The 136,726-nt window shown below is 40.1% G+C and overlaps 1 long non-coding RNA gene across 1 annotated transcript; it reads left to right on the forward strand.

Moving 5' to 3' along the window:
• The first annotated feature begins 13,579 nt into the window (after positions 1-13,579).
• Positions 13,580-74,499, forward strand: LOC129491710 (uncharacterized). Its single transcript, XR_008660597.2, has 10 exons — positions 13,580-14,016; positions 19,749-19,926; positions 39,828-40,268; positions 45,074-45,208; positions 69,585-69,686; positions 70,580-70,633; positions 72,538-72,624; positions 72,933-73,068; positions 73,525-73,624; positions 74,120-74,499. It is a non-coding gene; the product is annotated as an uncharacterized lncRNA (long non-coding RNA).
• The last annotated feature ends 62,227 nt before the right edge of the window (positions 74,500-136,726 follow it).

Raw genomic sequence — 136,726 nt, forward strand, 5'->3', positions numbered from 1 at the left:
TTCGTTAATGGCCAGCGTCCATTCTTCCTTCTCTCCATGTCATTTCCCACACCAGTCATTCTTTGTGATACTAATTCCTCACACTGCCTCAGTGAATGAAAGTAATAGATGAAAATACTAGCCAGCAGGAGGAGAGAGGAGCTCAGGGCTTGGCAGCATGTATCTGTAAAAGGCAATAACCAGAACAAAGAGTCTGTCTCCTAGATCTTCAAGGAGAGGCTTTGAATAATGTATGTGACTCTACCACGAAAGTCACAAAGGAGTGTTATGCAGGCTCTAGAAGGGGGCGCTTACCATGCAGTTTCTGCCTGGTGGCCTGATAGGGAGGAAGGAATCCCTTACCTCACAGGAGTGTCACTCATGTAAAACATGGCGAAAATCCTGAGCAGCACGCATGCTTATCTAAGTAAATTATCTATTTAAATCATAATGAAAGAAAGAGGTCACAACTGAGTCAACTCAATTTCATAAATTCTAGAATCTATGATTCTAGATCTAATCTAGATCTAATCCAGAATCTAGATCTGAGACGTACCTTTGGGCTTTCAGAAAACACTAGAATGCAAGCAAGCAAACAAAACACACCAATTGATCAATAAACTAATTATGGATAAAAAGCCTGGCAAGCGGTGGTTGGTGGAAAAATTCTAGACCTGGTGGAATTGCAGGCAATCCAGAAGTTCTCTCTTCAGAGGGGAGGAAACCTCTGGTTGGACCTCGATGGCTCCCAAGGGTGCATTTGTTCCTTACCCTAAAATAACAGAGAGATGAATTATGAAAAATAAGAATACCTGAAACCAGATAGGGAGTACAACATCCGAAGACAGCCTGAAACCAGAGAAGGAGTACAACATCCGAAGACAGTCTACATGTGCACGTAGACACTAAGAAATCTTATTTATATGTGTTAGAATTAAATGGCCTGTGGGCTGCAGGAGACCTGGTTGGGCAGAACCTGGCCTAGGACTGCCCAGCAGACCCTGCACAATGGTGGACACACCTGTGCTGTTCCACGTGGCAGCCAACAGCAGCTTACCCTTGAGCATGGGAGTGTGGCCAGTGTGATGGTGGGGGCTGGATTTCAAATCATATTTAATTTAAATTTTTAAAATCTAAGTAGTAGACACAGGGAGCTGGTGGCTACTACATCAGAGAGCATAGATACAGACGAATTCTACTATATTTTTAATTAAAAACACAAATGTCACAATTAATTAATATGTATCATGAACCCGTGGTGTACAAAGTGCTCCAGAAAGTGCTTGCCTCACAATACTGCTGTTCTGTGGCGGTGCAGAGCTGAAATCCACACATTCTTCAAGCTTTGCTTCCATATTTCTGCCTGTCTGGATGCTCTAGAACCTCCAACCTCTAGAACCAAAACAAAGGCAGGGTATTGTCATGGATGACGTTTAGGGAGATTGGCAGGAAGTAGAAAATCATTTGCAGAGCTAGCTTGACTTAAATTTGAGGTATCTGTAGCCACCCAAATAATGTGCATGTAGACATTAAGAAATCTTATTTATATGTGTTAGAACTCAGTAATGCAATGCATCCTGCACTGCAGGTACTTTTTTACTTGAAAATAATCACTTTCATATTTTCTGTTCATATAATACAATTCATGTTCTTTCCCTCCTTTCCCATCCTTCCTGCCTGCCTTCCTTTCTTCCATCTCTTCTTTATTTCTCTTCTTCTTCCTTCCTTCCTTCCTTCCTTCTTTCCTTCCTTCTTTTCTTTCTTTCCTTTCTTTCTCCCTCTCTCCTTCCTCCCTCCCTCTCTTTCTCTCTTTTTTTCCCACCCTTTGTCCTTCCCTTCCCCCTCTCCCTTCCCTCATCCTTCCCTTCCCTCCCCTCCCTTGTCCTCTCCTCCCCTCTCTTTTGCTCTCCTCCTCATCCCCCTTTTCCTCCCCTCCTCTTGCCTTCCTTTCCTTTCTCCCTTCTCTCTTCACCCCCACCACTTCCTCACCTCTTCTCCCCTTCCCTCCCGTCCCCCCGTCCTCTTCTCTACTCCCTCCTCCTTCTCCCCCTCCCCTTCCCTCGCCTTCCCTCCCCTCCCCTTCACCGTCCTCCCTCTTCCTCTTTCTTTCCTTTTCTTTTCTTTCTTTACCTTCTACCCCTCTTCCTTCCTTCCCCTCCCGACTTTCTGCTGCTCTCCGTTACCCTTCCTCTCTCCTCCCTCCCTCCCCCTCTCCCTCCCTCCCTTCCTGCTTCCCTAGGCTATGTTTGGGGTATGGAAATCATAAATGTGGATATTGCTGAAAAAGTTTGCACTGGATAATGTATTTTCCCTATCATGAGACAATATTGAAAAACAGTTTCCAGAGCCAGCTTCACCAACAAGAATGGTTTTGCGTCCCGTGCTTTTGTGCATTTGGCATCGCGGTTCGAAAAATGCTGTGCTTGACAGGGACATGCCAGCTACCTGATGTGGACGTGGGAACAGCAGACTGTGGGCGCGTGCAAGGCAGGACTTTCCCTCCATTTTGCCAGCAGCTTAGACTACTCGGTCTCCAGCACACGTGCTCACAAGTGACTTGGCAAAGCTTACCTTCTACCATGCATGTGACTCTCTGGAGTGGCTTCTTCCTCTCTGTTCACAGGAGCCTGAGAAGCCAATTTGGGGCATCCCAGGGGGTGGGAATGGCGTCCTATCCCTGGGTCATGTCTGGTGGGGCCCTTCCCAGGGACTCCCTTCTCTAACCCCGAGGCTTTCCTTCCACTCTCTCGGCCTCGTCCCAGGGTCTTGGCTGCCAGAACTGAAGACGTGATGGTGCCTGATGTTAGCAGACGTTGAACATTTGACAGAAACTTTCTTGTAGGGGGAGGAGTGAAACAGAGAGCTAATAGGAAAAACAGTTGAATAAATGAATAAATCAGGTTTAGGACCAGAATTAGAATCGGTTTCTGAGTCAGCCTCAGGATTACAGCTGGGGGAGAGACTGTCACAACACAGCACATCACTGGTTTTGGTGATTTTATTTTCTGTCATTCCTAATAATAAAACTGCTGCAGACCAAACACTCACTGAGCCTATATGAAAGCCTCCAGCAGCTGCAGTTACTGCAACAGGATTTCTGCTATTTAGAAACACTTCACTACATTTCTTTAGAAATTTTGATAAAGGTGGGTCTAAGTTGACGACACGAAGACCTTTGCAGTATTCAAAGTAACGTGACATACTAAAGCCAATGACTTATTTAATGTAGTGACACATGGTTTATACTAATAATCTACTAATTACTAAACTTTAATTAGTACACTGTCTATCTTTTTTGTATAAATATATATCTTGTGGTTTTATGTCATCACGTCTCGCCCAAAGTCAACATACTCATATTTGTTGAATAATAAAGGTTTTAATGTATTATCATTATTGTTGCCAAACAAATTGTCTATCTTTGTCATTGGCCTTTATAGGCACATCTGTCTTCCTTTACAACTTTGTTTTTTGGTTTATAAAAATATTGTTTCCTACGTTTTAATACCTTGGAGCATATGAAACCAAAAGAGGATTTAATTAAGACCAGTTGGTTCTCCATATGTGATGTCATTGATGTATTCTTCTTACAGTTATGTGAGATGCGTGGAACAGACACAAGGAGCCCCCTTCATCAGCAAGACATAAACAGATTTGGTGATTTCCTAAAGGCGCATCCCTTGCTGGTGGCAGATCTGGGGGCCAGCCCGGTGCGAATGCATCCTCAGTAAAGCTGGGTCAGCTCCTGGGAAGCTTAGCAACTCAGACACAAAGGTCAGAGCTCATTCCTTCACCACTGCACATTGTCTAAAAGGAGATTGCAACGCATCCCATATTCTAAAGACTTAAATGCCCAGATGTCTTGTCTGAAGAAGCATAGAATCATCTTGCCTGCCCCAAATCTTTATCTTTAAAAATCACACTTCCATCTTTAGAGTTACTGGATGGCCTCAATTGAATTATGATGGTCAGATGTTAGGGCAGGAACCAACAACATATTTTCTAAAATGTATAAAATGCACCTGTCATGAATAGTTCTAGAGATCACTAGAATGTTAGCAGGAAAGCTGCAGTTTTTACCTGTAGGGGCTAATTGCTGTGTTTAATTTCATTAGCCAGTGGCATGAATAACAACTTGTTTTGGCTTCAAACGTTTTGGTCCTAGATGAAAGAAAGTCAGGCATTTCCCATCAGTATCATAGTAGAGTACAATTTATGTTTGCGTGGCGTATGATACTTTCACAATATGATTTATTTTTCATAAAAAAATATGTGCTTGGCTATTTCAATAGGGCATGATGTCCTTACACAGTTGTGCCTGTGCTGCTATGGCCCTGATGGCATCACTTAGAGTTGCTGTGCGGAGCTGTATACTCTGAGCTGTCACGTGGGCATTAGAAACACTGCACGCACACACCCACTCAGCACTCAGGCCTTCTTTCAAATTAAGTAGAATGTAGTCTGCAGTGAGGAAACATGGTTTGTCTGTGTATAGAACTAGAGAGCTGAGGCCGGACACGGTGGCTCATGCCTGTAATCCCAGCACTTTGGGAGGTCCAGGTGGGAGGATCACCTGAGGTCAGGAGTTTGAGACCAGCCTGGCTAACATTGTGAAACCCCATCTCTACTAAAAATACGAAAATTAGCTGAGTGTGGTGGCACATGCCTGTGATCCCAGCTACACGGGAGGCAGAGGTACGAGAATCGCTTGAACCTGGGAGACAGAGGTTGCAGCGAGCTGAGGTTGTACCACCACACTCCAGCCTCGGCGATAGAGCAAGACTCTGTCAAAAAATAAATAAATAATAAAATAAAATCACTAGAGAGCTGAAATGAAATAGAGACAAATGTGATAGTTGGGTTTCTACGAAACATATTTATAAAATTAAAAGTAAGTGAAGGTAGTCAGGATAGGCCTCCTGGAGAAGCAGATATCAATGGTGCTTGGACAAACATCATGGAATGTATCAGGCCTTTAGGTCCGCCATGTTCTCAATGTTTGTGCCTCTTCCAGATTCATAGGTTGAAGCTTAACCTCTAATGTGGGAGTACTGGCCGGGGGAGGCCTTTGGGACGTGATTCAGTCATGAGAGTGAAATCCTCATGAATGGGATTAGTGTCCTCATAAAAGAGTCCCCAAACAAAAATCCCTTGCCCCTTCTACCAGGCGAGGACACAAAGAGAAGGCACCCTCTATGAGCCAGGAAGCGAGGCCTCCCCAGACATGAGTCTGCTGGTGCTGCGATGTGGATGTCCGGCCTCCAGAACCTTGAGACCTCGGTGTCTGCTGTTGATAAGCCACCCAGCCGTGGTATTTTGTTACAGCAGCCCAAAGAGACTAAGACCACGGCAAATGGAAGGAGAGGCTCCTCAGTGTGTAAAGCTTTGTCACTTTTGGGGGGTGATTAGTGAGACAGAATGACTGGATGAATCTCACTTCGGTCACAGTGAAGCATCCTGCCCTTGACACTCGGTTGCAGGGCCGGCATCTGTCTGCAGCCTCTAGTCAGGACTGGGAGTCCCAGGGGCTTCTTCGAGCCTTGGCCTCCCATTGGTCACTGGAGAATGAGTGGCCCAGAGCCTCACACCATTTGACTGTGGGACAGCTGCGGTACAGACATGTTTTCCTTGGAGAGTTGTAAAGAATTTTAAATCAATAGTTAAGCATTGAAAAGTCCCAACTTGAGCTTCTCTCAACAAAATGTAATTTTCTAGACACCAAGCGTTCTTCTTCCGTGGCCACCAAGCTCGAGCTGGGAAGGGCCGGCCTCCCCAAGGCCCATGACTGGTATCAAACATTCATGCCCCAGGTGAGTTACCACTGGTCATCATGAGGCAGGATTCATTTTGTGATCATAAAAATATTTTTCGGAATGTATGTCTATCCAACCTGATAAAATGCAATACAGATACAGAGGGACATTTGCTTTCTGCTGAACTCACTTATGCTGTCAGTCTGGCTGCTGAAGTCATCTGAGTTTATGGTGGAGACCCACAGTCTCTAAGAGAAAGAGCCAAATCCATTGCTCTGCTCCAGGAATTCCCCTCAGCGCCCAGCCATAATGCCTGGGCTCACTGTGCCCTAAGCACGCAGGTCTTCTTGTGGTCCTCAGGCCCTCCAAACAGGTTCCACCTTCAGGGTCTTCTCCTGCGACGTGAGTGCCAATAATCCTATCTGGCAGCAAGTGTAACCTTCTCCCTTGTGTCCAATAACAGACCTGTCTATTTACGTGAACCTTGCTTTGTTATCCAAACCCTGACTATTTTCAGATGAACTCGGGGTAATTTGATTTCCACTTCACTCTCAGGAAACGTTACTGTTCAGAGCATTTCTACTCAAAGGCGTTCTCAGTAAACAACCTAGAATGTTTTGTTTGATTGTTTTGCGTTCATTTTTTAAATCTCGAGAATATCAGTCTTGTTCAGCAGCCTTGAAAATCACAGACCTTTGAACAGTAGTTTATTTATGAGGTTAGAATGCAACTTTGACTCTCTGGCAATTTGATGGGATAGATGTCAAAAGCCTACTAGACTGTGAGATTTTCTATGTCAGGGCCTGGAATTTGATGCTTTTGCTGCCACCAAATAGATGAAAGGGGGATGGAATTATTCAGTAGGATTATTTGATTGAATGATCCCAACCTCATAGGGAGGATCTTTTCAGGAAGCAACTGCGCAGCAGAGGCTAAGAAACGGGGGGTTGACATCCTCAGAGCCCACACAGAAAGGGGTGAAGGCCTGCAGGGGGTGCCTCATCCCCTGGTGAATGGGTTGCCTGTTTGCTGGTCACATCGGACAGTGTCCACCACACCCGGGCTTCCTCAACACTGAACACCCTCAGGTCTGCGAACTGCATGGCTTGTGAATCACGAGAGCTTTGGGATTTTAAAACTTAGTCACAAGTCTCTTGATGTAAGTGATGTTTTCTATTATAATCTCAAGACACACATGAAGTGGTACACTAATAGATAGAGTCACAAGACAGTCACATTTACTTGATAAACCTCCAAAGATAGTTGGAAGGAAATCTGAAGATAAGATGTAGAACAATGTTCCCTTTTTACATTTGAGACTATTCATGTTATTGAAATACAGATTAAACAGTGATTTCAGAATTGTGACTATCTGGTCAAAATGGCAGGAGGTTGGACTGTGGAACTGTGGTCTGCGGGTAATGAGATGACAGAAATGATTTTTAAATCTGCTGGGTTTTTTTTTATTCCCCAACAGCTAATTTGGTGATAGAACTCAATTGCATTTTCATTTATTTTTAGATATGTAGGGAATGTTTACATTTTATGTATTTTTTTTAAAAAATATGCTTTTATATCAGTTGCTTTTCATCAGTGGGGGAAATTTTGCTCCCCCAGGAGGTATTTGGAAATGTTTAGTGATATCTTTGGTGTCAGAACTGGGAAAAGGATGCTTCTGGCATCATGCAGGTGGAGGCCAGGGATAGAGTATCTGACGGTGCACAGAGAAACCCCACCAAGGGGAAATCGCCTGGTTGCAAATGATGCCAGTAGTGCTGGGGTTAAAAAACCCTGACGTGCATGTGAGTGTCTGTGTGTGTATTACATGTATATGCATATATATGTACAATATACATCTATAACTAATGCATATACATACATATAGCATATATATGAAATCGTGCATGTGATATTACATGTATGCATATACATGTATATCTATGTGTACAGTATACATATATAACTCATGTATATACATACATATGTATATTTGGAAGAGGGAGAGAGATTGGAAGCCCCGTTCTTCGACTGTCTATGGGTCCACAAGCAAGTGCTAAATTTTGTTTCCTGAGAAATTAAAACATCTTAAGTTCCAAAATAGCAGGAATTAAGAATAGAAAAAACACAATGTGCTCTTCAAATTTTTTTTTTTTTTTTTTTTTTTTTGAGATGGAGTTTTGGTCTTGTTCCCAGGCTGGAGTGCAGTGGCGCGATCTTGGCTCACTGCAACCTCCACCTCCCGGGTTCAAGCAATTCCCCTGCCTCAGCTTCCTGAGTAGCTGGGATTTCAATATTTTTTTTTTAATTAATTCAACAAAAGCCCAGACAAGAGAACTTTAAAAAGTACGAGGCAAGGGCCCGCGATCAGAATCTCAGAACCCTCCCCGGCTGCTTCACCTGCCACCTCTCCTGGGAACTCTCACCTTCTGAGCCTGGGATGCTTCTCTTTTAAAATGAGGCAAGTAATGAGCATCAAATTGAAAAAAATGTGGGCAGTCACTTCCTAAACCCAAATGTACTTTGAAAAGAAAATATTCAAATAATCAGGGAGTGACGAAAGTTCAAGGAAAAGGACTTACTAGGGAATCAGAAGACTAATAATTTTACTGAGCAGTAAAACAATTTGAGATTTTTTTTCTGTTTATTCGTGTGTTTATTTATTTATTGAGACATGGCTCACTCTGTCACCCAGGCTGGAGTGCGCTGGCGCAATTAGGGCTCACTGCAGCCTTAACCTCTTGGGCTCAGGCAATCTTTCCATCTTAGCCTCCTGAGAAGCTGCAACTACAGGTATGTGCTACCATGCCTGGTTAATTATTATTTTTAAAAATTTTTAGCGATGACTGGTGTTGAACTCCTGGGCTCAAACAATTCTGCCTCAGCCTCCCAACATGCTGGGATTACAGGCCTGATTTTTTTTTTCTACAGTTGTTGCTGAGAGACTCTTGAGCTCCCTTTTAATTTTTCAGAAACAGTTTCAAAAAAGAAAATTTATTTCTAGGAATAATCTTTTAAAACCTCTGCCTTTATTACTGTGTTTGCTTCTGGTTCCTTTAATTTTGGCAGGACGGTTTATCTGCCTGGAGCTGCCTTATTCTAGGGACCTGCAGTGGTGCTCCCCATCTTCGGACAGATGTTCCTTCATGAATTCAAAAGCAAGTAGGGGTAATTTCAGAATGGGTTTATGGGCCAGGCACAGTGGCTCACGCCTGTAATCCCAGCACTTTGGGAGGCCGGGGTGAGTGGATCACCTGAGATCAGGAGTTCGAGACCGGCTTGGCCAACATGGTAAAACCATGTCTCTACTAAAAATAAAAAATTATCTAGGTGTGGTGGCGGGTGCCTGTAATCCCAGCTACTCGAGAGGTTGAGGCAGGAGAATCGCTTGAACCCAGAAGGAGGAGGTTGCAGTGAGCTGAGATGGTGCCACTGCACTCCAGTCTGGAGTGCTCCATCTCAAAAACTCCGTCTCAAAAAAACAAAAACAAAAACAGAAACAAAACAAAATGCGTTTGTGATTGAAAAGGAAGGAAACTCGACAACAGTAATTTAATGTGCCAGTTTCCCTTCTTCCATCTCAAGAGCAAACATATCATCAAGAGTTACTATCACAAATGCTCGCAATCATTTATACTATCACAAATCCTCACAATCATTTAAAAATAAAGTTGGAAATGGCATTCTAACAATCCAGGCTTCCTCATTAGCACAGTCACTTGGTTTACCGCTGTGGTTGTATGCAGTCTGTGCACACCCTGGGGCTCTGCACATATGCTCACACCAGAGCCTGTGCTCTGAGATGCAACTTTCAGAGTAGAAACTCACATTGCCATCGTGCTTAAGCCCTCCCTTTTCTCCACATCCTCTCCAACACCTGTTATTTTCTTTTCATTTTTTTTTTTAATAACAGCCATTCTGACTGGTGTCGTAAGACATCTCATTGTGGTTTTAGTTTGCATTTATCTGATAATTGGTGATGCTGAGCATTTTTTCATATGCTTTTTGGTCATTTGTGTGTCTTCTCTTAAAAAATGTCTGTCCATGTCCTTTGCCCAATTTTCAATGGGATTATTTTGTTGTTGTTGTTGAGTTGTTTGAGTACCTTGTAAATTCTGCATATTAGTGCCCTATTAGATGCATAGAGTACAAGTATTGTCTCCCATTCTGTAGGTTGTCTGTTCACTCTGCTGATTATTTATTTTGCTGAACAGAAGCTTTTTATCTATTTTTGGTTTTGTTGCCTGTGCTTTTGAGGTCTTACTCATAAATTCTTTCCCTAGACCAATGTCCAAGAGAGTTTTCCCTAGCTTTTCTTCTAGTGTTTTTACAGCTTCAGGTCTTACATATAAATCTTTAATCCATCCTGAGTCAATTTTCATAGAGGGAAAGTTTCAGGGACCAATTAAGTCATAGGATGGAACCCAGAAGACTGTCCACAGAACCACTAAATGGGAGAGAAGGTGAAGAAAGCAATAGCCCAGAGTGAAACCAAACACAGAAGGAACTGATTAAAGGTGAAAATGGAGCCCATATTGAAAGGGTAGTAGCTCAGGTGGCCTCAGCAGTGAGAGAGGATGACAGATTTGAACTGGTGCCACTGAAGGCAGGATGACTGAGGCCGAGTCTGAGCACCAGAGGCTTGAATTGTGTACCTGCGGATCCTCGCCAGATAAGGCCAGATTCCCAAAGGAAACAAGGTGCCTGGGCATTGACTTGGTCTAATGTTCATTCTCCAGTGACCTACTGGCGAAAACCCAAAGGGTAAAGGAAGAAATGGGAAGAGGATTTTTCTAACAGTGGACAATTAGAGACAAGTACACAGTCACAAACCTGAACAGGTTGACCATTTACATTTTTGCCGTATCTTTAGATATTTACTTAACTTAAAATGGTTTCTGATGATCAATCAGAAAGGGAATAAATATAAGAAAATCTTTACTTCTTCTACCTTGTCAATTCCTTGAATTTGTTATTATTCCACCTAGGCCTAGATAAATAATACCTATAATCAGAATGTTTCCTTTGGGGTAATTTCAAAAATTCCATAAAAATAGGGCAATTTTAACACAGCTCAAAAACACTGAGAGTTTCTTAAATTGGCATCAGTATCCAAGTGTTTGACAAACTGAATTGTCTTCCTGCTTTGGACCAGACAGTTGGGTGGTCTATTAAGACCCCGTCATTTTCCATGAACGTTAGGAACAACCATTCAATTTTCTGCTTTCTCTTAAATGTGATTTGTGGCTGTCTCTTTACTATATACCTCAGTGAAATCAAATAACCCTAATTTAGATAAATATACTAGCCTAGACCATGATTTTAACTGGAACTGAAGATAGACTATTCTATATTACTATTCGAAGATGTGAAACGGCACACATAAACAAAATGTGCATCCTAAGTGTTGCACAGTGAGAAATGACACTGTATTCACAGCAGAGGACCTGCTGGTTTCCCAGCAAAAAAAATGCATTTTAAGGACTCAAGTCACACAGGGTCTGCTGCTTGCATAAATTTTTCAGTACCCAAATGGTGGTAAAAAAAGGAATAATGTGGACATTTACAAGGTGGCTCTGGACATTTCTTATTTAACTAGATTTTCTTTTCTTACAGCCTAGGAATAGGAAAGTTAATTGTGTTCTAAACTGGGCTGTATTCCAGTGGGGTGAGAGATCATGACTTCTCTAATATTTGTCATATAAACCCCAGAAAAGGATACCCTAGGCCAGGCGAGATAGCTCAAGCCTGTAATCCCAGCCAAGAAAAGCAGATTATTTGAGACCAGGAGTTCGAGACCAGCCTGACCAACATGGTGAAACCCTGTCTCTACTAAAAATACAAAAATTAGCCGAGCTTGGTGGCACATACCTGTAATCCCAGCTACTCGGGAGGCTGAGGCGGGAGAATCACTTGAACCCAGGAGGCGAAGGTTGCAGTGAGCCAAGATCTCACCACTGCACTCCAGCCTGGATGACAAAACGAGACCCTGTTTCAAAAAAAAAAAAAAAAAAAGGAAAGCATACCCTAAGATAGTTTTATTATTAGAGGATATAGTGGGAAATGGACTAATTTCTATAGGTTTGGAACAAATTAAAATAAGAGCACTTCTTTTGGCAGATAAAAGTAAGCCAAAGTTTCAGGTAATGATGATATAATATAAAAGCTCCTTCTAAAATGGAAAGTCTTTACTGGACAAGATAAAACCTAAATTGTTTTTTATTCGTTGAAATTGTTTTTCTCTGTTACTGGACAATGAACAACCTGCGCTTTGGAGAATCTTTTGTTGGTAGATAGAGAAGACTGTTGTTCAGGAGGTTTTATTGGAGAGATCCAGGAAAACATTTCCTCTATATGACAACGTGGCCCTATCACAAATGCCTCAAAATCCACAGCTGGAAATATTCAAGCCAGCAAACAGCTAGTGAATGGCACAGCTGCACACTGAGGTAAGACTCTGCGTGTCCTCTCTCAGCAGCCACCAAGACTAGACCAGACGCTCACTAGACAGCCCACAGGGGAGAGCTGCAATCTCAGCCGCAGAGCTCTGTCAGGAGAACACACTGAGCTGCAGCTTCTAATGAGCAAATCGATGGCTTTCCTGACAAAACTGGACAGACGCCTTATGGGGGACAGCGAAGGGGCCCAGTGTCATCGGCCACAAGAGATTGTTTCCAGAGTCTCCTGCTTTATCCTGATACTTCTGCCACACTTGCATTCTAACTAATAATATAACTTTTTAATTATTAAAAATGTATATATTCTCTAAAACCTCAAGTAAATTTGATTCTCAGAGATGAGATATATCTCTTTTTTTCCACAGTTACATTTCTTTTTTTTAAAAGGCAACCCGTTACCCCTTGATTTTCCAAAATTATCATGACGAAATCAAAATCTATAAATGTATAGGTGCTAAGTGAACGTGTATATATACAATCTCCAATGAAAAAAATAAAGTTCTTAAAGGACTGAAATAAGCAAAGCATGTTCTTCGTTTCCTGCCTGTTCCATTCTGAATGGAAAACCCCAGACAACTTCTTTTATTACGAATTTCGCTGAATCTGACTTGAATGGACATTTCTCTTCTGAATGAAGACTTCGACAATGGATGAGTCAGCATTTCATGTGACTAATTGAATGCCACTTAGCAGACACTGGGGTTCAGAATAACAATGTCTCGCAATCAGCACCCTACTCCAAACTCAAAATCCATTTCGGAGAGCAAATTGTATGGGCGCGAGACTCAGCAGGCAGAGAAACCATCAGTCGCCATTATCACCGGTACATCGTCTGCTTCCTAATTACACCATAATTAGATCAGGGATAATTACCTTGATTTCTATTATTATTGCTGAATCTTAGAATCATAATGTTAGAAGGAAATTTCATGCTCATCAATTTTAACATCCTTATTCAGAGAAGGTAAGAGAGACCAGGGAGTTTAAGTGACCTGTCCAAGTTAAGATTGCACAGATATTTATTAATACGATTTAAATTAATTAGATCCCTAAATAATGAATGTACTTAATTGGGAACCAGTATTTTGACTGTAGACTATCCACATGCACCTATGTATTGGCCTGTGCAGAAGGGACACCAGCGATTTTCTATTTTTCTGGCATGCCCCCATCATGCACTGTCTGGTCCCTCAAATTGCTATTTATGCGCTTCTTTCTATTTTAATCCCGCCCACTTCTATTGCAGGGTAGGCTCAGCGAACAGCCGCGCCTTTATTGCATGTTTTATTCTCGGAGTCTCTGTGCAGTGCCTTAACCCTGATGGAAGCTTAAGAATTCTGCATTCAGTGAATTGTGAACTCTGTGGTTGTGACATCAGCTCCAGGTCCCAGTCTACATTCCGCGGCAGCCTGGCTCCGACATCCCAGGGAATTGTGCCACTCCCATTGGGCAGCTGTGGTGGCCTCTCCCACATGGCCCAGGTCCACTACTCTGTCAAAGGTCGCACAGGCCCAGACAAAAACAGGACACAGCAGTGTGTCAATGAACCGTGCTTTCTCCTTCCTTCCACGTAATAAAAGGTGCCTGAGGTTGTTGAAACACAGTCCATTTCTCCTGGGAATGACAGGAATTTGAGGGATGCTGACTTTCAAGGAATATTGCATGACAGGCATCAAGATAAACCTGATGAAGAAAACATTAGGCCAGAATCTGGGAATCGGGAGCAAAGTGACTCAGCTTTGGGGACAGGCACGTAATAAGGTCATGAGGTAGACGACTCCCTGCAGGGCCGGCGGCCCCTGCTCCCTGGGCTGTTCTGGCTCTTGCAGGTGAGAGAGAAGGATACAGGCAGGAAATGGCACTTCCTAGAAGGGCCACCCTCTATTCCTGGGGTGCGTGGCATCTTCCAGCGTTGGGTCTGAAGTTCTAGTTAAGCCTTTACCTCAAAGACAGCCACATATTGCTTTCTCAGTTGGGGCCTCCCGTGAGGCTAAGAACTACAATGATTTTTGCAAATATGTCCGTCATTTGGATGGTATTTTAACAGGCTGTTAGCGGAGGGTGGGTAAACCAATGTCTAAATGAAAAGGGAAACTCTTGCTGCTATTTTTAAAGGGATGTTTCCTGAACAGAATCTACCCGGCTTGGGCTAGCCTGGATCCACGCTCCTCAACCCGCTCCTCCTCAGTAAAAATGTTGAGAGAGGCATATCTTTTTATGATTGGCCATGTGGCTCTAATAAGTTCAGAATCAAGGATATATTTTTTGACTCATCTATAAGAAGCATAAGAAATTTAAATTATACTTAGGTGTTTTAGGTTAAGACTCGCTGTCCCTTTTGCATAAAAAAGGCTCACCTGAATGTTTTATTGTAGGTAAAATCTTTTTTTTCAGTAGCAAAATATTTAAGGGGGTGGGACAATATTATCATGGATTTCTTTTGTTTAATCTGAAAACATAGTTTCAGCCTTGCTACAGTGGTACTTCAGTCTATGCTAGACAGGTAGAAATGGCCAGTGCAGAAACATCTTCTCAGGATGCCTCTGGCTTGGGATCTCTCCAGTGAGTCAGTTTTCGTGCTGATCATTTTCAACTTTCTGTTTCTCATCTAATTAGTTTTATTCAAACATTAATATCAATCCTAGCCACTAGACAAACACAATTTGGTACAGTGTAGACCTTGATGATTGAAAATATATTAATTTTTCAAATGTTGAGCTCTCCTTGGTAATTAGGATTCAATTTATTAAGCTGGCAGCCACCTCCATAGGCTTTCTGAATGGACGAGCCACAAGATAACATGTGCGTCCTGAGGTAGGAGATGGGGAGACATTGGGGTAGTTACAGAAAAGAGATCAGCTACCTTCAACAGATGCATCTAGACTTTCAACAGCAAGTTAACTTGCTCTGGGACATACCAAGAGCCTTTGAGGGGCTACAAAAATAAAATCAGATACGGGACACCGTATCTGATAGGTGGGAATGGCTATGGCAGTGCATTTACGGCTACAGTGCAGGGACACGAACACAGGAAGAGCCTCCATGGCCCTCACTGGGAAAGACGGGCTCACTCGTTACACATGAGCACTGCAGACCAACAGCATCACAGAAAGGAGGCTCTTCTGCCGTACTTGTGAGACACGTCTTAAAGATACCCCAAGAGAAGTGAATAAAGCTGTGTCACGAGACACTTCTGAGGAGAGAATAAAAAGGGAATATGTATTTTACTTTTGTACATGGAAATTCCTTTTAATTAAAATCCTTGGTGATTTTCAAATATCAGGTTCCTAGGAGGGCGGCCGTGCGTGACTTGGCTCACGCTGCTGCCATGGGCCCCTGGGCACTGGAAGAGCACTTCCAGGTGAAACATCTGAGGGCACCGAAGGGTGCAATCCCAATCATTTTTGTTTTGTGCAGCCCACGGCTCTGCCTTTAGTCCCTGTTCACGTCTTAAAATGGATAATGACTGACTTTCTCCTTCATTCATTTTATAGCAAAGATGTAATAAATTATTGAAATCGGGGGAACTGAACCACTTCATTTGCACTCCCCAGGGGCAGATGCTAGGTGCTGAAAGTACACAAGCATTTTCTTATTGTATTCACATGAAGCATTTGTCATTCTCTGTAAGTACACATTGGAGGAGTCATTGCTGCTAATTCCATATTGAAGTGGGTAATACCACCAATGACCAAGTAACCTCGGCAAAGCAGAGACAGCTGGAGTGGGAAGAGTCTTCTCTTCTTGGACGGAATTTGCAAGGAAGACAGGTCCAAAATGAAGATAAGGAAACAGCCTGCATTCCTGAGGGGTTTGTTTGCTTTTTTTTTATTTTATTTTTTTATTTTTTAAATCATTGCTGGTTCTACAGGTTTCCCTGTTGGAATTGCCCTTTGGGTCTCTCAGGTCTGGATGGTTCTCTGAGGCTGATGAGCCTGCTGGGTGGTGGCAGCCTGGCGCCCCTGGTGCAGGCAGCCGAGGAACTGGAATCCGACTCTGGGGGGCAGAGAGATGGGTTAGCGGGTGAACCCAACATCTCTGCTCACTGTTGGCCCTTGAAGCTTTTCTTCATCTCATCATGGGGACCTCAACGAGGAAGGTGCCCAAGGCAAGGATGGTGGTGGGGGACCTGAGTGTCATCCCCACTTCTGGATCCAGTGTTCAGACACCCACGGTGGTGATATCATCTCTGCATCTGTACAGTGCACGGGGTGTGTGGTTAGAGCAGGAGTTGGAAGGAACTGGGAGGGAACAGTCGTAGCTTCCAGTCCCATCTGCTTCTTGTCTCAGTGCCCAGACCTTGACCCTGGAACAGGACTGAGCAAGTGTCTGTGTGTGCAGAAGCCCTTGTGTGAGAGACCTTTGGTACCATGTTTGCCGCACGAATGTCTGAGACGCCTCACAGTCGCTTGGTTCAGCCTCTCCCTCCTCTCTCTGCTGGGGCACATCATCCCTCATCACTGGAAGAAATTACAAGGATTGTGTAAACAATTACAAGTATTCTACAAACAATTAGCATGCTGGTTTGGCCCATCTATTTGTAACAAAAAACGTGGGGTTTTATGGCAATGAGTTACAGCTCTGAACTCCTGGCGCAATCACAAATATCCTCAGCCCAAAACACCAAGTGTATGTCTCCCTTCTGTCCTAAAAAGGTAGTGTGTGCAACTCACTGATGGGGCTCCCATTTCATTTTTGAAAGATCTGCTCACTGATAATACCAGTGAGATTGTTTTCACCACGATATATGACATACAAATAAACTATTGTTTCGAAAGCATCCAGCAGCTAATCGCTTATCATCCAAGTGACAAAAAGCTAACTACTTCATTCCTAATTATTACTGCACACTGCACACAAACATCTCTCAATCTATTATCAATTTTATCCTTGACTCCTAATGAAACACAAATCTCTTTGATCAGCTTATCACATGGCATAGGTGCGAAGGTGGTTGCTTCAGGGGAAATAATTTTATCCAAGTGCTTTGCAGTTTGCTAGGTGCCCTGAGGCATAGTATTCTTTGGGCCTCCTAAGGTTCTGATGGTGATGAAATGATATAACGTATAGGATAGTTTTTAAATGTGAAGTGCTACAGGGACCACCATGCAGGGAGCTGAAGGACTATCGAGCTGGACACTTGAGCATTGGCTGCCTTGAATGATAAATATTGCACAATATTTCTCTTCATCAAAATAGAAAATGACAATGGACAACCTTTAATAGTGTCAACATTGGCGACTAGAAATACATACATGCCTCCTTATGAAAGCAGGGGTGGTGACTGAGTAGAATTGTTTTGTTTTTAGAGAACGATGTTTTTCTTTTTGTTTTTTCTTCTTTTATAGTATTTTACTTAAAAATCCATGTAATAGTATTCTACTGTATTGCCTTGAAGAAGCAAATTGAGAAAAGTCAGAACATTTATGTATTTTTATTTAAAAATGAATGTTTTAGTCAGCACCCAATGCAACAAAAGCATACTAAAAATTGCGTGTCAGCAATAAAATATCAGGTTCCTAGGAGGGCGGCCAAGGTCAGCTCCACAGATTCTCACCTTTGCTGATTTAGCTGCATGGAACCTAATTAATGGGTAGATTATACATTTGCTCAACAAGTATTAATGGAGGCACTTGAATGAACTGACAGGGCCCAGCCTTATGCAGTGGTCCTCAAAGGCTTGTTCATGTCTTGATTTGGACATCAAAAGAGAAGGCCGTCACAGGAAATCGGAGACCTTGAGCCTTTACATGTCCACCTCAGAGCCTAGACGTCAACTGCCTGCTAGAAATAGTGCCGTGAGGAATGTGAAGGGGAGAAGTTGTTTGAAGGAGCTCAGACTCCATGCCGTGTACTTTAAAGATGAGCTTTAGAAATTGCACATCAATAGTTACTGCAGAAGGAGCGGTAGGAACTGAGAACATCTCACGCGGCTTAGTGCGACCGATAAACACCAGCTGAAGCTTGTGTCTTGCACAACAAACCTTATTTGCTGATCTCTGAAGGTGCAAATCAGGGCACTACTGCTCAGCAGCCTCTGATGACGGTGGGGAAGGCAGAATGGCGTTGGTGACATCTGCGTCCAGCGGGCCAGGCTCCAGAGATTCATGGTCCCAAGTGCAGATCCAAGTCCAGATGCTTGTAGGAAGCCTGCTCCCTGCTGCTGGGAAATCCCAAACTTAATTTTGCAGGCCTCCGAGATTTAGATAAGCGTTTGTTTATTTCAAGTAGTATCCTCAAGTCTGTACTCTGATCGGCCCTACAAATATTTTACCAGACAATGACATGTTGTGTTTAAGTTGTATGTAAACACTGTGGAATCCATATTTATTTTAGTTTATTTCTTCCATTTGTTGATAGAGTAATGCAATAGGAAGATCCCTTCTTAAAAGGAAAAAAAAACTTTGAATTAATTTTTATAACTTTAAATTAAGTCCACTTTAATAGAAACAATACCTTATTTAAAACCGTAAGTTATTCTTTATAAAAATATTCTTCTCTTCATTTTCAAGCAATTGATATTACACACAAGGAGATCTCAGGTTAAACTTTTATTCCAAGAAATGAGCTGAAGGGTTATTTAATTTATTTTAGTTATTTACTGTTACATACTATGTGCCTCTGTTTCTAAGTGATGATTGCTGCCTACAGATAGAAATATTTATTATAAACTAAGCAATAAGCTGCACAATTTGACCCATTTTGATTTTATGTATCTATTGGAAATGAATGGGATATACTGCCTAATTTGGAGGAAAGCTTGCTGATTAAATTCCAGTAATAGGGACTAGGCAGGCACTAGGAATAATAGTCTATGATAAATATAGAAGAAAGAAGAATTTTAAAATCACTAAAAGTAAGTTAGTCTTAGTTATTTTCAAAAGGATACTACTGACATCAATTTCTAGTTTGTTGATTGTGTCAAAGCAGTTTCCTGTGTCATTGTTGATCTCTTTAGAAAAATAAAGGAAAAAACCGATGTCAGGATATATTTTCAAGGGTAAATTATTTCCTTAATATTTTTGTCTCTTGGCCAGGCACAGTGGCTCACGCCTATAATCCAAGCACTTTGAGAGGCAGAGGCAGGCAGATCACCTGAGGTCAAGAGTTCAAGACCAGCCTGGCCAACGTGGTGAAACCCTGTCTCTACTAAAAATACAAAAATTAGCTGAGCATGGTGGTGGGTGCCTGTAATCCCAGCTACTTAGGAGGCTGAGGCAGGAGAATAGCATGAAGCCGGGAGGCAGAGGTTGCAGTGAGCCGAGACAGCACCATCGCACTGCAGCCTGGGCAACAAGAGCGAAACTCCGTCTCAAAAAATATATGTGTGTGTGTGTGTGTGTGTGTATATATATATACACACACACACATATATCTTTTACTTTTTACCCCATATTAATTTAAGCATCCACATTTTAATATGTCAGACAGAAAATTGAATGCTTTTAGTTTTTTTCACTTTCTATAGCCCCTACATAAAGAAAAATATCTGCTGTTTGTAATACCTTTATATGTTCAGGGTAAAATAATTATTTAGTTCCAATCATCTTTGTACACAAAGATTTATATGTTAACAAGCTGAATTCCTTCTTCATCTGGAGGACTGCACAATGTATCTGAGGGAGGATTTTCAGGAGGCCAGAAAATCAAGTTGGAGGGATTTTTAGCGTGTTGGGAGATTGCTACCTGTTTTGAGTGAGAACATCGCCACTTCTTTTTCCCCACCTTGGAGACTTCAGGTAAATTGCTAAATTTCAGGTAAATTGCTAAAATTGTTCTCCGTAAGACTTTTCCTCCCAGGAAACTGGTAGATTTAATTAAACAGGGATCCATAGGGAGATTCTATTCTTGCTGGTTTGTATTTTGAATCTGATGTCCAGTATTAGAAAATCGTATTTCTACACTTTTAGGAAGCTGAGCTAAACATGTTTGGGGAATCTTATTTATCCGTTGTTTAAAAGGGTTTCCAGTCAGCCAAGTGTTAAAATCAGGACAGTGAGAAGAGGCAGTGCTGAGGAGTGCCCCAGGGGTCGAAGTTTGCATCCTGGCTGGCACTGTGCGTTCGAAATCAGGACCAAAAGACAGCTAGCTCTGTGTTGGAATGAAATGTCACTTGGACATTTTATATACTTTATCATATAGACTTCGTATTATGCAACCTAGTGCATAGAGATGGAGGTAGTCAAAGCAACATATTTTTGTAAGTATTTCTATTTCTGTGTTGAAACAGAGTGTTATGAGTTTTAGTAGTGGTGTTATTAGGCTGAGAGTGTGCCAGCAGAAGGTGTGCTAGTCAAGTCTCTTTGGTTGCATATAACTCAAACCAGATCACGTAAGGGTTAGGAAAGGAGTGGGTCGAGAGAGGCACTGACTATAGGGACAATCAGATGCCGACAAGAATGAGCTGCTGATTACTCAGATTTTGACTTCTGCGTTGGATTTTCTGTAAAACTACATTGGTTCATAGCTGCCACCATCTCTGGACTCCTAAAAGGACTTTTTTTTTGGGACGGAATCTCACTCTGTCACCCAGGCTGGATCTCTGCTCACTGCAGCCTCCATATCCTGGGTTCAAGCAATTCTCCTGCCTCAGCCTCCTGAGTAGCGGGGACTACAGGCATGCGCCACGACGCCTGGCTATATTTTCTTTTTTTTAATTTTTAGTAGAGAAGGGATTTCGCCATGTTGACCATGCTGGCCTCAAACTCCTGACCTCAAGTGATCCACCCACCTTCGCCTCCCAAATTGCTGGGATTATAGGCGTGAGCCACCATGCCCAGCCAGGACTTCTGAGTTTCAATTTGGAAATTTCAGAAAATCACAGGGCAGCTTCTCATTGGGACATGGCCCTGTGGCCCCTGCAGTGGACAGCTACCTTGGGGAGAGGGGCTGTTACTGCTCTGTTGTGTGAAGTGCTTACCTTTCCTCCAATTACTATAGCCAGACAGGCGGGCGGCAGAGGGTGAGGTGGAGGGTTGACTAGTCCAGTCCGGGATGCCAGGACATCCTTGTGAGAAGGGGATCCACTCCCTCTATTTCTCTCTGCAGCATATCAGAATGTCACTTATCTCTCACCACCCTTACCCAGGATTCGCCTTGCTGCTTTCTTGCTCCTGGCCTTGCTTGAGTGCTCTCTGGCCTCAATATGCTCAGTGCACAGCGTGAACCCCTCCTTCCAGGTCTTAACCATGCAATCGTAAGAGGCATGGAGAACGTACCGTGAGCCAGATACTTTTTCTACCCGTTTCTGTGCAATGCCTCATTTTGGTTTTACAACATTCCTTCTGGGTAGGAGGCACAGTTTATTCACATTTTATAGATAAAATTATTGAGGTGCCAAAAGGTTGAGTGGTTTTCCCAAAGCTACAACCTTGTACATTTTGGAGACAGGCCTGAAACTTTGTTGGAGGGGTTCAGAGCCCACCTCCTTCTCATCAGCATCACTATGCACCACGGCTGGACCAGCCCTGGTCTTGAGTCTCGTAGATGGCCTCTATTTGCATTAAATGCTAACAAGAAGCCGTCATAGAAGATCCTTGTTCTGTTGGTTTGTTTTCTGCTTGGACTCTGGCATAGTAAAAAATTCACACACAACTCATTTTGAAAAACCAAATGAAACAAAACAAAGGTCCTCTTAGTCATAGCATCAAAACTTAAAGTTAGTGAAGGGCTTAGAAATTCGCCCTGACTTTACACAGGAGGTAATAGCCACTGGGAAAACCGAGTAACTCCCCTTCCATCCACACCAGATGGTTTCTGGTGGAGCCAGGACAGCACTCCTGCCCCAGGACCTCAGGACGAGGACGAAGTCCTGGGCTCTGTTGGAACACAGCATAGGATAATTCCCACAGCTGGGTGGGCCTGGGAGGCAGGAGGGAGATGTGTGCTGAGGACCACCTGCCAGATTACAGATGGAGACCGGATGGATTGAGAAGAGGTTCTGAGACAGAAATATTGCTCTAAGGATCCGGCGTAGACAAATGGACCCTCCTTGGAAAGATGAGTGGCCCCGGGGTGGTCCCCAAATCTCAGGACCAGCCCAAGCCTATGACTCCTTGCACAAGGGCACCTGCTCTCACTGCCCAAGGATCTCCGGACTTTCTCCTCCAAAGACCTGCTCCTGGAACATAGAGCCCCTCTTCTCCTTCGTATTGGGACCCACCTGGCCGCACGCTAGGAAGGTCCCCTGGACAGTAGTTTGAAGGCCCTGTGCTCTCTCACTGCACTAAGGATTCTTTAGCAATGGGCGACTTCGTCGACACACAGCCCCGGCCCACTGTGCGGAATTGCGCCGAGTAAGCTTCTCCCCGGGGCAGAGTCCCTGTCTGTCCTTGCCGCCCCAGTCCTGTTCTCGTCCCTCTGTCCTCCAACCCTCCCCAAAGCCCTTTCTCCCCCTACTTCAAGGCTGGGGCCCTTTTCTGAGCACTTTGCTCATTGCCAAACATACCAAAAAAAACCAAAACAAAGCCCATTTTGGTTTGGGCCTCTAATGTTCTCCTAAATGCTCTCTGATTTTCCATTTGAACCCTAATTTTACTCAGCCTGTTTCTGCAATAAATTATCACTGTGTTTTGAGAAAGTGATAGATTTTGAACCCTTTGGCCCATATTCTTTAATGAGTCCTCTTTTAGATTGTAGAGTTTCATCTGAGCTTCCTAACCTTAAATCCTCACTCCCCGCCTCACCCCATAGGGAAATTAGAAGGATCCAAAGAAGTGGGTTCCTGTCAGAGTCTGGCATCTCCACTGTGGACACGCCACTTAACATCACCTCACCTCCGGATGAATCAAGTCAGTCAACTTCGCAGACTCTAAAACCCCTTTAATTCAAAAACTTGGAGCCTGTATTTTCTTTTCCTTAGATGTCCATGATTTCTTTAAAAACAGGGATTCTAATTTTCCATCCAAGACCCTTGCACCCTTCAGTACACTTCGTCTGGGGTTCACTTTCCAGCCCCGGTATCCAGGTGACGTCTGCTTCTCCAGTCATGTTAGCCTGAAATGGCGACTGATTCCTGTGCACACTTCGGCTCCCCAGGCCAGCATGCTGTCACTCTGGGGAGGAATTATGGTTTCACTTTTTGCTTCATTTCTGCTGTGGAGAACAGGCATCCAGCAAAGTCCAGAGTGAACAGACACTGTTTCACGTGCAGCAAATGGAAGTCTTTATTCATGATTACTTTTGTCCTATGTCTTTCATGTCCTCCTGTTTTATTGATGCCTCCCACTTTTCCCTTTTAAATACTCTGGGTGATGGTTAAAGGCAAGATGACTGCTGGGTTATTCGTCACACCAGAAGCAAGAAAAAGTTACATTCAGGCAAAGGAGCTGGATGCAGGATCTCATCTAAAGAACAAGATCACTTAGCTATGCATGGGCAAGAAAGAACGGAATGTTTCTGAATAGAGGAAACGTTAGTCCTAGATTTCAACCGAGAGAAGGAATGCTGAGAGTTCTTGACAGCAAGGACTTCGGCAGGGGTGACAGGCCTTTGATTTAGAATGGCTAGCTCACACCCACATGCACGCATGACCTTCTGCCTTAGTTTCAGGATATGGAAACTTCTTAACAGAATTGTGGGCACAGCTGCATTTACACATATTTACTGGGCATTTACCACATATAGCAAAATATCCTGAAGAGTAAATTACAATCCTCTCCCATTTCGAAGGCACTTATGAAATTCTGTCTGTATTTACACTTTCATTAGGGTTAGTGAACAGCAATGTGTTGCTGATAATTCTAATGTTGCTCCTGGAAATGTTGTTATTTTAAGAGATTCATATCCTCCATGTGGGGTTGGAAACATCTGTTCAGAACAGAACGTATCAGCTAAGATTATATTTTGCTCCTCCCAGTTTGAGTCCAGATGGTTACATCTACGCACTATGTACTACAAGTTTCAATTATCTACTGTAATTTAATTTATTTTCTTTTGTATGTCTAATGAAACTAATATTTAAAATAACTCCTAATATATTTCTAATGTGCTAAAAGCTAAAGGTCCTTAAGTGTGTGTGTGTATGTGTGTGTGTGTCTGTTAAAGTGTTATAAGATTACTAGATGCTAAGAATGCCATTTTTAGGCCAGGCACGGTGGCTCACTCCTATAATCCCAGCACTTTGGGAGGCCTAGGCAAGTGGATCACTTGAAGTCAGGAGTTCAAGACTAGTCTGGCCAACATGGTGACACCTCATGTCTACTAAAAATACAAAAATTAGTGGGGTGTTGTGGTGCACGCCTGTGATCCCAGCTACTCTGTAGGCTGAGGTAGGAGAATCGCTTGAACCTGGGAGGAGGAAGTTGCAGTGAGTTGAGATTTTGCCACTGCACTCCAGCCTGGATGATAGAGACACTGTCTCTAAAATAAATAAATGAATAAGTAAATAAATAAATAAATATTTGTAAAATTCTATAAGATTACTGTTAAAACATGTGTATAAAGCATATTATTTAAGGAAAGTAAACATTCCCTCCGAGTGGATTTTCTAAATCCAAACAAAGTGAACTTCATCAGAAATAATAGCTTCAAGAAAGAAAGTCATTTAAAATAGTGATAAATTGTTATTTAATTCAGCAAAATAATACATAGTCCATCACAGAAACATATAATAAAGCGAATTTTCTCATTGATCACCATTTTGAGAAAAGTGACAAAGCTGTTCAAATAAATAAAAACTATGTGAATTTTCAGGTAATTTTGAGGGAGAAAGGACGTTTCCAGATGCTGTAGATCATTGATCTCCAAATGTTTGTCACTGTTCTGTCCTGTTGTTTTGCAAAATGCAAGCTCTCAGTCGTTTATAATGGACATACAAAATTTTTCTTCATATGCTGAAATAGTTGCAAATGATGCAAATTTCAGGATACTATGGACAGATAAAAATGAAACTATGAACTTGTTCTACGAAATGTAGTCAGTGGAATGTCAATAACAAAGTGATTTGATACTGACCACCACCTATTAAAAGAAATACACAAACAAGCTCTTCAATTACAGGAAATTGGACATTATTCCTTTTTCTCTTTGAACTTGTATTCCAATTTTATTTCTCCATAGGTTTTATCTTAATGTAATCTTTACTCAAAACATTCTTATTGTTTCATAATTCCTTCTGTGAAGGAAATACATAAATTGAAAACAAAATATTTTAATTTTGCCCATGCAGCTCTAAGTATTACATTTTTCTGTATTGAATTGTCATTATAATTACTATTTGTACAAGGCTGATCCCAATAACACTCATATACAATTTTATATTTAGCAAATAAAAATATGCAGTTTGATTTGAAATTCCTATCCTAAGATAGATGAAATTTTTTTATTAGTTTATATAATTATTACATGATTAACAGAATGCAGTAAGTGTATCATCAAACCTATTATTGATTACCTTTTAAAATGTAGGCTTTGAGAAGGCTTGAAGTGTTATAGAATTTCGCTGACGTATTTGAAACGTTTTCTGAATTAGATAAAAATATCAATGATCTGTTATTTAAAAAATGTAGTCTACCAGCTGACAAGTTGATTACGTTCTCTTTGAAACCAGATAATCAGAATTACAGAGAGGCTGTGTTATCCACTTATTGGAGTCTTCAGAATGTCTGTATTGTGGGTTGATCATGTATGGTTTGCTCACTGTCTTCATGGAGCTCTATCTCGAGTTCCTCTATGATATTATAAAGCTTGCAGAGACGGCCACATCTTCCTTCTTTTTCCATCCTCTATCTTTCTCCTCATCACCCTCTTCTTTTTCTTCTTATGTTTTAGCTCCACTCGATATTTTTCTAAAATGCTTCTGCTGTTGAGCATTTAATAAAGTGTCACGTATCTCAAGCATATGGTAGGTTAAGCAGCTCATAAAAGAGAATTACTCTTGAAAAAAAATCTTTATAGAAAAACATGCATTAGAGTTCTTGTTGATAAGTTCCAGCAGCGATGCTACAATATATCATATTGACTTTAAAATATTATATTCAGTCTATTATTTAATGTGAAAATCAATTTGTTGGCTTGGACCAAAGCAGAGATTCTTGTTATATTCACAGCATGGAAGTATTTTAACGACTGTTAAAAGCCCTCCCATGGGAAGCAACCATTTAGCTAAATTCTATGGCATCATCCACAAAAACCATTCTATCTAGATATAACTTTTCTATCAACCAGAGACTTCAATCCGACTTCACATGAAAGTGGCCCAGCTAGTCTTCAAATGCCTTGTGTTAGTATTGTGGTGTGTTCCCACATCCTCACTACTGTAGGTCTGGCCAGGGGCAGCCAGCCCATCCTCCCAAGGTGAGGATGATTGGAAAGATTCGGTTTGGCTCTGAGGGGATTGAAAAAGGCTTCTCAGCTCTCCTTTTTCTTTTCTTTTTTTTTTCATTGAGTCTAACATCCATATCCCTCCAACCATAACCACTTGGGAAGTATTTTTTTCTCTTATTTTGCCAGATCTTTATTCTTGAATTGCATATTAACTGGAATAAATATGTCTTATGTCCTCATTTTTGTTGTTTTTCTTATTTAAAGAGATCTATAATAATTTTGCCTTTACTTTAAAAAAAATACAGAAAGTTTAACACAATATAATCTATTTGGGGGAACTGTAATGCATTTTTAAATAGCTATAAAACAGTAAAGTAAAAAGATAGAGTGAAGTAACTCTATTTTCTCCATATATTTTTTGAAAGTGAACCAGTACCTAGTCATAAATGTTACTTTGCACTGTGGGTTGATCCCATTTTGTAGGGCCAGAAACACACATTTTTGAGGACCTCCTTTAAGATGACAAAATACTAAAAGCATAGGCCAGGCCCCATGGCTCACACCTGTAATCCCAGCACTTTGGGAGCCCAAGGCAGGCAGATGACCTGAGGTCAGGAGTTCGAGACCAGTCTGGCCAATGTGGTGAAATCCGGTCTGTACTAAAAATATAAAAAATTAGCCAGGCATTGTGATGCATGACTTTAGTTTAAGCTACTTGGGAGGCTGAGGCAAGAGAATCATTTGAACCTGGGAGGCAGAGGTTGCAGTGAGCCAAGATCATGCCACTGTACTCCAGCCTGGGCTACAAAGCAAGCCTACATCACACACACACAAAAAGTATAAAATAAATTATAAAGTGAAATTTTATTTAGAAAGAAAAATAAATCAAACACATTGCAATCCTTATAAAAGTATACAAATATGACAATATTATAAATTTCAGCAAGTTAACATAATTTTGTAAAAATTAGCTGCCTTACCTAACTGAAGAATTTTAAAAAATTGTTAGAATTCTAATTGAGCAGCTTCTCATGTGCAAAAGTTTATTGTATCTTTATTTAATTAAATGAATAGTAAAATTTAATTTTTCTGAAGAATATAATATTTTAAAATTAATAGTTTCAAAAAAGTATTTTAGTTTTACAACTTATATTGGTAATGGCATGTAAATTTAAGGCTGTTGTTCAATTTGTGAAACCTTCAATCAAAAAACTTATACTATAAGTAAAATATCAGTTATCTGTTATAAAAATACATAATTTATAAGATTACAAGGACTTTCAAGATTTTTAAAAAAGTTTTCGTTTACTTATGATTAATTAGATTGATTAATGAGACTCATTAACCCATTTATCAAAAGCTTCCCATTTCTGGTGGCCTAATATGTTTCATCTTAACTTAGTGCTCGTATTTTATGTAAATTCAGTAAGATTTTAAATCTTTTCACAGTGGGTGTCTATGATTCCCTCCTCTTTCTTCTTCTTATCAAATAATTCTACAACCTTTTCATGGCTTCTGCTTGAAATTTATTTCTCAGCTGCAATAAATTACTGCTTTTGGTTTGATCTGAAAAAATGGGTTTTACATTTTAGTCTCATTGTCAGATAAAGTATTTTATTCTCAACACATATCTTTTTATTTTGTTTTATATTCCATTAATATTGTGCCTGTATTTCTCTCATGTTCTATTTAATAAATAACACTTAAAATGGTTGGAATATGACCATTCTATGTGTATCAATAAGGAGCTCATAATTTCCAATTTCATTGCAACTTTCCAAAACGTCCTTCAAATTAGATTATAATGGTACATTCAGGCTTTATATATCTTTCAAATAAACTTATTCCATCTTATTTGTGTTTGTCTTTCTCTTTTAAGTCTTCAAATGTATATTGTATGTCTGGGAGTCCTTAAAACACTGCGAAACCCAATTTCTAAGGCTGGAATACTGTAGTGAGCAGGCCATTTTGTGATACTTAGTCTAAAGAAAAATTCAACTGTTCATGTGAGTTTTTAAATCTAGGAGACAACCTCGAAATGAAAACACAAACTTGAAAAATGCTGAAGAGTTCAACACCTTCAGATGCTATTAAAGGGGTTACTTTCTAAACAAGGTTGAGAAGCTGAGCTGGGCATACCGTGGCCTGCTACACCTGGCACCCTGATGTCAGGTATTTGACATGGTTGTAGAGGGGCACACCTCCGAGGCATTCCTCTGTTATTGCTTGGGTGAGCAATCGCTTATTAAATTTGACAAAGAGCCATGCAGTTATATCCTAGTAAAACTCAAACTGAAAGTACCTCTAACTCAGTCTTCCTTGAGCTGGAGCCAAAAATGCCTTAAACTTTATAGCTTCACAGTAAAAGTGCCTTTGTTACATCGTGTCCCCCATTAAAACCCGGAGGCTGACAAAGTCATACGGTTTAGGAACTACAGCCTCAAAACTCATAAACAAGCTGTGATGAGGCCCAAATCATCATTTCTTTTATTCTCAAGGATCTTAGGGTTTCAGATTAATGATACCAGTGCCAGAACAAAATATCAGACTAGGGGCGTGCTTAAACAACATAAATTTACTTTCTTACATCTCTGTAGCCTGGGAAATCCAAGGTCGAGGTGCCTGATAATTTGGATCCTGGGGAGGGCTCTCTTCCTGGCTTGGAAATGGCTGCTTTCTTGCTGTGTTCTCATGTGGTGGAGAAAGGGAGAGTGAGCTCTCTGGGGTCTCACAGGGACGCTAATTCTGCTGGATCAGGGCTCCACCTTATGCCTTAATTTAACCTTAGTTACTTCCTTATTCCAAGTAGTTACATAGGGGATTAGGGCTTCGACATATGAATTTTTGTGGGGGCAGGGAATGCTGTTTAATCCATACCCCCATGTATATCATAAATGTCTGTAATAGAACACTCTAAAAGCCAAATTAGAGATATTCCAGTTTATAAAAATTTGATTAAAATTTATTTCCTTGGCTGGGCACCGTGGCTCACGGCTGTAATCCCAGTGTTTTGCAAAGGTGAGGTGGAAGAATTGCTAGAGCCTAGGAGCTTGAGGCCAACATGGACAACATAGCAGGATCCTGTCTCTACAAAAAGCTTTTTAAAAATTAGCTGAGTACGGTGGCACACATGTGTAGTTCTAGCTACTTGGGAAGATAACTTGAACCCAGGAGTTTGAGGCTGCAGTGAGCTGTAATCCTGCCACTGTATTCCAGCCTGGGCAACAGAACAAAATCCTGTCTCTAAAAAAATAAAAATAAAAAATAGAACTCTTACCTTAGTTCAAAAAAAAAAGTACCCTCTTACATGCAAAATACACTCAACTCACTCTCTTTCCAAATCTTATTGGTGTTGTTACTGAAGTTCAACTGCTTAGGTTCAGCTTCTCCTGATCTGAAGACCTATGAGCTAGAACAATACAACACAAATGTATAACGGTGCAAGGGGCACAAAATAACCACCATGGCACATTTCCATTTACAACACAGGCATATGGCAGTTACTTCTCCATAGCAATTCTGAATTTCCCAGGACACATATTGGTGCTTCCTTAAGCAGGTCTCAAGCTGTATGAGTAATTCCACATGCCTTCTGTCTCTGCCTTCTTGGATCTTCTGAGTCATCATTTTCCCCCCATGAAATGTGGCCAGTGCTCCAAGCCGAGTAGTTTCCTCAGCTGCTTTTTACTTATAGAAATTTATGGGTCTTAAGAAGCCATTTCTTTTTGAACTGACTCTTTCCTTTTCAGTCTAAGCTAGTGGTTCATCTGCTGCTACACTTGTCTTGAAAAATTGTGTGGGTCTCCCATGAATCTTCTTGTAGTGTATTCCATCTTACCAAAGCCATACCTAGAAATGTCTTTAAGATAACCCATTTTGACCTTGGCATCCTGTCTAAACTACTAAGGAACCACAGTCTTATGCTTCTTAAAAGCTTTATTGTTTGAATGAGTGATTTTCTGAGACTTCAACTTAGATTTTTCTGAGGCTTTAAAAAGAATTTGAAAACCACACCTGGCTTCAACTTTTTGCCATGTGTTTCTGATAGTATTCCGGGTTTTCTCTTTGCTTGGGGGTCATTTCTTAATTTTAACATTATTTATCATCAGGGGAGGCTGATAATTTTCAAAATTAAGGAGTCCTTGTTTCTTCTTTTGGTATCTGTTCTTCCTTTAGTTGATACTGTCTTCTTCCAAGAAGCAGCCCAATGGCATTTGAAAACTCTACCTGGAAATTTTAGCCAATCACCAGCTTTATTAGGTGCATTTTCTATTTTTCACATTACTGCAAGTGCAAATATTGGTAAACTTTTGCCACTATGTGACAAGGATCCAGTTCTTCCATTTTCAACAACATTTTCTTCACTTTACATTAAGCCTTCCCCTGTAGCCTTCTCATAGCAACCAGCAGATATTTATTTTCAGTGTTTTCAAGGCTCCCCTTGTTGTCACTTACACCTTCCTCAATATTTTTCCAACTCCTCACTACTTGTGCATCTATTTGGGCTACCAAAATTTACAAAAGTTATCTCTTGCTGCATTAAAAAAATCACCTCAACATAGAGAGGTTTAAAGTTTTAATGCAATTATTATCCTCTCAGTTTCTAAGAATCAGGAGTTTAAGATCAAGGTAATTGGAGTCTCTCAAGACATTGTAGTTCAGGAGGCCACTGGGGGCTTCAGGACCTGAAGACCTTACTGGGGGTGGAGGATCAGCCCCCAGGGCAGCTCCTCCCATGGTGGCCAATGTGTGATGGTTGTTGGCAAGAGGCCCAATTTCTTCCCACGCTGGATTGCCCTTATGGCTTCACAATGGTCATCCCCAGACTGTGTTATCCAAGAGAGAACAACGTGGAAGTGACAGCATTGCTGTGGCCTCACTTCAAAAGCCTCTTTCACCTCTGCCAGACTCTATTCACTGGAAGCAGGTCACTCAGTCCAGCCCACTTTCAGAGGAAAGGAAAATTAGACTTGGAAAGGACAAATGTCACAGAATTTGTATGTGTATTTTCAAACCACCGCACAGTAGCTACATGATTTGTGGAACTGGCAAGTCTCTAGGGAGGACAAGATTCAAAAATGATTTGAGCAGGCACCTGCCACCAGTGCTCTGTGATTCTCATGGATTTGCCAAACCCCATGGAACATCTTTATCCTCGTGATCGTTTCCCTCATGATGATGAAATGGCTGCAAAATTCCCAGGAATTGCATTTGCACCCTGTGCTATCCAGAGGAAGAGAAAGAACTTTTCTCCGAGAAGTCCCAATGACACTGGAGAAATAGAACCTAGGCAGGAGACAGAATGATGCTTAGTTGTTTCTGGTCAGGGAACGTATACCATGCCTTGAGTAACAAATATATGGACTGTTTACTGTCATCTTTAGGGGGGTCTTATAAGGTGAAAACATATTTTATCTTAATTTGCAATGTAAAAATGCAGACAACCTGACTCTAATGTCCTATTTCATAAGGCCGCACTGTGTCCATGTGCTAATAGTCGATTGTAAGGATGAAGATTTTTGTCTGTTTGGCCCACTGTGCAGCAGCAGAGCCAAGAACAAGGCCTGACACAGAAGCAAAAGAGGTGTTGAAATATTCAATAAAGGAAAAGGTATCCATAGGATAATAACCATTGCATGAACCCAGAAGCAGCGTCTCTGGTACAAATAAGTTGTTGATTATTGGCGACTATCAGCGTGTTGATCACTATGAGCCAGGGCACGTTCAGCATTGGTCCCACTGGTCCTGCCGTTCTCGTGGACACTATTTACGGTTCTTCCACCTCCAGGCTTCCTACCTCCTTCCCCTGCAAAGCCCTCTGTGCACCTTATCTTTCTGGAGCAACTAATACAGAAACTTCCTTCTCTGCAATAGGAGGAAGTGATTGCATGTGTTGGGACCCTTTGCCAATTGCCAAGGATTTCTAATTCTGTCCCGTTCATTCATCAGTAAGAAATATGAAAAGTAGCAGCACCTTCTGAGCATTTTCTGAACATTAATAACAAATTAGCCTGTTGATGAGGTCACGTTGGTCCACTTCTATTTGGTAAATGAGTATTTTTTAAGAAAAATAAATAAGTAACAGAAATATACTGCTTGAGTGTACCTCTGAGATTCAGAAATATCTGGAGTTTCTGGAGGAAACATGAAATCATGTTTCTTTCCCATTTGTTGAGCTTTCTAAGGAGGAAGGAATTGAGAAAATTTGGAAAGTTCAGAAAACATTAAAATAAAAATCATCCAATTGTTCCAATGTGTGAAGGAAAAGGAACAAAGCTAAAATTTTCATCTTTTGATTGTCACTATGAAATGCTAAATAGGAGGGAAGTGAAACCATTCCTAGTGTTGGGATATGACAGATCAAATTCCATTCATAAGGAAAAAAACTAGCATATCAATTCCTAAGGGTCTCCTTTAAAAAAGACAGAAGTTTCTATACTAGTCTATGGATCAAGCTCAAGTCATTTCTTTTCAGTGTCAGAATTCTGATCAACCAATTTGTTCCCAGTTTCCCTGCGGTCTCTCTCCTTGGTTTGTGAACAGTGTCTCTTCCTCGTGCCTCTTCCCACCATCTTTCCTCCATGAGTGTCTGTGTCTTAAACTCTTCTTACAAGGACACCAGTCATACTGGATTGGGGCCCATCCTAATGGCCTTATCTTACCTTAATTACCTGTAAAGACCTTACCTCCAAATATAGTCACACTCTGAGGTACTAAGGATGAGGACCTTTAACACATGGATTTTGGGGAAAATGGTTAATTCAGTCCATAACACCAAAAATTATTTTAAATCAGAGTTCTTTGAAAGTGAAAGACCATCTCTTGTTTGAGTCCCCTACTCCACCTCTCTAGCCAGGTATGGAGTTTTAGTAAGCCTGTCCTGGGGTATCCCACATGGACCAGAGGTGACTGGACACGCTGTAAACAGCATACTTTACTCATGAAGAAGTGCAGCAGCCAGAAGAGGCTGTGGGAAACATTACATCCCCGCGGAGCTAGGTCACTTTGGATGAAATATTTATTTCCCATTTTTTCCACCTTCAGAGACATGGAACATTTTTTTTCCTGTTTTTTGTTATTTTTTGTTTGTTTTTTTTTTCTTTCAAATGTTGAGGTTCTAAAATTTTAAATATCCTTAGCTTAGCTTAGCCAATAGAAAAAAAAGTCTTTTTTCTTTTTGAGATGGAGTCTTGCTCTGTCACCCAGGCTGGAGTGCAGTGGTGCAGTCTTGGCTCACTACAACCTCTGCTTACTGGGTTCAAGTGATTCTCATGCTTCAGCATCTCGAGTAGCTGGGATTACAGGTGCCTGCCACCACAGCTGGCTAAGTTTTGTATTTACAGTAGAGACCGGGTTTCACCAGGTTGGCCAAGCTGGTCTCGAACTCCTGACCTCAGGTGATCGGTCCACCTCGACCTCCCAAAGCACTGGGATTACAGGCATGAGCCACCATGCCTGGCACAAAAGTTCCCTTTTAGATCAAAGAAGATAATGGCTTGTCATTAAAATTGTATTTTTTTGCATTGAAAAAAAAAACAAAACTGCTACCATGGATGGAAAACGTTCTAATTCCCTTTCCACCTTCACAAAGTATTCAGATGAGGGAAGCAGGCAGGATATGGGGCATCTAAGTTAGAGTAGATTCTGGCTTTGATGAGACTTTTACGTATTACAATAGCTCTGAGCATCTGGAAACTTAGGCTAAGGGACCTGATTTTCTAAGACTGCATGTTCTAAATAACAGATAAAACAGCCAAGTCTCCATTTAGCCTGGTCACTTGTGTCTCTTCCGTTTCTTCTTAGGAAATGCAAAATGGTGGTGTTCTAACAAATAAGAAGCATTTTAGAAAGCATAGCTACTCTCAATGCATTAACTAGCAAGATGGAAATAAATACACACAGCTTGTATCTTCTGATAAAACTCCCTGACAGAGAGGAGGGAGCAGACCTGGGTGCGTGGGGAAGTGCCACCTCTTGAGCAGCCAGGGTGTCTAATGCTGCCTGAATATCTGGCAGTCACATGTCATTGGCTCAGGAAAGTCCCAGAATATTTTAGGGTATTTAAGGTTTTGACTGGCAAGTAAATGTTTAATAACGTTATTTTCTTACATGCAGCAAATCATCTTTTGTTTTTTAAAGCATGCCCTTTTAGAAAATAGCAGTTCACTTAAAACTGAACTCACGGCCAGGCGCCGTGGCTCATGCCTGTAATCCCAGCACTTTGGGAAACCGAGGTGGGTGGATCACCTGAGGTCAGGAGTTTGAGACCAGCCTGGTGAAAGTGCAAAATTCCGTCTCAAAAAACAAAAACAAAAACAAACAAACAAACAAAAAACTGAACTCACATGGCAGATTCAAAATATAGGTTCTCAAAATAATTATTAGATACTTCCACTCAGAGGAAGACTATTGCTCTCACTGATGTTTGCATCTTTTTATTTAAAGGGTGACTTTATAGTAGCCAAATAAATTGGCTCAAAATAAGATGAACGTTTAAATCTAAGCTTCCTTTCTGCAGATCTGTATACCACATCATTTTAGGTTATTTCTTACTTTTTGTGTTTTAAGAAACAAACTGGGGTGTAGTGTCTTACTAAGCTATTTGTACTTGTTCCTACAAACACTTATGCAAGAGTTCACCAAAAAGAGAATTTATAGGGAGCGCTGCCAGCCCCCAACATTGCAATGTAGAAAACCAGAGTTACAAGTGAAACTGGTCCTTGCCCTTTGTTTTCATTCTTCTGTTTAATTAGGGGCGGCATAGCTGTGGATAATTTATATTGCGTATCATGCACCCTATTAATTATCTTTTTATTCCCAACAAGGCCTTCAGACAACACTCCCGCCCTGGGTTTATGAGAGTAATCCCCACCTTCCCAGGAAGTTGGAAGCATTGCCCCAGCCTTTCCAGAAGCTCTGCCTGCCATTAGCTTGGATCATGAAAATTGGCTTGGCCAGGAGAATTCATTATAAGGCCCCAAACCATGCCAAATCTTAAGGCCTCAGAGCATAAAGATAAACTGATTTACAATTATTTTCATTAAAATGTCATTTTAGGTATATGAATGAACAAGACCCTGGTAAATATTTACTATCTATTCTGCACTATAAAAAGTAGGGCAAGAAAGACTCACCTACTTTCAAGTTGTATTCAGTATCTGGGAAGATAATTTCGAAAGGAAATCTTTAAAAGACCTTATCTATAGAGGGATGTTTTGGGCTCTGAGCGCCCTGAGAATAAAGGCTGGGTTTGCCTTCTTGACAGTGGGAACCCAACCTGTAAGACACCAGCTAGCACACAGTAAGCGTCTGATAGACAACTGTTGGGTGGAGGTTGTTGATGGAATCATAATAAAAAGACTATAACTTTTTTTTTTTTTTTGGGACAGAATCTCGTTCTTTTGCCCAGGCTGGAGTGCAGTGGCGTGATCTCGGCTCACTGCAACCTCCACCTCCTGGGTTCAAGCTGTTCTCTTGCCTCAGCCTCCCTAGTAGCTGGGATTACAGGTGCCCACCACCATGCCCAGCTACTTTTTGTATTTTTAGTAGAGATGGGGTTTCGCCATGTTGGTCAGGTTGGTTTCAAACTCCTGACCTCAGGTGATCCACCTGCCTTGGCCTCCCAAAGTGCTGGGACTACAGGCGTGGGCCCCCGTACCGGGCCCAAGAGACTATTACTCTTTACAGTTCTGAACTGTAAGTCTTTCTAGCTGAGAGTGGTATGATTGTTGGCAACTTTTGGAGCAAGGATCTGGAGAAGATGTGAAATTCTGTATGAGATATTTGTTGTTTTGCAGATTAACCTAACACAGAATGATATGGAAGTATGTTTTATTTAAAAATCAAATGGTAGGTATATAGGTAATGGGGAATTCTCATAGTAACCAAAGATTCCTTTAGGATTCTGCTGATGGTTTGTGACCAGAGCCTCTGCTTCCTTTCCCTTTAAGTATGGCAGACTAAACAGACCCAAATAGAGTAATTTATTGGTTCCATGGAAAGAATTAAAATCACATATTCCAAGCAAAAAATATCTTTATCATTATGCTAACCACTAAGTTCTGTTATTTTCCCTCAAATTGTACTCTGAGTGTGTCTTTTTGGTGGAGTGTGCGACTGTCATCCCTAGATCATTGCAACACTTTCCCAGATGAATGACCTAACGTGGACTCTCCATACTCTTTTTCATTCTATGCACTACAGCCAGACTAATCTTCCTTAGAAATTATTTTCATCTGTCTCCTTGCTCAAGCATTTCCAAGAGCTCAGTGCACTGCATTACGTCAGCCTCTGTGTCCTCCAGGATTTGATCCTGCTATTCTGGAGAACAAACTCCTCTTGCCATCCAAGCGCCCCACAGGCCAGTCTGATTTATTCCTGGACTTATCTGACCTTGGCCCAAGAGGGCCTTACTTGCAATACACTGTCCTATCTCCTCTTCTCATCCAGAGCAATATGGTCCACTTAGGCAATTTGGTCCAGAAGGTCTCCCTGAATCCTGACGCCCCAGCTGTCAATGTTACTTCTCTTTGAGTCCTTAATCCTTCAAGTTCACGGTCATAAAACCTGCATTCATCTTTATCCTCTTACTGTTTCATGAATGTGAGCCTTGGGACCTACTTAAATGGTGAACTCTTAGAAGGCTAAGACCGTGATATTTTGTCTCTTCAATAACACTGATCAAGATAGCAACGAAACAAAAACTATGACAAAAAAAGAGGTACTTTTAAAACTCTTGGCTTGATACTCAGAAATTACATATTTAACCAATCTTTGACTAATATTCTCAGTTCTAAATTCAACAACGGGGAAACCAAAAAACCTGAACACAAATGCATTGATTTCACAGCCTTGTTTAGGGTTTTTGTAGGCATAGAAATAGTATGACATTACATAAGGGTATGGATTTCAGGGATAGAGATCAGTCACCAGCACACCGGGGAACACGTTTTCTCTCATTCCATCATCTATCAAAGAGCTGTTAGAAATCCTAGGACGAGCACACGGCTGGTGGCCGTTCACTGCAAGGAAGGAGAAATGTTCTTTTATTTTTACATGCCAACATCTAATTATGAGAACATTAGCCATTTCACTCTATAGACATCTGTAGATAGTCTTATTTTATTCTGTAATCACAAGTAATATTTCCCATGGTATTAACAGAGTCAAATTAACTATGATTGCATTCTCACAGCCTGGGAGCTAGTCTCCACTCTGGACATCTTTAACGGTGCTGGATAAGAGCTGCTTATTCATTCTGCCTTCATCTATTGTCTGCTATTTTGTGAAGTTTCACCGAAAGATTTGAATGTGGCTTTGGAAATGAACCACCTCCATGCTCAAGCTTGAAAGTTTTCAAATACGTGCATATGAAGTGAGAAAAGAGAGCCTAGGAGAGGCTGAGGATGAGGAAGAATGGGCAGTGTCTTCTGTGACCGACCGAGTTTCCTTAGCGGGGCATTTGTTCCTGGGGGCAGAATTTAGGCACCAGATCAGACTTCTCTACAGAATCAGCTGAGCTGGCTGAGCTGATCCTGAGTAAAGTAAATGATGAATCCAGTTGATGAGAATCAGAAAATCTAGTCCTACCACTTCATTCATACCAATGCTTGGCTGGGCTGGGAGGACTTTGTGTGGTAGAGAAACCTATTGCCGTGGTCCTAATCCTCACATCCTGGATGTGCATGGTGCATCTGGCTGTCTTGCCTGGAACGTGTGTTCATGGGCTGTTCCACATCCTTGGAAAGTTAAGGGGGCTTTGCCTAGAGTCTTGTGCCCTCTGGATGTTTACCTCTGACTTGCTTCTGTTTAATGAAATTCATGACATGTGAAGTAGTGACCGCTGATTGATTCCAAACAGCAATTTGGGCCTCATTAAAAGCACAAAGTGAACCATTGTGGAAAATTAAGGAAAATGGTACTTATTATGTAATAATAAGAAACTTACACATTATTTTTATGTGGTAGAGATACTTTGGAGGGATTTGTATGAGTTAAAATCACATTTTTCCCTTGAACAGTCTTAATCACACTCGAAGACTTTGCACTTTCTCATGTTCTCACAGAAGCATCATAGTCATCACTGGAGCAGGCAGGGATTGCTATCCCCATTTTACAGATGATAAGACTGAGATTTGAAGCTCTTTATGAGCATCATAACAACTAACACTTACTGAGTGCTCATAACATGGGAGGCATTATTTGGAATGCTTATGGGTATCAACTAATGAATGTAATCCCAAGGTCAAACTATGAGGTAGGTTCTATTATTATTTCCATTTTGTAGATGAGAAATTGAGGCACAGAGAGTCTAAGCAACTTGCCTATGGTCACACAGCTAATAACTGGAACCTAGTTATTCTGTCTTCAGAGTTTCCATTTTAACCACTTTGCAATGCTGTCTTTGTCATCAAAGTTCTATAACTAATACTCACTTGCACTTGTTTGTTTATACAGCTGCCCTTCCTTTACAGAATTTGAGCTACTTGAAGGAGATCATTTGTTCCATTCACATTTTAAAATTTTGGTGTTGACATAACAGCCCGGCCAAAGGCTGGTTTTCAATCTGTGCTCACTTGAATATATAAGAATAATTAATCTGCTGCTGGTTTCCTACAAGTAAACATTCATGCTACAACTTGAAATCAGCCTTTTGACTTTTAATGCTTTTGAAATGTGATTTCAAGGTTTATATTTTCTGTCTAAAATAGGTCAATTTGTTTTTTGAACAATGTATTCCTTGTCTCAATTCCAACTGTGAGTATGGGTCAGTTTTCTGGAATGGTCAAGAATAGTTTGACCACACACGAATGTTCACAAGCAAATGGAAATTTGTTTCTAACTTTCCCTTTGCCAAATCACATGTGATACTGTCAATCCAGACCCTCCTTTTACTTCCTGCTGTCGCTTTCCTCCCCAGCTCCCAGCTTATCTGTTTGAGCTTCTGTGTCCTAAATAACTTGGGAGTTACCAGTCTTCTTTAAGGATCTGGTGTTCTAAAAGGATTCTAAAGAATTTTATAAGGTTTTTATTACTTAATTGACAAGAATTTATTAGCAAGAGTGCCAAGTAAATAAGAACATCTTAAAAACAAAAAGTTGTTTTACTTTCCATTTCACTTTCTCTCTCTCTAGCTGTTTTCCTTCACTAATATTTCCAAAACACACAACGACAGTTGGCATCACTCGCATATAAACAGCTCTTCCATGTCACTGAGAAAACGAGCAAGATCCAGGGAGGAAAAATGGATACAGGATATAAATAGAAAATCTCAAAACAGGAATTTCAAAATGTCAATAAACAGACAAAACTTTCTTTCAACAGCGCAATTATGACTGGTATGTTTCACTTGCTTTTTTTTTTTCTTTTTCCCCAGCAAATTGCTCAAATGTCAGGGTGCCCTCATGAACAGAAACTATGGCACGATGGGTCCTGCTCAAGACTTCTTCTCAATTATTCACAGGTCCTGGGGTTTTTATGTCTGAATATCAGGCAGAGAGGAAGGACAGCTATGATGAAGGAGTCTCCTGCCACACTTGTGGTTGTCACTGTAGTGCTCAGTTGAATGGTGTGTCCATTGAGGTTGGAATCCCCATCCTGTTCTGGGTCCTGGCCCCCAGCAGGCTCCAGGGATATAAACCTTCCAGTTCAGGATCGTGTGCTCAGGCACTGTTCCCTGAGGTGGGACTCTAGGCTGTAGCAGTGGCTTTTGAAGCATGTTCCAGCTTCAACCATGTGCTTGGATGACACCAGCTCTTCCCACATACTCTTCCCCAGCTCTTATGTTGAGTTTGGCTTCGACCTTCCTTCTCAGCTGGTAAGGTTCTCTGTTTCTCTTTGATGTGTAGGTTTCAAATCTTGGTCATAATCCCTTCACCTGCCATGCCCGGTTCTACCTTGAATAGGCTTTCATATTTTGAATTCTGGGTTCTTGGTATTCATCTTTTCCAGAAAATTGTTCATTGCTTTTGCAAGCAAGCCTGAGCCAATGGCAGGACTCTGCATTGCGCTGTGTTTCAGGGTGGGAAAGCCTTGGCCACAGGGCAGGGAGTCCCATTCAATATCTGCTGTGGAGACACTGTCTCCGGCCACATAGAGAACCTGCCAGCATAATGTTACATATGCTGCATGGTTGCACCCACTTATACTGGCAATCAAAACTACATGAATTACTGCAACAAAGAGAGTATTTTTGTCTATTGAATGATCCAAAATTACAAAAAAAATGTGAAAAAGTGGCTACACTTATTCATCACTTATGAGAGTGTAAATTATATATATATATAATACATACATAAAATATATATTATATATAAAATATAAAAAATATATAGTAGATATTTTATATATGTAAAATATTATATATAATATATAAAATATATTATATATTATATAATATATAAAATATATTATATATTATATATAATATATAATATATATTATATATAATATATTATAATATATTATATAGTACATAATATATGTAAAATATATTATATATAAGATATATTTTATATATATAAATATATATGAAATATATATATGAAATATATATAGTTTATAAATGAAATATATATATGAAATATATATAGTTTATATACGATATATATACTTTATATATAATATATTAAATATATATATTTAACATATATATTATATATTAAATATGTATGTTATATATAATATATTATATAATATATATATAAAATATATATAATATAATACATATAAAATATATTACATTATATATTATATATATTATATAATATATAAAATATATTATATATTATATATAATATATAAAATAAATTATTTATTATATATAATATATAAAATAAATAATATATAAAATATAATGTATATAATATATTTGTTATATATTATATATATTTTATATATATTATATATATTTTATATATTATATGTTTTATATATAATATATGTTTTATATATTATATATGTTTTATATATTATATATGTTTCATATATTATATATTACATATATTATATATTTTTCTATATATTATATATATTTTATATATATTATACATTTTATATATAATATATATTTTATATATTATTTATATTTTATATATTTATATTATATATATTTTATATATTATATAATATATAAATAATATATATAAAATATAAATTATATATAAATTATATATTATATATAATATATATTATATATTATATATAAATTATATAATATATATAAAATATATATAATATATAGAAAATATATAATACATGTAAAATATATAATATATAAAACATATATAATATATATAAAACATATATTATATATAAAATATATATATTATATATAAAACATATATAATATATAATATATATTATATATAAAACATATATAATATATAAAATATATATTATATATAAAATATATGTAATATATAAAATATATAATATATATAAAATATATGTAATATATAAAATATATATAATATATAATATATAAAATATATAATATATATAAAATATATGTAATATATAAAATATATATAATATATAATATATAAAATATATAATATATATAAAATATATAATATATAATATATAAAATATATATAATATATAATATATAAAATATATAATATATATAAAATATATAATATATAATATATAAAATATATATAATATATAATATATAAAATATATAATATATAAAATATATATAATATATATAAAATATATAATATATAAAATATATCTAATATATATAAAATATATAAAATATATATAAAATTTATACAATATATATAAAATATATGTTATATATAAAATATATACAATATATATAAAATATATATTATATATAAAATATTTACAATATATATAAAATATATATTATATGTAATATATATTATATATAATATATAAAATATATATTATATATATTATATATAATATATGTAAAATATATATTATATATAAAATATAAATAATATATATAATATATACAAAAAATATAAAATATATATAATATGTATATAAAAAATATGTAATACATATATAAAATATATATTTTATATATATATGTATTAAACAGGGTCTCACTATGTTGCCCAAGCCATTCTGGCGCTCCTGCGCTTAAGTGATCCTCCTGCCTCAGCCTCCCAAGTAACTGGAATTATAGAATTATAAGTGTGAGCCACTGTGCCCAGAAATTACAAAATTTTTTGAATGCAATTGGGAAGTACAGCTAAAAAACTTCAGCAAGGTGGGCCATTTGATTGTACAATCATACTTCTTGGAATTTATCTTACAGAAATCAGTAGTCAAGTTCACAAAAAGTGACAACAGTCGTTACAGAAAAAGAGAAGAAAGGGAAATAAAAATCATTAAAACCTACCAATAGGATATTGGACAAATAAATCATGTTATAACTCTACAATGGGCTATTATGTAACCATTAAAATGATCATCTATTCTAGATCGATACTTATTGCCATATAATAATAACCATAATATATTGTTAATTGATAAAACTAGGCAATACATGTGAGGTAGTATATCTCATTTTTATTAGAAAAAGCTACACACTAACACAAACATCAAAGAAAGGGATCCGGGAAGAGAAGACAGGAAGCTCTCGGTGCATTGCTCAGGAGAAACACAAACTATGTGGTCAGTAACTAATTCCCAGGGTGACGTCACTGGCAATTTCACTTATTTATGTTTTTCTATGTTGATTATATACATATATATACATATTTAACCAAGATATTATAAGATTATTTTTATTTGTTTGATTACCATTTGTGTGGCTGTGGTTCCCAAGTGTCAGGCTCCACAGAAAGTTTTACAATCATTTTCAGCTGAAGTCTCACAAAACTGCCTCAGGTCAGATCAGTGCGATTCTGTGCTTCTATAAATGAGGCATGCAGAATTGAATCGATTCTACAAGTTCATAAAACTAGTGACCAGTGGAGCTAGTGTTTGAACCCTGACCATCTTGTATGATCATGAATTATTCTCATAATCAGAAAAAGAGATGATAAAAATCTACTTATTGAAAAAGAAGAAAAGAAAGTATTTCTCTCATCTTCATAACACTGGACAATACTTAACCTCTTTATTCATAAAATATTAAACAAATGCAAAGTTAAATAAGAGGTTGCTTTTTTTTTTTTTTTTTTTTTTTGCTTTTGGTTTTCTCTTTCCACCCAGAGTCTAGAGTATTTCATAGTTAATTTTCTGGTTATTAAAGATAACATCAAGCTGAACATTCTTTCATTACAAGGGATAATCGGCTGATTTCTGTGTTTCTCTTCTCTGTGAAAAACATGCCCACAGAAACTGTTCTTTCCAAATCTACTCATGAACTTATTAACAAGGGCTGCTCCCCTGATGATGCAAGATGCCCAAGAGTCCGAATGGCAGAGCTGATCAAGTGGGTTTGATCAGAGGGGCTTGGCTGCTACGAATGCTTGGTGGTGTCCATAGACTGCAGAGGTAGACAGTGTTTGTATTAGTCCGTTTTCATACTGCTATAAAGATACTACCCACACCGGCTAATTTATAAACAAAGGAGGTTTAATTGACTCAGAGTTCTGCATGCTCGGGAGGCCTCAGGAAACTTAGTGTCATGATGGAAGGGGAAGTAGGTACCTTCCTCACAAGGTGGCAGAAGAGAGAGTGTGTGCGAAGGAGGAACTGTTAAATGCTTATAAAACCATCAGGGCTCTCGTCCGAACTCACTTGCTATCACAAGAACAGCATGGGGGGAACTACCTCCATGATCCAATCACCTGCCTCCCTTGCCAGGTGGGAATTACAATTCAAGATGAGATTTGCTTGGAAACACAGAACCAAACCGTATCAATGTTGATTAGCTATTGGGCAAATCTATAGCAGAAAACTTACTATAAGAACCAGATATTCACAACATTTCCAACTGCACAGAGAACACTGACAGATGCATGAAAGAAATGTTTTCTGCCATCACGAGCTTTCCACCATTCTGGAAATAAATAACATACATAGAACACACACAAATACACATGAAATACTATCTCATTATTCCTCCCAGAAAATCTTAAGGCTCATATCAACACACATACATGCATGCACACACATACACTGTTGCTGGACTGTCAAAAAGTAATTTAGGATCAGTGTTTCACCACAATCACCCCCACAATAAAGGTCAAAGTCAGATGTAAGCTGAGCCCCAAAGCTGCCTTCGTCTCCAGGGAATCTCGGATGACAGTGGAGGGTCTGTGGGAGGAGAGGCCAAGGCTCAGAACCACCAGGCGGGCTCGGAAGGAGACTTCGATGGCTGTACCTTCCGCATGAGAGTGAACTAGAAATAAACACACCTGACAGAAGGGAACACCAGAAAGAGGTGCATTCCATCATCCTGGCCCTGAGTATAGGGAAATGAATCAACAAAGCACTCCTGATTGTAACCAGAAGCTGGCCCTCACATCAAATTGTAATGCTGTCCGAATAAATTTTCAGCAAAATTTTTGGTCCAGTAAACCTTGAAGACACTCGTGAAGTTTAAAATAATATGCTTCAAAGAAACAAATACAAATGTTTTCTAGAGAAATAGACCTAGAACACAGCCTCAGATAATTCTCATGATGGAAGGTTTCAAAGATGATGAAAAACATCATGATACCAGACACAACACCTCAAGAAAGAAGGCACAATGAGCGAGATACAGCAGGCATGACTGACGGCAGAACCAATCCCGCACACTCTTAGACGCTGGAATTGTCTAAGGTATAATACAGCTATAGTTTATTATATAATGTTGTATATAATATAAATGTATCATATACATACATATTATATGTTTATTTAATATTAAATACTTATAAATAATTTATAATTAAAATATTTATAAAGATATATATTACCATTATAAATTATTATAATTATATGCCATATAATTATATATTCTTATAAATTATTATCATTATGAATTATATTACTGTTATAAATGATATATCTATGTAATTATATATTATACATAATAAAAGGTAACATATATGTGTATATTATATGCATGCTTAATAAAGTTAAATATAGGAGTTGACAAAAAATGTAAGCAAATAATGAGGACTCTACAAAACAGCCAAGCAAATTTGAAAGGAAAACACCAAGCAGAATTTTTTTTTCTTTTTTTTTTCTTTTTTTTTTTTTGAGAAGGAGTCTCGCTCTGTCGCCAGGCTGGAGTGCAGTGGTGCGATCTCAGCTCACTGCAACCTCTTCCTCCTGGGTTCAAGTGATTCTCCTGCCTCAGCCTCCCCAGTAGCTGGGACTACAGGTGTGCATCACCACACCCAGCTAATTTTTTTGTATTTTTAGTAGAGACGGGGTTTCACCATGTTGGCCAGATTGGTCTTGATCTCTTGACCTTGTGACCCACCCACCTTGGCCTCCCAAAGGATTACAGGCATGAGCCACCATGCCCAACCTCAGGTAGGGTTTTAAGAAATGATAAATAAAGTGTCTGAAGTTAAAAAATAATAATTCAGTTTCAATTATGAACTACACAATTGAAGAGACAATTAGTGAATTGGAAAGTAAATCTGATATAATAATATAAATTGTAGTAATAAAGCAAGTAAAATTAAAGAGGTCTGATGAAGAAGGCAAGTTCTAAAATTCATCTACTCAGATTTCCAGAAGAGAGAATTTGAGTAGTTAACATGTAAGGAGTTTCCAGATTTGTTGAAAGACACCAATTCTGAAGTCGAATATCAAGTAGGATACAGTAAAAAGGAAAATCAACAGCTATATTACTCAAAATACAATTTCAAACAAACAGCAGTTACTTAAAGCCCTTAGTGAGAAAATACAGATTAATTTCAAAGGAATGGCAATAAGAACTAACGTTTCTTCCCAGATGCAACAAGGGAAATCAAAAAAGAGTTGAAATTACTTCCTATTTGTGTTGAAAAATATCAATAGTCAACCTAATTTTATGTTCACTAAAGCTGTTTTTCAAGAATGAGTGTAAAATTAAGACATGAAATCTGAGAGTTGCCAAAGGAACCTAAATAAAGAAAAATTTCAGTTTATGGAATTTAAATGTTATGATTAAGATACAGGGCACAAATAATATAGACATTCAATAAGCATAGACCTTTGCATTGTAATGGAGAAGGGAAGAGATGATGATTAAATTTTGACTTCTGTATGGAAACTGTTAAATAATACTAAACACTAACATAATAGAAATAGGGACTGTAAATTCAACTTGGTGGAAAATTTTTAAATGTAGGGAGAGGAAAAAAGCCTCTAAATCCAAAAAATGCCAAGAAGGAGGAAAAGTCCAAAACAATGATAGCACGCATGAGAAGAATAGAAAGCACAATATGAGATAGTAAAATAAAATTCAAATATGTCAGCAATCCAAAAGGTTCTGATGGAAGAACAGGCTGAGCTTCTGTAAGGAAGAGAAGAGGAGTGGATTTCTCCCTCTCTGGAGAGTCCCCACGAGTGGACGTGGGCTGGTGGACGGCCCTGCACACTCTTTTCTCGGCCTGCTTCGCTGGCTCTAAGGTGCCTGCTCAGCTGTGACCATACCTGGGTCTGCAGGAACGGGCGAAGGTGGACACCTAGGAGCTCCTTTCTCAGACTGAGACCCAGTCACCCCCAGCAGCCTGTGAACCTTTGCTCCGTTCCACCTCCCCCAGCTCATTCATACATAGCTACAAGCACTCCAGGACACACTCAGATCAGGGAAGGTCCTGGGAGAAGGTTCTATGAGTAGAAGGAAGACGTGGAGAATGGAAACTGTAGGCAATTAGCACTCTTCCCTGCAACACTAAATGGGAATAGACTCAACATTCTGGTTGAAAAGCAAATATTTTCATACTGGATTAAAAAACATCTAGCTAAATGCTATTTATGAGAGACACATCCAAATTACAAGAATTTAGAAAATTTGGCAGTTAAAAGAATTTTTCTTCTTGTAAACTGATTATCTATATCTATCACCATTATAAACTGATATACATATATAAATGTTATGTAAATACCACACTTGTACACATATGCACATACACACAAACAAAGGAAAGCTGATTTAATCCTCTTATTATTAGGCAAAAGAGACTTAAAAGGCAGAAACCACTACTAAAGATAAAGAGAGAGGGTCATTATATAACATAGATATTTCAATTTTCTCAAGGAAAATATAACTAAGCTTACATACACTTACTAATAAAGTTTCAAAAGCAAATATTAGCAAAACAAGGAAAAATAGAGTTCAACATTTTATTAGGGAATGTTTAACAGAATGGGCTTGCTTCACACTTTCTAGCTGTGTGACATCAGGATGTTTCTTGAGTTGTCTATGACTCATAATGGCAAAATGGTACAATAAGATAAATACTTCCTAATGTACTAAATAAAACAGTGTGGATAATGTACCTAGCAAAGTATCTAGTGTGCAGGAAATAGTCCATCAGAATTAAATACTGTTATTATAACATTTTTGATGAAAGCGGTAATAAGATAAAGCAATATTAGAGAAAAAAGGCTTGAATTACTTTTGCACCAACCCATAGCAAATAATAATCTTTTCATTTCTGATTGCTGCTATGACCACAGAAAAAAATGGAGCCATGAAGAAACATGAAAAACAAATAAAAAGCTATCTCATAGTGGAGGTTATTGCTCTATTTCCCTTGGAGGCAAAACATCTTTTCAAAAAAATTCTTCTTTTCCTCCAAATTCTCCAACTTTTATTTTTAAATATATGTACTGCTATGAAATCCACATATTATTTTCTGCCTGAGTAATATTTTGAAATGCAAGTGAGTTTTTTCGATCTATGTGAACATGTGTAGAAAGCTACGAAAACAGAAAGCACAGCATCACCAAAGGCAAAATAGAACTCACTATTGGTATTGGATAGTGTTGCCTATATGATCAAAAATGTGTACATTAAGTGTGAAACGTTTATTCTGGTCAATGGCTTCCCAATTTAGTGTAAACATATAATTCTATGCTGATTCCTCTGGTTAGGGCCTTGGTATATTACTGTAGTCTTCTAGAAGCCTCTGCATTTACTTTGAGTATAGACATGATTGGGTTCAAACTAAACTCAGTCGTCTTTGATTTGGTTGCATGTGGAGCCAGTGCCATCCATGCCACTTAGCTTCAGATTGTTTCTAAGTATCCCTGAAAAACATCGGGCACACACAGAACCACTATCTTACCCTTGGGGTTTGTCAACTCACAGCCTTACTGCTTTACACAAAGAAGGTGGTTAAACATGCATTTCTTTTAAAGGCATATTTGGTCCTTCTAAAACAGAGCAATAAAATTGCACAATCTAAAGGAAGGAACAGTTTGTTTTGCCCTTTTTATTGCCAGTTAAATGCCAGAAGACTTTTAAAGTAACAGCAACCCGTGTAAAGGGGGGGAAAAAAGCAAATAAAATTTTTATGAGTTAAAAATAAACCTAATGCTCTTTCCTCTTCCATAGTTTTACAAAACTTTCTATACCTTTTGGCATAAGGAACTACAGATGATATATAGTATTTTTCTCTGCAAATACCAGCAAAGCATCATATAAAATTATAGCTGTAGGAATGGAGATGCTGTAAAATCAAGCAGGGAAAAAGAACAGTTTCATGCAGAGTAACACAGTTGATGTCATTTTCACTCTAACAAAGCAAAATTCATTGTAAGAGTAAAAGAGCCTGGGTTTGGTGGATCACGGCTATAATCCCAGCACTTTGGGACTCCAAGGCGGGCGGATCACGAGGTCAGGAGATCGAGACCACGGTGAAACCCCATCTGTACTAAAAAATGCAAAAAATTGGCCGGGCGTGGTGGCGGGCGCCTGTAGTCCCAGCTACTCAGAGAGGCTGAGGCAGGAGAATGGCGTGAACCCGGGAGGCGGAGCGTGCAGTGAGCCGAGATCGCGCCACTGCACTCCAGCCTGGGAGACAGCGAGACTCTGTCTCAAAAAAAAAAAAAAAAAAAGATCGTGCCACTGTACTCTAGGCTGGGCCACAGAGCAAGACTCTGTGTTAAAAAAAAAAAAAAAAAGGTGGGGGGGGGGCATTGGCTGTATGCTTTATTTTGCTTATATAAAACCTCTTAAAAATAGCATTCATTATAGGTGGCTCTTATTTTTAAACAGAGCAGTTGCTTCTTCCTTTCTGTGTCTGATTTAACACCCGAACGCCATGTGACCCTTTTCAGGCATTTTAGCTGTAATGGTGCATTGGAGTCATCTGGAAGCCCGAGGGATTCTGATCTAATTGGCCTGAGGCGCCTCCGGGGTCTTTTCTTCCGGGAGTTTTCAAAGCTCCCCAGGTGACCGACAGGTAGCCAAAGTTGAGAACCAAAGTTTAATCTCAAGAACAAGTTAGACGACTCAGCTTAGATGAGCAGGGATGTGCAAAGTCGGTGGTAATGTGGAACATCCGCCAAGAGGAAGCTACACTTCAGTCGTTAATGTCCAGTCTCCATCCTGTTGCCCTGAGTTTAACAAGCTGTGATGCTACTCTTGACCACCTGGCCCAGGGCACCACCCTCTTTCCACCAACCCTAAATTTCACCTGAAGGGACCAGAGTAACGATGGTTTGGGAGTGGCGAGATAGGAACAGGAGAAAGGGACTCTTTTGATTTCCATTTTTTTCCCATCTTAAATGCTGACGTACGCTCCAAAAAGTTTGTGTTGATCTCCAAACGCCAGCCATGAGGGTTGCTTTAGCGCTGATGGCCTTGAGTTTCTGTTTGTTTCATCTTGTGTGTCCAGCGTGTCTTCTTCCGTGCATCAACCATTGTGTATAGCTTGCATTAGGCTGAGCAGCAGGAGTGACAGACTTGTTGGCGGGGTTGGGGGGCATCCGGGAAGAAAGGGAACCAGGAAGAAGGGATGGATCCTGCGGAGGCGGATTGGCTGGCATCACTTAGGCTAACCTTACCCAGGGCCAAAGACGTGGCACAGGCTGGCACAGAGTTGGAAGCTGATGCATGTTCATTGTTTACTCTCAGCTAATGTCCAGCGCAGCTGCTAACATCCAGCACATCTCAGCAAATCAAGCTGGCCAGAGATGGAAAATATTCTTACCCAAAACTTGATGGAATGCTAAGGGTGTCCAGGCATATTAGCTGGAAAAATGTCATGGAAGGAGTAGAAATTAAGCTGGATAAGGAAGACCTGATCCCTCCAGTTTAGAAACCTTACCAATTCAAAATAAGAGCTGCTGTTTCCTGTTGGATTCATAGACTACAATAATAATTTGTAATAATTTAGTTATAATAATAGTTTCTTGTTACTATAATAATTATTTGTGATAATTTGCTGGTAAACAGTAATTTTGTATTAGATAGTAATGATTAATTTATATTATGGTAAATCTAGAAATTACTAAATTTTATAAATAATTAATAAAAACTGAACCCCAAATTAGAACAGTGATGACAAAAGTAATAATGATAATCACAACAGTGTATATATATATAATATATATGTATATTTCCACATATAACTGTATGGAATTATCTTTATTATTCAGTTGCTCATGTATTTATCTGACTATTTATTAATTACCTGGCTTCTAGGTGTTGAGCACTTTGTTATATGTTAGGTACACAACAATAAAGAAACAGATAGGGTCTCCATCTTCAGTAATTTGGTAGACTAGTGAGAGACAGACATTAAGTAATTAAAAATTCAAGGGTATATATTATGGCAAAAATGTGTTAAGGAAAAGAACAGGGACATGAGATAATATATCCAAATACCTACTTGGGTTCCAGTGATTTGAGGATACCCTTTAAGACCTTTAAGAAAATGACATTTAGGCCAGGTGCGGTGGCTCACGCTTGTAATCCCAGCACTTTGGGAGGCCGAGGCGGGCGAATCACGAGGTCAGGAGATCGAGACCACGGTGAAACTCCGTCTCTACTAAAAAAATACAAAAAATTAGCCGGGCGTGGTGGCGGGCGCCTGTAGTCCCAGCTACTCGGAGAGGCTGAGGCAGGAGAATGGCGTGAACCCGGGAGGCGGAGCTTACAGTGAGCCGAGATCGCGCCACTGCACTCCAGCCTGGGCAGCAGAGCGAGACTCCATCTCAAAAAAAAAAAAAAAAAAAAAGAAAATGACATTTAAATGGAATCCTGAATGATGGGCAAGAATCATTTTGGTTAAGAAATGGAAGGAGTTCATTTTATGCAGGAAGAGGAATGTGCAATGAGGTAAAAATATTTCCCGAAGACGGAGCACTCACACATGCAGGCATGTGCAGGCACACCCACAACACGCCCTCACACATGAGAGTCCAGCGCGCAGTGTGCATAGACAGTCACGCTGGTGTCTGGCCCCCTCCCAGAATCTATGAAGATAGGACAAACTAACTGGGTGCCAAGGACCACAACTTTCAAAAACAAGAGCAGGGAAGTGCTGAGCGTCTGGGCAAATAAGTCTAGACTTTGATCTTGAAGATACGAATTCATTTCAGAACATTTGCTTGGACTATCTGCTTGTGCTTGCATAATCTTGCCTACACCACGATGTGCTAAGTTTAGACGTTCCTCCAGTCTTCCAGCAGGCAGCATGGCAGAGAGGGAGGGAACAGGCTCAGCCCAGGGCTCCCCGGTTCTGCTACCACCAGGGAGAGGGAGGGGCATTGTTCTTACTGGAGAAAGTGCCAAGACTTGAACCAAATGTTTATATTGTGTTTTTGAATTTCTGCCTGGGGAAGAGACAGCCTACCAATGACTTCAAGAAAATATGTTGGCTCTTTTTCTGCAAATAGCCTTTCTGGTTTTTATGGCAAATAGAAGAAACGTCTCTCTTTAGTCATTGAGACATTTTGTTGTGATTTTTTTTCTAAAGTATGTTGAAAGTCATGTGTATATTCTTCTAGGTGTTGTGCTATTTTCCTGCAATGTGGAGCTCCTCTCATTCCAAGAACAGGGCGATAATCTATTATTGGAAGATGAATAATGTAGTTTCTTGACCAGGAGAAGGGGATCAAGATGTTACTGAAGCAGTTTACAGTTGAGCCAAACTGCGTGTTCCCTGAGTCACTTCATTCATGTTGTTTTGTTTTGATTGATGGTGTATGAATTTTTTTTAACAGCTTTGACCTTTGTCCAAATGCTTCTAACTGATCCTCATCCTGAATCTACAGTGAGGCCATCAGCTGTGTCTCGCCTCCCTGTCCTTCTCCTTCCTGTCTTTCCACAAGCCCTTCCTGCTGAATCTAGCCCTAAATCCGGTTTTGTATTTTTATCCGTGGCAGACCTTAGATGACTTCTGGGTGGAATTATTGGGATTATTTCTAAATGTGCTGGAATTTCTGCTTTTGTTGTGTCAATCCCAGGGTTGATTTAGATTCCTCATTTTAGCATCAGAACTGACACGATTGCTAAGAATTCCTTCAGATCTGCCCATGGCGTGGAGCCACTTCTTCACCGTTCCAGAGCCGAAACCCTGTGAATCATGGGTGGCTGGCTGGCAGACGCTTCTCTTGAGAGTTGATAGTGTCCTTGGGCCAACATTCATCCGAGGAGCCCTGCGGTGAGATCATCTGTCACTCTAAGGAGAGAAACTGATTCCTAGGGAACGGAGCTGGGCTGCAGTGGCCTCAGGGCAATGATGTCACAGGCCTTTGAACGCATTCAACAAAACTCCCAGTCTCTGGTTAATAAGTGAACGTGCCTGAAAGAATGGGACAGATAATGACAGGTGAATGCCCCCCGACCTGTGTGGCCAGTGGCCCAGCAGGACTGGCATTACTCCAAAATTGTCAGAAATGCAGGCTCTCAGGCCCTGCCCCACCACCCAAACCAGAAACCATGTGGACAAGATCTCCAGGTGATTCAAATGCACAGTAGGCCTGCATGAGTAATGCATATCAAGAAATCTTCGCTTCTCTTAACTACCTAGCGGGACACCAAGGGAACCTCCTAGAAGAAGTCGCAGATGGGATGGGGCTGGATGCCACCCCCTCAAAGAAGCACAGACCTGCTGACCCCCTCCTCCCTCTGCAGCCTGAACTCATGAGCTGTGAGGAGTGGGAGCAGGGGGTCCCTCCCACATCCTCAGGAAGAAGCCACCAAGTCATTGGGAGCCTGTGTTACACATCAGTGTGTGAGGGAAGAATCTAGAAACAACTGACTAAGAGGATGGCATGATCTCGGCTCACTACAACCCCCACCTCCTGGGTTCAAGAGATTCTCCTGCCACAGCCTCCCGAGTAGCTGGGATTACAGGTGTGTACCAACACACCCGGCTAATTTTTTGCATTTTTAGTAGAGATACAGTTTCACTCTATTGGCCAGGCTAGTCACGAACTCCTGACCTCAAGTGATCCACCCACCTTGGCCTCCCAAAGTGCTGGGATTACAGGTGTGAGCCACCACTCCCGGACAGGTAGTGACAGTTTTTAGAGGCTCTGGATGCTTGGCCCTTGCCTTAAACCAAATGCTTTAAATGGGCCTTTGGTCTATGTCAATAAAATTGCAAGTGTGTATGCACATTTGACTTAATAATAATAGTAATAAAAACTAATGAACAGTCAAGACATTTTTTAAAAAGACATTTTGCCTGAAAGGCTTCTCATCTGATCCTAGAACAGTGGCTTAGAGCTGGGGAATCACGTCTGTTTCTGTCCCCGAGCGAGTGCCTGCCATATCACACGAGTAGGCACATCCGTCGCTTGGGGGGTCTCCTGCCTCCTGCTGCCCTCAGCTGTTTTTATCTCTTCTCCTTGTCCTCTAGGGACTTGACTGAAACTGGAAGGCAGACGCAGTCTGAGAATTCTTTTATCCCTTTATCATATCCCTGGGCAATCTTTACTTTTAGGTTAAGAAATAGCATGTTCTTTTCCTTAAAGTTTTAAAATTTCATTTTGTTTTCATTTTATTAGAAAGACCATTGCAATGGAAAAGAGGGGCAGTTTTCTTAGATGTTCAATGCCTGTCTCCACTGGCCAGATAAATTCCAGTCGCACTCGTCATTCTGTGATTCTTCTTCAAGGCTACTGAGGGTGGCTATCTGAGTTGAGGGGAATAAACTTAAAAAGGTCTGGGTGCGGTGGCTCATGCCTGTAATCCCAACAGTTTGGGAGGCCAAGTCAGGGGGATCATTTGAAGTCGGGAGTTGAAAACCAGCCTGGGCAACATGGCGAAACCCTGTCTCTACAAACAAAAATACAAAAATTAGCTGGGCGTGATGGCAGGTACCTGTAATCTCAGCTACTTGGGAGGCTGAGGCAGGAGAATCGCTTGAGCCCAGGAGGTGGAGGTTGCAGTGCGACGAGATTGTGTCACTGCATTCCAGCCTGGGTGACATAGCAAGACTGTATCTCAGAAAAAAGAAAGAAAGAAAGAGAGAGAGAGAAAGAGAGAGAAAGAAAGAAAGAGAAAGAAAGAAGAAAGAAAGAAAGAAAGAAAGAAAGAAAGAAAGAAAGAAAGAAAGAAAGAAAGAAAGAAAGAAAGAAACTAACTTGAAAGGAAATTTGTTTATCTCTAGAAAATTTCTCCCATGGAAAGTCACTTAGCTGAAGGGTAAAAGGAGCCGCTCCCTTCAGTAACCTTCAGAAACGGCCCATTTTCTACTCAGAAATCACTTTATTTTCACTTGAGAAGGGTTCTGGCCCCGCAGTTGTAAAAGCCTGGGAATGAATACTCTAGGTTTTCCTCCTGGCATCAACACGGCATTGTTTGGTAACCCCTTTCCTTGTGCCATCTGTAGAATGCTGGTAAATGTGCCCTACATAGACGTAGGTTATACCTTCACTGCAATGGACTGAATGTTTACGTCCCTGCAAAATGTATATGTGAAAACTGGATTCCCAAAGTATTGGCAACAGCAGGTGGGGGCTTTGGGAGGTGATGCGATTATGAGGGTGGGGCCCCATGAGTGAAATCAGTGTTCCCGTAAAAGAGACCCCAGAGTGATGCCCCATTCCTTCCACCCTGTGAGGGCATGGGGAGAAGATGTCATCTATGAGCCAGGAAATAGGCTGTCACTAGACATCAAATCTGTCAGCATCTTCATCCTGGACTTCCAGCCTCAAGGAATCCATTGAGGATACAGTGTGTTGTTCATAAGCCACACAGTCCTGGTCTTTTGTTACAGCAGCCAGAATGGACTAAGAATGCTGCAAAACCGTCTCCCTTCTGGCTTTCCCTCAGTGGTCTCTCATTTCCTTTCTCGTCATCAGCATCTGCCCCTGCATTGACATGGCGGCTTGACATGGTACTTCCTATCAAGGTGAGATTAAATCAGAACTTCATACCTACTCCCTCTCCGACCCTCTCCTGTGGGCCCCAGCTCCTCTGCTGCCTGGAGAACAAATGCGAGAGAGAATGATTCCCAGCCCCTTGGAGTGTCTGGCAGTCAGGAGTGAGAATGCAGGGTGGCAACCGTGGACAGGCTGGCCTCCGAGGAAGCACTAAGGTCCTGGGGTCCGTGCTCCACTCAGCACATAGAGCAGGCCCACAGGCTGCTGTCGTGAGCACCACGGTAGAGCTGCCACACGGACTCTTAGTGTAAAAAACCGTGAGGTTATTTGACAAAAGGTAGCCCAAAGAAAATGTTTCAAGCAGGAAAACCTAAGTGCAGAGCCTGTGTTTATGGATCTTTAGCCCAAACTTTCCCACCTGAATGTGATTCCTGGATAAACCTGAGACGCGAGTGTGAGTTAGGCTGGTTTTAGTGAACTATAAATACGAACGGTTTTTGTTAAAATAGTACAGGATGATCATTTTTATTAAGCACGCAACATTGTATTATTTACTACCCCATTAATTTGAACTTTGGAAGCTTTGATGATTGCACCCTGTATTTCTAGTCAGCATTCATAGAGTAAGACTATTTTTTTTCCCTTAATTTCTTTGGTGATGGGACCGTCTATATTTACGTTGCTGGACTGGGTAAAAGAATGTGGCTAAGAATACTGGCCTACAACTAATGAGAGGTGATATTGTCTAATCATGATCTAGGAGTTTTGGATTGAGAAAAACCCAGATTCAAGCTCAAGACCTAGAATCAAGAACAAATTCTGCTACTTACTGGCTACATGAACTTTAATAAACATTTTTCTTTAATGGCCTCTGAAAATAAGACTTATCAGATGCAATAGTTCATACTTGCAACCCCAGCGTTTTGGGAGGTCAAGGCAGGAGGATCAAAGCCAGGAGTTTGAGGGCAACGTAGTGAGACCTTGTCTCTTAAAAAAAGACTAATCCAGCCTGGGTGCCTGGGTGACAGAGCGAGACTCCGTCTCAAAAAAAAAAAAAAGACTAATAAAGAGACCCACCTCACTGGTGGTTTGTGTTTGAGACAACGGAAGGAACAATGAACGCTGGGTCAAGAGGAAAACACGACAACACGACGTTGACTGATGCACGACATTCATTGCCAGAGAGAATGGAAAGTTTTGGGATTATGAGCAAAACAAGCACACTGCTTCTAAGATGACACACCAACAGTGGTTTATGCCATCTTTTCATCATTGTGACAAATGCCACTTCATTTAGCATTTTCTAGTGTTCACTACGAGCACTACTCAATATTTTAGTAGACCAAGGACCCCAGATGTTCATGCTCCCAGCCATGATGTCAGCTCCCTTCTTCTGGGCGGTTGTCCCCAGAGTGCCCCACCTACCACCAGCAGCCCTGGGGCTCTTAGAGATGCTCACAGCAAATGTCTGCCTGGTATCTGATAAACAAGTTAAGTAGGATCTGGCAGGGAGGTGTCTGGAGAGAGGTGGAGTGGGGCAGGGGACATACATACTTACTCCCTTCTAGCACCAATCCATGTAGCTCACAGAAAGCAAACTCAGAGTGCTTAAAGCAAAAAGGGGCCCCTGTCCTGTCTGATCCTGCCCTGCACAGTCTTTGAGTTTATGGCAGCATCTCCAGGCAGATAGTAGGCTGAGCACAGTCCCTGGAGATGAGGCCCTTTTGAGAAATTGCCTCTGAGCCCAAGAGTGCCTCCCGTTTCTCAGTTGGTAGCTGACTCATCTGAGACCATCTCATTGCAAAATTGACTTAGTAGCAAAATCCAGTCTGAGAACACAGGCTTCTGAGGGAGAGGCCTCCAAGCCAAGTGATTCCTCAAATAGGACATGAATTGCATCGCTTCTCTGAGCTCCTGTTTTCTTGTCCACGAGCTGAAGACAGTAAGGGAAATGGCGGGGTTTCCACCAGAAGTGAAGGAGCCCAAGGAGGGGGTTGCAGGTGTTGCTGTGTAGAAGTTTATTCCTTGCCTTGCCTAGGAATTTATTCCTGTAAATCCATTTCCTTACCCACTTTTAAAATTCACCATTTCTTCATATCCTTGTCACTGTTACTACATTTGGGTCACGCTTCTGTGGCCCTCGAGGACTTTGGCGACACTTGGGTTTCCTGTAATATTTCATGCCATGACTCACCTATGTGCATGTCAATGGCCCACTCAGCACCCTACCTTCAAAATTTATGAATTTCCTCCACACCCACAACCTTAACCTTTGTCTCACTTCTAGAATCCACACAAGGGACACACCCCAGCTCTCCCCTTTACCAGGAGCTCCTGTCTTTCTCTATCTCAGAAGTTCCTTCTTCTTGGGACTCATGCCTGAGCCCCTTCTTCATGCCATTGTCCTCACCCTGGCAGAGCACATTGCTCCTTTTCACTGCACAACCAGTTTTAGGTCACCCGTCTCCTCCTCATTCATCAGCCCCCTCTTGTCTTGCTTACCTCATTCTAATTCTGGTCATAGGATTCTATTTAAAAATCCACTCCCACTGTCCATTTCAATATTCTCACTCAACGAATGTTTACTGAATGATAACACTCTTCCAGATAACCTCTTTCCACTTCTTTCTCTTTCACCTTCACATCCACTTAGAGGGTTTCCTCTCTTTAGCTTAGTCACTCATGATTTTATGAAATCTAAAGCAATATCAGTAATAAAATGCACCATGGCATTATGCACCACAGAGAAAGCAAGCATGCTGCCAATTAAAGTAGAAAAAAGCCATCAATCGTAAGATACATTCTGCTTTCAAAGCTGTTAAAATATGAAAATATATGCATTCTATAATATACAAAGTAATGGCATTTTTTAGATCACTGCAAAGATACTTCCTAATCTTCTTTTCTCTTTGATATTAAATTTCATGAAATAGACTGAGCTGTCAAGCCCTGACTCTTACTTCCCAGAAAGTCTTTATTCCACTGCCATTTGGATCCCTCTTCTAATAAAACTGCTCTCTTAAAAATCATGAGTCACGTCACAGTTGCCAGCCTTGAGGCAGTGTCTAAGGCTGTCCTTCCCAGGGCCACAGGCTGAGCTGATGCTGCCAGCTGTCTTTCCTTCCTACAATGCTGCCCTTCCTTCCTACAATGCTGCCCTTCATTCTGAGGATATGTCTTCCTGTTATTGTCACATGTTGGTTAATCCTTCTCAGTTTTCAGACTAACTGACTGCTTACCTGCATTATTTCTTCCTGGTCCCATCTTCTATCCTTGCAATCTGTAGTTCCTCTTTTCGAAACCTCCCAAATCAGACTTTTTGCCCTCAGGACATACCCTCAAAGCAACTGGGTGGGTCAATCCGTAGCACTCATGTTGATAAATCAAAACATCAGGTCCCCATTGTCCTTAGCTCTGAACTGCCAGTAGAATTCAGCCCAGGCATTCACTGCGTATGTGTGAAGATGCTTCACTTCCGTGCCATGCACAACGCATGCTCTCTTGCACACTCTCATATCACCTAAGCTGCTACATCTTCAGATCACTAACTCCTACACAACTCACAAAAATGCTTGAGCCTAGTCCTTAAAACTTGCTCTCTTGCAGGTCAGATCTAGCCCCATTACACTGAGTAGAGTTGGCTTCTCACGTTTAGATTCCAAGTTTATCTCTGCAGCTTTAACCTTCACACTAATCCTACCCTTAATTCTAATCCTAACCATAACCCTAACCTTAATCCTAAACTTACCCCAAATGCTAACCCTAGCAACCTAACCATAGCCCTGACTTTAGCGCTAACCCTAACCCTAACCCTAGCCCTAACCCTAACCCTGATCTCCAGGCTTGTGCCCTTCATCACCTGCTTGCCATTACCTTGGTCACATAATCAACATCTCACACATGTGACATCCAAAGATAGATTCCCAGTGTTACGAGACTGGCTCCTTCCACTGTTGTCTCCATCTCAGGAACAGACAAGTCTCTCCTTCCTGGTCCAAAGGCCAAAGAACAGGAGGCTAGCCTTGATTCCTCTCCTCAAACCTCTGAGTTATCTCCCTCCCAGTGGCTCTAGCTGTGTAAAGAGACTCAGAATCCATGGCCTGTCTCTGCTTGCATGGCTGCTTTGCTGGGTTCATGCAGGCATTGCTTGCCCTCTGGACTGTTGCAATAGCCTCCGACTGCCTTCCCACTTTCTTTCCCTCCCGACACTGTTCCACCACAGGCATCCTCCACACAGCATCCAGAGTAAGCAACTAGAGTTCCATCATGCCACTAGGCTTAGCCTTTGCAGTCTCTTCCTGTCTCATCACAGGAAATGCCAGAGCCTGTTCAGGCGTCTCAGGCTTCTTCTCCTACACTCTCTTTCCTTCCTTCCACTCACCACACTGGTTTCTTGATGCTCTCAATGATGTCAAAAATTGGTCACTTCAAGGCCTTTCCCAGGACTGCTCTCTCTGCCAAGAACGTTCTTCTTCCAGATTTTCCTGTGGCTCATTCCTTTGTTTCTTCACATCCTTTTGCTTCTCCTGAAAAGCATCATATTCTCATCCCCTGACACGAGGATAACTATGCCTCTTTACTGTGGTTGCAGTGATTTAAAAGAACACGCAGGAGAGCCTGTCACCGTCTCTAACCTGTCATACATGCTCAATGAGTGGTGGCTATCAGTATTTTTAAAAAATTATTTTTAGTGTAACAACTATCTTTTCCCTTCATTTTCTGATTTTTGTTTTAATTCTTGATGACCTTTAACTTGCATTGATAGCTTCCTCAATCACTTTTTAAAGGCAAGAGTAGCAATTATCAATGAAAAAACTAGGATAAATAAGGATTCTGAAATATACTCATCATAGGACAAAGTATGCTGATAACCAGGACTCTAGAGTTTGAGACTTTATGCACATTTCCCAAACTAAAATTCCTTAAAGAATGATTGCTTCTAACTTGTAAGTTTTCAGACCCTGGAACTCATCCAAAGTCCTAAGTGGTAAATGTGGGAAAACATCCATTGAGTTTTCCTCTCCAGTAGCTAAACTTATCTCCTGTATTCCATGGAGAAATATCTTAATTTTTTTTTCAATTAAATAAAATGATTTGTGAATAAAAACTTTTGATGGCATATACATTGCAGCAGTGAAGCAATTTAAAATCATAAAGCACTTATAATCAAATACCACTAAGTGGAACCACGGTGTCCTCTGTAGATGCTCTGACATTTTAGAATAGGAAAACCTACCCAGAAAAACAAACTCTTCTTGGAAAACACATTCTCTTCTCCACTTATTTGAGTTCATTTAAAAACACTTTTATATTTTAATTTACCCAACATTGAGGTAAAGCAGATTTGGACTTGAGCACTTTAACTGGAGGACCAACAGCTGCATGGTTCCAGTGGCCAAGTGAGGCAGCCACGGGGCTCCTCCAGGGAACACCTCTGTGTTCTCAGCACAGACACAGGGGCTGGCAGATATTTTTGAAGACAGCCCAAAAGTCTCTTCCATCAGCCTTGTTTGGGTTCCATGAGATGATTTTTCACAGCTTTCAAAACGCCAAATTAATAAAACCCTCCATTGTAAACATGGGCTCTAGTCAGAGTAAACGAGACCCATCTCCACCAGCTTTCAGCACAGCTCTAGAGCAAGGCCAAGAGAAGCATCTGCCGCAGCCAAGCCCACCTGTGTACTAAGCCACGCAGCCACGCACTGCCACACCCGCCTATGTGCTGAGCCACGCAGACACCCACTGCCTTAAGTTCCAGGGTGGAAGGTTCTAATCACAGCCCGCCCTTCACCATTCTCAACAGACTTTAATGACCCACAGCAAGCTCCATGATCAAGTCTTCTGCCCTCTTTCTCTAACTGCAAAAAGACTGCAGAAGATCAGAAGCATGACAGAAAACATCCACAGGGGCATTTCTGATGTTTTTCTGCACATAGTTTCTGGTGATCTACATTGGATAATCTTAAAGGTTTCAGTAGACATCTAAATATATGAAAGCATCCTGTGGAGGAATTCCAGAGGCATGCATTTCTTTTCCCACATTCTTCTGTAGAGATTCCTTCCATGTTTGCTGTGTGTGTGTGTGTGTGTGTGTGTGTGTGTGTGTGTGTGTGTGTTTGGATGTATGGCAGGGAAACTTCAAGATTCTTTTAATTATTTTGCGCTTCCTGCCCTGATAGAGCTGCTACAGGGAACGCTGGGCAGCCATTCACATTCACGATGTGCTCCAGTGCTCTTCAAAGCACAGTAGAAAACAAAACGGGAAAACTTTCCATTCATGAGTTTTATTATCACCATGTCTGAATTTCTAAAAGCTGAGGTGTTGTCTTTTATCATGCCTTCTATGAAAGACACAACATATGGATTTGTTCATGAGATGTAAAATTTGACAGTACGATTTCTTAGCTTTTTATAGAAACCTGACTGTAAAGAAACCATTTTTGGCCGGGCACAGTGGCTTACCCTTGTAATCCCAACATTTTGGGAGGCCAAGCTGGGCATATTACTTGAGGTCAGAAGTTCAAGACCAGCCTGGCCAGCATGGTGAAACTCCGTCTCTACTAAAAATCCAAAAATTAGCTGGGCATGATGGTACATGCCTGTAATCCCAGCTACTTGGGAGGCTGAGGCAGGAGAATTGCTTGCACCCAGAAGGTGAAGGTTGCAGTCACACGAGATCATGCCACTACGCTCCAGCCTAGGTGACAGAGTGAGACTCCACCCACCCCCTCCCAAAAAAAGACACCATTTTTGGAGTTTTAATTTTATATTTTAAAACTTTATCGAAGTCTTCAATTGTTTATCATTTTTGAAAGGATTTTCAGCTGGATGCAGTGGCTCACGCCTGTAATCTCAGCACTTTGGGAGGCCAAGGTGGGCAGATCACTTGAGCTCAGGAGTTCAAGACCAGCCTGGCCAACATGGTGAAACTCCAACTCTGTCAAAAATACAAAAATTAGGTGGGTGTGGTGGCACATGCTTGTAATCCCAGCTACTTGGGAGGCTGAGACAGGAAAATATCTTGAACATGAAAGGTGGAGGTTGTAGCGAGCTGAGGTTGCACCACCGCACTCCAGCCTGGGTGACAGAGCAAGATTGTGTCTCAAAAAAAAAAAAAAAGTTGTTTTTTTTTCCCCCAATTATCCCACCCTCCACCATGACCCAACCCAAAAAAATCAGGAACATTTGGAAAACAAACAGGCATTCAAATGATGCAGGACAGGCCAGCCCCAAAGTTGGTGCTTAGCCCAGAGGGTTCTGGGCTTAGCCCACGAAAGGGAGGCAGAGAGAGAAATAGAAATGGAATCTCTCCCATTTCCCCTGTGCCATTTGAAACTGCCCAAGGGGATAAGTCATCAAATATTCATGGCAATGACAGATATGGTTGAAATAAAGTTGTAGAAAGAAGAACAGTTTCATCTTAGCATCAAGAATACTGATCATAATTCACGATGCAGTTGTTCCTCCATCACAGGAATGCTCTTTCCAGGATGTGAACTTGATCTACTCTTGGCTTCTGTCTTCATCCCTGGGCATGTTCTGGGGCACTGACCCTTAGGCTTGCACTGACTCACATCGTGCGGTGAAATCTTCTCCAACACTGCGTCTGGAAGCATGGGTCTGCCCCAGCAGAGGCCAGTGGGTGACCGATACTGACCCATCACTGACAGATTATTTCATTTGCTTTACCAAAAGCCTTTTTGTTTTACCTCTAGCTCTTTCTAGATGACCTATTAAGTAATAATTGTACCTTTGTAGCTCCCCAGACATGCTTTGTTCTTCTCACAAAGACCACATGAAAATATGTAGGTTAGAAAGATTCCTTTGTCCTATTGAATGTCAGATTTAACTCCTTTATTAGAACCATAGCTTTTACTTCTTTAAGCTTTTATTTAAGCTTGCTTGAGTTAGATTTCTATTACTTACCACCAAAAAAAGGTGTGATTATATATCTCACCTTACCTGATGTTTCCTCTCTTTGAATCCCTTTAACATTCTAATGGATTGGGCCCCTGACTGATTCACATGATAAATTATGCAAGGATATAAAGTCATTATAACAAACTTTCCCAGAATTTTGTATTGGTAAATAACGTATGGTGTTTTTTGCAGCCCCTTCTTTCTTTTCTTTAAATATGATAGTGAAAGACTCTGGAGGAAATATATCCATTTCCTAAATATAGGGCAATGGGCTGCAAAGCTTAAGTGTCACAGTCTTTCTTTAAATCTTGGTGTTTTGAAGATTTTTAAAGGCCCATTTAAACCCTCCCATTGAGTACCTAAAATGGCGAGTTCTATGTTGTCTCGATGACATCCGTTTATTGTCAGTATCTGTTTAGTCTATACAGTTTTCTGATAGTGCTTTGCGAAACCAAGTAATATCATGTATGACACTATGCAACACTAAACATTCTTCCTAGGGCCTTTTATGCTCATGTGTCAGGGTGCTTTGCTGAGGAATGGGGGGAAGAACATATTGAGAGGGACTGGAGCTTTTGCCTCTATGTATGCATGCATCTATCATTCCTCTATCATTTTCCTTCCTTCCTTGCAGAGATTGAGCATTCACCAAGAATCCAGAGAGAAGCTTAGTCAGAAGGAATAAAAAACACCACTGGGAGGTGGCACTCCAAATTATTTCCCAAATTCAATCTAACAGGAAGTGGAATAATTCCCATAAATGGAGTTGAGATCCAGTGTTTTCCAAAGGTCTGGTGAGGACAAGCCTGGTTACTCAGCAGGCAACAGAGGCATCACTTGAGGCCATTGTAGCCCAGCTTTGGAAGCCTGGATGAATGTGTCAGTCCTGAAGCTGCCGCCAGAAGTCACACCCAGAGGGGCAGCTTAGAAGAACAAATGGCAAGAAAAGCTGCTTTTAAAAACTGGAGGCACGGATGACTTCTATAGTCCTCTGCTGAGAGCAAATGCCTTATCAGGCTGGGGAGAGATGCTTACAGAAAGATAGTGCAGTAAAAAGTCAATATTAAATTGTTTTTCTCTGAAGTGTCCAATTAGATGACTTTGAACAATTGTATATATTCATGTTAGCAAAGCCCGGAATGAGATAAGGGACTTTTTCGTTTTCTTAGAAAGTTCCTTCATGGGCTCTTCAAACACTGCCTCTGCCTGCATTTGTATTTCATATCAACAGAATCACACCATGTGCACTTTACGTATGACTCCTTTGATTTAACATAGTGAGCTTGAGATTCATCAGGGTGGCTGCCTGTGCGTGTGGCTTGTCTTCACTGCTGGGCTTGTTCCGGTGAGTGCTTGTCACAGTTTGCTGATCTCATGACCACTTAGTGCACATGAGGTTGTTTCAGGTTGGGGATATAAGGCATGGGCTTAGGGTGGAGCTTCGTCTCACCCATTGGATACTCAGGGCTGTGATTTCTCCCTACGGAGGTGCTTTGGCCCAGTCTATGGGTAGGTAAGAAAATTGTAAGCTGCACCCAAAAGGATAGGATGTTTCGGGTGCAGAGTGGGTGGGAAAGAAGTTCTCCCGGCAGAGGCACACTGGTGTTCCCAGTGCTGAAGCTAGCAAGTCAAGGCACATTCCAGAAACCCAGACAGTGAGCAAGGCCAGAGCTGAGTGTGCAGAGGGGAACGCATGAAGATACAGATAGAGAGGTAAACAGGAACCAGGCCATGGAGAGCCAGGCGCCCGGAGGCAGGGGAAGGCATTTGAACTTGATTCCCAGGGCAATAAGAAGCAACTGAAGTGTTTTAAGTGAGGAAATTGTTTGATTTGATTTTCCATTATAGAAAGCTAATAGTTAGGGTTACTTTCTGTTTATTTTCTTGTGGTTTTCTCTGGGTATATAGTAAGACTGTTTTGCTTTCCTGTTGTTATACATTAAATTTTGTCCCCCCGCCCCCGCAAAAAAAAAGATACATTGGAGTCCTAACCCTCAATACCTCAGAATGTGATTTTATTTGGAGATGGGGTCTTCACAGAGGTAATCAAATTAAAAGAGGTCAGGATGCTTGAGCTGGGGAGGCAGAGGTTGCAGTGAACTGATAATGTACCATTACACTTCAGCCTGGGCAGCAGAGCAAGAATCTGTTGCAAATAAAATGAAATAAAGAGGTCGTGAAGGTGAGCCCTAATCCAAGATGACTGATGTCCTTAGAAAAAGGGCAAATTCAGACACAGAAACAGACATGCACACACCCACAGGGAACAGGCAGAGTTCAGGGTGATGCTTCTCCAGGCCAAGGAATGAAACAGATCATCAGCAAACCATGAGAAGCCAGGACAGAGCTATGAACAGATTCTCCTGCACACCCTCGGGAAGGACCAACCTTGCTGACACCTTGATCTTGGACTTCCAGCCTCCAGAACCATGAGACAATAAACTTCGGTTCTTCTAAGACATTCAGTTTGTGGTACCACATGACAGTGGCCCCAGAAAACTAAGACACCCTCCCCTCCTTTCCCTTCCATTCCTTTTAATTAGGATGACCTAAGAAGAAAATGCTCTCACAAATACAAGTTCCCTGAAAGGATGACCTTTACTGGCAGTCATTTCTTGAGATCCCTGTGAGTTACTGAGATAATACTAGTTCCTTGGAGATTTTGTGTGTTGGACACATACCTGTTTATACCATTAGATGTTACCGGCATTGGGGTTCAAACATTGGATGGACTGTTTCAGAGACATGAATTTGTTTAGTGCTTAGATATAGGGAGAGCTGTTCCAGAAGATGCAGACATAGGAAACACAGACCTGAAAGGGACGTGACGGTCCTGACTCTTTTATTTATTTATTTATTTTGAGATAGTCTCCCTCTTTCACCCAGTCTGGAGTGCAGTGGCATGATCTCAGCTCACTGCAACCTCCACCTCCCAGGTTCAAGCGATTCTCCTGCCTCAGCCTCCTGAGTAGCTGGAATTAGAGGCACTTGCCATCAAACCCAGATAATTTTTGTATTTTTAGTAGAGACAGGGTTTCATCATATTGGTCAGGCTGGTCTCGAACTCCTGACCCCAAGTGATCTGCCCGCCTTGGCCTCCCAGAATGCTGGGATTACAGCCATGAGTCACCACACCCTGCCAATAGTCCTTACTCTTAATGCAGATAAGTCTGAGGCTCAACTCTCACCTTCAACCTTCTTAACCATTGACTCTCCATCCTGAATAATTCTTTAAAAGAAGCTGAAACCTCCCTGAGAAGTTCAATTTTATTTTCAGAGAATACTGGCCATTATAGAAGGTCCTTCCTTGTATTAGCCAGAAAATCTGTTTGTGCACAGCCTGAGCCATTCCTCCCAGTTCTGTTTTGTGGCCCCAGAACAAGCGGGGTTCACCGTTGTCATGGCTACCTGCTGGCTGTCTGAAGTCACGCATCAGGTGCCTCTAAACTTCTCTTTCTGAGATCAAAGACTTAGACTTTCTTTAGTCATCTTGTGCAATACACTTCCTTGTCCTCTCTTTAGTTCTGCTTTTCTCTGAACAGGCCCCAGAGCCAGGGTTCTGATTCGATTGTCTGCTCAGAAATGAACATGATCTTTCGCTGGCTGTCTGAGTGGCACTCAGTGGCCCAGACATCTCCTGTCTTGTTCTGCTTCCATATTTCCATTAATCTAACTCTGGCTTATATAGAGTATTTTGGTGTATGTATCTCAAAGATGACTTAAACTGAATTTGGAATGATTGCAGTCTAACCCAGACAGATACAACAGTTAAAACTACTGAACAGAGGCACTCTGGCTGGAGTCTGAGAGGCACGCCTCATGGCACAGGCGGCAATGCCAGCTGCTTGCGTGCGACAATAGCAACTTCCTCACGTAATCCTCAGCCTCCAAGCTCTATTTCTACCTAACGGCCTGAACAGGCTGGGACAGGGTGGTCTGATAGAACTTTCTGCGTGAATGGGAATTTTCCCTATCTGCACTTTCCCATATGGGAGCCACTTGCCACATATGTCTCTGGGACACTAGAAATGAGATGAATGTGACCGAGACACTAAAACTTTAAAATCTTTAAAAAATTATTTTCAATAGCCATGAGTGGTTAGTTGTTAGTGTGTTGGACAGTGCAGGCATATAGAGCCACTCCATCACCAAAACAGAAGTAGGGTGGTAGGAATGTTGGAGAAAGATGGGGCGAGAGAGAGAGAGGAAGAGAGAGAGAGACAGACAGACAAAAAGAGAAAGAGAGAAAGAAAAATCAAGTGTTTCTGAGATAATCGGTTGCAGGGCAATTTGTAGAGCAAACATTGGAAGAGAAAGAATCTTTTACTCTCCAGTATTATAAAGATCTTACTGGCAAATTAGGAAAAGCATCCATGTAAATATTCAAGTAGAATTGGTAAGAAAAATGAGCTCCTGGCCAGGCACAGTGGCTCTTGCCTGTAACCCCAGTACGTTGGGAGGCCATGGCGGGTGGATCACTTGAGGTCAGGAGTTTGAGACCAGCCTGGCTAACATGATGAAATCCCATCCCTACCAAAAGAAAAAAAAAAAAAATTAGCTGGCGTGATTGTGCACGCCTGTACTTCCAGCTACTCAGAAGGCTCAGGTGGGAGAATCACTTGAACCTGGAAGGTAGAGGTTGCAGTGAGCCGAGATTGCACCACTGCACTCCAGCCTGGGCAACAGAGCAAGACTCTGTCTCAAAAAAGAAGGAAAGAAAAAGAGAGAAAAAGAGAGAGAGAGAGAAAAAAAGAGAGAAATAGAGAAATAGAAAGAAAGAAAAAAGAGAAATAGAAAGAAAAAAGAGAGAAGAAAGAAGAAAAAGAAAGAAAGAAAGAGAAAGAAAGAAAAGAAAGAAAGAAGAAAGAAAGAAAGAAAGAAAGAAAGAAAGAAAGAAAGAAAGAAAGAAAGAAAGAAAGAGAAAGAAAGAGAGAAAGAAAAAGAAAAAGGGAAAGGAAAGGGGAGGAAAGGGGAGGAAAGGGGAGGGGAGGGGGGAAGGGCAGGGCAGGGCAGGGCAGGGCAGGGACTCCTAAAATGAGAAAGAAGCTGGAGCTCCCTTCTGGTTAAAGCACCTGCCCCGGGGCAGAAGCTGTGGCCACCTTGATGCAGGCTGCACCCAGCAAAAGACACCCAGGGGCCTGGAGACAGAGCTGTGTTCCCCTTCCTTGACCTATTTAGGAGCCTCCCCTTCTAAATAGGAAGGACTAAGGAGAAAGTGTATCTAGGCAAGACTCGCCATTTGCCTGGCATTGGGCTGGCTGCTTACAAAGATTCTTCATTTCTATCCTGGAGTAATCGATTATCCCCAATTCACAGATATTGGAAATATTTATCCAAAAGATGAAGAAACATAGTGATAACACAACAATAATAATAATTAACATTTAACTATCATTGAATGTATATCATGTGACACATGCTAAACTCTTCACACCCGTATTTTATTTATTTTTCACAGAGATATTTTCATTAAGCAGTATTATAATTTTACAGATGAGAATAAGTGGAAACTAATTGTCTCATGGCATGTACATATTACATAGCAGAACCTCAATTTTAACTCATATTTATTTAACTCTAAACTTAAATTGTATATACGTGTGTGTGTGTATATATATACGTATATATATATATACACGATGCTGTCTTTAATGTCCATAATATCGGCCTTAATATATCATATATTACATGTATGCATAGAACCACATGTGTATATATAAATATATACATTTACATATATATTATATGTCTTTGGGGAAAGTTTTTTGGTTGGCAATAATGTTTTCTAAATGAGAAGCCATCTTTCTGTATAAAAATGTGATGATAGGTAAAGTCATGACTGAGACCTTGAACAGGGTCTGAGCACAGCTGCAGAAAGTGTATTATGTACGTGTACATACGGTACTGCACCGCATAGCACAGTTTGAGTCCAAGAGGGACGGCATATACAAGAGTGGTTCCATATGACTGTAATACTGTATTTTTACTGTACCTTTTCTGTGTCTAGATATGTTTAGACACACACATCCTCACCGTTGAGTGACAGTTGCCTGCTGTATTCAGTACAGTTGCATGCTGTGCAGGTTTGTAGCCAGGGATAAGAGCTCAGGTAAGGCTGTTGTAGGCTCCCTCTATGGTGTTCCCACAGCAATGAAATCACCTGATGACACATTTTGCAGAACTCATCTCTCCTACCTCTGTTGTCAAGCAATGCATGATGGTATATATTTTTTTCATTCAGAAATTGGTTGCTAATCAACACATTTTTTTCTTACCGAACTTGAAGTCCATAAGATAAAATAGAAAGATGTTTTTCATTTGGTCAGTGTCCATTCTTCCATGTTTAACTCTTTTTTTTTTTTTTCTTTTGAGATGGAGTCTCACTCTATCACTCAGGCTGTTTAGTGGTGCGATGTCGGCTCACTGCAACCTCCGGCTCCCGGATTCAAGTGATTCTCCTGCCTCGGCCTCCTGAGTAGCTGGGATTACAGGGGCCCACCACCACACCTGGTTAATTTTTAGTAGAGACGAGGTTTTACCATGTTGGCCAGGCTGGTCCCGATCTCCCATGTTTAACTCTTTATTCAGTTTTTGAACTTCCTCTCCAGACAATGGCTATAGCTGAGAGTCATCTAGTATGTCACTGCTGGAGTACCGGAATATCGGTGGATGTTCTTGTTTTGCTACTTTAAGTGAGGTCTTAAATACCAAGCCTTGGAATCAGAGAAGAAGGAAATTTTAGAGACTCGACCTAACTCCATAATTTAGAGACGAGGAGGCTTAAGTCCTTTAGTGTGAAATGTTGTACTAGACCTCAGTAGCTCATATGGTGAGGGTAGGCTTTTATGATATAGTTAATTTTCTAGCTGTTGGTGCAGATTCATATATAATTAATGGTTGATTTTCATCTTCCTGGTACAATTTTATTTTCTTCCTCCTTACAAAAAAAATTGAAAGAAAAATACTTTGTAGATAATAATAATAAAATTTTTGTAAAAACAGGAAACTTAAATGTGACACTCTTTGCAAGGATGGAGTAAACAGGAAGTGAATGAAGTGAGTTGCAATTTGAATTACAAAAATCTCTCATCTTTGGTCACTAATGGACAGTTCAGAGCCAACATTCTTCGCTACGAATGAAAAGCTATAATAATCACGGTGAACGTAGCCTCTGTGATTTGCTGAGCACTTATTCTGTGAACATCTGTGCATCTGTTTGCTAGGCTGTTGTAACAAGGCACCAGAGACTGGGCGACTGAAACAACAGAAGTCTATTTCCTGACAATGCTAGAAGCTGGAAGTCTGAGATCAAGGTGTCGGCAGGGTTGTGTCCTCCTGAGGCCTCCCTCCTTGGCTTACAGACAGCCGTACTCTCCCTATATCTTCGCATCATCTTCCCTCCACATGTGTCTGATATCCTGACCTCCTCTTCTTGCTAGGACACCAGCCATGTTGCATTAAGGCCCACCCCATCGCCCTGATTTTACCTTAATTGCCTCTTTAAAGACTGTACCTCCAAATGCAGTCACTTCATGAGGTCCTGATGACCTCCTTCAACCCAGGAATTTGGGGAGGACGCAGTTCAACCCATAATATGCTATATATATGTGGCATGTATAATTTTTATGATAGAGCAGGGAGAAATGTAATATTGTCCGCATTTTACAGAAATATGAATTCAGAGAGATGAGTGACATGCCCAAGAGCACACATTCCTTTGAATGAAGCAAGGTTTATGTATTATATTATCATCCGTAGGTTTCTAAATCCTTACTTTTTCCACTGTATCAACAACACCACCTTTCTGACTGGAAAGAAAAGAGGCAGGGATTACATCGCAGTGGCTTAGGCCTGTAATCCCAGCACTTTAGGAGGCTGAGATGGGTGGATCACCTGAGGTCAGGAGTTCAAGACCAGCCTGACCAACATAGTGAAACCCCGTCTCTACTAAAAATACAAAATTAGCCGGATATGCATGCCTGTAATCCCAGCTACTTAGGAGGCTGAGGTAGGAGGATCACTTGAACCCGGGAGGCAGAGGTTGCAGCGAGCCGAGATCGCACCACTGCACTCCAGCCTGGGCAACAAGAGTGAAACTCCATCTCAAAAAGACAAAAAAATAAGAGGGAGTGGTCTCAGTGGACTTTGTCCGATCCTTTTAAGTGAGAACCATCATTTAAGGGATGTTCCCATACTCCCCACAACTTCAGGAGCAGATACCCCTCTAGTTACAAGTAGAACTCTGGAAACTTTGTACATATTTTAGTTTTCCAAATACATGTGTTTGGAATTAGTAGTAAACCCTTGCAGTGTGTGTGGTGAGTGTGTTTGTGTTGGTGGGTGTACAGTTTTGTCTGTGTGAGTCTCCCTGCAAATCAGTGGCTGTGTGGATAGGTCAAAGTGATCTCCTCCCTCATGCCCTGGGAGAGGCATCTAATGACCTCATGACCACTTCCAATCCCGTTTTGTGTCAAAGCCTCTGGGACCTATTCAGTGACTGCTGCATAGAAGGCAATCTAGAGATTTGGCCAGAATCGCAGCAAAACCCAGGCCAAGAGTGTGGAGAGGGAGCAAGCCCACCCGAGCTGTGGCCCTGCCTTACTTATGATGTGACCTTAGATCACTGCTGCTCTCTGGTCCTCCGCTTCCTAATGTGTAATTAAGGAAGTCGCACAGTGCAACCACTATCTTTAAGATCTAAAACATTTGAGTTTTCTTGTGATGAACAGCATTCCAATCCCACTTACACAGAAAAAAAAAAAGTTCTTGCTTTAAAAATAAAACATCCAAAAAATTAAGACTAGAAAGATGATATTTAAGAGTAATATTTTATTACTTTTAAAACATCTGGTATGAATTTGAAATTTCATTTTAAAATTTTTAATAGATTCCTCATTCTGTTTCTAGAAAATAGGTTAAAGTGAGTTGTTATGAAACCATGTTTCTAATTTTTATTTCAGATTCTATATTTCAACTAAAGCTCACATTTGGGTGAAATCTTTCAACATATCTTTTGTTTAAGAAAAGTCAGAACAAGAATTTCCAAGGTACTGCTTATTTGTTAGAGAGAACTTAGAAAATCGAGAGAAATGTATAGAAGAAAACAAATTCACTCAAAATCTCAATGCATAGAGATACATACAAGGCATTTTTTAATGTATGTAATTTGTAATTTGTGTGTGTATGTGTGTAACAGGGTCTCATTCTGCCCCCCAAGCTGTAGTGCGGTGGCGTGATCACGACTCACTGCAGCCTTGACCTCCTGGGCTTAGGTGATCCTCCCATCTCAGCCTCTTGAATAGCTGCGACTACAAGCATGAGCCACCATGCCGGGTTAATTTCGTATGTTTTGTAGAGGCGGGGTTTCGTTATGTTGTCCATTCTGGTCTCAAACTCCTGGGTTCAAGTCATCCACCCACCTTGGCCTCCCAAGGTACTGGGATTACAGGCATGAGCCTCTGCACCCAGCCATGATGTACGTAATTTGTAAGGTGAGATAACCGTCTTGTTGTTTTGCTTTGCCATCTATGTTTATATTGTTCTCTGTAAATCCTCCACTGGAATAGTTTTTCCATCCAGACCTGAGTCTCATGAGCTACGGCTAAGATGAAATCATTCCCAAGGAAACATGCACTCTCAACAACATTTTTGACTTGCTTGGTTGTTTACCATTGCTTTGCATGGAGGGGAATAAAATGGACCTTTTAGAATCAACTTGCCCAACAGTGGATCTAGGCCAGGCTGAGAAGAGGGTGCCAAGGCTGACATTTGAGTCTAGACAATGATGTCTCTCAAAATACATTCTGCCCTGTGATTTTCCCCCAGCTCCTTAGTTTTCTAGCATAATTGATGGCCTTTGTGGGCCGTAATCCAAAACCACTACACACAGGAAAAGGGCTGTCAAGCAGCTATAGTATAATAATTCATGTGTTATTATTACCATTTAGAGAAAACACCTATGCAGAATTGCAAGTTGTGATGGGCCCTTGAAAATCAACGTGTGTGCTGAATCCAGGTGGATGCTGTGACCTCACAAAAGCTGTGAAGGTGTGCTATTGCAGAGTGGAGGTGTGGCAAAGTCCAGATTCGAGAAAAGGCTGAAGTCAGCTTGTGTCCTTGACCTGGGATCTCAGCCTTAATCTCATGTTTAGAAGCGAGGCCAGTGTCATTGGCCATTGACATCCAGAAGAGAAACTCTCATGGAATGACAGCTGACAAACAGCAGATGCCTTCAGACTGGCAGATTCTTCTATCTTGCGTTAATGCATCTTTATGGGAATTCACAACGTTCTCTAGGCAGGGGTCCAAGTGATAAGCACCAGAGCTTTGAAATAAGATAGCAGAAAGTGGGGTAGTCTATGCTTTTGAAGTGCATTTTCCTGGCAAACGGAAGATGGCCCTCCTCATTCTGCCAAAGGGAATTCTAAGAGCCAAGATTACATAAGAGGATTGCGTTCTGGATGTTTTTAGGATGTGGGTTGAGGTAGGCTTAGCTCTGGCTCAAGGATTACAAAGTAATTGACTTGTTTTGTGTACTTTCAGCTCTCTGCAACTCTTGCTGAATTTTGGCATCATTAGCAGAGCAGGAGCAATTGGCATTGATAAACAGATTTCCTCTTGTATAGGTGCCTCGCCAGTGCTGGGATGTGCAGTGATCTTTCACCCTCTCAGTTTTCCTCTCGATACTGCATTCATCATTTCAAGAGCTTTCAGGAATGTGGGCCGTGCTGACATTTTGCAATGTCTATCAGGAATTGAGATTTTAGGGTAACAACATAAAATGTTCCTAAGGTGAAGGTTTTGTTGTTGTTGTTGTTGTTAATTGCCTACATTATGACAGTTTTGTACTTAATTATCACCAAATATCTAGCTGCTTGAAAACTGTTTCTTTTTTAAAAATACTAAGCAACAAAAATATAAACTTAAATTTCTTTATCTTTAATATATCTTGGTTCACCTCCTCTAATTAATTTGCCATTCAGCTCATTTTGTTAATGTATAATAAATAACAATTAGACATTTGGATAAGTTAGTAAATTTGGGGCTTATGCTTTTCAAAGCTGATACTTGTTTTTTCTTAGGTTTTTATTATTGTATTAGAGCCATATGATAAAGGAAGAAAAAAGAAATAAAAAAAAATCCATGGGATTAAAGAAGAAATTATGTTGACTAAAACGTGTCATTGTAGCCAGATGTTCTAGAAGGAAATGCTTGGGATGTGTCTTTAAAAATGTACTGTGTCCTCCACTGAGAGCAGAAGGCATCTCTGCATAGTCCTCTGTTCAAAACCCAAACTACAGATTGACCAGTACTCTACATTACAAAGCAGGGTTTGAAGGATGCACCTACCCTAAAGAGGTAACTTGGCACTCAAAATTTATAGATCAGTCTTACCCATGACATAAATCCATGGAGGAATAAAACTTTATTTGTAATTTAGGGGATGCAACATTCAGGTTAAATGTTATAAAAATATGGGATGATGGACTCCCTACGAAGGAAGCTGTGAGAAGGTACCCTAGCTACTGAGAAGCATTTTGTGACTAAAGGACCTTATGGGTTATTTGATAATTATTTATATTCTACCAGAACTGCTAAAGCCCTGAAAATTTCCTTTATACTTTTTTTTTCTTTTAAGATGGAACCTTGCTGTGTCACCCAGGCTGGAGTGCAGTAGCACTATCTCAGCTCACTGCAACCTCCGCCTCTTGATTCAAGCAATTCTCCTGCCTCAAGCAACTCTACTGCCTCTCCAGTAGCTATAATCCCAGCTACTCCTGTAATCCAAAGTAGCTGGGATTACAGGTGCCCGCCACCATGCCCAGCTAATTTTTTTTTTTTTTTAAGTAGAGACAGTGTTTCTCCACATGGGCCAGGCTGGTTTCGAAATCTTGGCCTCAAGTGATCTGCCCCTGCTCGGCCTCCCAACATGCTGGGGTTACAGGTATGATCCACCATGCCTGGCCTCTTTACACTTATTTTTAATTATAATTACACTAAGATATCACCATGACTCCCACTTATTAAGCTATTTTTATAAGCCACATAGTGTGTTAAACACTTTGCATGTGTTCTTACTTAACTCTTGCCCCAACTCCGTGGAGTCGATATTAGTTACTGTGTTTCAGTATTATAAACACTGAAACTGAGTTTCGGAGGGAGTAAATAATTTCCCCTTCCATGAGCAATCAGAGGTAGTGCTAGGATTTGATTGTGCCTTATGGCAATCCAAAGCCCATGTTTCTACCTTTCCTGGGCTCTGCCTCCTCTGTCATAAATTCAAGGCAGGGGGAATGCAGTGCTGCCCCTGACACACACCACAGTAGCAACTCCTGCCTTAATCTGAGATGATGGCACAGGTGACGTCTTACTTGGGATTTTGAATTTTCTGCACTATAATGCCTGCACATGATAGAAATAATTGGCGTGTTGCAATATTCCCTGAAGGACTGTGGTCCCTTGTCTTCCCCCTATATATATAGATCAGGTTCCTTAACAAAGCCACTGCATTAGATTTAATTATAATCCAGATATCTATGGACATAAGAAAGATAGTTGTTTATTCAATTTAACCTGCACCAAAGCAATGTTTATAAATCAAACAGTATCTGGAACCAGACAATTCCGATTATTTGGTAAATATTTTGTGTACATCGAAGTGCTTGGCTGCATGCTAGACATTAAGGGATCTGCAAAAAGAAGGAAGAGGTGACACTTGGACCCTTTCTGACTGATTACATGACAGAATTCATCCATCACATTTCAAAAGCAATACAGAGAAAAGTGCATGATTTACAGCCAGAAAATGACGCATGCCTGGGTTGCAAGAAGCCGCAGAGGAAGGGGACAGAATGTGAAGGGAGGGTCTGAGGCCGAGAGGAAAGGGATATCACTGACAATGGAATCATTTGGATGGATGACAGGGAGAAAAATGTCATTTTTAACAAAACTGTTCATTTCTCCTTATATCACTTCCTTTCACCCGAGTTTCCCAACATACAGAGAGATCCCATCCCATTGCCAAGTCCCAGTCAAGACATTTCAAATTTGAATGGTTTTGAAAATTCATTCTCCTTCTTGACTCTTATCCAACCTGGCCACTTTCCCATTTCCAAGTGTGTGAAAGACGTGTCCCCCTTCAGCATGGTGCGGACATAATATTTGCTTTTCTCCAGACCCTCCCAGCAGACCCACAAACCTTCTCCTTCCTAGGAGGCTCCAGGTCATCATCGTTTAAGCTTTTGTCACTCCCATTCATGAAGCTGAACAATCCCAGCCCCATTCATACGGCTTCCCAGGAGTTTCTATTTTTACTGCCGCAATTCTCTACATTCTTTTTCACACTCATGTGAATCTGTCCCAGGCAACCTATTTTCTCTCCTGGCCTTGCCCTCCTCCTCCTGTAATCATCCCATCCCTCTTCTGCCTCCCCTGCTCCCTCATCTCATTCCTTTACTCCTTGTCGGAGCCTCGGGAGAACCCCAACACTACCCTGCTTTCCTAAGCTCACAACGTCTTCTTCTTCTACTCTTATCTCATTTCTCAAACTGCTTTTTTTCTCAACCAAGATACTCTAGATCATTTAGTAGTGGTGGGTCCATTTCCTTACGTTTTCTGTTTTTTTAATCCAACTAAGTTTGCCATTCTATGGCTCCCTCTTAGGCATCCCATCATTAAACTCACCAACTCCCTCTCTCTCTCAGTAAGTCAAAAATGCATTCAATATCCCTAACTCATCAAGCTGTGTAGATCAGCCTAGCCTAACTTAAATGTGCTCGGGACGCTTACCTTAGCCTACAGGTGAGTAAAATCACCTAACACAAATCCTATTTTATATAAAAACAGTGTTGAATATTTTACGTAGTTTATTGAATACTGTGCTGATGGTGAAAAACAGAGTGGTTGCATAGGTATAATCATAAAGTCAAAACATTGTAACTTGAACTATCACAAGTCAGAAACTACAAGTTTACCATAGTACACATACAACCCACATGACATGCTGACTTTTCTTTTTTTTTTTGGAGACAGTATTTCACTCTTTTTTCACTGGAGTGCGGTGGCACCATCTTGGCTCCCTGCAATCTCTGCCTCCTGGGTTCAAGGGATTCTCCTGCCTCAGCCGCCCGAGTAGCTGGGATTACAGGTACCCGCCACCACACCTGGTTAATTTTTTTTTTTTTTTTTAGTAGAGGTGGGATTTTGGGGTTTCACCATGTTGGCCAGGCTGGTCTCGAACTCCTGACCTCAGACATCCACCCGTCTTGGCCTCCCAAAGTGCTGGGATTACAGGGACCATGCCGTTTTTTACTTTCAGGACAGTATTCAGTAGATTACATAAAATATTTAATGCTTGTGTTGAATAATTTTGACCAACTGTAGGCTCATCAAAGTGTTTTGAGCATGTTTAAGGTAGGCAAGGCTAAGCTATGATGTTTAGTAGATGAGGTATATCAAATGCATTTTCAACCTAAAATATTTTCAACTAACAATGGATTTATTGTGATGTAACTTTACTGTAAGTTGAGAAGCATATGTGTGTGTGTATACAGATACCTAAATAGAGAGATATCTATAGATATAAATATATAGACAGATAGATTGATGATAGATAGATAGATGATAGATAGATAGATAGATAGATAGATAGATAGATAGATAGATAGAGATAGAAAGTATGAGGGAGATAGAGAGGTCAATAGGGCAAATCTTCTTGCTTTAGGAAAATCTGAAACATCTTAATATCCCGTGGAAACGTGATGGTGTAGTAGGCTGTTCCGGCATCGCTATAAAGAAATACCTGAGGCTGTGTAATTCATAAGGAAAGAGGTCTAATTGTCTCATGGTTCTGCTGGCTGTACAGGAAGCATAGGGCTGGCATCAGCTTTGGGGGAGGCCTCAGAAAGCTTCTAATCATGGGGCAAGACAAAGGGGGAGCAGGTGTCTCACATGGCAGGAATGGGAGCTAGAGGGTTGGGGGAGGTGCCACTGGATTTAAACAACCAGATCTCACAAGAAATCATTCGCTATTGCAAGAGCAGCACCACGGAAGGACGGTGCTAAACCAATCATAAGAAATCCACCTCCGTGATCCAATCACCTCCCACCAGGCCCCACCTCCAACACTGAGGATTACATTTTAACACGAGATTTGGGAGAACGAATATCCAAACTATTTTAATTAATAATGGGTTAATAAAGCCAAGTCAACTCTTATGGGAACATCATTGGACACTTGTCAAGATATTAGGGAAGAATGCTGAGAGAGGTGGTGGAGCGGGCACATGGAAAGAAGCAGAGATGAGAGCACTCTCCACCCTCACAGCACCATGAGGGAGGTAGCCTTGACCTTGATATTCCCACAGGAACTCAGGGTGCTGATCTTGTAATGCCAACGTCATCATTTTTCTGAACAAGCCTGGGTAAGTCTCTACTGCCTGTAAACAAAAGAGGCGTGGCTAGAATGAAAATCACGCTAGGTGAAGAATCGTGATGCAAATTGACTTTTATTTATTAGGCCAACTTTGTAAAAGATAAGCACACAAGAAAGAAAACTAGAAGCATGGCCAGAAATGATAGCATCAGTTCCGCTAGGCTGGGGGGAATACTGGGAGCTCTCCTCCAATCTTTTCCAAACTTTCTGTATATTCATTTAATAATGACAATAGTTTTGAAAAGAAGGCACAATATAAAATCTTATGAAATCCAACAGTGGAAGTCATTTTCCAGGTTGAAATATTGGCTGTCATTTTATAGATGAATAAAATGAAGACATCCCCTAGTGCACATGGATGTCTCTACAAGGCTTTTGGTGTTTGAATATTCAGTGGTACAGAAAAATGTAAGGTGTTAGCAAGCACTGCTCAGACAGAAACACAAATAAATCATCCTGAAACTACGGCAAAGGGCGGGGTGTAAGTGTGACCTTATATTTAAAAAATCTTAATTAAAATAAGTAATATTTCTCTTAAACCAGGAGAAGCATATTTAGAGATTTGAGTGGGATCTGCATCTTAGACCATCTGTATATGGTGACAAAATAAGAGTCAGTGAAAGGATCAGTTAATTGCTTTATTTGGATTTAATGGGTGTTTTGTTTTATAGACTCTTTTTTCCATCAATTAATTTATTGATTAAGCATTTTATTAAAAGGTTAAAAGTAACTTAATAATTTGTGTTTGGCATTCATTGAAAGTATACTTGGGTGGTGCGGCTAATAATCCCATGTATTAACCTGGACGCACCAATAAGGACACACACATCCCCATTGTCTCCTCTCATTTTTCCGGAGAATGTTCTTCTCTCCTCTCCAGGTTCTACTCCTGCGAGACCCTCATGAAGTCCTGAGGTTGTCTCTTGTGCATGTTCACAGGGAGCTGGAAAGCAGACATACCCTGTGAGGGTGGAGGACTTCGTCAGTCCCGAGAAACACATGAAGCCTCTCAGTAGGATGCTGCAGGGCAGAGACTTGGTTCCAAAGCTGACTCCAAGCCTGGCTAAGGAGCCTCTGGGCTGTTGATACACCAGCTACAGCTGCTCATCAGGTGTAGGGCACCGGATCCCCGAATTCTGCTGAGGCTTTTACTCTGGTCTGGTCACTGACACCGATGCAGAACTGGTCCTGAACAAAGTCACTGTTTTACTTTGTCAAGGATATTTTCATGCCCGAAATGAGCTCAGGTGCCCTCCAATAGCGCTTCAAATCTTCTCCCATAGCCACTGTCCCCAGGACACGGGGCTGGATACCCAGGTAGAGAGAGGCTCCAGCACACCCACACCATGGACCCAAAGCCATCCTACTTCAACCTTCAGGCTTAGGGGGAGGCCCTACTTACTGGGTCTTGTTTCTTTCCACCCCAACTGTGACTCCATTTCAGATGCTTCTGCTCCACCTCGGCCTTTGTGTGAGCCAAATCAGTCCACCTCAGGGGGTTTCCTTAAGTTTGAATTCTCAAGGAAGCCTTTGGGATCTCAATCTTTTCTGCTCAAAATGCCTTCATTTTGGCCAAGTGAGGTGGCTCACACCTGTAATCCCAGCACTTTGGGAGGCAGGGGTGGGTGGATCATCTGAGGTCAGGAGTTTGAGACCAGCCTGACCAATATGAAGAAACCCCGTCTCTACTAAAAACACAAAATTAGCCAGGCATGGTGGCGCATGGCTCTAATCCCAGCTACTCGGGAGGCTGAGGCAGGAGAATCGCTTGAACCCTGGAGGTGGAGGTTGCCGTGAGCCAAGATCACGCCATTGCACTCCAGCCTGGTGCACTCCAGCCTGGGCAATGAGAGCAAAACTCTGCCTCAAAAAAAAAAAAAAAAAAAAAGCCTTAATTTCTTTATGCGAATTACGTCTCCCAGGAACCAGAATTCTAAGCAATTTTCTTGCAGAATAAAATTAAAATTGTATTAATTCACTAAATATTCCAGTCAATCTAAATTGAAGAGGCCAGAAGACGCTCTGGGCGTGTTTTGTGCTTTCCTTGGGCATCCCTCTTACGAACCATTGGGATGGGATGGGACTCATCTTCTTTCCTGGGAGCAGCAGACAAAGTGTTTGAATCTGGGGGTGGTCAACCTCCAAGAAGTTAATAATTGCCCTTTAGTGTGGGATTCAGAAAAGCACAGTGCCTGGAGGGACCTAAGAAAGAATGTTTAGTTCCTGCAGACCACCGGGTTCCCGGAGGCCCCTCTACTCCTCCGCTGCTTCCTCCCTCCCCCCTGGGGCTCAACTACTAAGACGGTTTTGTCACTGTGTTTTAGGCTTGTTTTCTAGAGGAAGCCTGAGATATATGGCATTAAAATATTTGTGCCACAATCCAGAAAATTATGAGTTCAATAAACCTTTCAGTATAGCAATTTTCATACCACAAAATAAAAAGAATTATAAGTGAAAACATGAGGTATTTGGACACACAGATGGGAACAGTAGACACCAGGGACTAGTAGAGGAGAGAGGGAGGGAGAGAGGCATGGGCTGAAAAACTATCTGTTGCGTGCAATGCTCACTACCTGGGTCACAGGATCTGTATCCGAAATCTCAGCATCATACAATACAGCCATGTAACACACCTGCACATGTAAATAAAATTGAAAGGAAAAATGTAACTACTTAAAGGTGAACTATTAGAACATAAACCAATGATAAGCTGGGACTAACTGCTGTCCACGAAGCATAGAACAGTTCATGGACTAGGTCATTTTCTTGGTGATGATCTGTCTGAACATTGGGCTACAATACTCATTGGAGGAGGTCTCTCAGAAGGCCCTCTGACACAGCCACTAGGTCAGGCTTTTTGAAAAACTGAACTGGGGAACACACTGGATTGGATGCACCCAGCACATATGCACACACTGTATGATTAGAAAGCAGAATACTATAGCACATAGTTCTTTATTTGAATTATCATTTTCCTTGTCAGCATAAATTCTAGGATTACAGGCACAATTTTAAAAGACATCTATCAATATTGGACTAGCATGATCCTCCATGTTTCAGTTTACTCCATATCCTGTTATTAATTCTGTAATGGTATATATCAAAAATTACAGTGGCCTCATAGGTAGGTGTCCAGCCATTTTCAGAAGTCTTTGTCCTAAAATTCTTGGAAGATTTCTAAGATTTAATTTATTTTTAAATGCTTGATTTCCTTCTATGCATATAAATATATACAAATATTGTTTATACATATACATGTGTGTATATATATATGCATATTTATATTTGTATGTAGAAACTTATAGACACACACATATACCTTAACTTGAGAGAATAGAGATTTCAGCAGAGAGGAGAGAGTTGTAGAGACAGGGACAGGAGACGTGTGTTTATTTGTAAATGACCTTTGATCCCTTCGAATGTAGAGAAACATAAAGGACATTTGATGGCCATAGACTTGGAAAGATTTTTTTTTTAAATACAATTATCTTGCTATATTTTGGTCTTTGAAAAAAGTCAATTTTAGTACAATGGAGAAACATATTTGGAAGACGTTTAGGCTGTGAAAGCTGAGTTTTGTTGATATTTATGGGCAGAGAAAACTTCCCTTTTGACTATTGTTCTGCAGGGCCAGAGATAGATTGATCAGTTCTAGTGTTTTTGAAGAAAAATTACTCTTTTTGTAGATGACAAGCTTCTGGGAGGCAGGAATTGTCTCAGTCATCTCCAGCACCCAAAGGAATGCCAAGCATTTAATAAACATCCCATATATTTTCCTTGAATGAATAAAAAAATGTAAGACGTTCTACCTATACATGGTACTATCAGTTTCTAGGCATGGTTCATGCCCCATTTAAATCAGTTTCAGAAAGTAGCCTTTAATGATTGATATTAACAGACTGAAACACACAAAATCTTGAAAAATCCTGGTGAAAACATAAAAATTATCTGGGAAAACCCTTAATGGGAGAAATGGCTCAAAGTCTGTGATTTTATGGTCTAGAAGAGCACAGGCTACTAGGATGATGATAGTGCTCTTCATGTAATGAGTGTGGCTCTGCCACATGAGCCAGGGAGCTTCAGCCTCTATGACTGGACCAACCAGTGGAAATTATAAGGATGTATAATTTAACCTAAATTATAAACAGACTCTGATATTTATTTTCCAACATTAGAACAGGCTATTGTGTGAGGTAGGGAACATTAGTGGAAGCATTCTAATGAAAGTTAGATAAAAATTAGAGGCACAGCTGGGCATGGTGGCTCATGCCTGTAATCCCAGCACTTTGGGAGGCTGAGGCGGGTGGATCGCTTGAGGTCAGGGGATTGAGACCAGCCTGGCCAACATGCTGAGACCCCGTCTCTACTAAAAATACAAAAATTAGCTGGGTGTGGTGGCGCACGCCGGTAATCCCAGCTACTTGGGAGGCTGAAGCAAGAGAATTGCTTGAGCTCCGGAGGTGGAGGTTGCAGTAAGCTGGGATCTCGCCACTGTACTCCAGCCTGGGCAACAGAGCAATACTCTGTCAAAAAAAAAAAAAAAATGAGGCATGTATTGTGGAGACTATTTCTTCTGTATCAGATGAGAAGGAGGAGACCTCAGATCCAGTGTCTTAGAAAAAACAGAGTGTCTTTCTCCTTTCGAATCCTATGGAAGGGGCTGATGCGGCAGGTGTGGGTCCTGCCCCACACATCTACACTAGGACTCTTGCTTTTTTACCCGGTTGCTTTGTGGCCTCTATCAAATATGAGTCATTAGCTTGCTGGGGGTCCAGGTGGCAGAAAAGGGAAAGAGCATTATTTCAGCCAAGTGGTTTACCTCTGTGTTGAGATGACCTTGACATTTCACAGACTTTATCCATTTACATTCCTCTGACCCAAACCTCATTACGAAGGTACCTCCACTGAGTGGAGGGTGGAAGCTTTGTCTCCACTGAGCAGAGGGTGGAAGTTTCGTCTCCAACTAGGGGATCAGGCATCTCACAAAAATACCTTCCCTATAGGAGAAAGGAAGGCTGGATTTAGGGGAAAACCTGGGCAGTGGTCTGTATTATACAACAGAAAACAATGGGATCTCTTATTCAAATACTACTGCAATCCTGCATGTGCATTCATTTATTTGTTCTTTTAATAAACATTTATGGATTAGCTACTATGTACTCAGCATTGTGTTAGTTACTGAGATGTGCATACAGATAAATTACGCTTCCTGCATTCAATAAGCTTACACTTTATTTTTAAAGTACCTTTAAAAATAGCTGTAACTTAAAAACAACAAATAACCTAATTCAAAAACTGACAGAAATATTTGAATTTCTCCAAAGAAGATATACTAACTGCAAAAAGCCACCTAAAGAGATGCTCAACCTCACTAATCACCACAATCACCTAAAAAGATGCTCAACCTCATTAATCAAATCAAAACGACCATGAGATGCCACCCTACACCCATTGGGATGGCTGCTATCAAAACACCAGGAATCAAAATGTGTTGGTGAAGATGCAGAGACATTGGAGCTCTTGTGTGCTACCAGGGGGAATGGAAAATGGTGCAGCCACTGTGGAAAATAGCATGGCAGTTCCTCAAAAACTGAAAGTAGAATTACCCTGTGATCTAGCAATTCTACCTATAGGTCTGTTCCCAACAGAACTAAAAGCAGGCTCTTGGCAGGGCGTGGTTTCTCACATCTGTTATCCCAGCACTTAGGGAGGTTGAGGTTAGAGGATCCCTTGAGCTAGGAGTTTAAGGTCGCAGTGAGCTATGATTGCACCACTGCACTCCAGCCTGGGCACAGAGCAAGACCCAGTCTCTAAGTAAATAAATCAATTAAATAAAGTAGGATCTTGAAGATATACTTGTATAGTCATTTTCATAGTACTATTCATAATAGCTAAAATGGAAACAACTCAAATATCTATTCACTTATGAATCGATAAGCAAACTTGGTCTATTTATACAATAGAATATTATTCATCCTAAAAAGGAAGAAAATTCATACATATGTTACAGCATGGATGAATCTTGATGACATTATGCTAAGTAAAGTAAGCCATTCACAAAAAGACAAATACTGAGGATTCCATTTGCATGAGATACTTGGAGTAGTCAAAATCACTGAAATAGAAAGCAGAAGAGAAAGTCATCATGTAATGGGTATAGAACTTTGATTCGGCAAGATGGAGTTATGGAGATAGATGGTGTTTGTAGTTGCACAATATTATGAAGGTATTTAATAACACTGAACTGCACACTTAAAATGGTTAAGATAGTACATTTATGTTATGCATATTTTACCACAATAATCAAATTGGAAAAATAGCTATAATTCATTGATTTATGTGCAATCTATAAGCAAATTTAAGGTACAATGAGCAAGAAAACACACAATCTCAAAAAGGCCTGGAAGAATCAAAGACAATGACATTTAAAGTGTCTTAAGAGTGAGAAAAAGAATCCCATTAGCCTTTAAGGAGGAAATAGTATTCTGGGCAGACGAAAGCATTTGCAAAGCCCAGAGGCATGAAATAGCCATCGCATTTCCAGAAATGGAGAAATGAATGGAAATGGGGATGAGGAGAAACATGGAATGACTCATTCCACCATGAGAAGAAACTTGAACTTGATTCTCAAAGTCATGAACAGCCATTCAAATAATTTCTAAGTGGGATAGGCTAAGATTTGCATTTAATAAAAATAGCTGAACTTAAAGATATGGATAACAACAACTTTCAGGTAAGGAATGATAAAGATAGAGACAAAGGTTCCATTTGTGTGAGGTTTTCTAGGCGCGATTGTCAGCGTTATAACATGTTGCATTATTTCCACTCGTTGCCTTTATGTCTGCGTATAAAGGCTCACTAGGCTAGGGCTTGGAGGACTTCACATGATTTATAATGTACTTAGCACATTGCAAACACTTAATAAATACCAGTGGAATGAATATGTAGATTGAATTTGTAGATCTCTTAGTCTTCCTCACAGCCAGCCTAGAAACATTTAATGTAAGTAATCTCCCTATAAATAGGTTGTGATAATCCATATAAAGTTGTGAAATATGTGCAAAATGCAGTTTCATAAACATTTCACCTTTAAATAAGTGGAATCGATTAAAAAATACATCCCCCGTGCAAAGTAAAATATCAGTTCAGCTCGACAAAATTTTTCAGCGTTTGTTATATTCTACACAATGTACATCTATTAACCTGAATATCTACAACTTTTTCAATCCTGTTGCAATTTTGTTGATTATGCTTTACGTAAGTGCTAAATGAGGCAAACCAAGTGGATTTGGCCCTGCTCTGTTTAAACATTGTATTTACAAATAAAGATTGAATATATTCAAGTTGTACATACACCCATTATGGAAAACTGCATCCAGTTCCTCAAAAAATTTGCCAGCAATCCCACTTCTTGGTATATACCCAAAGGAAATCAGTAGGTCAAAGAGATACCTGCACTTCCATGTTCACTGCACCACTGTTCACAGTAGCCAAGACATGGAATTGACCTGTGTCCATCAATGGATGGATGGATAAATGAATGGTGGTGTACATATACACACATTGTTGCTCAGATTGATTGAGTGGCTGACCAAGTGGGAACATTTGCCAGCAACCTGTCTGGGGTAGGAATCTGGGATGGATTTTTTGAGAGACAATTATTGAGAAATCTTTCACATCTTCCTATCTAGGCATTAACAGCAATTTGCTTAGATTTATTTAAATGTTAAATAGCAAAGACAAAGACCTCCTCTCCTTCCCAGAAAAGATGTGCTTACATCCCAGTGTGCTACAGGTAGCATCTCTCCATGGAGGGGAGGATGGCAGGGTGACCAGAGCCCATGTCAGATGGGGGTGTCCTCGGCGGGGCTACACCTTGTGTGCAGCCTCTTTCTGCCCTTGCCTCTGCACCCTCTCATCGGGGTTAGGGACAGGGAGAAGCACTGTGAGCAGGAAGCTCCCGCTGCCCACTGTGTTCTCAGTAACAGATTTCCCAGGTCCACTGGGCTCATTGTCTCTTTACCAGCTGGTTCAAAGTGTGACGAGCTGACCCAGCAATGCCATTCAGGATGCTCAAGAACCGCTCAACTGCCTCACAGCTCTGAGCTTATGCCATGTGGGACCTTGTGCATGTTGGGTTCGGGCAAGAACTGAGGGCCTTAGTTTGTCAGCTGTGAAATAAACGAGTAGTTCTTTATTCTGACCTGCAGAATCCCGGCCCTACCGGATTGTCCTGTCAGCCTATTTCCTTCAATCTATGGTCAAACATGCCCCACCATCATCTCTATTAAGGTTTTTTTAATTCCAAGGGATAAATTTCATTTATGTCAGGACTATATATATATATATATATATATATATATATATCCTGAATATATATATATAGTCCTCAATTATTTCAGGACTATATATATATATATATCCTGAATATATATATATATATATATTCTGAATATATATATATCCTGAATATATATATATATCCTGAATATATATATATATCCTGAATATATATATATATCCTGAATATATATATATAGTCCTGAATTATTTCAGGACTATATATATATATTCAGGATATATATATATATATTCAGGATATATATATATATTCAGGATATATATATATATTCAGGATATATATACATATTCACTATATATATATATTCACTATATATATATATTCATGATATATATATATATATATAGTCCTGAAATAATTCAGGACTATATATATGTATATCCTGAATATATATATATATATGTCCTGAATATATATATGTCCTGAATATATATATATAGTCCTGAATATATATCTATAGTCTTGAATATATGCACATAGTCCTGAATATGCATATATAGTCCTGAATACACGCACACACACACACACATACATATGTATATACCCTACCATTACTCTCTTGTAAAATTTTAGGGTGCCTTCCATTTAAACACACACACACATACATGTATATACCCTATCATTATTCTCTTGTAAAATTTTAGGGTGCCCTCCATTTGAAAAAAAATATATATATATACACATACATACATATATGCATGTAACTATTGTGTGAATGTGTGCAAGATTCACTGAAAGAAACATTAATTTTTTTACTTTCTCTTAAATACAAATCACAGTCCTTTATTTGGAAGCTCAGTGTGAAAAGTCAGCCCTATGACAAACATGAAAACCTGCCCCATGACCTCCAAGTGGAATCCCTGCTTTTGTCATCATTCATTTTTCCTCCAATGGCAGTTACCATCTCAGTGATTGTTACAGTGGTGTATTGTCTAAATTTCTATTTCTTTCAAATAACACAAGCCTGTTGCCTTATAAGAAAAATATGAAGGCAGCAGAGCAGATCCCCCTTGAGATTGAATAGAATTCTATCTTCTCTGCTTCTTTATGCAATGAGAATGAAGTTGGCATTTCCCTGAGGTAGGATGCAGAGGTTGAGCATGGGAGGTGAATAGAGTCAAATTTTAACTTCGCATTGCATTGAATTTAAAATCTTGATGGTTTGCCTGGAGGTTATGCTCTCAGAAATGGAAGCTGTACCCTTCAGACCCTACTTATATATTGCAATCTCCAAGGACATCAAGCTCTCACATTTCTAAATCCTCTTTTTCACCTTTATGTATTTTCCTCTTTTTTTCTGCCTTAGCACTTATCACCTTCTCAAATATTGTATGATTTACTTGTTTATTGTGTTTATTGATTGTTTTCTGTTTCTACCTTACCAGAAAGTCAATTTCACAAGAGCAGAGACCTTTGTCTGTCCTGTTCTCCAACGGAATCCAAAGTTCCTAGGACGATGCTTGGCATACAGTAGGAGCCTCATAAATATTCACCGAATGAATAAATGACACTTGTTTCTATTCTGGAAGACGTTTAAAATCCTGTGTATAAGCAAGAAATTGATTAGTTGCATTAGTTTCAGATAAACTGATTATTGGAAAAGTGATCTCAGCCTCAGAAATCCTGTCTCAGAGGAACTCAACAGTGGTTATAAGGACAGTATTTTGGTACTATGGACGCCTGTCCCGAGAGATTGAATCTCAACCCACCAGGTTCATAGAAAAAAGAAGTCCTTAGTAAGGCATGGGAATCTCACCCTGTGTTCAGCACTGGGGACACCCACATGATAATGACATACCAAGGCTGTCAGACAGCGCCTCTGAAATATCGATGACAGCTTCCATTTTTGCCTTTGTCTCTGCAGGGTGCAGTATCCCATGGGTGCTTTCGCCAATGGTTTCCCAGTTCACTCTCATTGAGCTGGTCACATGCAAACCTTGAGCTTTCGCTGATTCCCAAGAGACTCTCCTTGCTGGGCTGTGACAAGAAGCAGCATCATACGAAGTCCTGAGAGGCAGGCTGTGAGGACAGGAGAACAGCACGGACGTTCTACCTCCAGGACGCCTTTCACAGAACCAGCTTCAGAGTTTGTTGTGTGACGATTTTAATTTGTTTTTAAAGGTGACGTTGATGTTCTGGTTATGGTGAATCCTAGTTCTAGAGGAAGTTATAGACTTATTATCACTCCAGTAATTGCCAAAAGTGGCAGCTGATAGTGTGAGAAAGAGGCAATTTTGGCAGCCATTTAACTGGATAAGATCCGCAATGACTCTCTAGCAGGTAGATAACATAGTGAAAGCACTTCCTTGTTTCTCAAACCACTCAATTTATGATGTCCACTGCTTATTAGATTCCTAATTCAATGGTGTTTTTCTTCTACATAGTTTTGCCTTCAAACTCAGTTGGTAAACATGTAATCCAATATTCCACATTTGAGAATAGACTGAAATTGAGAAACAAAATGTAGAAAATCAAGTATGACAACATCAAGCGTTTAATGGGATTTCTCATTCAAACCAAAAATATAAAGTTCAGGGGATCCGTGGAACTTCTTCCATTTAATTTTAGGGAGTTCGATTTTTATGCCATCCCCTTGTCAGTTTTCTGTGTTTTCGTACTGATGCATTATCCTCACCGAAGCCTGCAATTTCACTGGATACTTGCCACATTGTGGTGCTTTGGTTGCCTTGGTTACATTCAGCCATAAAGATTACGGAATGATGAACCAATTCAGATTATTTCTTAAAATGCAACTGGAACTCTCCTAATTTTGAAGACAGAAAAATGTAAAAGGTCTTTATTGGCTTTTGATCCTGATTTATGGTCTCATAAAGTTCTAACAGTTTCACCATGTTTCAGAGAAGTATTTGAAAAATATTAAAACAAAACTGGATTTCTTTAACTTTTCTTCCTATAACGGCTAAGAAAGTTCAACCAAATTTGAAAATAACATTTCCAGCAAGTAATAGGGTCCTCTGTTAACTTTTTTTTCTTTTTCTTTTCTTTTTTTTTTTTTCTGAGACAGAGTCTCACTTTGTGGCCCAGGCTGGAGTGCAGTGGCGCGATCTCAGCTCACTGCCACCTCCGCCTCCTGGGTTCAAGCCATTCTCCTGCCTCAGCCTCTGGAGCATCTGGGATTACAGGTGTGCACCACCATGCCTGGCTAATTTTTGTATTTTTCATAGAGATAGGGTTTCACCATGTGGGCCAGGCTGGTCTCGAACTCCTGATATCAGGTGATCCCTCCACCTCAGCCTCCCAAAGTGCTGGGATTACAGGCATGAGCCACTGTGCCCGGCCTGTTAACTTTTGAAGAAACTTCTTCTGGCAACTTTTCCTGAGATGAAATACTTTATTGAAACAACATAATTACAGAGAATTTGCTTGAACTTCAGAATTAAAGAGAAACAGACTAGAGTGCTTCCACCTGACAAAAAAAAAAAAAGGCAGTCTTTTCTTTCCATGAATATATGATTTTCACAGCTTATTAACTTCTTTCTAAGCCTCAGTTTTATCATTTCTCATAGGTGGTGCATCTCCTGCACGGGTTCTCATTAGGATTAATTGAGATGATATCTGTGGAGCATTTAGCACAGTTCCTGACAAAGGGGAAAAATTCAGGGGATGCCCTCTTTTTATGTTAGAAAGCTGCTTGGTAAGTTTACTGCAAAGTACTTTAGTGATTGTGAGGTAATTGTTATCATAGCATAAATATTATAATAGTATAATCGTTTCCAATACGTCTTCTAACTACACCAAAGGAAAATATAATGATGTTTTTATTGCTGACACGTAGAAAAACTGATTTGTCTGTATTTACTTTGCAACTGGTTGTCTCACTGACCTCTCTCATCACATCTATCATTTTTAAATATGTGGTTTCTTCATATTTTAATGCCTCTGAAATCAAGTCATGGTTTATAGTCAATGTCAGAAACCATGGGCTCTCCGCAGCTGTCGTTAGAGAAGATAGGTCCTGGCAGACCTATCATTGCTGGGATATTGTTTTCATCGGGCGTGGGAGCTGTCCATTCACTTGGCCATCAATGTGGGCTATCTCCATTGGTAGCACTTGGATGCAGTTGCAATTTAAATTAAATTTGGATGGAACATTATTACTTGTCTGCAAAACGATTACAGATGATAATATATGGAGACAAAAAATGTATTATATGTACAGTCAGTGCTTCTACATAGCAATTTAATGTAGTACTAATTTGTAAATACCTCCAATAGATCATGCCATTGTTAAATGCAGAGAGGTTGTTGTAACAGATTCATGCATCACAAGAGACTATCACTAGGTGCTAAATATCTGTCTAAAGTTTCCAACATCTTCCAAGAAAAAATTATTAACTTGTGTCCTGATGTAATTCAATTAAAAAATAAATAAATCTACAGTCTTGATCAAACTGGAAATATAAAAAGACTATTATTTTGAATAATTCTGGAAATTATACAGTTAATCCTAAAGATTATGACTACAAGTTACCAAAACCAACAAGTCCCCATGAAGATATGCATAACTGCAAAAAAACCGAGTATCTCTCAGAAGAATCTCTAGACTATGAAACGAACATTGATTATATCTTGCAGAGGAAGGCAGTATACATTGTATAGATAAACATTTTTATTGCCTTCCAGAAAAAAAAGTATAAAATTACTTCAGTGCTTTATTTTTTTTCTATAATTGGCTATTATCAAAGTGATTTATTTTATTTTATTTTATTTTATTTTATTTATTTTATTTTTCAGACAGAGTCTCGCTCTTGTCACCCAGGGTGGAGTGCAATGATGCGACCTCAGCTCACTGCAATCTCCGCCTCCAGGGTTCAAGCGATTCTCCTGCCTCAACCTCCTGAGTAGCTGGGATTACAGACCCCCGCCACTATACCCAGCTTATTTTTGTATCTTTAGTAGAGACAGGATTTCACCATGTTGGCCAGGCTGGTCTCAAACTCCTGACCTCAGGTGATCCACCTGCCTCGGCCTCCCAAAGTGCTGGGATTACAGGCATGAGCCACCACCCCCGGCCTCAAAGTGATTTTAAATATTTAAATTGATTACACTTTGGAATCAAGAAACTGCAGCCATTTTAAGTTTCTGTTTTTGTCTTCTTCAGTTCTCTAGATAGCCTGACCCATCAGCCTTAGTGAAAGGGCAGCCCTGCAGAGAATTAAAAACATGGATTCCAGCATCAGAAGGCTTGTGTTTTAATCCTCACTCCAATTATTCATTGTTACCTGATTATGAGACATTTGTGTATTGTTTTAATGTGGATCTTATCCCCCTATTAACTGGTGCTGATAATGCTTATGCCCCAGATTATCATGTGATTGCATCCTTGCAATGTGGCTGAAACCACACCATTTTCAGTTTCAAAAATAAAACGTATTGGATTGCAAGTGAGAATGAAAATAGACAAGCATAACCATACACACACATTTTAAAGCATTGTACATTTAACAGATTCCTTATTATATGATGTTCAATTGTCATAATAGAGCCAAATTAGCATATCTTATTAGCATTCACTTTGGAGTTCTGCTAAGATACGTGATTACAGCAACTTGAAGGTCAAGAGGCAGAAATCCAAACACATCAGTTTCCTATAGTCACCCAAAAGCTCCAGTTTTTGCTTCCTTAATCTTCATAACGGGAATAGCCACTCACACCCTGGAGAGCATTGCCCAACTCAGAACAACAGCCAGAGTGGAGCTGACCCAAACCTTGTCCAACACTGTGCCTATGTTTACACCTGCCTGGCAGCCACCGGTATCCAACGGACAGAGCTGAGAACTCCCAATCCCTTTCTGCCTTCTCCATGCCAAATTCTCCTAACGATATTCTCTGTGGTCCAAGAGACATCATTGCTTGCATTTGTGATGTTCTTATTGATCATGAAATTCAAAGATCAGCAGTATACCAATGTAGATACAATTTTGAGTTTATCTTTGTTTCTTTATTAAAAGTCCCTGGTTTTCTCAATATAGAGTCATTGGCGAGTTCCAGCTTTCTCCGCAAGGAAGAGACTACCGTATAAATACTGAACTTCAAAAAGACTAATTAGCAAAGCAAGTACAAATTGAGCCCAATAATTATATAATTCTCTTTGCTTAACTTTTGCTATATTTTATTTTATGCATTTTTATGAGCTTATATCTAAAGTATGAAACTGAAATAACTCAGGATTGAAAGAAGAAAATGTGACAAATATTCTTCAAAGCCACATCCATATACCAATGCTCTGTAGAGTTTCACCAGTGTTTTTAAGCTAAAATTTAAATGAAATTGTATTTGTCCGAGTTTCCCAAATTAGGTTATTGTGTCTATTTATGACAGGCAGTTCCTGTCATGTAATATGATTACATGGGCTTTATCAGAAGTGACACATTGGATGATTTATATGATGTGTCAGCCAGAAAGATACAAAGGAAGATAATTTCCTGTAATTACTTTTAAAAGAATTTGGAAAATGGATTTTAAATAAATAGTATGTGACTTGTATTTGAAGTAATTTTTAAATATCATTCCAAGACATTACTGAGAATGAAATAATCAAAGAGGCGGCATGTTAACAAGCCTTTTCTAATGGAGGAAAACAATGAGTTTTAATTTTGAGTTTAAATAAACACATTGCTTGTTGTGCCATCTTATGATGGTGTGACATTAGTAGGTTCAACTTTGGAATTTCTCAGTGCTCACCCAGCAGAGAGACGTTTCGCTGTATCTCTCATTATTTTGGTTATGCCATTGTTTGTTCAAAACCTTAACTCATTTGTGCTCTTTGCTTTGCTGTTCATTTCCTGCCTAAATCCTTCACACTTTTCATAGCCATGAGAAAAAAATTTATTGCCCAAAAGCCCTTCCCAACTATATTTGCCTCTATGAATCCCTGTCTTTTGAATAAATCCCTAGCCCTCAGGATCTTGCCAGTGTTTTCAAGTGGCTCTTTTGAATCCCTGGGACTACCACTGTGCATCACAGCTAGTCCCGTATGTAGTGGATTTCCCATACTCGTATATTATTTATTGCCATGACACGGAGCAACTTGCCCCAGACTGTTCCCTGACTTTTCCCAGTCTTTCTCCCTTTTGACATGGTGACTTATTTCATTTTAGTGGTTTATTTCACAACAGATCTGACATAAATTCAGCATGGCAGAGGGAGGAAACAACAGGTCTTCAAAATCTCTGAGGTATGGGCCTGTGTTTAGATATCAGGTCATCCATCTATTTTCTGAGGAATGTGGATTCCTATGTGGAGATCATTTCCTTTATCTGTAAAGTGGGATTCATAGTACTTGCCTCATTAGCTGGCCAACACATTAGCTGGCCAAGTCTCTGTCTTTTTGCTACCTTCCGTAATGCCAGGGTCTTGCATTTAGCACATTACAAGATGCAGTGGGTGCTCAAAAGTATCTGTTGAATAAAATAGCTGGGGTATGATTTTCACTTCCATCCTTAACATTCTTAACTGTAATTCAGACTTCTTACCTGGCTACAATGCCTGGGTTAACATTTTACCCAGTTTAATTGACTGCCCAAAGGCTCTACCAATAGCTAGTTTTGATTCATCAAAACTTAACTGAGTTATTAAGTTCCTAGATTTTTTTCTGTGCATTTACATTGTCTTCCAATGAAATGATAATTTCTTGTTACTCATCATCCATACCTTTTACTGTTTAAGCATTCACATTTATCAATGGCACAGAGATTAGCACATAGTAGATGTTTATGGTTTATTGACTAATTAATGTAATGCACAGATGTGTTTCAGAAAAAAAAATCCTTTTGGTCTATGCAGGTGTCAAAAAGGGAAAGAAAATTGCTAAATTGCTATTTCTGTGTTGTGTGTTTCATAAGGGCAAGGGCTGTGTCCTGTTGTTCATCATCGTTTCTCAGGGTCCCAGAGTCTCAGGTGCTTGGCACATACTATGCCATCAATGATAGACGAGTGAATAGTTTTATGGAAATTGAGGAATATTGTTCACAATTTTGATACATAATACCTTTCCCTATATCAGAGTAGCTGTCATCAAATGCTTTGTCAGAAACTTCTCTGCCCTCAAAAGGCCAGAATGCCTTGAAAAGTCATTTCCAGTAAGTTGACCATGGGGAAATCGAGGCTTGGTTGTTGGAGGACTATAGTTTATATTCATTGGGTAGTTTATAGACCCGCTATAGCTCTCTCTGTGTGTGGGTAGATGTGAGGGTTTCTTACAAGGCAGTCTTTTCTAAGTTGGTTCCAACACCAGAAAATTCTTTGAAGCCAAAAATAATTTCTTTCCAGTTTATGCCTTCTTAATCCACATAACAGGAATTCTAATGAATCTCATCAGGTAATTGATATATGCAACAAAATAAGATCATTTTAAGACACCACTAATCTGACAACATCCTTAGTAGGACCACACGTTTTTATGTGTAAATATGGAGCCATCTTAAGAGATGAGTGGATGGCAAAGCTTAGGACCTATAGACACCTGGGAAGGATCTTCCAAGCTCAAGTGGGAGATGAGTTTTAGAGATCAATGGTCAACTCTCCCATGTGCTAATGTTCAGAATCTCCTAGAAGCTCTTCACTTACAGCAGTGGCCCCACCACCTTTTTGGCACTAGGGACCAATTTCATGGAAGACAATTTTTTTCATGGACTTGGGGGATGGTTTGGGGTGGAACTGTTCCACCTCAGATCATCAGGCATTAGATTCTCATATGGCATGTGCAACCTAGATCCCTTGCGTGTGCAATTTACAGTAGGGTTTGTGCTCCTATGAGAATCTAATGCCATTGCTGATTTGACAGGAGGCAGAATGCAGGTGGTAATGCTCTATTCTCCCTGCTGTGCCACCTGGTTTCTAACAGGCCACAGACTAGTACCAGTCCATGGCCCAGGGATTGGGGACCTCTGACTTAAATTAAAAATACATGAAAATTGTTTCTTAAGAGAAAGATAATTTCTTCTAAGAAAGGATAATTTCTGCATCATATGAAGAAAGACCTGTTTTTTATTAACACGTTAATTATATTATTGTTACTAAAAGACCATATGTACAATATTTAAGTTGATTTTTTCACGATGGTTGTGAAATATATTATCATGCTGAACTTGGACATCTCTATGTAGTAAGAAGGGCCTACATAGAACATGGAGGCTCTTCTTTGGGTTTTGTTTGTGACATGTTTGAGCTCTTCCATGGCTGACCCACTGTTAAACAGAATACTAGGAAGTGCTTTTGCCTAATTGTACGTGTGTATAAATGCAGTCATCTTAAAAGCATTCTACACACCCTTGCTAAAAGAGGCCTGCATTAGTACACAGGAAATGTTCGTTTTATTTATTTAACCTTCAACTTCCTTATTAGCAGTTGTAGAAAAGTAAAGATTTATTCGTTAGTAAAATCCAAAGACTCCATTTACCAAATTTTTATTCTTTACTTTAATGAAATTTGTCTGTAGGGCTTTTAAAATTCATTTATAAAGTTGGAAATATATTCAGCTCTGCTGTCTTAGAGATAGATGGCCACATTATTACTTGTCTGTCAAATATAAGTAGGGCTGTTAATAACGGAGAGACAACTAAGAAAGCTTCCAAACATGGGTGTTTCCTTTGCAGGAAATTGCAATTCTAACCCCTGCATTCCTCTTGGAATCAATTACCTGACTTTGCAAGTATTATGAAATAGCTTACTTTTATAGTTAGGGGTACAAGACCTAAGTTAACGTTCTTCAAAACATTGCCTCTAAGAAGGCAAGTGAAGCTGAAGACTATAAACAAGAAGAGGATGTGAACATGACACCTGAAGCAGGGTGACGCCAGCCTATTCTGTCTACTCCATAAGGATAGCCCTTGTCCCATTCGGCGCGGTATAGGTATTTCCACATGATGCTGAGATGGGGGCAGCAGTCAAAGAAGTGAAGAACTGCAGGGTGTTGTAAAAAGATCAGACTTATGGCCAGGTGCAGTGGCTCATGCCTGTAATCCCAGCACTTTCGGAGGCGAGGCGGGTAAATCACGAAGTCAGGAGTTCAAGACTAGCCTGTCCAACATGGTGAAACCCTGTCTCTATCAAAAATACAAAAATTAGCTGGGCCTGGTGGTGGGCGCCTGTAATCCCAGGTACTCAGGAGGCTGAGGCAGGAGAATCACATGAACCCGGGAGGTGGAAGTTGCAGTGAACCGAGATCACACCACTGCACTCCAGCCTGGGTGGCAGAGTGAGACTCCATCTCAATAAAAGAAAAGAAAAGAAAAGAAAAATAAATCAGACTGCTTCTCAACCTGTAAAGTATTGATACATATTTGGAGATACCTTCTTTTTTCTTAGCCTCAGCAATAGAGTCTAGAAAGAGAATGTAATAAGAGAAACAGTGTTAGACTACCTTAAAAAAGGATTTTCCAGACTAGACAGTCCAATTTTTAAAATATGTATAGATAGATGCAACTAAGTCCCTATTTTAGCTATCTTCACCCTTCTATCTTAGGGTAAACCAATAAGTCAATACAACCCTACAATTTCCCAAATGTGAATTGGAGACACACTATCCAACAATAGGCAATATCTATGAAAACTGCTGAGACATGTTATCAGTTAATATGCATGTGGCTTCCTGTTGTAGTAGATACAACAGTAATGTGTAGAAAGGACATCTGAAACATTACTTAGTGCGATGAAGGTCATTTGGACCTCCAAGAAAAGAGAAGTCATTATGGATTGGTTGCCACAGCAAAGGGTTCGTGCAAAAGTGAAACCGGAGTTAGCCCCTGAAGATGAGTGTTGAATGCAGAGAGATTGACCAGGATGCTGAATAATTTAGTAATACTTGAATTGTGTATTCGGTCCAAAAAAAGATGACTCATCAAGAAAAAAATAAACATTTTTTTTCATTTCATTGTTGAAAGAACGATACTTGGCTTGTTTTAAAATTTTCCTTTTAAGTCCTTTTCTTCTGGTTCGTTTTCAGATATTGGGTATTTCAAGACTCTACTTGTGAGAAAATCAGCAATAATATGTTCATTTATTTTAATAAACTAAAGAAGATAGCACTGACACCTGAAAACATTATTTTTTTTTCACTTGGGAGGAAAACATTGTTAGTCTTTGGCAATATGTGATTATGGATGTGATTTGGTAGAGTGGCTGACATGTCATCCATGTTGATTGTTTTGTGAACGTGTTTCAGTTTGTAGCTTCTATGTGATGACAATTTCACTCACCTACATCACAGGCCAGGGGAGGGTAATGTACAACTATGTCCTCACTGCTTAGTGTGTCCTCAGGATTGAGAAGCTGCTTGGCTAAGAAAAACTGTGAGCTGCAGGGACAAGAATCCTGGCGCTGAGACAACGTCTTATTTTCCTTTAACGTTCCATATTCTGGCAGGGTTTTACAGACTCTGTTTGGGAGCAGAGGAAAGTTCGTGCCAGAAGAATAATTGCAGATTTTCATGTAATTATTAAATGTATGATCTCTGTGTTTGGTAAAAGAGAGAAAACCACCCTGTCAGCATATGATCCTGAGAAGTATTATATCCAGCAAGCTTTAGCTGGCATTGGTAGAAAAAAATACGCTAAGGGTGCAAAGTCTCCTCTGGCATAAAATCTCTTTTGTCCTTTGAGAATTTAAAGAATATCCAATGATAACCAATTTTTATCCATTTTCATCAATTATTGAGTTGTTATCCAGTGCTAACATGACTGACTAAAGTAGACACTTTCAAGCATATTAGGGAGGCAATATAGCTTCATGGTTAAGAATGCTGGCTTTTAAAATTTAGACATGGTTTAAGTCCACTCTCTTATTGATTTAAGGTGTAACCTTGAACAAATTGCTTAAACTCTCTGGCTCTCCTGGTTCTCATCTGAAAAATGAGACAAGAATAACATCTATCTTATAAGATTGTCTTGGAAATCATATATAATATTTTCACATAATGCCAAGAAGGAAGGCTTTGTTTTACCAATTATTCGTTGATCTCAAACAATATGAGAACAGGATGTAGGTGTGTTTCTTTGCAAACACATTCAAGAGCTCTTTCTCTTCCTTTCTCACTGAGAGGACAATGGGCACAATGAGGGAAGTATAGGCCACCCAGGGGACCAGATGCTATTGTTGTCCTCGTTCACACGCAATAGAGCACGTGAGTCTTGTGTGATACAATTTGACTACAGCTCTTTTAGAAACCATGGAGTTTAAGTTATCTCTTGATTTTCTGGCATGTTCTTTATGAAGAAAAAAGCTTTGTTAGCTCATGGTTCCTGATCCTGGGAAGTCCAAGACTGAGGAGCTGGCATCTGGTGAGAGCTTTCTTGCTAAGTCATCCCATGTCAGAAGGGCAAAGAGAGGATGAGAAAAAGAAGAGGTTGAACTTGTCTTTTTATAAGGAACTTACTCCTGTGATAACAAGGCTACTGCTGCAATGATGGCATTACTCCTTTCATGAAGACAACGGCACTCCCTTGACCCCAAAACCTCCTATCAGGTCATGCCTCCCAACACAGCTGCACTGGAGATTAAGTTTCCAACACATGCGCTTTGGGAGAAACGTTCAAACCATAGCAGTTATTATGAGAATCTCTGCTCAACTGGGGTTCAGCAGAGAATTTTTCCTAATTTCTACCAGATTTAGGTTATGGGGTGAATACATTTGAATGACATCTAATTTTGTTCTTCTTGTTACTGACTTCACCATCAACTAAGTATTCGGTTTCAATCTTGTTACAAAGATAAGATTTTAAAATTCAGTCCACTGAGGCACATAATTTTCACTTGCATTTCATCATGTTCATACATAATGGATATGTCTTTATATCAGTGTTCATTTTCTTGGGAATGCACTGACTCACATCTTCATAGAAAGGCCAAAATACTTAAAGATGTCAACAAAAAAGTATGTTTCTTGGACAGGATTTATACTGAATCATCATCATATATCACTTCTCTACTATAAGCTGAAATCATATCATTAGTGTTTTTCAGCTAATTGAACTATAATCTACTTTAAGAAAATACAATACCAATACAACAGCCAGTCAAGGCAGGGACCTGAAGACCTGCAAGTCCTTTGCAATCTATATTTACCTTTCAGCTCTCTGCACTGTTTCTGAACACATTTTCCATAATATAAAATTAGGACCTTAGCCTCTGTGCTCAGAATTAATCAGTTCATAATACAGTATTTTATTTACTAATTATTACACATTTCTATTTTGCTCAAGTTGATCAAATCCCTATAAATTTATCATCAGACCATTGCTGCTAGAATTCTAGTAATCAGGGAATGCCTATGTCCTTGTCACAGGGCACAGTGCCATAAGACTCAGAATTTCTTTTTTTTTTTTTTTTGATGGGGGGAGACAGGGTCTCACTCTGTCACCCGGCTGGGGTGCACTGGTGCAATCTCAGTTCTTGTCTCCCAGGCTCAAGTGATTCTCATGCCTCAGCCTCCCAAGTAGCTGGGACCACAGGTGAGTGCCACCACGCCCAGCTAATTTTTGTATGTTTTAAGGAGGGGTTTTCTCCATGTTGGCCAGGCTGGTCTCGAACTCCTCGCCTCTCAAAGTACTATAATTACAGGCTTAAGTTACCATGGCCGGCCAGAATTTAACTTTATAACATAAAATTCACGATTTACTTTTTATGCAGAATTTCCCATTTTTATAACTATATTGAACAAAGATAAAAGTATTTTTTTCGTTAACCACTTAAAATTTTAAGATTCAAAATACATCTTGAATGTTATTTTCTAAAATGTAAAAATAATTTCTTTTAACTAAGGGGCTTAAAAAGATTTTAAACTTTTTTTGGTGACTCAATTGATCATTATTATGAAGAAGTTTTTTAAATTATCTGTCAACATGATTTATTTACTTATTTATTTTTCGATTTTCCCCTCAAGATCTTGCCTTGCTGGAAACCACTGCTTTTCTTCTAACAGTTTTCCTAACATAAGTACTTTAATTTAAAACAGCTTCTATAGATTGCTGCTTCTAGTCAGCTGTTAAAAACAAAAAACAAAAACAAAGCCTAGATAATAGCAGCAGACAACAATATCTATGTTACAGATTGTCTTGAAAAGTATATACAATATTTGCACACAATGCCAGAAGTCCTTTGTTTAACCAGTTATTTGTTGGTCTCAAAAGTAGCTGGTGGGTACTCTAAAATGTGTTACTTTTTAAAGGGATTTTTAAAATATTTTAAAGTCAGTTGGTTTACTCCTTTTTTGTGACTGCTGTATTGCAACTATACAGACAAGAGAAAAACATTACTCAGTTAAAAAGTAATTTATTTGTAATAAAAATAGAGCACTAGATTTAGTTGGGAAGTAGAGAAAGCTTAAATTATTGATTAAAATGTGAGAATTGTCCAGGCGCAGTGGCTTATGCCTCTAATCCCAGTACTTTGGGAGGCTGAGGTGAGTGGATCACCTGAGGTCAGGAGTTGAAGACTAGCCTGGCCAACATGGTGAAACCCTGTCTCTACTGAAAACACAAAAATTAGCTGGGTGTGGGGGCGGGCACCTGTAATCCCAGCAACTTCGGACGCTGAGGCAGGAGGATCTCTTAACCCCGGCGGGGAGAGGTTGCAGTGCGCCAAGATTGCATCACTGCACTCCAGCCTGGGTGACAGAGTGAGACTCCATCTCAAAACAATAAATAAATAAATAAATAAATAAATAAGAGTGAGAATTAATTTCATTTAATCCATTAGCTAAAAGTTAACACATTAAAATAAAAAAAATCTGAATGAAGGCTGGGCTTTAATTAAAAAAATAAAAAGATACTTCTTTGTTTAAACCATTTGCTTTACTAATTAACCAGGCAAAAGCAATAATTAGAGACTTAACAAACTAAGAAAGAAAATGTTGAAAAGTCATAAAAAGCAAATATTTAAAACTGTTTTAATGCCCAGAGGTGAAAAAGTGCACAGAAACCGTCATTCTCCATTATTGTTGGTGTCAGCAAAAATTGGCTTGACTCCTTTGGAAAACCATTTGAGTTATAAAAATAAATAACTTCTCTGATTCAGTAATCCTATTTCTGGGAATTTGTCCAATGAAAATAATTTAAATGAAGGCAAAATCCACTCAAACAAAAGTAATATTTGTTGTATCATGAATTTAAGAGTAAAATCTGAGATGATAAATATACACAATAAAAATAAACAAATAAATGATGGAGCAGGTACTAAGTGGAATATTATGCTCTGATTCAAGAAATGGAAGATATCCAACACAGAATGCTTATGGAAAGCTCGTGTGTTTCTTCAAGTTCAAGACAGCATCTTGAGGACATGTAATTATTTCCTCTCTTCCCTAAAATCCCACTAAAGTAATGGTATGCAAGTACAAAGAAATATATTTGTAAAAGGCAGGTCACAAATACTGATAAATATCTAGACCACTGAAAACATTTGGAGTCATTTATAAATACCTCAGAGTTAACAATAGACTGAAATGTGCGTGGAAAGAGCATTAGAGGAGGCGCAAGACATTGCCTTCTGATGTGTCCTTTGAGACACCCTGACCTTTTTAATAAAAGTATGGGAAATGAGGATAAGAAGGGTGGCAGAGATCAACATCATTAATTGCAAAACTGTCAATGAAAGACCTGTGGGAATCTTTTCACACAGAGACACGCCTCTTCTCACCACCTCCTCCACCCCCAACAGCTTTTTGATCGTGGCTCTTTTCTCAAAGTTAAATGTGCTGTGCACCCATTGAACATGGGAAGAATTAGGATTGCCCAGAGTCAAACCTTCCTCATTCTATCAAGGATAGAGATGAAAGGAGCCAGTCTTCCTTCCTGCTTCCCACATGTGTGCTGCAGGCTGAAATGTTTCTGTCACCAAAGCTTACCTGGGTATGCAAAGGTAATAGTCAACTCACTTACTCAAGGAAGGACTGGTGGAGAAACAGGCTTCCATGGTTGCAGAAGAAAGTCTGAGAAGCCTTTGATAATTTTTCTAGTCCTTCATTCATAAGTATAAGCAAACAACCAAGGGTCACCAGATAAGAAGAAAACACTAGTACCTGTCCCCTAAAATGGCAAGAATGAGGAAATAGTATAAAATATTAAAGGAACAGAAAAGATTTTAAATGGTTTCCAATTAGTATCCTGAGAGAAATTTAAGAAAGTAATTCTTCAATAAAATAAGAGCAGACTATCACTAAAAAGGATTTTAAAAATTCTAAAATAATTCTAGAAAGATTTTAAAATGTGAAAGTTCATATTTAAAAAATTTTTAGCTTACCCTGATTGATTTTTCTGATACTTGTTGTAATTAAAGGCTTTTTCTAAAGCAATTTTAAATTTACATAAATACTGAGCAATAGTATAGAGTGTTTTAATATAAACCTTCATCCCAATAACAGAAAGCATATTTGAAAAATCCTCGTTTACTTGGAGATTAAAAACAAGCTTCTGGCAGAGCGCGTTGGCTCACACCTGTAATCCCAGCATTTTGAGAGGCCAAGGCAGGCGGATCACGAGGTCAGGAGATCGAGACCATCCTGGCTATCGTGAAACCCCATCTCCACTAAAAAAAAAAAATACAAAAAATTAGCTGGGCGTGGTGGCGGGTGCCTATAGTCCCAGCTACTCGGGAGGCTGAGGCAGGATAATGGCGTGAACCCAGGAGGCAGAGCTTGCAGTGAGCGGAGATTGCGCCACTGCACTCCAGGCTGGGCGACAGAGCGAGACTCTGTCTCACAAAAAAAAAAAAGGCTTCTATATAACACATAATCGGCAGTTCTTATCCATCTTATCCATAGGTGAAAGACGTCTCTCAAGAACTAAGATAAAATGAAGACATGACTGCTCTCAATTTGTGGGATGCAGTTAAAGCAGTACTCAGGGCAATTTGTAGCAGTAAATGCATATATTAAAAAAGAAGATAAATCTAAAATCAATAATCAAATTTCTACCTTAGGAAATTAGAAAACAAAAACAAATCCAAAGTAAGCTAAACAAAAGAATTCATAAAATTAGAGCAGAAATTAATGAAACTGAAAGCATAAAATCATTAGAGAAAATCAATAAAATTAAAGCTGATTCTTTGAGAAGATAAATAAAATTGATATGAGAAACTTCTAGCCAGGTTAACTGAGAGAAAAAGAAAAAAGATCCAAACTACAAACATCAGAAATGAAAGAGGGGCCATCTCTTCTTAAAAGGAGAATAAACAAGTGCTATGAACAATTCTTTCCCCACAAATGTAATAATATAGGTGAAATGGACCATTTCTTTGACAGATACAATCATACAAGGAGAAGTAGACAATCTGATTAGGCCTATATATTTTTAAATAAATAAAATCAATAATAAACTTTCAATCAGTAATTAATATCCTGGGCAGAAATAAAAGATTTTATTTTATCCTCATTTATGCCTATCATGCTTTTCTTCCTTTTTCTTGTTTGTTTTTCTATTTTTTTTTTTTTTTGAGATAAATTCTCACTTTATCACTCAGGCTGGAGTGCAGTAGTATGATCATAGCTCACTGCAGCCCCGAATTACTGGGTTTAAGTGATCCTCCCACCTCAGCCTCCCAAGTAGCTGGGACCATGGACATAAGCCACCATGCCAGATAATTTTTGTATTTTTTTATAGAGAAAGGGTCTCACCAAGTTACCCAGTCTGGTCTTGAACTCCTGAGTTCAAGCAATTGGCCTGCCTTGGCTTCCCAATCATACCTTCTTTATGTAGGTCCAAGTTCTGACCTATATAATCTGCTTCTCTCTGAAGGACTTCTTTTAACTATTCTTATAAGGCAGCTCTACTAGCAACACATTTTCTCAGTTTTTGTTTGTCTAAGAAAGTCTTTATCCTTTACTTTTGAAGAATAATTTTAGTGAATGCAGAATTCTGGGCTAATGATTCTTTTAACACTTTAAATATTTTACTCCACTCTTTTCTTGCTTGCATGGTCTGAAGCGATATCTGTTGTAATTCTTATCCTTGCTTCTTTACAGAAAAAGTGTTTTTTTTTTTTTTTTTTTTGTGGCTTCTGTTTAGATTTTCTGCAGTTTGTTTATAATGTACCTAAGAATAGACTTTTTGGTATATACCCTAATTAATACTCTGAGTTTCCTGGATCTGCGGTTTAGTGTCTATCATTAATTTTAGAAAATTCTCAGTTATTATTGCTGCAAATATTTTTTTCTGTTTCTTTCTCTCTTTCTTCTTCTCTGGAATTCCCGTTATGTGTATATTACACATTTTTGTAACTGTTACACAGTTCTTGATTTTTCTGTTATATCTTTTCATTGCTCTTTTTCTTTTATATTTTAATTTTGGACATTTTTGTTGACATTTCTTTAAGCTCCCTGATTCTTTCCTCAGCTGTTTCCATTCTGTTGATGAACGCTTCAAAGGCACTCTTCATTTCTATTACAGTGTTTCTTATTTCTAGAGTTTTCTTTTATTTCTTTCTTACATCATCCATCTCTGTGCTTACATTACTCATCTCTTTTGGATTTGTACACTTTATCAGTTAGATTTCTTAGCATATCAATCATAGTTGTTAAATGTCTACTCTGATAATTTTGACATCGCTACCATATCTGAGTCTGGTTTTGCCTATTCTGTCTCTTAAAAGTGTCTTTTGTCTTTTAATATGCCTTGTACATTTTTATTGTTAAGTCAGTCAAAATGAACTGAGTTTCCTGTTGTCTTTGGGTTTCCCTACAGACTTCTTAAATAATGTGTGATGCAATTCTTTTAGTTGTCTCCCTCTGTTATCACACAAGAGTCTTATTTGGAGGCTCTTTTATGGGGAAGAAGAAAGTGTTATACAGTCCTATAATTAGGCCTTAGTCTTTTAGCAAGCCTGTGTCCCTGGGCTGTGATCTTTATAAGAGCTCCTAAGTATCCTCACCCCTTAGTTTAGACAGAAAGATTAAAGGGAGCTGGAGTTGGGTTTTCTCCTTTGCCCAAATAGGTTAGGCTTTGGTAAAACGGTTTATTCTGAAGGAAGCATTGTTAAGAAGAACTGGATATTCTGGCATATTTCAAAATGGTGATTTTACTTTCAGGATTCCTGGAAGTAAAATTTATGGAAGTGTGGGTGACCCTAGAAGACTGGGTCCCTGGAGAATTTTTCTTTCAGAATTGTCCATGTTAGGTCTTCAACATTTCATGAAAGACACGTCTGGCTTTCCTGCCCTGCTGCTTATTCCCTTGGAGGTTTCTGCTCATGAGTTTTAGCCACAGTGAGTTGTAACTCTCTGTACCCATATCTGTCTCCCTCTCTACTTTTTGGGTTTCTAGTTTGTGCTGGGACTTCAGTTCTCTGATAAATCTAAGAATTGTTGATTTTGTCTTCTTTGGTTTTTTGCTGTTGTGTGGATTGTGGAGACAACTTTGAAGCCCTGGTTGCATGTCAGTAGGGAGAGAGTTTCTGGGTGGACTTTTGGAATTTGTAATACAATGTATTTCAGAAATAGAAAAAAATAAAATTTCATTGAAGAGATTGAAGATATTGTCAAATACATCTCTCATATTGTGGACAAAGAGATAAAGAAATGTAAAATAGAATAGAATCAGCCAATAAATGAGTCAATACTGATCTAGTTCAAGAAAGGTGAGAACTTGGGAAATGGAGGGAAAAAGCTAACAAAATAGAGCAGAATTTTCTAGAGCTGCAGAAATGCATTGGTCTTTAAACTGTGCTGATTTGGCAATTAAAAAGGACTGACACAAAGAAGAACTTATAAGTTTTTAGCACACCAAGAATAAAGGACCTATCTTAGAAGCTTCCAGAAAGAGAAGGTTAAATTTCTATTACTTATAAAAGAAAACTCAGATTGATGTAGTTTCTGGTTTCTCATCAGCAACAGTGAAGGACTTTCGTCAGCAATCCTTTCTGCTAGAAGTCTGCAGCAACTCGTGTCACAGTTCTGAGGGTAAACCACTGAACCCAGGGTTCTATAATCTCAATACGAATCAGTTGAGAGGGTAAAAAATGATGCATCTCATATTTGAGATTATAAATGGACATGGCTACTGCAACAATATCAAAAATTAATTGTGGTCAGGCATAAGGCAATAAGAATCAGCAGCACCTGGAGGAAACTGAAGAATGTACAGGCCCCACTAAAGAAAGTTAAGGTCTAGAAAACAACATGAAACCCAAATAAGAAGACCTAGATATACCTGGCTTAGGGACTTGCAGAACGTTACCACTGAGTCTACTTAGAAAGCTGCCTAAGCACTTCATCTCCTCCCCAAGAGGAAACTGTTTAAGACTCTCACCCAGCCTTGCACAGGTAATTAGGAAAACAGAATTTGACCCCAAGTCTCAAATTAAAAATTAAAATTAACTTCTTAATTTTTCAGATTAAAGAGTTAAATATGTTTACTCTAATTACCTGATTACTTGCTCTCCCACCCCTGCCTATCTCTTTTTCTATCTAAAGAAGGGTTGGCTCTAGTAGCCAAGCAAATAAGCTAATGGTTCCCTCTTATGCCACACATTTCTGAAAGTAAGTTGAATGGCTCTTGGTGTATGTTGATGAGGTATGACTATTAGATAACAGGATTGAAAAGAAGACTTCATTTCTGTTTCACTCAGAAAATGAAGTCTAGGGCCAGGTGCAGTGGCTCACGCCTGTAATCCCAGCACTTTGGGAGGCCGAGGCAGGTGGATCACCTGAGGTCAGGAGTTCGATTCCACCCTGGCCAACATGATGAAACCCCATCTCTACTAAAACTACAAAAAATTAGCTGGGCTTAGTGGTGGGCACCTGTAATACCAGCTACTCAGGAGGCTGAGGCAGAAGAATTGCTTGAACCCTGGAGGCGGGGGTTGCAGTGTGCTGAGATCATGCCATTGCACTCCAGCCTGGGTGAAAAAGCAAAATCCCATCTAAACAAAAATAAAATTTAAAAAAAAGTCTAACTTGTCTTCATGCATAAAATGTTCATATTAGTTTGACAAACTTTCTAACAAAAATGAAAACAAACTAGTAATATATTTAATAATTATACTTTATGATTCAACAAGAAACAAATGTTGAGCTGTGCTTAGTTATTTAATTTTATTTTTGATGTAGGGCAGGTCTTGGGACAGGAGCCCATCTCAGTGTTAGAAGCAGCACATCTTGCTGAGGAGGTGCTGGCTGGGCAGTGCTGGCTCCAGCAGGGCTGGGTCCTGAGGAGCAGGGCATGTGGGGTGACGCCAAGCTGGAAACCCCTGTCAGCCCCACCACTTCCCATGCTGTGTGTGACGCTGGCAGATCACTTAACCTCCTGGAGCCTCACATTCCGAATTTGTTTACTGTTCAAAGTAATTGAGATGATATATGCAAAGTTCTAGAGAGAGGTGTTCAAGAAATGTTTATTCTCTTTACCCTCATTACCCAAATAATTTTTTTGCAGATAATTTAAAGAACAGAAATACACAGAAAGTGCTGAGAGTACACAAATAAGCTATTTCCAAGCATCTTACTCCTAATATTTTTAAAACACCATTTACATTTGTTAATAATTTAAATATAGTTACATATAAGTACCCTACAGGGATTTTACTTGAAAAACATTATGAACTCTCTTTATATTTTTATATGTTGAAAATTGCAAAACAAAGCGCTTAAGCAGACTTAATTTCAGAAGATTTATTTAATCCATCTTTATTTTCCTAGATACACAATTAGTCTAAAAGAAATATCATCATTATTATTTTTGAGATGGAGTCTCACTCTGTCATCCAGGTTGGAGTGTAGTGGCGTGACCTCAGCTCACTGCAGCCTCCACCTCCTGGGTTCAAGTGATTCTCCTGCCTCAGGCTCCCAAGTAGCTGGGATTACAGGCATGCGCCACCACGCCTGGCTAATTTCTGTATTTTTAGTTGAAACAGTTTTCACCATGTTGATCAAGCTGGTCACAAACTCCTGACCTCAGGTGATCTGCCCGCCTCAACCTCCCAAAATACTGTGATTACAATCGTGAGCCATTGCTCCCAGCCAAGAATGACCTTTTTTAATGTTGAAATAGTAATAAAAGAATATGAAGAAGTAAATTTACAAGGCATGAAATGAACAGCGTTTAGTGCATGTCTGTGTGTTGTGGCAGAATCGCAGAAGTAACAGGGTTGCACTGGTCTTCCAGGAGCTGCCCACGGGCCTCCAGCTGCTTCCTTTGTGCCCTCACCTGGTCAGTATCTCCTGTCGCAGTTGTGGTGTCAAGGTTCCTTTCACTCCTTTTACCCCACCATCCCTTCCCACCACTCCTGTCTGTCCGTCCTTCTCCTATTTGCATGTAATTTTGCTGCTGCACTTGATTCCCATAACTGTAATGATTATGAATCAGAAAGGAAGTAAATATTTGCATGCATATGGAAACTTTGCAGAAGAAATCTACACGGAAACCAGCTGACAGCACATTTGCTGACAGGGGACACTCTGGGCTCGGAGTGGCCTTGTGTTTAAAATGCATGAAGTGGGCACGTACAGTATTTCAAAAGAGATTACATTTTGTCATCTGTCATATGTTTAAGGTCACTGCAGACACAGACTGTTAAAAATAGATTTCAAGAACAGCATCTTTCAACTCTTTAATAAGTCGTTTTGGACAAAAACCTACTTGCTGTGTGGCAGGGACATTTTGGCATTGCTATTTAAGACAGAAGCCCAAGCCCTTCACCCTTTCCTAGAAAAACCTGTCCACATACACAAGGGAGCTTTGACTGACCCACATTAACCTTGATGTTAGTGTCAAGTACTGGCACTCACGAAAACCCCTTCATTCATTATCTCTGGATTACCATTTGGAAGATATGCATACCAAACAAAGAATCCACTTCATAAGAAACAAATCTTAAATGAGAGATATGTCAAGGAATAACGGACCAAGTGCATAGATCCACAAACAAATGTTAGCTGCATGTGACTCTAAAACTCCTGGAGATATTAAGCCAAAAGAAATAATATACGAATAGAGGTATGTCTCAAAGCAAGCAATATCAAAATTTCTGAAACTATGCATTTGTTAAAATTGCAGTTATTTTGTTTGATACATACAGGCCCACCTTGCCTTATTGCAGTCAGCTTTCTTGTGCTTCCCTGATAGTGGGTATTTTACAACGTGAAGGTTTGTGGCAACCCCACATGAAGCAAACCTATCAGCACCATTTGTCCAACAGCAGGTGCGCACTGCATGCCTTCATGTCACATTTTGGTTAATTCTCAAATATTTCAAACTCATTGTTATATTTGCTACTGTGATCTGGGATCAGTGATCTTTTACGTTATTCTTATTGTTTGGAGGTGCCACAAATTGCACCTATATAAAACGGCAAACTTAATCAATAAGTGCTGTGTGTGTTTTGAGAGCTCCATCAAGCAGCCGTTCCCCAGCTCTCTCCTTCTGGCCAGGCTTCCCTGTTTCCTGAGACACAATAATATTGAAATTAGGCCAATTAATAACCTATAGTCTCAAAGTGTTCAAGTGAAAGGAAGAATCCCTTGTCTCTCACTTTGAATCAAAAGCTAGAAATAATTAAGTTTAGTGAGGGAGGCATGTTAAAAGCTGAGAAAGGTCACAAGCTCGGCCTCTTGTGCCAAACATTTAGCCAATTTGTGAATGCACAGAAAATGTTATTAAAGGAAATTAAAAGTGCTACTCAAGTGAAAACACAAATGAAAAGAAAGTAAGATAGCTGTATTGCTGATAGGGAGAAAGTTGAGTGGTCTGGATAGAAGATCGAGCCGGCCACTCATTCCCTTAAGCCAAAGGCTAATCCAGAGCAAGGCCTTCACTCTCTACAATTCTGTGAAGACTGAAAGAAGCAGGTCTTCAGACTGCAGAAGTAAACTTTACAGCTAGCATAATGAATGAATGAGCAGTCACTTCTTATGGATGAGCAAAGAAAGTGGCTTCTCGAGATAAAATCCATTCCTTGTGAAGATGCCGTGAACATTGTTGAAATGACAACAAAGGAGTTAGACTATTCCATCAACACAGTTGATAAAGCAGTGGCAGGAGATGAGAGGATTGATTCAAATTTTGAAAGAAGTTCTGCTATGGGTAAAATGCTATCCAACAGCACAGCATGCTACAGAGAAGTCTTTTGTAAGACGAAGAGTCAATCAATGTAGGAAACTTCATTGTCTTATTTTAAGAAATTGCCACGGCCACCCCAGCCTTCCCAGCAGCAAAAAGATTACAGCTAGCTGAAGCCTCAGGTGATTGTTAACATTTGTAACAATAAAGTATGTTTAAATTAAGGTGTGCACATCTTTTTAGACACAATTATATTGCATACTTAATAGACTACAGTATAGTGTAAACATAACATATACTGTGGAAAACCAAAATATTTGTGTGACTGGCTTTATTACAATATTAACTTTATTGTAGTGTCTGGACCCAAACCTGCCATGTCTCTGAGGTATACCTGCATTAAAATTTTAAATGATCATGACCCTGTTTTTCACAACTCCTTATCTTATTTCACTTCACAGTCACTCGAATCTTTTTGGTGCATAAATATTAATGTATACATTTATATAACATTGTAGCTGTAGTCCTCTCACCTCACATTGTGGTCCAAAGTTGATTTTATTAAATATAAATGTGAAAATGACAGTTAAATTATTTCTGCTTTCTGTAGAAATATTAGCATTTGTAAGCTACATTCATATCCCCAGAATGTCATCAACAGCTATAAGATACTGGGCTGACTAGGCTGGGCACTGTGGCTCAAGCCTGTAATCTCAGCACTTTGGGAGGCCGAGGTGGGCGGCTCACAAGGTCAGGAGATCGAGACAATCCTGGCTAACATGGAGAAACCCCATCTCTACTAAAAAATAATACAAAATCTACCTGGGCATAGTGGCAGGCGCCTGTTGTCCCAGCTACTCAGAAGGCTAAGGCAGGAGAATGGCGTGAACCAGGGAGGCGGAGCTTGCAGTGAGCCGAGATCGCGCCACTGCACTCCAGCCTGGGCGACAGAGCCAGACTCTGTCTCAAAAAAAAAAAAACAACAAAAAAAACCGATACTGGGCTGACTAAAATAGCAAATGCATCCTGTATTTGCTTTGAAAATGTCTAGAGTAATCTTGCTTGCTTTCTATATGACTTCCAGAGAAATAAATTTGCCAGCTCTTACCAAAGGAAGGTTCCAGTAAGTTTTTCCTGGTTAACAAATTCCCCTTGCAGCAGTCTGGGCAGGGCTTAGACTCACATATAGGTAAATATGTGAGTACACACATAAACACAACACAAATGAAAACATGCATGCTCACATATTTGTAGTCACAAAGTGGCTGGTATTGTAACAACAAGGAGCTGGGGCAACTGGGGCCTGCTGGGTGGCTCTATCTCACGTTCTCTCCATGTGTACAAGTCCTGTATCACCCAGGGCTGTGAAGAGGATGGGCTGTCACTCCTGCGATTAGTTTTTATTAGGGGAAACATTTTATTTTTAAAAAGGGAGATTAACCTGGGTGGATCTGACCTAATCAAGTTGTAACCACCCAATGGGTTTACCTTGCCTGCTGCCTAAACACAGCCAATTTCTCAAGACAGGGGAGTTGCAATAGAGAAAGGGTAATTTATGCAGAGCCAGCTGTGCTGGAGGCAGGATTTTTATTATCACTCAAATCAGTCTTCCTGAGAATTCAGGGATCAGAGTTTTTAAGGACAACTTAGTGGGTGGGGGGAAGCCAGTGAGCCTGGGGTACTGATTGGTCAGAGATGGAATCATAGGGAGTCGGAGGTGTCTTCTTGTGCTGAGTCAGTTCCCAGGTGGGGGCCACAAGATCAGATGAGCCAGTTTATGGAGCTGGTGGTGCCAGCTGATCCATCAAGTGCAGGGTCTGCAAAATATCTCAAGCACTGATCTTAGAAGCAGTTTAGAGAGGGTCAGAATCTTGTAGCCTCCAGCTGCCTGACTCCTAAATCATGATTTCCAATCTCGTGTGTAATTTCTTAGTTCTACAAAGGCAGTCTAGTCCCCAGGCAAGAAGGTGGTTTGTTTTGGGAAAGGGCTGTTATAGTTTTTGTTCTGAACTATAAACTATAAACTGGCCAGGCATGGTGGCTCACACCTGTAACACCAGCACTTTGGGAGGCTGAGGCGGGCAGATCACTTGAGGTCAGGAGTTCAAGACTAGCCTGGTCAACATGGTGAAACCCCAACTCTACTAAAAATACAAAAATTAACTGGGGCCAGGTGGTGGGTCCTGGCTGCTCAGGAGGCTGAAGCAGGAGAATCGCTTGAACCCAGGAAGTGGAGGTTGCAATGAGCCAAGATCGAGCCACCGCACTCCAGCCTGGGCGACAGAGCAAGAATCTGTCTGGAAAAACCAATCAACCAACAAACAACAACAAAAAAACCGCTATAAACCAAGTTCCCCCCAAAGTTACTTCAGCCTATGCCCAGGAATGAACAAAGACAGCTTAGAGGTTAAAAGCAAGATGGAGTCAGTTAGGAGGTTAGATCTCTTTCACTGTCTCAGTCATAATTTTGCAAAGGCCATTTCAAAGTGACCACTAAAAGGAACTGGGATTGCAGGGTGCAGAGATTCAAACACAGTGCTGGGACCACTCTCTTCTGGATTTGACTCATGCGTGAGAGGGATAAACCTCTACATTTTACTTAGCCAACTGCTTTTTGGAATTTGTGGGCAAGCCAAATTTTACTGAATGCAGACTAACCTGCTCCAACTCAATCAAAGAACCAGCTTTTAAAATTGTGGTTTACTATACAGGTTGTAATGTTTTGTCTTCTAGAATCTGCAGAGACAAACAACCCATACACTTCATTCCACAATTCACAGACCGTGGTCATTAGCAAAAAAGGTCAGAGGGAAAATTCATGGGCCTTATCAGAAAATTATTAGCCTGATAGATCAATGCTGTGTTTGAAGTATTCTAATATAATTAACTGCCTCTGCAAAGTGAACAAAAGGAGGCCATTATGCAAATAAGAACCATTCATTTTAGCGGAAGGAGCTTTGGTTTCCTGTTACAGAGTCAACAAAATGAAGAAGCTGCGAAAGCCCTGGATCATGTAGTTAACCTTGGGTCACTGTACCCTCCAGCCTCAGCACAGTTAATCCATGAGTACTTGCAGTCAACAGCCTCTAAAGGTCACCAGACTCTGATGTCCAGTTACTATTTGCTACCAAGTTTAAAATTCAGAATTTTTAGGAAATAAATATGTAGCCTGCATCACTAATGTGCCAAGCTTTGGGATAGGTTTCTTTCTAATTAGATCTCTGAAGGATTTTCCTGAAGGAGTCCCTCATGCTCTTGATTTCATCAACAGGCGCTGTGCGGAAGCCCCTCCACCATGATTGTTTTGCTCAAGAAACCTTCATCTTGCGAAAGACAAAATGACAACAAATTCCGTTCCAAGATGCCAATTGGCTTTATTGAGATCCTGGAATCAGGCAGAACTTTATTCTCTAAAATGGAATACGTGTTCCAATGAACTGAACACAGGAGATTGGCTTTATAGATAGAAAAAGGGCTGAAGAAAGAGAAACAAAGAATAAAAAGTGTATTGGGTGCTTCCAAGTTACTTTCCTTGTAAGCCACTGGGTCAGAGGCATTTGAACCACAGCGACTCCATCTTGAGTGAGGACTAGGAAGATGAGGCTGGGACTTGCTGGGCTGCATTTCCAGAAAGTCAGGCATCCTTAGCTTCTAGATGTTTATTAACAGACCCAGACTCGGGAGTCTCCTGATATCCCCATATCTGGAGAACAAAGGCATTCCTAATTTTGCTTTAAAAATAATAATACCGATTCTTGCAAAATATAGTAATTGAGAAAAATTAATCCTTATCACAAACCCTTGTAGCAAAGCATATCTCTTCATGATCTTTTTTATCCTATATATACGAGTATTGTACCTAGGATGGACACGTTCCTCCTCTTACTTTCGGGACCGTCCTACTCTGTCTGTGGAGTAGCTGTATTTTCACCACTTTACTTTCTTAATAAACTTGCTTTTACTTTGCACTGCAGAGTCGCCCTGAATTCTTCCTTACGCGAAACCCAAGAACCCTCTCTTGGGGTCTGGATCGGGACCCCTTTCCTGTAACAACTGGGGCCAGAAAGAAGAAACAATAGAAAAACTGATGAGTTCACATGATGTGACTTCAGATGAAGGATTTAAACACAGGAAACTTCATTATCCTGCCCATTGAAGACTAAACCTGTCCTGTTCAGGAAGTTAGGCTATCTCTCTCCTGATTCCTCGGAGGGCAGATAACTGCTCAGTTTGGGTTTGGTAAGCCTGGGTGACCCCACTATGAATTGTCTGGTCTGCTGCGACTGCAGGAGTTTAGTCCAAAATAATGGCCTCATAAATTTTGTTGAACAACCTACACGGAAAGCAATATCCACCTTGAAGATTTCATAAAACACATCAGCATAAAGTGTTGAGAAATCTTTTTAACTTAAAAAAAAAACACACAAAATCTCAAGATTTCACAATGTTTTTCGATTCTGACATCTCTCCCTCTCCCACGTCCATCCCCTTCACTCAAGGTGCACCTATCAATAGCTTGAAAAACACAAGTGAGAGATAGGCTGTTTTGGATTATAAAGTTCTGCTCAAAGGGTGAATCCATTAGCCAAACGTCACTGGAGCTACTGTCTGCAAAGATAAATTTGTTTCCACTAATTGAGAAGTCAGTAAAGGCATCAAACACAGATGTAAAATTTTCTTCATGTACAAGAAGGGGGAAAAAACAGTAACTCCACTGTGGCACTACCACTTTGCACTTGCTATTTATGGGATGGTTTTCTTCACAAGAAAAAAAAAAAAGTACAAGTGGGAGCATTGGCAACTGTTAATTACAATGAGATAAAGATCATTCAATAAGGAAAGAATTGGATTATGAGTCAGAAAATAAATATTGTGGAATCTGCGTGTAACACAATGTTTATTTTGGCACTTTGACTCTCACACTAAATGATCTACGGGCAAAATTCAGTTGCAGACCTGCGATCGGGGGCTCCATGCCCCTGTGATTTGTGCTCCCTAGATGGTGAGAGATGCTGAGAAGCGACCGCAGGAATCCCGTCCTAGAGTGGTGGCCTCCTCTAGAGTGGTAAGACCTGTGACTGACTTATTCTAACCAATACAGCTGCAAGGATGGCAGGTCCCTGTCTTGATAGAACAGCTGCTTCTGTGGCAGGGATGTGGTACAGCTGCCACAATATCATCATGTCTGTGATACGAGAGATCGAAATAGACACCCCTATATCGACGAACATGGACCCTAAGGTAAACGGAATGGACTTACCTATGTCTCAAAGGTTCAGAGCCTGGCTGGTGTGGCAAGTTTCCAAATTTACACAGGTACAAAACAAACCACACTTGCTAAGCTCCCTCACAATGGGTGCTATCAGACCCCTCAAAGCTCTGATTTACAACCCAGACCACTACCATTCTGATGGCTTTACAAACATTGTTTTCTGATAAACAATGGCAGACTTGAAGGCAGTTTCAGCAGCTTATAGAGGCTGTGCAAAAACTGTTTTTGTTTCCTGCAGTTCATCTTTTGACATAAAGGGCTAATCCCACCTCATTTTAATGCTGAAACCCTGCCCCAAAGTGAACACGGGATGTATGTTACATACACGTTCACCCATTGCACATGCGTTCCACTCTCCCCTTAAATATGTATAGCTTTTCCCCCAGACTTGCTGACTATGTGTGAGTCTATTGTGTAATAAGACCCCATGAGGCATAAAACCAACGCCTTCCTTCCTTCCTCAAAGAGAGAACACCTTTGCCTCATTCTACGTAGTTCCTGCTGGAGTCTCCTGTGGTTGTGGCTGGGTCATCTAAATTACTTCAAAGAGCAAAAAAACTCTCTGACATAAAAATGGTCTCTTATTTTCTTAATCTTTGTGTTTCTCAGGTGCACTGTTGTGAAGAGACCTCAGAATAAGTGTCCAGAAGAGTTAGTAAACATTTAGTGAAAATCCATAAAGAATTTGTAAATGCTCTCTCTATAAATCCAAATGCTCTCTCTATAAATCCATACCTGGACTCTTTCATTTTTTTCCCCCAGTTTCCAGTAAGAGTACAAAGTTATGATTTTTACACAAAGATTTGTTTTCATCCCCTATTATTGTGCCCTATGACATCCTGGCAAATAATAACAATAAGAAATGGGAATGATAACAGTAATTCTACTTTTGAAACACCTTTTGTCTGTAAACATATATATACTTTCTGTAAGTGTCAAGGTATATATTTAATCATGATATTAATCCCCGAGAACTTTGTGTTTTGTCTCAAAATTCAAATAGACACAGGGCCCTTTGTTTGGACTTAGTTGGTTGCACAATGCTTCCCAAGTTAGCATGTTCTGTGAAGTCAACTCGGATTTTCAAGACTTTTTTATGTACACTAAATATGTCTTAACATGATCTTAATGAAAGATGTAATAATTGACTGGCAGATGGAAGAGGCAGCAAGAAAATTGTAGTTTAGTAAAATAAAGTTTCACATTACTATATCAATATTAGGTTTTACACTAAAAGGAAAGCTAAATTTAGGAGCTTTATTACATACTAGCATTGATATGAGTCATTTCCTCTCCATTAAAGCAACCAAAACCCCAACTTCCTATCTTAGGCTATAATCTGCACCAGCCAGCAGATTTCAGATCTCAATTCTGCATGTTTGAGTTCCTCAAAAAAAAAAAAAAAAAAAAAAAATCTCAGTTTAAGTTTGTACTTTCAGTGGAATTTTAAATAATTCCAAGAATGAGAATAGCTAACATCAAGCATCAGATATTAGTCAGAACAGTTTCACTTTAAGCAATAAAATTAGATCTCAGTTGAAATTTGCAGATACTGTGAAAGGAAAAGTGAAGGACTTGCATCTTCACAAAATAAAATGACTTGTATCAAATTGAGCACACCCACTAACACAGACACTCACAGACATACACAGAGAGACAACACAGATATACAGAGGACACACATACAGACACACTCGCAGACACACATGGAGATAGAGACAGAGGCACAGACACAGATATACACCAACACAGACACAAGCAGAAACACAGAGACACAGACACACACACACACACACACACAACACAGGCACAAGCAGATACACAGAGACACAGACACACACACATAGACACACACCAACACAGACACAAGCAGAAACACAGAGACACAGACACACACACACACACACACCAACACAGACACAAGCAGATACACAGAGACACAGACACACACACACACACACACCAACACAGACACAAGCAGAAACACAGAGACACAGACACACACACACACACACACACAACACAGGCACAAGCAGATACACAGAGACACAGACACACACACACACACACCAACACAGACACAAGCAGATATACAGAGACACAGACACACACACAGACACCAACACAGACACAAGCAGATACACAGAGACACAGGCACACACACACACACCAACACAGACACAAGCAGATACACAGAGACACAGGCACACACACACACACCAACACAGACACAAGCAGATACACAGAGACACAGGCACACACACACACACCAACACAGACACAAGCAGATACACAGAGACACAGGCATACACAGAGACACACACCAACACAGACACATGCAGATTGTGTGAGACAGACACACGTGCACACTCACCAACATGCACACACCCAATAATGATAAATGCTTCTCCACTTCTGTGTTTTGGTGACACTAATAATCTTGTACTTTCTTTAATACAGTAGCCCATTTTATGTTCAAAAGCAAAAGAAAAATATGTCATCTAGTTTACTGTTTTTAAAATTGTAGGATATTTTTGTTTCAGCCTCAATAAAATTACTTGTTCTACTATTCTTCTAAGTCCTTCTAAGTTTTGAGTGTCTTCTAATTTCTTCATTCCTCTAATGAAGGGTCCGGTCATGTGTAGATATCACCTGTGGGGACCCCCTCACATTGCACCTGACCTTGGCTGTGCTGCTGTCTGCCTGTGGATGGAGTGGATTGACAACGGTGGCATTCACGCAATGAGAAAAATGCTCCTGGGGCTGCGCTCCTGGCAAATGGCTTTGGAAATCAACAAAACACGGTCACACTTTTGTCTGTGACCAGTCTTCACGACATATCAGTTAGACTGGTGTGCTAAATCTTGAGGCCAGGTGGACAGAAGTGAGTTAAATGTTTTCAAGTGATCAATAAAGACACATACCTTTATTGGGTACTTTTCTCAAGTTCTAGGAATGGAAAAATACAAAGATGCGTAGTCTGTATTACTCCTTCAAGGAGTTTAATAATTAATTGAACATAAAATTCCTATATATGTGTATAAATACATATATTTTAATACTTACACAATGAAAACATCATTGTGCAGCGAGTAGTCCTGTAGGAAGGTTAAAACCTTGTTTTCATCCTTATCTTATTTTTCTCACCTCTTGTAATCCAAACTATTGAAGGACATTGTTGAAGTGAGTAACAAGGACTAAAGGACCAGAAGGTCACAAAAAAAGAATGCATTACTGAAGAAATAAAAAACTAAATAAATGACTCAACTTTCTCTCACAAAGCTAGTCAATAAATTCAATGTTTTAAATGTGACCTGTGGACACCATTTAGACAGGTTTAGAAATATTGTATGTTGTTGAATCTGAGTCTGAATGGATTCAATGACCTTGTGAAGGAAACAATGACCCCTATTTTGTCTAGTGAAACGTGTAGCATTTACAAGCAGAACCTATTCCAATTAAAATAGAACTAAAATTAAATTATTTAAGCGTTGCGCATACTCAAAAAACTAAATCATCATTTTACTCATGAGGTAGAATCAACCTAAGTTATTTATCTCTGTATCCAATCTTTAAATACTTTGTTAAACTTCGGAAATTTTAAAGTTGAATTAAATCATCCATGTTTATCTGGGTGTGTTTCTGCTGTGTGCACATATAATTTAACAGAATATTTATTGGATTTTGACATTAATTTTCATCTTAAATGAAAGCTGCTGATACTTCTTAAATTAGGTAGACAACATAGCAGTCTCTATTATGGTACAGTTAAAATCCTCTTCTGTGAGCCTATCTTCTGTCCTGGAATATACATTCATTCATTAAAAGTTAGTGAGCACCTACTGGTCCATCAACTTGTGTTAAATCAATTTAAAAAAATTCTTGCCCTCATGGAGCATACTTTTTACATAATTAATTGTAAGTATAACATGTAAGTAAACTATACGGTATGCCAGAAAATGATAAGTGCTAAGAAAAAAATTAGGGTAAGAGATATCTTAAATGTCAGGTTTCGAGGGGTTGGGTTGGAATTTTGAGAAGAAAAAAAAACTGCTTAGTATAGACCTCTAGTTGAGGAGATAACTTTTGGTAAAATCTCCATCATTAAGAAGACCCCAGACCTTGGACTTCTCAACCTCTATATGTATATAAAAAAAATTCCTTTTCTTTATAACTTTCTCAGCTTCAGGTATTCTGTCATAAACAACAGGAAATGGACTAAAACACTGGAGCCCAGGTAACATGACGCAGGGGGAGATGGTGATGCCTTGAATGAGAGCAAAGACCTTCAGATGAGATCTGGTGCATACAGGGTGGTATGGCTGCAGACAGAGCAAACACCTTCAGGTTGTAAGTGCTCTCATTCTGCATCCTGAAGGAAAAGACAAGTGTCCTTCAATAGTTTGGATTACAAGAGTTGAGAAAAATAAGATAAGGATGAAAACAAGGTTTTAACCTTCCTACAGGACGAATTGAACAGAATTTTGATCAATGGAGTATGTGATGAGTACTACAATAGGATTAGATAGAAGGGAGAGGACAACACCTCCGTTTTAGATGTAATAAGCTGGGTGTTTATGAGAAAACCAGGCGGGCAAGCCTACTACAGCTGATGAGCAAGTCCAGCCCCAGGAAAGAAATCTGAGCTGGGGATGAAATCTGAGCACCATTTGCATGTGGATGTTCTTAAAGAATGCATGAGGCTCGATGTGATCTTGAGGGGCAAGAGTGTAGATGGGAAAGGGCTAAAGAAGGCTTACACCTTGAGGCACCTGCAAGCAAGAGGCTGGGAACAAGAGCAGGAACAAGCAGAGAAGCCCAAGGAGATGGGATCAATGAGTTCAGGGGAAAAGGGTCAGACCTGGGCAGTGTCCCAGAAGCTAAATGAGAGCAGTGCTTCAGGTAAGAAGGCGTAGCAACTCCTTTATATGGAGTGAGAATTAGCCATGAAACTTCACAGGCAGGTCATCATTGGTGCACTGGACAAGAGCAGTCTGGGTGGAGTATGGAGGTAGAGTGAGATGAAAGCCTCATTGGAGAAGGTTCAACAAAGAATAGAGTGAGAAGAACTTCACACAAAAGGTATGGGTGATTATTTGAATGAATTATGTTGCAAAAGGGAGCATAATCTTTGGGCAGTAGCTGGTAGAAAAAGTAAATCAGAGGAGCTATGTTTGCAAAGATGGTATGATAGCATGTTTGCATGCTGGAGGGAATGATAGGGGAGAGAGAGAAAATGAAATAATGTGGGAATAAAAAAGAAGGGTTCCAGGAGCTGTGTCTTTGAAAAGACAAGAGAGGATGACCTCTATGAACAAGTGATTGGTTTTGCACAGGAGGAGAGATAATGTATCTATAGGAATAGATGGGAACTTAGAATGGATGGTTACTGGTGGTGCTAGGTGGGAAGCTATGAAGACACAGAAGTTCTCTTCTGATTTCTTCAATTTCCCCAGTAAACAGAAGGCACAGTCATCATCTGAAGGTGATGAGGCCATGGGAGGTAGTGAAGATTTCTGTAGAGGAGAGCTATTAAGTGAGAGTCTAGAGAACAGAAAAGGGAAGTAGAATACAGAATTATAATGTTATCACAATGATTGCCAGGCCACCATCAGGATGCAGTTGTGTTGTGATTGTCAATGTTTGAAATGACATCACTCAGGTTGACTGTGTGATTTCCTATCAGTGTCAAAGGCACGGCTGCCGTTGCTCTACATAAAGATTGTGGCTTGAACAGGTATCCCAAAACTAGACAGGGACAAAGGAATGGAGGGTTTAGCCAGGCAGAGATCACTGGGCATTGTGTAAATTCTTTTACTATGGAAGACAGTTGTTGAAACAAACAGAAAAAAGACAATGTGGAGGACACAGAGATCATGAAGGTAGAAGAAAACTTAAACAAACCCACCTTCTTCTAGACTGTCGAATATACACACACCTACTCAGTCTGTAAGCATGAATGAAGGAGATTATACAGCAGTCTGTAAAAGGGAACACTGGGAATAGAATATTAAACATCACCGCTTTTCCTGCTGCAGATGATTAGTCAGGGGCCATCTTTCTTAGGCCTGTGGCTGCAGAAACCATTGCTGATGAAATACCCTTATGCTACTATTTTAGAACAAACCATCCCCTGGTTTTACTTCTCTCAGGGGAAGACTGAACAGCCGTGTTAATTATTATGCCGAGCAGTTTGGTTCTTGTTTCTCTAAAGAAGTCTAAATCACCTATGTCAGGAAACCTTGCCTGCCATTATGAGACCAACCAATTAAGGCATTTTCCTTAGGCCTACAAATGCAAACTCAAAGAGTAGTTTTTAAAATAACCATTTCCTTTTCTTATTATAGTATCACTTAGAATTATCTACTCTATTGTAATTAATTGGTCGATTGTCTGCTTCTCTCATTAGAAATCAAGGTCTTTGAAGTCAGGTATGTGGTTTTTTCACTATTGTTTGCCTAATATGAAACTATTTGGACTGTATCAAACGTCGTTCATAAAAATTAACACCATGTGGGTTACAGATCTAAATGTGAAAGGAATACAAAACACTTCTAAAGGAAAATACAAGGGTATCTCCATGCCCTTGGGATGAGTAAAGAATTCTTTAAAAGGACTCCAAAAGCACTGAGTATGAGGGAAAAATTCACAAATTGGACTTTATTGCAATTAAGAACTTTCATCAAAATATACCATTTAGACTGAAAAAGCAAGCTGCAGACTGGGTAGAGATATTTGTAATCCACATGGCACAAAAGAATTGCATCCAAAATATGTAAAGCAGTTCTTAAAATTATGTATTTATTTATTTTTGAAACAAAGTCTCACTCTATCGCCCATGCTGGAGTGCAGTGGTATGTGATCGTGGCCCGCTGTGGCCTTGAACTTTCAGGCTTAGGTGATCCTCTTGCCTCAGACTCCTGAGTAGCTGGGACTGCAGGTAGATGCCACCACATCTGGTTAATCTAAACTTTTGTTGTTGTTGTTTTGATAGGGTCTGTCTCACTATGTTACCCAGGCTGGTCTCCAACTTCTGGCCTCAAGCAATCCACCCACCTCAGCCTCCCAAAGCACTATAATGACAGATGTAAGCCACTGCGCCCAGCCAAAGTTCTAAAAATTATTAAATATGACAGTCAATCCTATAGAAATAAAACCTAGAGAATTGAACAAGTGCTTTACAAAAAAGGCTACATGAGTCACCAATAAGCATATAAAAAATGTCCCACATCACTAGTCATGGGGAAATGCAGCTTAAAATCAAATGAGACCTCGTTGCTCCCCAACTAGAACTGCTGAGTCAACACTGGTGAGCAATGGCAGGCCATGGCAATGACAGGGGCCACCTGAATGCTCAACCCTTGTTGGTGGAAACCTTGGCATGTGTAGCCCATGTGTGGTGGTTTCTCCTAAAATGGGACATACACATTCGGTATCATCCACATTTCCACTCCTAGGAATCTATCCAACCAAAATGAGGACAAATGTTCGTAAAAAGATGCGTACAAGAATGTTGATGGTGACACTCTTCATAACAACTCCAAAGGCAAAACAACCAATGCATATGAAGAGCAGAATGAGGACACTGTGGTGCATTCAAAAAACAAGATTGTTTCACTGCGATTTTCAAATGCAAAACTCATCTCAAGTGTGAAAGACGAAATAGTGGATGCTTTTGGTGAGGGTAGTGACTTCTGGGGCATGGGAGTATCTGAACTGCTAGCAATGTTTTATTTCCTGGTCATGGCAGTGGTGACACAGAGGTGACTGCTTTGTGAAAATTATCACTTTTTGCATTTCAATTGTGCACATTCTTATGATGTGTGCACTTTTCAGTGTGTAAGCTACACCAATAAAATTGTGTGTTCAATGGTAATTAAAATTCTGCAATTATTGTTTAAATAAAGAAATGACAATACTGCGAGCAATCAGTTGAGTTGGATGTTATCATGAACAAGAAAGAGGAGAAGCTTCATCCTTGAACAAGAGTTTCCAACATTCTCTATGCCTCTGGAGCCATAGAGCGGGAGTTTCAGTGCTGATTAAATTCCAGTCTGATTTTTTTTTTGCATTGTCATAGCTTTGCTACTTAATGAGGTATTGTAAGAATTCCTGCTACTCCGTCCTTGGTTGTTATAAATGTTGACATTAAAATACCTTATTGCAATAGTAAAATGAGCTCTACAACCAATGGCTGCCTGTGAGTGATAATGGGGCCATGACCTTATAGGATTTACCAGTCACTGCACACCTAAGTCATTAATTTGCTAAGCACTTTGTGCAATCCCAACTATGAAAAGTACTATATGAGCCAAAATTCTATTCTCTCCTATATGATGATTAATTGGCTCATAAAAGTACTATATGAGCCAAAATTCTATTCTCTCCTATATGATGATTAATCATGTTTGATTAATACAATGTAAAATATCATTAAATAATTTAAATGCAGGTGCATGGATTAAAGTTACTCTAGAGCTTTCATGACATCAACAGTGACAAATTATGTGCAAGTTTAAGTTTGCACAAGTGATTAATCTGCTACTCTGCAGTTAAAATTAATTATTATTAATTATTATGCTCATATTTACATGACTGGTTCAAAATATGGCCAACCTTTAATGCACTGCATTTGCACAAAGTTATTTTTAAATGTAATCTTACATACTTAATGTACAGCAAGTACAAAGAGGAAGAGAGAAGTGGCTCAAAATTGTAATTTTAGCTGTTTTAGCTTCAGGTTTAGCTGGCTAATTTTTATTAAACAGCCGAGGTTATTAAAATATTTTATTTGTTCTGTCTTCACAGAGGCTAAATAGGATTATATTATTCTTATAATTAAGTGGACTGGTATATATGTTTCCAAATTTTATCTGTAATTATTGGCATGACTTTCTTTTGAACAATATATACGGATGTTCTTATCCTATCTCATGAGTACACTTATCCAAGAAGTGAATGAAGAGGAGGCTTTTAGATGCCACAGAAGCAGAGTAGGAAGATTCTAGAATGAGACAGCTGAAAGCCACATTAGAAATGAAGTGTTGCCTCTGTTGCCCTGCTGGGAGGGTTTACTTGAACCACTTCAGACAGACAGATATTTATCTTACTCTCCAGAGACAGAGATTTTATAGCTTGTGTACAATATGCGATGGTTAGCCACTCTTTGTTGTTTGAGAGTATGAGTGTATAATAAAAATAACTTTTAAATAATAACTACAGTACCAAGAACTCCCATTTATTAAGTACCTATTTTGTTCTAGACCTTGTTTTTGGCTCTTTACATTTATTGTCTTGTTGAGATTTTAGAAACATTTTCTTTATTACAGTTGACAATACAGAAGCTTATTTGTCTAAGGCCATTATTGACATATGTCTGACTCCCGGTGAAGGACTTTTGAAAAATCAAATCTACACAGGGAAGAGCTAAGTGATGTGTGTAAGACACAATCTATTCATGTAAATGTCCTCTCACTTTTCTTTCTGGGGGTCAAACTATCATATGTTTGTTGCTTACCTTGAGAGGCCTATTGACCAGGGTATATAGTAAATGTCTTTTAGCCATTTTTGTTAAAAGTAATGCTTCAGCTGGTTCCCATTCATACTTGCTAGGATTTATCCCTGCAGCGATACTCAGATATAAATGGAAGGTGAAGGGGAATGAAATGGAATATATAGTGTGATGGTTAATAGTGAGTGTCAACTTGATTGGATTGAGAGATGCAAGGTATTAATCCTGGGTGTGTCTGTGAGGGTGTTGCCAAAGAAGATTAACATTTGAGTCAGTGGGCTGGGGAAGGCAGACCCACCCTTAATATGGTGGGCACCATCTAATCAGCTTCCAGTGAATATAAAGCAGGCAGAAAAATGTGAAATGGTGAGACTGGCCTAGCCGCCCAGCCCACATCTTTCTCCCATGCTGGATGCTTCCCAACCTCTAACATTGGACTCCAAGTTCTTAAGTTTTGGAACTTGGACTGGCTCTCCTTGCTCCTCAGCTTGCAGACAGCATATTGTGAGACCTTGTGATCATGTAAGTTAATACTTAATAAACTCCCCTTTATATAGAATAGAATATATTTTATTTATATATATCCTATTAGTTCTGTCCCTCTAGAGAACCCTAATACATACAGTGAGACATTTATTAAAACTGAGGTCCAGAGACACAGATAAAACTGAGGTTCAGAGAGCCTACAGGCACGTAGGGGAATAATTAATAAATGAGATAAATTGCATTTTCCCTCTTTATTCTCTTTGTGTTTCAGTTTGGTTAATTTTTATTGACTTATCACATAATTTCACTGATTTTTTTTGCCTTGGATGTATTGAATTTATGATGGGTTTGTTAAATGCATTCTTCATCTATGATACTGTGGGATTTTTGTCTACGTATGTATTGTTCTATTTGACTCTTTCTTAGAATTTTCATCTCTCTACTGAAATTCTCCATCTTTTCACATTGTCCACCTTTTCCACTACAGCCTTTAACAAATCTCTGTCTCACAGTTACATTTGGGCCACCTCTGAGTCTGGTTCTATTGATCATTTTGTCTCTTGAACATGCTTTGTTTTCCCTCACTTGCTTTTTTTGCTCAACACTTTTAATTAATGTCAGATATTATGTGTAGAAGAGTAAGATGGAGATTATTATTATTTATTCTTTGACATGGGTGTCAGGGAGGAAATATACTTTCTGCTCAACCCTCATAAATTCATAGCTGGGACCCTTGTAACAAAACAAAGTTTAACAAAATAAAGATAAGCAGGCTTATTAATGTATACAGCACACATCACACTGGAGAAACCCCAGTGAAAGGTAACTTAAGGCAACGGCTTAGAACTCTGGCTCATATAACATCTTCAACCAAGAAGAATAAATTTCTAGAGAAATGAAAGGACAAAGAAAAACAGCCTTAGGCTTCCAAAGGCAGAAAATTGTGGGAAGGTGAATAGATGGGAAGAAACCCTTAGGGTAAGGTTTATTTGCAGATTCTCTGGTGCCATCTCTGGTTAATAATAGTTGTCTCCAGTAAAGGGGAATTTATATCCTGTCTTTAGGTAGAAAGCAAAGGACAGTGAGAGCTTTTCCTTCATCTGCTGCTTCTTAATTGCCTTTAGCTCAAAAATACTTTTTATGTCAAAAGGCGTATTTTGGAATGACATACTCTGGTTTCCTTCATGGGTACAGGCTTTCAGCTAGGCTGTTAGTGTGGGAGTTGCATCAATCTAGTCTGCAGTTGAGCTGTGTTTGGGTCTTTTGTTGTTTCTATGGTTACCCTCCTTTCAGCACTGGCTTTGATTTCCACCGGAATCATCCTGGGTTTACGGTGAGACTAGAGTGATGGGGTGTTTGTCTCCAGGTCCTGCTGCACCCTCAGCTTCCAGCCTTCCCTGGGTGAACCTTCCTTGCCGCTCTGGTCCTCTCCTCCTGGTCCACAGCTTACTTCTTGCTTGGGGGTGAGTAGAGAAGGGAGCTCTCCATGGTTCTACTTCAGCCTCAGTCTTAGGTAGGCCCTAAGTGTGCCTGGGTCTCAATGATTCTACCCAAGCCCTGTGACCTCTTCATGGCAGCCAAACACCACTTTGCATCTTTGGTGCCTCTCGTCCAAGAGGGAAGTTCCTGTGCCTCTCAGTGCAATGTCTTGGTAAAGGGGATTTGCCTGGGATGGCTTCCTCCCTCTCCCCTGGGGCTAATGTCTTGTTTCTGTATCCTTCCTCCACCCTCTCTGGGTCTACACCTGTGCCATGGGGTGCCAGGTCTTGCCTCCCATCCCCCAGCAGCTTTAGGCACTGCACCTTGTGCCTTCCCCACAGGCGCACCTCTGTCCCTCTGTCTTGCCAGTGTGTCCGGAATTTGTGGGTTCTTTGTCTCACTGACTTCAAGAATGAAGCCTCGGACCCTCGCGTTGAGTGTTACAGTTCTTAAAGGCAGCGTGTCTGGAGTTTGTTCCTTCTCATGTTCGGATGTGTTCAGAGTTTCTTCTTTCTGGTGGGTTCGTGGTCTCGCTGGCTCAGGAGTGAAGCTGCAGACCTTTGCGGTGAGTGTTACAGCTCTTAAAGGCAGTGTGGACCCAAAGAGTGAGCAGCAGCAAGATTTATCGCAAAGAGCGAAAGAACAAAGCTTCCACAGTGTGGAAGGGGACCAGAGAGGGTTGCCACTGCTGGCTGGGGCAGCCTGCTTTTATTCTCTTATCTGGCCCCACCCACATCCTGCTGATTGGCCCATTTTACAGAGAGCCGAGTGGTCTGTTTTGACAGGGTGCTGATTGGTACATTTACAATCCCTGAGCTAGACACAAAGGTTCTCCACGTCCCCACTAGATTAGCTAGATACAGAGTGTGGACACAAAGGTTCTCCAAGTCCCCACCAGAGTAGCTAGATACAGAGTGTTGATTGGTGCATTCACAAACCCTGAGCTAGACACAGGGTGCCGATTGGTGTGTTTACAAACCTTGAGCTAGATACAGAGTGCCGACTGGTGTATTTACAATCCCCTAGCTAGACATAAAGGTTCTCCAAGTCCCCACCAGAGTAGCTAGATACAGAGTGTCGACTGGTGCATTCACAAACCCTGAGCTAGACACAGGGTGCTGATTGGTGCATTTACAAATCTTGAGCTAGATACAGAGTGCCGATTGGTGTATTTATAATCCCTTAGCTAGACATAAAGGTTCTCCAAGTCCCCACCAGAGTCAGGAGCCCAGCTGGCTTCACCCAGTGGATATTGCACCGGGGCCACACGTGGAGCTGCCTGCCAGTCCCCCGCCATGCACCTGCACTCCTCAGTCCTTGGGTGGTTGATGGGACTGGGCACCGTGGAGCAGGGGGTGGCACTCATCGGGGAGGCTCGGGCCACACAGGAGCCCATGGAGAGGGGGAGGCTCAGGCATGGCGGGCTGCAGGTCCTGAGCCTTGCCCCGCGGGAAGGCAGCTAAGGCCCGCTGAGAAGTCAAGCACAGCAGCTGCTGGCCCAGGTGCTAAGCCTCTCACTGCCTGGGGCCAGCAGGGCCGGCTGGCTGCTTGGAGTGCGGGCCCCTGAGCCCACGCCCACCCGGAACTCGCACTGGCCTGCAAGTGCCACTGGCAGCCCCGGTTCCCACCCACGCCTCTCCCTCCACACCTCCCTGCAAGCTGAGGGAGCCGGCTCTGGCCTTGGCCAGCCCAGAAAGGGGCTCCCACAAGTGCAGCGGCAGGCTGAAGGGCTCCTCAAGTGCCGCCAAAGTGGGAGCCCAGGCAGAGGAGATGCCAAGAGCCAGTGAGGGCTGCGAGGGCTGCCAGCACACTGTCACCTCTCACCAGCACCCCCAAAGGAGGGCCATGGAGAAGCACCTGCACAGGGTTTGGAATTCCTCTTGCGTCTGTGGCTCTGAGGAGTTCTGTGCTCTCACACAAACCCACATTTAAGCGTTAACACTGTGTTGAGGATTTTACTGTTCTGCTTAACTGCTTCTATGACCCAGCCTTCCCCTCCTTGTGCCCAGGCACCGTACTGCATCCCCATTCTCCATGAGTTGCCCGTCCTTCCTTAGATTTCAGGTTTCTTGCTTTTCTTGCCATCTCAGCTCTCAGATGAGCTCAAGAAAAATTATGATTTTATAGGTTGTTATTTTTTTTCTTATTTTAAAGTGGGAGCAATGTTTTTGCACCTTTGTATATCCTAGACAGAAGTGGAATTTATGATAAACAGCATTTTAACTATGACTTCTCACCCAAAAGAATCTGCTATTTTCTCTCTTCTCTGCCTAGTTCCTAAAGGTGTTCTAACTGAACACAGTCATCTGTTAGAAAAGTTTCCACCTTACCCACCCTGTGCAGTCTTGAGCTGGTCTTTCTACCCTAGGACTAGAAATCTGTGTTAGTGTGACCCTTGAATTCCTGATCACTCATCATCCTGTAGCCTTCATTTCTTTTTAAAAACTTTTAGCACACGTGCAGTTTTACATAAATCTATAAATGTGATCATAATATGTAATGATTTTTTTCAAAAAGCTATAATAATTTACATTTCAATTGCCAATGTATGAGAATATCCACTTACTGTATCTCTGCTAGCAATAGCAGTTACTTTTTTCCTGTGTATAAAATGATAGCCCATTGTTACTATAATCTGCTTGTCTTTATTGTAAGCTTGAACATAATGTCATAAATTTGCTGCCATTTAGCTGTGCACTTCTGTGAATTGCCTTTTCATACTGTATGCCCATTTTTCTATTGGACTATTTGTCCCCTTCAAGTGAATCTCTCAGATCTTCTTATGATTATATATTAGCAATTTCCCCTCAAATAATTGTTGTTCTATTTACTTTTTTTGTGATACATTTTATCACACAACTATTTCATTTTTGTGAGCTGGGGAATGCGCATCATTTTTTTTTATATAGCTTCTGAGATTCCAACCTTTGTTAAATGGGATTCTCAAGTCTTTAGCTTAAACTTGTTGTTACCTAGAGTTGTACAAAGTGCACGAAAATACAGGCAGCTTTAAAGATGCATAAAAGTCAATAGAATGGAGGTAACTCACAGATGGAGTACGGGACCCTGGCCATCCTGCAGAGTTGTGGTTGGGTTGAATGTACATGGATTCCCTCGTCACATACATATGTACAGGGAATGGGTGCAGCAAACACGTATTGTCAGAATCTAGGGAGCACCAACGTAGATCTAATGAGGCAGTTTCTTAATCAACTGCCAAAAGCAGGGAGATGAGGTTTCAGGGCCATCTGAATTTGTCTCTCCTCACTTAGGCTTTATTCCAAAACTGTGTTATTTTATTTTTTTGAGATGGAGTCCCGCTCTGTCTCCCAGGCTGGAGTGCAGTGGCGTGATCTTGGCTCACTGCAACCTCTGCCTCCTGGGCTCGAGAGATTCTCCTGCCTCAGCAGGAGATTACAGGCACCCGCCACCACACCCAGCTAATTTTTGTAGTTTTAGTAGAGATGGAGTTCTACCATGTTGGCCAGGCTGGTCTCAGGCGATCACCCGCCTCGGCCTCCCAAAGTGCTGGGATTACAGGCGTGAGCCACCGTGCCTGGCCTATTTTATTTTTTTAATTCAAGTGTTTAATCACTTGGAATTTATTTTTATAGGAAGTGAAATAGCGTTCAAATTGTATCTTTTTCCAGATGTGCAGCTATTTTTGCCAATTCTATTTATTAAAATGTCTATCCACTTCTCACTAAATAGAAATGCTATCTTTATTATATATTCATGTCTCATATCACCTATTTAAATATCTCCTAGCCAACGCCACATTAATTTTATTGTAATGGCTCTACAGTTTTTCCTATATCTGGTAAGTCAAATCACTTCCTTCCTAGGCTTCTATTTAAAATTTTCCTGGATATTCCTTGACATTTATTTTCTCATATAAATTTTATGGTCATATAATTCAAGTGAAACTTAATACAATAATTATCTTTGTATATTACATTTGAAAAGTTTCACACTTTTATATCAAAGACTTCTCACACTAGAATATTCTGTCTTTCCATTTATTCATATAATACGTTATATTCCTCAATAAGATATTCTATCATTTTTAATAAAGGTTGTTTCTTTCTGGTGAATTTCATTCCTTAATACCTTATGCTTTTCTCATTATTATGGGAATTTTTTCTTATTTTTGTTTTTATTATTAAACTAGAAAAAAACCTAATGCCTTTTACATATTTATCTTATATCCATCTGCCTTACCTAGCTCTTCTGTTAATTCTAATTGTTTATATTGTGTTTTCTGGGTTTTTCTAGTTATAAAATAATGTCATAAAAAGAGACAATTTTATCTTTTGCAAACATTGTCCCACTTACTAAACTCTGTGTCTAATTACAATAAATAGATCTTTGAAGAAAATAATGTTATAATGGTAATAGTAGTAATCCATGTCTAATTTATGATTTTAATCAAATTAGAGTTTGCACTTTATCATTTAGAAGAATAATTCCACTTGTTTTATAGAAATAGTCATTATTTTACCCAAGCAATTCAAATCTACTTCTTTTATGTAAACTTAAAATTTTACATAAGAATGGCTAACCAGGATTTTATTAAATATCTTTTTAACACTTTGTGTTAATTTTCTTTTTTAGGCTTGGATAATGGATCCAACGTGACCAAGGAGTGACTCATCTTTCTGCCTACTCCATGCCCACACCCATCCAGCTGAATGCGGCTGGGGGAAAATAAATAGACCTTAGGTAGCTCTGAAAGCTGTCCACCAATCAAACTATACTTCCATAGCCTTTTCCTCTCCCACTCCTCTTTCCAGAAACTTCCTACGCTTTTCCCCATCCCTACCCTTGGTCGATGATGTCACCTTCTGTTCAGCATCTGAACAAACTGCAGGCTGATCACCTGTGCTCCTCTCCACCCTCTCCGGCCACTGTCAGCAAGGCTGCCTCCCCTGTGGCCTGTGCGTCCCCCTCCTCCCACTTGCTCGGGGAAAGTGCTCTCAGCATGCCTTTCTCTTGCCCTGAGTAATCAATGTTCCCCGTGAATATACAAACGTGCTGCTGTTTCTCCAAGGGCTGAAAAATAAAACCCCCTCTTTATCTTACTTTTCTGCCCCATTTTCCTCCCTTTCTTACAGTAGAAACCCTCCAAGCTGTCAGCGTGTACTTTCTCCATTTCCTGCCTTCCCATTCTCTCTTTTTTTTTTTTGAGAGAGTCTCGCTCTGTTGCCCAGGCTGGAGTACAGTGGCCCGATCTTGGCTCACTGCAACCTCTACCTCCCGGGTTCAAGCAATTATCCTGCCTCAACCTCCTGAGTAGCTGGGATTACAGGCATGCACCACCACGCCAGGCTAATTTTTTGCATTTTTAGCGAAGACAGGGTTTCACCATGTTGACCAGGCTGGTCTGGAACTCCTGACCTCAAGTGATCCACCTGGCTCAGCCTCCCAAAGTGCTGGGATTACAGGTGTGCTCCACCGTGCCTGGCCCCATTCTCTATTGAGCTCCCTCTGATTAGGTTTCTGGCCTCTAGAGTTGCACTAAAACAATCCTTAATTTTGGAATTTCTCCTTGGGCATCTTCCTTTTCTATTCAAACTCCCTTAGAAATCTCATGTAATTTTACGGTTTTAAGTAATAACTCTATACTAGAGACTCCCAAATGTTTATTTCCAGACAAGACCTCTCCCCATCAACTCAAGTCCCATATATCTAATGCTCTATTTGATGCCATTTGGATATCTAGTAGGCATGACAATCCTGATGTCTTCAAATCAGTTTCTGATCTCTCCCCATGCTTACCCATACTTGTTCATCTATCAGTCTTCCAGTCTCTCTTTATAATTCTTCTTTATGTAGACTTCTTCTCAAGCCCTAGTTCTTGAAGTCATTCTTACCATTTTTTTCTCCTCACATCACAAATTCATCCATTAAGATATCCTATGGATTTTGTCTTAAAAATATATCACATCGTTTCTCACCATCTTTACCGTCACCACCCTAATCCAAGGTGCCAGGAACCTTATTTGGATAATTGCAAAATTATCCTGATTTTTCCCCCTCCAATACAGCAGCAAGAGTAATCTGTTGAATGGAGGCCAAGGAATGGCCACTCTGGCTTCCTAAAAGGCAAGCTCACTACTGCCCAGGTGTCCTGCATGATCTGGTTCCCCCGCCGCTCTGGTGAGCTCTTTTGTGCTTTCTCCTGGGTTTGTTTTGATCCAGCACATGGTCTTTCTCCCCTGGAGTCAGCTGTGTCTTCTCCCTCTGCCTGGAATGGTCTCCCCACCATGCCCCCAGCCCCACATTTCCACATAGCCAATGCTTTCTCATCTGTTTCAAGTTTTCAGTCATCACCTGAATGATCTCAATTCCCCAACACACTATCTGCCTACATTTTTTTTTGTTTTTTCTTGAGACAGTTTCTTGCTCTATCGCCCAGGATGGAGTGCAATGGTGAGATCTTGGCTCACTGCAACCTCTGCCTGCCAAGTTCAAGCAATTCTCCTACCTCAGCCTCCTGAGAAGCTGAGATCACAGGTGCCTGCCACCACTCCTGGCTAAGTTTTTGTATTTTTAGTAGAGACGGGGTTTCAGCATGTTGGCCAGGCTGATCTCAAACTCCTGACCTCAGGTGATCTGCCTGCCTCGGCCTCCCAAAGTGCTGGGATTACAGGCATGAGCCACCATGCCTGGCCTCTGCCTACATTCTTTATTTCAGCTTTCATCTATTTCACTTATCACCACTTAACATATTAGGTATGTGTTTTCTTCTTAATTTGTTTCTTGTCTCTGTCTTCACACTAGAGTGGAAGCTCCATGAAGGGTGGTAGAGACTTCTCTTTTTGCTCTATTTCTGCATTTCTGACACAGAGAAAAGTATATGGAGCATAGGTGCTCAACAACACCAACACAAACTAATAAAATCAGATAAATAAAGGAAAATAGTGCTGAAGTAAAATTCCTATTACTTAATAAATTTTTCATCTGTATTCATAAACTAGATCTAGGTACAATTTTCCTTTATTGTTCTATATCAGATTTTTTAAAAAGCTATATTGCCTTTGTCAAATGAATTGGGGAGGCCTTTCATCTTTTTTTCTAAGGCCTGGAATAATTTAACTTTGAAAAGCTCTCTTTCTTAAAGGTTATATAAAATTCATGTTACATAAACCTCAGCTGGGAACCCATCTGTTCTCAGTGCCTTTTTCAATGGTAGATTTTTAAGTGTCTTTTTCTAAACTCTCTTATGGTAACTGATGTATTTAAGTTTCCCCTTTCTTCTTGGGTGAATTTTGGCAACACATAGTTTGCTGGGAAATCATCCATTTCCTCTAAACTTTCAAATGTCTTGTCAGAAAGTTTCATATATATTTTTATGACTGCTTTAATCACTTCTATATGTATGGTTATTCCTTGTTTCTCTCTCATAATTTGGTTTATTTTTGCCTTCTCTCTTTTTCCTTTAAAGAAGTTCATGAGGCATTAATATAATTAAATTAACTTTTATTAGGATGGCCACTATGAAAAAATAAGTATAACTGGGATGTTTTGGGTACATACCGGAAAGAAGTGAAAGCGGGGTCTTCAAGGGAAATTTGTACCTGGTGTTGACAGCAGCAATATTCACAATAGCTAAAATTTTAGTGGAATGTCTGTCAACCAATGAATGGATAAGGAAAATGCAGTCAATATATACAATGGAATATTATTCAGTCTGAAAAAGGAAGGAAATTCTGACACAGGCTACAATATGGATGAGCCTTGAGGACGTTATGCTGAGTGAAATAAGCATAACGTATAAGTATAAACACTGTATGACTTCACTTACTTGAGTTTCTTAGAGTATTCAGATTCACAGAGACAGAAAGAAGAATGGTGTTTGCCAGGGCCTGAGACTGGAGGGGATGGGGAGTTGTGTGATGAGGTTTAGTTTCGGTTTTACATGATGAATCTCTGAGAGAAATGGTGGTGATGAATTCAGAATAGTGTGAATGTACTTAACGCCACTAACAGGCTGACGGTGCACTTGAAAATGGTTAGGATGTTTTATGTCATTTGTATTGTCCACAATAAACTATTGAAAAAAATCATTACTTTGATTTAAGAATTATAGTTGACTTTTTAAGTTTTTGCTACCTTTTTGTTTTTAATTTGTTTTTAATATCAATTTACATTTCTTATTCGCTTTTTGTTGGAATTTTTTATATTCTTAGGATGAGGACAAACTCCCTTTGATTTTTTAGTTTCGTTGAAAATAAAATGATATTTTATGTGATTTTTTTCCCCCTCTCAGGGGACTGCTTTCACTTTGTTCTACAGTTTTAGATAGGAAGAGTATTCTTCATTATTTTTTACAAAGTTGTAATTTTTCTTTTGATTATATCTTTGAATTGAGTCATTTATTTGGGAATATACTTCTTAGTTCCCAAGAGATTTTACTTTTCAGCCCCTTTATATCAGTTTATGTTCACAGAATAAGCTCAAGAAAATTTTTATTTAAAAAATGTACTTATGTATTTTCATTGTATATATTTAAGGTGCACAATATAATGTTTTCATCTATATACATGTATACACACACGTATATATGTGTGTGTATACATGTATATAGATGAAAACAAG

This window comes from Symphalangus syndactylus, chromosome 10, assembly GCF_028878055.3.
Source record: "Symphalangus syndactylus isolate Jambi chromosome 10, NHGRI_mSymSyn1-v2.1_pri, whole genome shotgun sequence".
Lineage (NCBI taxonomy): Eukaryota > Metazoa > Chordata > Mammalia > Primates > Hylobatidae > Symphalangus > Symphalangus syndactylus.